Raw genomic sequence first — 110,981 nt, 5'->3', positions numbered from 1 at the left:
GAGATTGTGCGCTCACGCACAGTGCAGCAGCAGTTCAGCTAACCACATGAACTCACCTTAACCATCATTAGAACAAAGCCCAACAAACTGTGCGGAGGAAAACCCTTTAAACTGCAGCTTAATACGATGGTCTAACAGTCTGGCTTTTGGCATTAAAACTTCTTCAAAGCAGAAAGTGTCTCTGTCTTCTTGACATGGAGAGCTACAGCTGTAATTAAACTGCAGTTGACGTTTCAATGATGATGTTAAAACAGGGGCATCTCCCCACCATTCCACAAACCCAAACGTTAGGACTGAGAACACGTTCATAGTTACACAACCTACGGTACAAGTCTACATGCAGATTTAAAGTCAATGTTATTGGAAATCATAATGCATTCTCCTCCTGTACAGTGACATATTTATCAGTTCAAAACTGTGTAGATCACTCAGCTACATTGTCGTTTTATAGTTGTGAACATGCCCATATAAGGAATTCCATGTCTAAGCCTTCTTTCCCAATTGCAAATTGGAAGTCATAACACATTCTTCTTCCTTACCATGACATGCGAGATATTAAAACATTAAGCAGGGTCTCAGGGCTCGCTATGGATTTTATGCTCAGGCATAGGTGGGGGTGGTGGGAGGTGGAGAGAAAACATGATATTATTTGTCAAAGGGGAATTCCACCATTTAAAAAAAAATCTGCACAATTCAGTCTTTGAGTTATTGAGAAACAGTAAACAAAAATGATGCACTGTAGAGAAACTTACCAACTCAAATTCCTTCATAACGTTAATGATAGGAATCAGTGATCACAATCACTACAACATAATTTACTATCCAAAATGAAGAGTGAACCTGTGTCATCTGTCTTTTTATATATAATTTTGATCATGATAAAAGAACACCTGTGGACTATTTTACAATGCAGTGGCTTTCATGTATCCCTCTGCCATGAGTAGTAGCATCAAGCAGCATATTTATAACCACTTTGTATAAGAACTTTCTGAGAGGTAGCTTTTAGAGACTTCAGATGTCTGGTTCCTATGACTATCATTGTGAACAATACTGATTTGATAAAATGAACCATTTCACATCAAACCATTCTGAATGACTTAGTTTACATCCCAATGACTGAAATATGTAGAAAATTAGAAATATTTTGATGGAATTCCTCTTTAACATAATTCCCTGCCTGCATGGTTTCTGAGGCAGCCAGAAGACATTACATTTTGAAGGAAGATCACACAAGAAGGCTGTGTTCTAAATGATATGATTTGATGAGCTGTGCTTAACATGACCAGGCATATGAACTAACAGGGTAAAACAGGTCTGTTTTGATTTAAAGTTGACTTTAAAGTGGCCTGAACAGTAATGTGAGCTCCCAAATAGGTTTCAATGATAAGGAACAAATTTACTAACAAATCTGTGGGGTCACCAATCGGTCTTAGCAATACTTCACTGCCTCCCTCTGGTAAAGAGCACTCATTACAGTGCTAAAGATCAGGACTGGCCAGTAGTCAAATACTCAGTTGTTTACAGTTGCAACCATAACATAATAAACACCCATGTACACAGTCTGAAAACAGGCTGTAAAGATTTAAGATGTCTATTTTCAGTGCTCACGTGTGGAGAGCTTGCTTGATGCCCCAGCTCTCTTTTGCATTTACATATCCACAAGGTAACCATAAAATGCTGTCACCAAGATACTGATCAGCTAGTATTTACAAATTTTTGGTCTAAAGGAACAAATAATTATACATTTACAGTATGTTATTGTATAGTATCATGGCATCGTAATTATGTGAAAAGTGAACAATGGCTTTCTTTTCCTGCTGGGTTCCAGTACATTTAGCAATTAGTAGTTCAAAACATCAAAGACATGAGGAAAACTGAATGTGAGAAAAGGGTTCAGACAGACACACATGTGCACACACACACACACACACACACACACATATTGCAGATGTTTTGTGTAGGCCTCTTTTTTTCAGCATCTACTCCCACACTGGCATCAGGCAGAGATTGACAGGGAAAAAAAACTTGTAAAAACATTACAGCACAGTTTTAAGTCACAGAAAGTCTAGAGCTGTCACTACTGGTAACATAAATCATTGTGTAATCTATGTTTTTTTTAACAATTAATGGAGTAATTAAGATTTTTCATATCAGTAGGTCAAACAAATAGTAGGCCAAAATAGATTTAATAGAACAATAATGTACAACCTTTCAAATATTGAAAATGATTAGTTAGGAAGCCTCTTAAAATGTAGATTTAGAATTTACAACCATTTGTCACTGTGAAATTAGACCTCTGCATTTAACCCGTCCGTGCAGTGAAACACCCACATACATGCACACTAGTGAACACACACACTAGGGGGCAGTGAGCACACTTGTGCAGTGGGCAGCCCTATCCATGGCACCTGGGGAGCAATTGGGGGTTAGGTGGCTTGCTCAAGGGCACTTCAGTCATGGACTGTCAGCCAAGGTGATCGAACCAGCAACCTTCCGGTCACAGGGCTGGTTCCCTGACCTCCAGCCCACGACAAAAAAAACATGTATCTCCAAAATAGCAACTTTACAGGAGAAGACAAAAATTTTGTTAAGTAATTGGAGCATTTTCATTGGTTCATCCATTGTGATTTTTTGAAAAGAATGTAAATATATATATATAAACAGTGTGTCTATCAGGATATGTTTCTTACTGCAAGAAAAAGCAGTACAATTCAAATACAAAGTATTATCATATTAATATAAAACAAAATACAAAGTATCTGCATGCAAATTGCTATAGTTCAGTAGGTAACTTTTAGCTAATGATTTTTACATTGAAGCAGTCTAGTTTAAATGATGAACTGTGACACCTCTATTGATGTTCAAACTTTAGGTCTTGGGGGGCCAAAGTGCACTGTTTGTGGTGATCCGAGGATCAAAAAGGCAAAATAATGTACAAATAAAGAAGGGCGGTAAAAGATACACTATATTCTATAACACAACAAACTTGAAAAATCAGTTTTTGAAGAAAATAAGAACTGACTAAGTTATTTATAGTATAAATATATTATTGTTCTCTCTTAGGGTGAGGGGGTTGGGGTAGGGGTTAGGGTAACTTTTAGGGGTCTAATCAAATGTCTTCATTGGCCGACCTGCAGTTTATTCATTGGGCAGCCCGGTTCTAGGTAATAGCCTGTTAAATAGCCACTCTGCTTACACACTATTAAGTGTCCGTTTTACAGTGATGTGCTGTGACAGGTAAGGTCATACTGACAAGAATGTGCTGATATCATAACAAGGTAATGACAGTACTGTAGGCAGCCTACACCAAGATGTCTAGCCATGTTTTGGAAGGATGCCTACAGTTTTTAAGTTTAATTTTCACCTACAGAAGTTTTGTTTTGTATGACTAGGATAAGCAGAAAACGGCTGATCACTTTTGAGTGGTGGGGATTATTCTGAACACCATTAAATTCTCCTGGCTTAAGAACAGCCAGAAAAGGAAGAGGAAATGCTGACACTCTTCCTTGGGGGAGACTGCTGTGGGCATAACAGCGCTATCAAGTTTAAAACAGCCAGGTCATCAGTGCTGGGCTGACGGCTCACGACATGAAAACGCCTTTGTGTCTTTAAATCTGATGTTTGCTCACTTTACTGATTATTAACTCGCCAATACACCAAGCCAAGGTCAGATCTTTTCAAATGGCCAGTAATGCCAGAGACTTTTGCCAACAGCTCGAGTTACAGTTGTTTTCTTATAAAGTAGGTTAAGATTCACTCTCGGCTTGGATGGACTTCATTATCTTGTCTTGCACATCTTCACTGTCTGGTCTTTGCGCTTTTATCAAGAGAAATACAAGACATTTCACAAACAATAACGCTTTTATCCGGGAAAAATGGCAAACGTGGTCTGAAGAAGATCATTCTACCTAGTCTCACTACCTGTATGCCTTTATTAGCCTCTTCAGCACGCATAACTCGTGACATGCAGACGCGGTTACCGTGTGTGGTGTTATTTCTTCCCACCCGTATTCCGGAAAAGCCACGCCTGCTGCGCCATGATTGGCTAGTTTAGAAAACCACCAACTACTGTACACTACATGTCCACAAATACCGAGACACTCTTGTAAACACAGCTACTTTAAATAGCACCCACAGATATAAAGCCCCCAGCACAGGGGTGTGGAACAGTGGAACTGCGTCCTCTGGAGTGATGGAGCTCAATCCAAAACCTTTGATCCACAGCTAATCAGCCAACATCAGTACCTGACCTCACTGGCGCTCTCAAATCCTCACAGCAATGTTTCAACATCTAGTGTAAAGCCTTCTCAGAAGAGTAGAGGCTGTTACTGAAGGAAAGAGAGGACAAACTCTCTATTAATATTACTGATATGCAAAGAAACGCTGCACGTGTCTACAAACCTTCTCGTGAAGCGTTGTTAGTACGAGCTACCAGCCAATCCTTGCGAAGGAGACGGAGCTGGTCGGAATACGGGTGGGAGAAAAAAACTAACGCCCGGGGGAAGCACAGCAACTTTTGACAAGATGTCAACTGCTGATGAAAGCAAAACGGGGAGCACATTGGACTCCGAGCTTTCGACCGAGTGTTCGAGCAATGATTCGGGGGTGAACAAAGACACCTCCAAAATCATGGACATGGGTAAGTCACACTGACATATTGTATTTTTACTGGCAAAGGAAACGACGCTATGGATCTTCATTGTAGGCGATAGCTGTACAATGACGAGGTATAATGTTTAGAACAACAGGGCCAGTGATAGAGGATTATTCCACAGGCTTACAGTCTCCACTGAATTACGAGCTGACAGTATGGAAGAAGTGTGTAGGTTACACAGTACTGTGCAAAGTCTACGCAAAGACAAAAAGTCTATGTAAAGCTATTTACCAGGGCAGTAAGTGGTTATTTGTATAAAGACACTAACATTACAATAAATACAAATAATAAAGTGTTTAAAATGTTAACAATAATGAAATTCAACGTGAGCTTAATCAAAGTCATAGTATTTACAATCACCATCCTATACCTGCTTCAGCTAGTTAGTCCTTATGATCAAGTGTGCTTCTGATTCAATTAAGCAAATGAAAGTGTTTCATTTGACTGTATTTAAGTTTACTTGTATTTATTCTGCTGTTATATAGTTAGTTAAAAAGGGGGGAAAGTACTTCCTACCAAGATAAATAGCACAGCACTGTACATCCTCAGGCGAACATTTAAAGTTTTTTATCACCAGTTTCATTCATAAATCGCCTGTACTGTCTAATAGCCTGCAAACTCATATTTAAAGAAAGTAGTGAAATGGATATGTTCAGACAGTGGCAGTGAATACAGACACCATGGTGACTATGTAGATGTATTTACTTTTCAGAAAACAAGCCATTGAGAGGAAGAGAGAGTTTCAAAGGGAGCTCAGCAGCTTCTGATGACAACGTTCCCACAGGTAACTAATGGCAACCTCATGAGACAGGTGACCGCACAAATGCAGTTCCACACCAGCTTCCTGTACCACCTACTCAAATGACTTCAGACCAAGTACAGTCCATTAGATAAACTTGTTTAAGATGTTAACCACAAGCTCTCACAAAAGGTGCCAAGCGTTCTTTGAGTGATGCCATTGAAGAACCACTTTTGGTTCCCTTCAAAAACTTTCAGTGGGTGGTTCTTTAGAGGACCATTTTTGTAACTAAGGTCTCTGACAGTGCAGAACCTTTTTGAAGACTTTACTAACCTCCTTATAAAAGTTCTAGGAAGAACCTTAACATGTGCATTGAATCTTTACATTACGAAGGTCTTTAAATCATTAAAAGACTGGATTGGATGAGCAGGCGTCTGCAAGCTTTTGCATATAAAGTATTAAAACAAACAGTATAAAAACCTTTGTGGCACCATTTTCAAGAGTGCAGTGTGAGAATAAATTGGCCTATAACAAACTCACACAGCAAAAATGAGAAGATTCATTGATAATGATGCGGTCACTCAAGCTGAACCACTTTTTAATTCCAGTTTTAAGTTTTCAAATCACAATACATGTGATGTTACAGGCAGAAATCCAGTTAAAAAGACCTCAGTGTAACGGTTTTAATTTAAAACTGTAACTAACCAAAGTCACAGTCTTTGTCTCTGTGATCTGTTGATACTAAAAACAACCCATGATATGGACTCCTCTCAGACCAAAATAGTACTTGCCAGGTTTAGGAAAGAAACAATGGTCAGAAAGGGAGTATATGAAAACTCCTTGAACTTTACACATCTCATCAGCTGTCACTTATTAACCCCTTCTGTCACAGTACTGCGACATCACATGATTAGAGTGATGTCTTGGCCTCAATCGGTCATGAATTAAGAGTTTATGTGGCCCATATGAGCTGGCTTGTTCAGCCAGGCAGTGATCTAGCAGTCTGTATGCTTTCATAAATGAAAAAATGATAGAGATGAGATTCACAGGTGCAGCTGTATACTTTATGTTGCGAACTGAACAAATGGGGTTATCCATAAACAGCTGATATGCACACAAACAAAGCTACCCTGATTCGTTTTCCACATGAAGGCGGTTTTGTTGCTGCTGGATGGGAGAGACAGAAAGCATAGTGCATTAACTTTCAGTCGTTTCCTGTTGCAGTGTTGTCCCTCCAGCTGGCTGTGGCAGAAGGACCAGACCGGCTTCCTGCTGACAAGAACACACAGGAAGTCCTCTGCGGGAAGCTGCGTGTGCTGGAGGCTGACCTTACAAAAATCACGACCCTGATTGCTGTATGCTTTACAGTATAGAGTATAAATGGAATTATTTAAATAACCTAGTTAGAATTAAGACCTGCTTTAAATTGCTGAAGGGTTCAGACTTACATTCCTCGCTCCTATAATGTAACAGTAACGCCATCAGTTTACATTGTTTGCCATGGAATTACTGAAAAACAAGCCTTAGAATATATTAGGCTAGGGGTTTTATGGGTTAATATGAAGAACACTGAAAGAGCTACAGTATTTCTTGTAAAACTTAATCAGCCTCAAATAGATTTATGGCCTCTTTCCTGTGTTTAAGGAATTCTCAGCTCATTTGGTATCCATCAGCAGTGAGGAAAGGACTATATTTATCACTTTTAAAACATTTGAAGAAATTTGGAAGTTCACCACCTATAACAAAATGGGTTTGTATTTTCTCATTCTGTCATCAAACACTACGATATGATTTAATTTATAAATCATTAATTTATAATCGTTAATTTATAAAAACCTAACTGCATAACTGATAAGACAAAACTACTGTGAGTATTTTGATTCTTGAATATCATTGTCAGTTTTATGGAACAATCTCCAGGTTTCCTGCGTCACTCTTTGGAGAGTCTTCTTTTGGACCAGGAGTTCTGGTTGAACACTTTAGACCATGAAGACTCAGGGATTGAGGTGTCAATTAAAGAGGAGAACCTTAACATAATGTACAAAGGCTTTCTAATGCAAGAAGGTAATAAAGGATATCATAGGCCTCTACAGGCCCAATTGGCTGAATGAATGTTGATAACAGAATAATGCAATGGGTATTAATTTCAGGTTCATTTTTTGGGAGCTGTACGGTTAATCAGATGTTTGACAGCTCAACATCTGGCAGTGACCTTTACCTGGAGAAGGGGGACATTGCTCTTTTTGAGCCACCATTCCTAGGCTCAGGATGGACTGTGTTATCCTTGGCAGATGGATCAAGAGGAACTAAACCTAGGCCAGCTCTGGAACCAGTCATTCCTTTTCATGAGTGAGTGGGATTAAGATGTTGCTCTGTTAATATTGACACTTTGCACACTGATTCATTTATACCTCTGCTCTCATTTGCCATGTAGGTGGTTTCTGAAGTCCTGTCCTGAGAGTATTTTGGTAGGCAGTGGAAAGGAATGCTGTGATCTTCCATTTCAAATTGGTAAGCAGGGATTATGTCTAGAACAGAAAGTGGCACATAATGCACAGAATGAACGGGAAAAAATCATTTTTGTCTTTTAATCATCTGAAAAAAGTGATATGTACTATATCAGCTGTAGGTATTTGTGAGGCGGTCAAAGCATATGATGGTAATGGACCAGACGAGCTGAGTTTTGAGGCTGGAGATCACATCATCATCCTGGGCCTACTAGTAAACTGCTTTGAGTGGTTCATGGGCAAGTTGGAGAGGACTGGTGATACAGGACTCATCAAGACCAGCCTTGTGAAAGCAACTGATTCTCTTTGTGAGTAAGTGCCTGCATGTTGAAGGATACAACTGTGTTGTTTGGATTCATTGTTTTTTTTTCCCAAAGCATTGTGGTAAAGCAAGTATACATTCAATGTTAAAATGCATGAAAACATTCCTCATTTAAATTTGCATATTTGCATACCCATCCACCAGCAATTAGAAAACTGTAATGTTAAGCAAAGATGGTATTTACAATCTGCACTGAGCACGGCAGAAAACCCATAACTTAAAAGTTCTCAGTGTGCATGGATTACTGACACATGTTTCAGTGACAGTAATCCATGACAAAACATGACCAATAAACTTTGCATGTATTAATTCGATATGGGTGTGCTGATCTTGATTTTCATATTTTGGTGTAAACAAGCATACAAAAGGCCCCTGTATACACAAGGAAAACAGTGCCCTGTTAAGGTGTTGGGCTACCACAATCCACCAAAACAGCATATAAGTCTATGGAACAATACTGGAGAGACAGAACATCATTCTTCCAAAAGATATTCCCTCCATTGGGGTTTTGATGATGGCTGTGAAGAGCACTAACATTCACCTAACAGTCAGTTCAGTCCATCTCCCATCAGTGTTCAGTTGGGTTAATAATTACATAATTTTCATACTAAATTAGGGATTTCGTTAATACTATTTTTTCAGACCAATCTGAGGAGCTCACCTCTTCGAGTTGAATGTCTTGTTAGAGTACTTTTGGCTGGTTAGCTGGTTGAGCTGTAGTTGAAGTCAGGCATACACTGCGTGATTTTAGAAATCCTCTTCTTTGGTGACAACTCACAATGCACGTTTAAAAAGACAATTGTGTATGACCAAAGCCTAATATTTATATGCTGTATGAAAGTGCTCGATATGATTGACATGCTAAGCCCCTACACACAGCTCTGTCTACAATTATTATTAATGCTGTTTCATTCAAAACAACACCCTGCGCATTCAAGTACTAAGCAAACACACTTTGCAACAGCAGCTTTGCTAACTTGTGACACACTGTGCATTGAAATTAAAACCAGACAATAACGTACAAAGACAATACAATACAGTTTCTCTACCTCACAATTCTGTTTTGTCAAACAGAGTCAGGTAGGCATATACAGACACTGGCAGCAAATGTCAGGTTTGTTTGCCTCCGTTGTTTAGCCTACGTCTCCACCCATATTGGGGAAGTTTTTGTGATTTGTGTTTGCGTGTGTTTAAAAACAAGGTAAAATTGCACAGTGTATTCCTAGAAGGAATACGCCAAGGTGAAATGTTTAAAATGACCAACGACTTTGTGTGCAACCAGCATCAGCAACACATCATTTTGCCACCACAGCTCGTTCTCAGTCAGCTTGAGTCAATTCCTCATTAGTGCAGCAGCATACACTCGACTTACTTGTGAAGAATATGGTGAAGGATGACTTATCTAACCATATCACTTTTTCCACATCCCCATAGACCAGCGCCAAAGGTGTTTGCACCACTGACATTCTCAAGCACCTGAGGAACAGTTGTTTTGTATTTTTCCTTACATACTGCACTAATGCACAAGTATTAGGGTCAGTAAATATATGCTTTGACCACAATTTCAAACTGTATTTACTCATGTCTTTCTAAGAGACCTAAATGCAGATGTCACTTTAGTCACAGTTCCTACTGAGACACTAGCCAGTTGAGCAGTTTTTAAGAATGAAGCTCCTGCAATCCGCCCCCAATAACAAATCCTCTTTCATAATTCTTTTCCTTTTGCGGTCGTGATCTAAAATCAACCTGCTCAGCACTTTTATTCATGCCACAGAGCATAGCAGGATGTTAACTGTTTAATTGTTTTTACTTTAATGTGTCACCCACCTATACATATCCACTGAATGTCCATAAAACCTGCTTTATGTTCTAAATTTACTTTAAAAAGTGTGCTCTATTTTTATGACAGATCAAATGAGATCTTTTTGAAAGAAGAGGACAGAAAAATCTTTAACGTGGAACAAGAGAAGATTAAGAAGGAAACCATTGCCTTTTTAAAGAAAACATGCCAAAGTGATGTTGATACAGTCTACAAACTTGGTAAGCTGTCTCACTGTGTTTGTGTCCTAAGAATGTCATTATTTAAACTAAACCTGCATAGAAGATTTGACCACCAATATGATTATACTTAATCACTTCAATAATGGCCAGCACCTCTAAATGCTCCTAAAGCCAACGGTAAGGTTTCAGGTGACAGAGTCAAGAAAGATTTAACAGATATTATTTTCCAAACATGATAAACTGAAAACAAAGAACTGCAAAAACATCCTGGCACTTGCAAACACAAAGTCAGCCCATAACAATACACCAAACGTCACAGTTAACTTGTACTATATCCTGCTTGCATCCTTGTCTTTTGTTCAACACAAGCACAAGTCAAACTTAAACTTACTGACACCCTTCAAACATTTTGAATGTAATTCTTAATTCAAATTGGTTTGGTCTATCTAACCTGGTCCATCTAACCTAATGGAAGTACATTGCAAAACAACAGCCATTCATTTAAAGTAATACAAAACGCTGAAACCACTGTACTAACAGGAAGGAGCATAAGTTCAAAATATAGTGCTTTAGAGAAAAGAACTCATCTTTTATTTGTCAAAGTTCCAGGGCAGAACTCTTGGTGCTCTGAGACTGGAGGTCAAACGGTTAGTCACAGCTTGATCAGTCCTGATCAAGAAAAAAAAGTGTTATCAGTGCTTTAAAAATGTTCTACAGGAAGGCAATCATTGATCATTATCAAACAGAAGAGCACAGTAGTCAGTGTCTCTAAACATTCACTGTTTTACAGCCTAATGATCTGAACCTAACAGACTAACATCACAACAGTAAATAACTAACCTATCTTGGCCGAGTTGTGAGGTTGAAAGTCCCCAGACAAAAGGTGCTGCTGGTGTTGCTGTCTCGTTCTCCTCTGTGATACATAGAAGTGTTCATTAGTTAAAGCTCACAGAATTGCATCACTGTATCTGTGAGAGTACTAGATTATAATTATTTTATTATTACTTACTATAAAACCCCATTTCAAAAAAGTTGGGATGCTGTGCAAATGATGCACAAATCATTTAAACCCTATATTTAATCAAAAATAGTACAAAGACAACATATCAAGTGTTAAAACTGAGAAATTTTTTGTTGTTTGAAAAATATATGCCCATTTTTGAATGCAACATGTTCCCAAGAAGTTGGGACAGGGGCAACAAAAGCGGTTTACTGGCAACAGGTCAGTAACATGATTGACTATTAAAAAAACATCCCAGAGAGCCATTAATAGTGTAACAATTCAAGAATAACATTTCTCAATGTAAAACAGCAAAGAACTTTTGCTTTTCTTCATCTACGTACATGATTTGGCAACATATGCTGCCATCCAGACAACATCTTTTTCAGGGAAGGCCTTGCTTATTTAAGCTAGACAATGCCAAACCACATTCTGCATGTATTACAACAGCATTGCTCCGCATTAAAAGAGTCTGGGTGCTAAACTGGCCTGCCTGCAGTCCAGACACTTGGAGGGTTATGGAATGAAAAACACAACAAATTAGACCCTAGACTGTTGAGCAGCTGAAAATCCTATATATAAACAAGAATGGAAAACATTTCACTTTCAAAACTACAGCTATTGGTCTCCTCAGTTTCCAAACGCTTACAGAGTTTTGTTAAAAGAAGAGGTGGTGAAACACAGTGGTAAACTGTTGGCATCAAATTCAAACTGGGCATATAATTTTCAAAAAACAATACAATTTCTCAGTTTTAACATCTGACATGTCTTTGAAGTATTTTCAACTAAATATAGGGTTTAAGTGATCTGCACATCATTGCATTTTGTTATTTACATTTTACACAATGTACCAACATTTTTGGAAATGGGGTTGTACGTTAAAGTTGCACTATGTTTTTAGTTAAAACTGAAAAAAGAAGCATTAGAGTCAAGAGAAAAAAAATGCTAATATATGTTATCCATGCGCTGTTATAAGTCACTCTGTAAAGCCTTTATAAGTCAGAGGTGTAAGGTCATGGTTTTCTCAGACCATATCGTATACATTTACATAATAACAGAATATGCACAGGCTCAAAAAGAAGGACCAGTTATCAGTTTAGGTCTCAAATGGAAAATTAAGATTATACTGATGAATATATGCTGATAATAGTAGATATTTCACTTACATCCTCAAGTTTTCTTTGACTACTCCTTCAACACGCTCAGAATGATCAGATTCATTCACTCAGATAAGGGGTCCAAAGCACAACTGACAAAATGTTCTTCCACATGTTGTGTGCAATTACACTTTTCTACAGATACCAAATTCCCAAAACTAACATAGTGTAGATTTAATTGGCCCCAAAAAGCATGCCAATAAAAAAACATTTCATTTTCAGAATAACTTTCTTAACGACAGAGTACAGGGCTAGGAAATGAGGGAGAAAGGAAAGGAAATGTAAGTATTAGAAAAACAAAAGCTGACCTTGGTCCCAGTCTTCATCACAAACAGGAATTGTCCAGGTGTTGACAGGAACTTGAAATATGTGCTGGCTCTCAGCACTTTCCACTACAATACATAAAAAATAGCTAAATCAGTTTATTACTCTTGCAATGAAATCAAGTATGCTTTAAATAGCTAACATAAATAATGGCTTCTGTGTTGGAGATCTATATTTTTCCCACATGTGCATAAATCTACTGCTCTTGTTGGCCATCTACAAAATTGTTCTTACCATACTCGGTATTAACAGAACACCTATCCACACAGTTAGACATGTGATGGGATAGCTCGTGCCTGGGCATGAGGTGACGGGCATTAAACGGGCACGTCCATAGTTGACTGGCCAACTCAGGATGGTTCTGAAAAACAATATTAATGCAAAATACATCTTTCATGCTTTGCACTTACACCGACTTATCATATGCATGTACTTTGTAGCTCTACAATTACAGACAGTAGTCCATCTGCATACTTTGTTAGCCCACTGTTCAATGGTCAGGACCTCCAGAGGACCACTACAAAATGGGTATTATTTGGGTGGCAGATCATTCTCAGCACTGCAGTGACACGGAGTTGCTAACACACCACCACCATGTCAGTGTTACTGCTGGGCTGAGAATAGTCCACCAACAAAAACACCAGCCAACAGTCCTGTCCTGTGGGTAGCGTCCTGTGACCACTGAGAAAAGTCTACATAGATGACTAACACTACCCATCTCAGACTTTACATCTACAAGGTGAACCAACAAGGTGTGTCTACCAACACCAACGCAACACACATTAACACACTACCACTGCGTCAGTGTCATTGCAGTACTGAGAACGATCCACCGCCCAAATAGTACCTGCACTGTATGGTAAGTGGAGCTGATAAAATGGAGTCTATGAAATGAAAAATGAGTGTAGAAACAAGGAGGTAATTTAATGAAGTGACTGGTGGGTGTATAACATTACAACAGTCAAGAATAATGATTCTGAAAGTAAAGACCTTTTTTTAAGTCTACAATGGATGTCATCAGTACTTACAACCCCAATTCCAATGAAGTTGGGATGTTGTGTAAAACATAAATAAAAACAGAATACGATGATTTGCAAATGCTTTTCAACCTATATTAAATTGAATACAGTACAAAGACAAGATATTTAATGTTCAAACAGATAAACTTCGTTTTTTGCAAACACCCGCACTCTTTTACTACAAAGCCACGCTGTTGTAATACGTGCAGAGTGTGGCTTGGCATTGTCTTGCTGAAATAAGCAGGGATGTTTGTTGACGTTGATCGGATGGCAGCAGATGTTGCTTCAAAACCTGTACGGACCTTTCAGCATTAATGGTGCCTTCACAGATGTGCATGTTACCCATGCCATGGGCACTAACACACCCCCATACCATCAAAGATGCTGGCTTTTGAACTTTGCGCTGATAACAACCCGGACAGTCCTTTTCCTCTTTGGCCCGGAGGACATGACGTCCATGATTTGACAAAAACAATTTGAAATGTGGACTCGTCAGACCACAGGACACTTTTCCACTTTGCGTCAGTCCATCTCAGATGACCTCGGGCCCAGAGAAGCCGGCAGCGTTTCTGGGTGTTGTTGATATATGGCTTTCACTTTGCATGTCAGAGTTTTAACTTGAACTTGTAGATGGAGCGACGAACTGTGTTCACTGACAGTGGTTTTCTGAAGTGTTCCTGAGCCCATGTGGTAATATCCGTTACAGAATGATGTGGGTTTTTAATGCAGTGCTGCCTGAGGGATCAAAGGTTACGGGCATTCAATGTTGGTTTTCTGCCTTGCTGCTTACTTGCAGAGATTTCTCCAGATTCTCTGAAACGTTTGATGATATTTTGGAACGTAGATGATGAAATCTCAAAATTCTTTGCAATTGCACGTTGAGAAACGTTGTTCTTAAACTGTTGGACTATTTGCTCACGCAGTTGTTCACAAACTGGTGAACCTCGTCCCGTCCTTGCTTGTGAACGACTGAGCCTTTCAGGGATGCTCCCTTTATACCCAATCATGACACTCACCTGTTTCCAATTAACCTGTTCACCTGTGAAATGTTCCAAACAGTTTTTGTTGCCCCTGTCCCAACTTCTTTGGAACGTGTTGCAGTCATCAAATTAAAAATGAGTGAATATTTGCAAAAAACAATAAAGCTTATTCGCTTGAACATTAAATATCTTGTCTTTGTAGTGTATTCAATTGAATATAGGTTGAAAAGGATTCGAAAATCATTGTATTCTATTTTTATTTATGTTTTATGTGCCAACTTCATTGGAATTGGGGTTGTAAATAAAACTGACCAGCACATTTCATTAAAAAAGAGAGGATAACTGGCAAAACATAAAATAAAAATCGTATTCAGTTTTTGATAGTATGTCTTAAATGTGGCATTACTAGTTATTTTTTAACAGTTCTTGCTTATCAAACCTCAGAAAAACTAAATATTGCAATGCAATAAATATTGTGACAGTACATTTGTGCCACCCTGAGGTGCAGTAAAATTTTTTTAAAAGTAGTATAAACCAGGTGAGAGCAGCTCGTTCTTATGTAAAAGAATAGACAATCAAGCTTGCTCCTCAGGATTTCAGGATCATGCCCAGACAGTTTTCAGATTGGTCTGATAAGCGATCTTTAAGTTGTGCTGAGTTTTATTTCCATCTTGACTTTTCATTCAAACTGCAAACTGCATTCAAACTGTGTTCACTGAGACTTTAACCATGACTGATACAAACCTTCCTGCACTTGATGAGATGGTATGGAAAGCGACAGGCCCGGATTTGATGGTTTGGGTCGTAGGGGCACACAAGCAGTTTTTCCGGGTTACAGTAATCTTCATCTATGACCCAGAATGTTTACAAATTAAACTCATCAGCTTAAGCAGTGTAGACTAACAAAGCGATAATACTACCTGTGTGATCTCTTGTCCCTATTTTTCAGTTAGAAAATCTGTAGTCATTGGGTCCCACTGCCTTGCACAGTTTTAGGTGTACTCTGACCCAACACACCTGATCCAGCTCATCATGTAAAGACTGTAGTCTTCACGAGCTAGATCAGGCCTTTTGGGACAACAGTTAAAACTGTAAAAGGTTGAAAAGAGGACTGGAGTTGAAATCCTCTGCTCTACAGGTTGCTGTAGGATGCGAGTGGACATGTTTACAACAGATACAACCATGGCTGAATGTCCCTTTGAACCAGCCTAACCTGCTACTCCCATGTGAACTGCTGTGCTGAGCGTTTACCGTGCGCCTCTTCCCAACGACGAAGTGGGGCTTTCGGTTGAGAGGCTGAGGCCTTGGACGGCTTTCTCCTGGACGCCATTAGTTATCGGTCTCCTCTGTTTTATGAAAGCAAGCTGTTTACCTAAAGTTTGGTGAAACAAAGTTCCCTCAAGACATATTTTAGTCCAAACAAACTAGCGGAATGTAGGCTGAGGAGTGAGCACACTCGTCAGGGTGCTTGGCTAACGCTAGCTAGCGCTAGCTAACACCAGACGTTAACTTAATAAGCTTTATATCGGCTCTAGCTACATTTCAGTTCTGCATGTTCTTTATTTGTTATTGCTAAGTTAGCGTGAAAGTGGATACAAAAGCAAATCTCACACAAATCTTTGGCATGTGTAAAGGCGGCTGTACCGAGTTACGTTAATGTAGGTTAGGTTACCTTACAAGGCCACTATGTGTCACAGACGTCCGTTAGCTAACTGGCTAACCTACAGCTGTAAACATCGATGTGAAGAATCGAGTCCAGCGCGTCTCGGAGTCGGGATCGCCTCTCGGTCAGCGTCGCTGAGAGCCGAGCCAAACGTGCCTGGAGTCGGTTCTCCGTGTTTTTCCACTGTGATTGGTTCTGGATGCGCTAACGCAGTCAATAGATTGAGTAGTATTAGCTTGCAACAGCGTGCTAACGCATCACAACCGTTAACGTTAACTTGATCTTGGTTGGTCGTTGGTCTTTAACCTAGCGACTTTAAAAAGTGGATAAACGACGCCGAGGCGGTTTAATTAGCACTATACGGCTCCGTAGCGCCCCAGTTGCTGTAGAGTCGCGAGTCGACTCCACAACCTTTACCTAAATGCTAAATAATGCTGCTGATAATTAAATGGGTCTCATAATCTACGTAATTTTCTGTAAAAAGGCCAAAAAGGTCGAATTTATGTCTTAAAGGGCCAATATCACGGAAAACCGTTTTTTCCTAATTTTCCCTAAGAGCTGCACTATATAAACTGCCTAAGTTTCAAAATCGTTCGCCTCGTAGTCCATCTGTGAAAACTAAGATGCAAAAACTTTTCGTCATGATAACCAACACATTTACATAAAACCCCTATTCAGCCTTTAGCCTCTCCCATTCACGCAGAAGTTCCAAGGAGTGTTACAGCCAGGAGTGCATTTTGAAAGGGGCACAATCCAGAGCAGGGCAATCAGAGCATTCTTAAAGGCACCCAGCAGATTGTTTAGGAGGTAAAGAAGAAAAAGAATGTCATGTAAAAATGAAATATGACTGTGGACTAAGATGCAGTATGAGCCCTGTAAATTTAGTGAGCTTTTATGAAAGGTTTAGCAAAGTCAAGACAATTGAGATGTTTTGTTTGTTGAAGTAGTTATTAATCTGTTTTGTTGTTTCTTACAGATTTGGTAAAGCCAGAATCAGTTCAAAGTAGGTAACGTTTCTTTGTTGGTCCTGATTAATAAGTTATAATGAATGATAAAATGTGTAATAATAGCATATGTAGTTTAATTTTTAAAGTGTGGGTATAATCTGTTTTTTTATTTTTAAATTTATTTTCTTTAGACGGTCCCATTGCAGACACTGCAGATCACATTGAATTGTATATAGACCTGAAAAGCAAAATCACCCCTCTTTTGAGAGAGATGAAGGAGCCAAACAGAGATGAGACTGCACTGGACAGTTCTGAGCTTCAGACAGATTCAGAGTCCACAGAAACAGAGTCACCGCAGGAAATCCCACATTTCACTGTGTGTTCAGAGAAGGGTGGTACCAGCCCAGATGGACACCACTCCCTCCTCTCCTTCCTAGGCAGCTGTGACTACAGGCCTGAGTTTCAGCTGCTCTACTGCGCCTACCCAGAATTCCTCCTGTTACACTTCGAGGGTCATTCTGATGAGGAGGAGCTGGTGGCTTATTTAGGTGCAGCTCGAGAAACAGCAAGAAAGAAGCGGATGTCATGGGCACAGAGCAGAATCTGCTTCCTACTGGGACAACTATGTGCAGGCAGGTCAAAGTTCTCCCAGGCTCGAGTCTATTACGAAGAAGCCTTAAGCGTACCCCGAGACCATTTCTCAGACATGCCCCTTCTCTCCGCCCTTTATTCCAACCTGGCCCTCATCTATCTCACACAGAAGAACATGGAGAAGTATTTTGCTCTGTCTGAACGCTTTGCTGCTTTATTGATGGCAGTCTGTGACTGTTTATCTGGCTCAGAAGAACCTGAGGTGTTAAAATTTGCATTGAAAAAGGCAATTCTGTCTCGGAACAAGCCTGCAGAGGCCCGGCTGTGCCTTCTCTTAGCCAAGCTCCATCTGAAGCTCGGAGAGGACATGAGTGCAGTGCCTTTCATTGAGCGGCTGCTGATCTTGGCTGATGAGATGCCAGGAGTCTGCGACACAATACGTAGCCATGGTTTTTTACTCTTAGCCAGGCTTTATAATGATCATCATCTTACTCACCTGGCTGAGAGCTCAGCAAGGCATGCATGTCTTCAGGTAGGTTCACACCAGGTATTATCGGTTCTGCTCTTGGAGGGCCAAAGTTGAGCAGAGTTTAGTGATTTTCCTCCTCTAACACACCAACTTAACCCAATAAATAACTGATGATTTGAATCAGGTGTGTTTATGAAGAGAGAACATTAAACTGTGCTGGACTCGAGACTTCAGGACTAGACTTGATGGCTCCTGGCCTTGGCAATGCTGAGCCCATTATCTGTGAGACACACTATGTGTTTAGTGAAACACTGTCTTTCAAAGTTAAGGACAACAAGCTTTTCAGCATGTTCTAAATGTAAAATGTAAAAACATCACCAAATGTAGATATTTGCAGCAATAATTCTTCACATTTTTTTACAGCAAAATTTACCATTGGTGTTTTTTTTTGGCTCATTCTATTAGCCTTTTTAAATTTGAAGCTCACACTGTGACCACATGAAAGCACATTTCCTGTGCTTTGTGGTAGCCCAAGTCTCAGTATAAATAATGTTATTTTCTCTTTAATGAAATTTTAACTTATAAACGAAAAATCAGTCACTCACATAACATGAATCAAATAAATCACTGCATCAATAGTAAAAAGGCATCTGGCTATTTAGCACAGTGACTTGTACATTATTATGATGTGACATTTTGATACAGGTGTAGTAGCAGCATTCAGATACAACATGAGTGCACTTGCATTAACATTATTATATCATAAAATTGTAGCACAGATCGGCCAAAATAAAAATAATTCATTGGCTGTGGTTTTGGCTGATTCTGATCATGCAACTTTATTTCAAAAATAGTCTGAAACACTGTCAAATCATTATTTAGGCAAAACATACTTCATATACCAAGCATAAGTTTTTTTAGCTAACAAAATATGCTATTTTATTTTTCTTGAATAATTGAAAGACAACAGTGAGAAACTAACAATGAGAAATCAGACCATTTCAAAAGAAGACAGTGTTCCTAAACTTTTGAAGGGTAGTGGAACTAAAAACAGTAATACAACATTCAGTAATTCACTTATTAATCCATTCTTGCATTCACGCAGGTGTCTTCTGCAGTCGCTGACTGTCTTTGCAGCATCTCTCTTCTGTTGGAGAACGCTCAAGAGTTGTATGGAGTCGACATCCCAACACAAGTGGCCTCATGTTTGACCCGAGCTGCTGCTTTAGCTTGCGCTGGCATGGAACCTAGTCTGGCTCATGCCCATGCCCTTTGTCTGTCTTGGCTTTATCAGAAGCATGGCATGCCTAACAGAGCAGTTCACTACATGTGCAGCCTCCTTGAGCATACGTCCGCTTCCAGGCTCAGCCAGCAAGACACCAGTGCTGCCCTCATATGGCTGGCCTGGCTGCTTATCTGTGGCCTGCAGCACCGTGCTGCCCTGGACGTGCTGGATGCAGTTCTGTCCACTCTCCCTGAGCACTGCACCACACAGCTGGAGGGGGTGGTTTACAACATGCGTGCCATTGCACTAAGGCACGCCGGCAATATCAAACAGGCTGCCGAGAGCTTCCGGGCTGCAGCTGAAGTCTGTGAGGAGTTTGAAGACAGGCACAACTGGGCTACAGCCCTGGCCAACTTTGGCTTCTTGTGTCTACAGGTCAAAGCTAAGAGGCTAGCTGAGGAGCACCTCACCCAGGCTGTGGAACTGTTCTCTGAGGTAGAGGATGAAGGCCATGAGTTGAGCTTTGTGGCTGTGCTTCTGGAGCTGGGCAAGCTGTTTGTGTCGCAGGGTTTTTGTGAGAAAGGGAAAATCTGTTATGAGTGGGCCCTACTGATTGCCATCCTGTGTGATAACTCAGAGAGTAAGTATGAGGTTTGTGTGGCTGTTTACGCAGTACTGTATTTAAGGTTGGGCAACAGGGCAGAACATAACATCACAACATCAGGTCGATTTTGTAACAAATAAATTGTGATTTAACACATTTAGATAAAGAGTACAGTTAGAATGTCTTCAGCAATGGCAAGCTCTTGAATCCAGCAGCTCTTTTGCTTGAACTAGCAAGTCAGGTTCTTGCATCATTTGATCTTGCACTACCAAGTGCTGATTGTGGGTGTAACTGAGAGTGCTGGCACCAACTGGAATAACAGCCTGAAATGTGCATGCTGTGTGAGATATGATTTGATGCACAGAAAAAAGCAATGGTATAAGATTATTTTCCTAGTTTTGAGGCCTTTTGTCCTAAAATCCTGGAAACAACACACAGTTAGACTAGTGGATGTTAAGGTCTTAAATGAAGACAAACCTGTGTATATATGCTGTCCTATTTCCATGAGTATGTGCCTAGACTCAGTTGTTACAGATTGTAATAATACTTGACAGAAATACAGTATCAGTCCTATTTATTTGCCCAAAATAACTCTCTGACTATTTTCAACCATATAAATATTTCTATATTTTGTGTTGTATAATTAAGTAGATGTATCCTTCCAGTCACATTTGCATATTCAGTGTATAAAATCAGGTTCTTACCCTAAATTTGAAACGTTTGATGCATTGAATTGTTTCCTGTTATTCTGGGGGGAAAAAACTATTTACATATCTGCTGACTGTGGGTAGATATGATATGATTTCATCTTAAAAAACATGTCTCTGTTAAGGCCAGTTGCAAGCCACCCGTCGCCTGTGTCATCTGTATGGTGAAGTTTGCCCTGATGAAGCACAATGTATCATCTATAATGAGCACCAGCTGAACCTGCTGCGCCAGACAGGAGACATAACCCTAGAAGGAGAGATACTGGAGAAAATCAGCCAGCTGTATCTGAGTCTGGGCACAGAGAAGTGAGTCAAATATAAATTATTCAGTAGTGCTTTGGTACATAAAGGCTTGGGATTTATGTCATTGTTAATGAGCCTTTTTGTATGACAGAATTTATATAAGCTCTTCATGTCTGTCTTAAATCACCATGTTTCATTTTGTGTCAGAGCAAATAGAACAGCACTGGACTACACTAAAAGAAGTCTAGGGATTTTTATTGATCTGGGAAAGAAGAGGAAGGAGGCCCATGGCTGGCTACAGGCAGGAAAAATCTACCACATCCTTAAACAGAGTGAGCTGGTGGAGCTTTATGTGCAGGTAAAGCTGGACTGGCAAATTTCTGTCACTCCTCAACCTTGTTTAGAGCCAAAACAGTGATCAATCAAATCTATGAAATATATATGATATCTAGGAAAAATCCTCTGATCCTCATTAGACTGGTTTGCCTGATTGATGACAGGTAGCACAGGACATTGCTTTGAGCACAGGAGATACAGCCTTCATCCTGGAGCTCCTGGAGGCATCAGGGGATGTGTTCTTCAACAGCACACAGGACAGAGAGAAAGCTGTTTGCTTCTACAGGGTAAGTTGTATGCTTGTACAGTAAAGATGTTTAGTTCTAGACTAATTGCATTTTGTGTAAATACACCAATTCATTTTGTATCATAAAAAGATATTGAAGATGTTATTTTAAATCAGGAATGTCAAACTTCAGTCCTAGACGGCCATAGTCTTGCAACAGATCTGATTCTGATAATAGCAGATCATGTACTTCTCAATGTAATTGTTAGAATGTGGACAAAAACTCCGACCTTTATTGGCCTGTTTAAAGGATAGATTCAGAATCAGACTAACTGACTTTTATTTCACATTCATTTCCACTGTAGCCTCATAACAAGTTCAGTCACAAGTATGTCTAGTGATTGAATGTGCCACAAATGTAAATGGTGAAGAAAATGAGTAGTGATGTGAAAAACATAAGTAAAAATAAAGTAAAATTTTACCCTACATACACTACATTAATTTTCCCAGTGATGTTTTTACATTTAATTATTTTTTCTAAATTACATTATATTTTCTCAATTCTGGTCCTGGTCTACCACTGTACCACAGTATACTATACTGTGTTACTCTATACCCTATACCCTATATCAGAGTGTATCAGACACTAAGGGACATTATCTTCTATAGGTAACAAAGTGATGCTATTTTGTTGTGAGCTAAGCTAAAAGCTTTATGGCTCAAAATGCAGCCAGAAGAGGGCAGTATAGGTGTGAGTGTATACTGTTTGCTGAAAACCTGTGGCTCTCTCTAATATTATTAAAGGACCAATACACTGCTTATAAGTGAGGTCCACTTATGTTGTTTTTTTGGGTTAATGTACTATAAAAATGCCATAATTCAAATTTTACACTGCCATTTTTTTCTTTCTAACCTGTTTTTGTGCCTACAAGATTGTTATATGCAGTGTGTTAACAAGACTCTTCATTACAGACCGTCCTAAGAAATGCTTTGAAAAGGGAAATGTATTTGTAATATTTAAATGATTGTAGTCCTTTTACTGAACCTTTTACTGAGTGTGTAGTATTACTTTCATTAACACTCCATTAGGACAGTGGCTCTCAGTACTGGTTCTGGAGTATCACTGCACTGCTTGTTGTACATCCAGTTCACCTCAGGAACAGTTTGTTAATTAGTTCATCAGGTGTTGGGAGCAGGAGGTCTAAAATGTGCAGAGCAGTAGTATTCCAGGATCACAACTGAGAACCACTGCATTATGATAATCAGCATTGTTTGACTCTGTGTGTATGTGACAGGACCGAGCTCTCCCTATAGCAGTGAAGTCGGGCAATGTGCGTTCTCAGCTCAGGCTGTGCAATAAGCTGACTGAGTTGCTGCTACAGCTGGGACAGTATGGGGAGGCTCTGGAGTATGCACAGACTGCATTAGACATCAGCATCACTCTGGGTGTGTTTTATATACAGACACATTAAACACTTGCACTACTCATCTTGGCCTGCTACAATCATGAAATTTTAGCAGATGATTAATTGCTGTATAAATAATTGCATTTAACAGTTTTGTGGTCTTTGTTCACTGTGTGTAACTACTAAGGTACAAGCCTTATTTGCCTTATTAGCTGTTCTATTGTCTAACTACGGATAAATAGTAGCTCTTAATTAGCAGCTGATAGAGCTCAGATAAACAAACATGACTTATCACTGCCCTCTTAACATATTATAGCACCAGTCAGAAGTGGTTGTTTTGGTAAGACTGATAATGTGTCTAAATTAATGTGTTTTCTATTCACTTTATTTATATGTATTTGCCTCAGCTAGCTAATGAATGTACATCCAATTATTGCAATCAGCTCAAATGCGATCAGGTGATATTTGTGACAGGCCTATTCTTATCTTTTTATCCAGCAGGTGTTAGTAGAATGTAAAACGTTTCCTTTCCATAATTACTGTCTAATTATTAATGTCTTACTGACAGATGAACCTTTTCATACAAGTCATTTCCAGCTTGATTTTTTAGGGTTTTCTCTGCGAGATTGAGTGGCAATGGTTTAGCATTTCTGTCAAGTATGCTTAGCACATGCTGAGAGGTCAATTACTTTGAACAGTTTATTGCCAAATATGACATTGCTGACTTATAACACTAGACACTATTTACATCTGGCTATTTCATGTGTGTTGTCACTGTTACTTCTGGATAGAGATTAGCCACCCAAAAATGCAGGAGTAAATAAAGTAGTAAAACTCCTTTAAAAACAGATTTAAATCAAATCAATCAAACCTCTTCAGGAGGTGATCTGAAATATATTTTAGCCAGATGTTAAAGTGTAAATACTTCTGTTTCTCCAAGCACACATGCTGGAGCCTATCCCAGTGGTCGATCTCCAAACATGAGTGATCCAACTGTAATCCAATCACAGTGCGTCCTGGTGGCGTTTTTCCAACACATGTTAATGCAAAGTTTAAACAGGCCCCAAGTGTAAATACATGTGGTTAAAATCTTATGAGGTTACAATCCAGAAAGAAGTCACTTGAAAAAAACGGGTGTAAACAGCGCCTTAGTATCAGTCAATATAGGAACCTGTGAAACATATATTAGAATCCAGCATAGTACAGTGAAATATATCATAAAAAAAACATGACCAGACAGATATTTTAATGTATGAGAACATGTTTTTGCTTAACATGTCTATAGCTTCAAAGACTTTAAATCAGGAATCTGCTTCACATCAGAGTGCAGTTTTAGCCCTAATCTAATACACATGTGTGGCATGTGCCCCCCCCGAGCCCCGATGATGATGGCCTCGTGAGCTGGTAGGAAGGCGGGTCCCAAGTACCACTGCGTGTTCGGGCCCTGCCTTCCTGCCGGTTCTCGCAGCCGTCATTGCTGGGGCCCAGGTGCGGGTGCATGTCACAACATGATACAGCTAATCAAAAAAAATCTGAATGTAAGACCCTAGTGTCTGAACATACATTGATTGAATGCATATGACTGCATGTACTGTACACTTATAGATATTGTTGGAACAAGATCTAGATGCTGTACAAATGTAGCTTTATTTATGTTGCATAACTTTATGTTGTCATGTTGTCGCTTGTAGCTGATCGTTTAAATGAGCGAGTTGCATTTCATCGGCTGGCTACGCTGTACCACTGCCTGAGTCAGTTTGAGATGGCAGAGCACCACTACCTGAAGGCCCTCTCTCTGTGTCCCTCCCCTCTGCAGTTTGATGAAGAAGCCCTATATTATGTCAGGGTGTATCAAACACTAGGGGACATTATCTTCTATGATCTGAAGGTAAGAGGGTAATATTATATTGTTGTGCGCTGTGTTCAAAGTTGTATGGCTCATAGACCAGCCAGAAGAGGGCAGCATAAGTGTGCATGTTAACTGGTGGCTAAGACCGTGTGGCATCCTTGTCATTGTGTATAGTGATCTTAGGCTTGTGTGCAGCTGCTCTGCCATGGAAACTCATTTTATGAAGCTCCAGACACACAGTTCTTGTAATGCTGCTGCTCGCAGGGGCGAATTGGAGCTCTGTAGTGATAGATGCAATAGAGGGTAGAGGCTTTTATTGAGCTCTTCAGTATGACCTATTCTATGGCTATATTTGTTAATAGAGATTACATGGCAGTGTGCAGTAAATGTGGCTGAAACACCTGAACTCTGTAATTAGGAGGGATGTGCACATACTCTTGGCCATATGATGTATGTAAAGGTGTTGTGACATCACAAAAACAACTACCCTAAAATGGTCTGCTTTTTCTGCTTATTTTGTATCTATGGGTTTTATGGACTGGGCTGTGAATGGTACATTTGAAACTTTTAAAATGTTTGCATACTACATGAAACTCTTTTATTTTGAAAATGCAAAGATAATTTGGTTTTCGTGATAAGGGCTCTTTAATGGCAAAATTGTTAAACACATTAAATAGGAGATTAAAGCATCATTTCACTCATACTGAATTAATAATCTAGAAAAGCATACTGGCTTGGTTGAGCAGTTTTGGGAGTTGGTGCAGCAACAAAGTGTGGTGTATATCCTGTTATCAGTATCCTGTTCTTCTGTAAGTTCAACACTTCTTGTAATCTTTCTCCTTGTTTCAGGATCCATATGATGCTGCAGGTTACTACCACCTTGCCCTGGCAGCTGCCATGGACCTGGGTAATAAGAAGTCCCAGCTAGAGCTGTGCACTCGCTTGGCCACTATATATCACAACTTCCTGAGGGACCGTGAGCTGTCCCTGCATTTCTACCAGCGTGCACGGGCCTTTGCTGTTGACCTCAATATCCGTCGCATCAACCTGGCGCCGGATCAGAGCTTCCGCACTACAGCTCCGTATAAAATCACAGCCTCACAGGCTACAAGATAGAGACTTGAACTTTACTGAGGCCTGCTGTACTTGTATTTGAGGGTCTATGTTTACTTTCTCCTGACAGATTGAGTATTTGCTCTTGTGTTGATGTAACTGATTGTAGAACAGCAGTTAGAATGTACACTACTGCCAGTGTGTTTTGACCAAGGCATTTAATGGCAGTTCATATAAGAGAGTCATCTACATGATAGAATTTAACTGTATGTTTCAGATGACAGAATTACTTTTTAAAAATATAAACAAGAACTGATCTAAAAATATGAGATCATCCTTTCTGTATTTTGGACTGCATAGGACCACTGATTATTTATCATTTTGCTTTAAGCCTGTTTCACAATATGAGTCAAAGGCCTTTTTAATCAACATGTGATTGATTCAGATCAGAAATGCTTTTGCAAATTCATTTTGATGCAGTATCCCATGACATACATGAAGCAGAGGGGCCATGAAATACTATAACTAGCCTAACCGTAGATCTAGTGGCGCCTGTTTTCTGAAAACTGAGAAACAAATACAGTATCTCACAAAAGTGAGTACACCCCTCACATTTCTGCAAATATTATCTTTTCATGGGACAACACTATAGAAATGAAGCTTATATAGCAGTATAGATTTACTGTCCTCTGAAAATAACTTAACACATAGCCATTGGTGTCTAAATAATGGCAACACAAGTGAGAACACTTCACAGTGAACATGTCCAAATTGTGGCCAATTGTGTCTTAGTCCCTCCCTGGTGTAATGTGACTTGTTAGAGTTACAAGGTTCCAGATGTGAATGGGGAGCCGGGCTATTAAATTTGGTGTTCTGGGTACAATTCGCTCATATTGGCCACTGGATGTTCAACATGGCACCTCATGGCAAAGAACTCTCTGAGGATGTGAGAAATAGAATTGTTGCTCTCCACAAAAATGCCCTAGGCTATAAGAAGATTGCTAACACCTTGAAGCTATGGCCAAGGTCATACAGTGGTTTTCCAGGACAGGTAACACTCGGAACAGGCTTCGCCAGGGTCAACCAAAAAAGTTGTGTCCATGGGTTCAGCGTCATATCCAGAGGTTGGCTTCAAATAATAGATGCATGAGTGCTGCCAGTATTGCTGCAGAGGTTGAAGAAGTGGGAGGTCAGCCTGTCAGTGCTCAGACCATACGCCGCACAATACATCAACTCAGTCTGTGTGGCCATCGTCCCAGAAAGAAGCTTCTTATGAAGCTGACACACAAGAAGGACCACAAACAGTTTGCTGAAGACAAACAGTGCAAGAACACGGATTATTGAAATCATGTCCTGTGGTCTGACGAGACCAAGACTTGTTTGTCTCAGATGGTATCCAGCATGTGTGGTGGCACCCTGGTGATGAGCACCAAGACAAATGTCTCTTGCCTACAATCAAGCATGATGGTGGTAGCATCATGGTCTGGGGCTGCATGAGTGCTGCCGGCACTGGAGAACTGTGGTTCATTGAGGGAAACATGAATTCCAACATGTGCTGTGACATTTGAAGCAGAACATGATCCCCTGCCTTTGGAAACTGCACTGCATGACAGATTTCCAACACAATAACGACCCCAAACACACCTCCAAGATGATAACTGCCTTACTGAAGGTAAAGGTAATGGACTGGCCAAGTATGTCTCCAGACCTAAACCCAATTGAGCACCTGTGGAATTGAGCACACCTCAAGCGGAAGGAGGAGGAGCGCAAGGTGTCTAACATCCACCATCTCCATGCAGCTCTGGTGAATTCCATGCCCAAGAAGGTTCAGGCAGTGCTAGATAATAATGATGGTCACACAAAATAATGACACTTTGAGCACAATTTGGACATTTTCACTGTGTAATTGTGTTGCCAACTATTTAGACATTAATGGCTGTATTGTTATTTTCAGAGCACAGCAAATCTATACTGCTGTCCAAGCTGTACACTGACTACTTTAAGTTATATCATACATAAGTTTCATTTCTATAGTGTTGTCCCATGAAAAGATATTCACAGAAATGTGAGGGGGTGTACTCACTTTTGTGAGATACTGTACTATTTTTCAAAAGGGCCTATATTATGAAAAAAAACCTGTTCCAAATTTTTTTTATAGTTGAGTTGGATGTAATATGTAAACATTGTTGAAGCTTCAAAACATAGCCCTGGTTTAGGCTACAGTTCACTATGTTTATGAGACCACAAAAACCAGCACATTCACATTTACAGCAGCTTAGATCTGCCTATTCACGCTTAAGTTATTGAGTGTTTTGGCCTGGATTGCTTTTTTTTGAATTAGGTAAAATCCAGTGCCCTTTAATGGTTTAGCCCAGGAGTATCCAGTCTTATCCGTCTTAGGACTGGTGTGGTAGGAGTAGGAGCAAGTAGGAGCACACATGACCAACCAAAGACTGAGACCAACTGATTAAACAAGTAGAATCTAGTGTGCTTCAGCTTGTTTAGAATAAAAAAAACTCTACATTCGCTCGTCCTGTAGAATGAGATGGCTTTAAGCCCAGGCTCCAAGCTCAATTTATGTCCTGGAATCAAGTGGACATATTTCCAGTCTAACAAGGGATGCTAAAAGTGATGGACATTTTCAAATAAACATTCATGGCTACAGAAATCCTGCAGCTTGACCTGAACTGCTCTTCTCTCTCAAAACAAACAGTGAAAGCCTACGCAGTGATAATTCCAAGTGTGTGTAGTCTTCACGTCTTCACACATGTTAAAAAAAGAGCAACATCCGTAGTAGTGGCTTGAGCCCTGCAGATGGACCATAAAAGGGTTTGTGACCGCTTAGAAACAAATTACTTAACAGCTGAAACCTGCACATGGTGCTGAACTGCCAAATACAACAGACTCAGCACTGCATCTGCCACATTTATGATAGTTTCAAGGAAAGAAGACTTGAGTGTTATTGTTAACATATGGATTTTTTCTGTGAGATTGGTTGCGAAAAATAGAAAAGAAGCACTTGTGGTTACGCAGAATTTTCTAAACAGAAACTTTTAACTAAGAGAATTTGAACCCATTACATTCTCTCATGTCCAAAAGTTTGTTAACAGCACTGCAACATAATGAGATTCACTGGAGTCCCTGGTCTATGGAGCGGTGAAACTGTGTTCTCTGTAGTGATGAAGCTCCATGAAATACCATTAAGATTAGTTGGAGCAGACTTTGTTACCACTTGCCAAATTAGTTCACCATTTGAACTAATAATGCTTCATTGTACCTGACTTCACTAATTACTAATGTTCTCCTGCCTGAATGCAATCAGATCCTCACAGCAATGTTCTAACATCTAGTGTAAGCCTTCCCAGAAGAGTAGAGGCACTTGCTGTAGTAAAGAGGGAGAAAAACTCATACATTTGTAGGCCAGGCAGAAGTAAGTCAAAATTTTCACTTGGTATCTCAAAATAATGACTTGTCCCCAAATAATTTCTTACTGTGAGTTATTAAGTCATTGTTTTGATACAGAGTATGTTATTATTTTGACGTAAGTCATTGTTTCAAAAGCAAACTTTCAGGAAATTAGGCATTTGAATATGAAATTATTTTAATAGAAAGTCCCTGTTTTAAAAGAGTACGTTAAGAATTGAGAAAACAACTCATTATTTATTGATACTAAGTCAGGATTTGAAAAAATAAATAATTATTTCAAGACACTAAGCCAGGAATTTGAGAAAACAAGTCGTGGGTTTGGCATATTAAGTCCATTTTCACAAACTGCTGACAGAGAGAAATTAAAACAGCTGTTTCTTTTTCTCCTCTGCCTGGCAGGAATAGACTTTCAGGAAACACAATCTTTGATAAACTATCCCATCCAATCCACAACAAACGGAGCTAATCTGTAGCTGCAAGCGCCGCGCAGCCCGTCTGCGGGTCATGTTATTGTAGACTGAGCTGAGAAGCTGGATCTCCGCCTCCGTTAGAAAAAGCCTGCAGTGCTGATGTTCAGCTCAGTGCGCACACCGGTCAGGACTGAGAGAGACTGCTGGAAACACAAAGACCTCCTTAAAGTCCTGGATATACAGCTTTCATTCAGAGCTTTACTGGATAAGGTGCAGTTGGAGGACCGGGAGCTTCTGGTCATGATATGATCTGTGCTCATCTGTTGATTCGCTGTAGAAAGTTTTTTGCAAGAAGAACACCGGCTGGCTGCGCTCGAGAAGACACACATCTCCAGTATATATCTGGTCATCTCCACATCCCGCTGACCGCTGCCTACAAGAACACGCTCTTCATCTAAACTAGTCTTTTAGCTGTTTCTCGTCTGCGCTCGCTGTTCTGCTGCCTCCTCTGTTCAGACACACCATGCACGCGCTTGTGCTCGCTGCACTTCTCCTTCGTGTCCGCTACTCGCTGGTGGTCGCAGAGCCCAAGCCCAAATGCCCCGCGCGCTGTGATGTGAGCCAGTGTCCGAGCCCGAGCTGTCCGGCGGGTTACATGCCTGACCGCTGCGGCTGCTGCCTGGTGTGCGCCCGGGCGGAGGGAGAACCCTGCGGCCGCAAGGAGCCGCTGCTGCCCTGCGGAGACGGACTGGAGTGCAGACACCCGGCTGGCAAGCGCCTGGCCAAGGGCGTGTGTGAGTGCAAATACAGCGGCGAAGTGTGCGGCAACGACGGCCACACGTACAGCAACGTGTGCCAATTAAAGGCCGCCAGCAGGAGGGCGCTGCAGCAGGGCCTGCCCAGCATCACCAACGAGCACAAGGGGCCGTGCGAAAGCAGCCAAGGTAAGATAGCTGTAGGTCAAGCTTCGGGGTTTACTTTCAGATCACAGACTGGGCAATCTGCCTCCACCGATATTTCAAAAATGTCTGCATAATTAAATGGCTAAGATGTAAACGTCTTGTCTCATTCAGAGTGGTTCGGTGTGAAATGCTTTTAGAGAAACTCGCAGAGTCAGAATAAAGTCTCAGTGGTGGTGATGGGAACCAGACGTCTTTAATGCCTCTAAAAGCTCCCTCACAAAAATGGTATTACGTTAAATAGTTATAAGCACACTGCCTGATAATAGATTTGTGAAAAAGTTTTGGTCTGTTTAAAGTTATTTAAAGTCAGTGCGTGGTGGAAGGATACATGAAGCATGATCTAAGGCAAACTAGTGCCCAAAGAAAATTTTACATTTCTTTAGATTTTCCATTATTCTTCCATCATCATCACAAGTAAAAATAAGGTTCACTGGTGGTTTTTAAGACACAGATAAGGTTCACTGGTGATTTTGGATAGTAAAAAAAAGCTGTATAACATTGAGACTCTTGATTCCTGAAGATATCTGAGTCAGTAGCTTACTCTGCAACTGAACAATTTCACAACAAACCACTCTGAATGTTCTTTGTTTATACATTTTGAAAAATTGATGGAATTCCCCTTTAATTTGTGGTGCAATTACACATACCTGCAAGTAATAGTGCACTACTTTTGTTTGCATTGCTTGTATTGGTAATAGCCTTCAAAACGTCACTGCGTTGACTCACAGTTTTACGAACCACGGACAAAAACAGGACAGAATCCTGAATCACTATCCACAGGCTATCTTGTCCACAATGGATATCTAGGCCAGTGCTGTGGAGGACCAAATTAGTCGTGTTAGTTTAGCTGGTATGGGTCCATGGCAACAAGTGTTTGTTTAGATTTTTGTGAAAGTTGACTTTTTGAGGGATAAGCTGTGCGTCCAGGCAGTCTGGCTCTGTAAGGACTTCACAAGCAGTCAGCGTACCACACATCTGGACACATGACCTAGATCCTACAGCACCTCCCACCCACATACCAGCTTTAGAGACGTCCACTGACACTACAGGCAGTAAAAGCCAATCCACAACTTCATATATCACGTTGAATGTAGCTTACTGTGTACATAGCCACCAGCCATTTCCCCATAACGTCCACATAGTAAGACACCAAGATTAACAGCCTCCAAGGACTTTTAGCACAGCAGAACTCTGACATCAGCCTTGACATGCAGGTGGTGGCTAGAGATTCAGTATACGAGGAGGCAGTTAGGGAACAGAGGTGCATTGTAGTCTCCAGACCAGACATGAATTCCCTTGTGACTCTGAGTAGTGGTAGTTTTGGTCTAGTTTCAGACTAGCTTCCCACCAAACTTCTAAACTTTTGACCAGCATATAAACCAGTAAACTGTTCTCAGGTCAAATAATAAAAGGAAATTGTGGACAGACAGGATGCAGGAGGTGTAGGCAAGATTTACTGCCACAGTTTGCCACTCAAAAGGATAGCAGTGGATGGTCACCCAGAACCAGCTTCTGTGAGAAATGGTGTGTTTTTATGGGAACTGCTTCTAGGTCAATGGTATGGGTCAAATCATACCATCAAACAGACACATTGCAATAATTAGGGGAAAAAAAAGGCAGGATGAATGTTACTGCCTGGAAAGGTGTGGCATATCCTTTCCATCTGTTTTGAATACTCACACGAGTGAGAATAGTAATGGCATCATGCATACAAAAACACATCCTTATAACGAAACCTGACAGTAATCAGCTAAATGATTACTAGGATGAAGCAGTGACATCTCTGCTGGGGTAGTAGCTCTATAGCATAGAGCATTTTATTCAAACTCCATGTGTATACAGTAGAAATCTTACAATAAAGGCCCTTACACAGTGCGATTTATCCGGAGGTCAGTTCATTTATTAACACATGTACAGCTGATGATATCTGGCACAACGAACACAGTTTTTTGAATGCCTTGCAAAAAACAACAGTTTCTGCAGCCAATTTTAAGAAATTAAATTTTTCTGCAAATGTTAATGCACAGATGCTCTATATTTGATGACCTTTGAATGAATGAATGAATGAATGAATGATTAAATAAAACTAATAGTTGTTCTATTAAAAATGCTTATGCACTGTTATTTTTGACTTTTAGTGCATAATGACTGCATTACTGCTCTCATGGCAAGAATGCTGACGTAAAATCAGCTCCCTTTACGTACATGATAGCTTTTAGGATATGAAAGAGAAAATAAACTGATCCTAGATCACTTTTCCTTTGAAGGCTTTGATTCATATCACTCCAGGACCTTCAAGTGGTGGGGAAATGAACATTAGCCAATCTAAACAACAGCAAAGAGCCTTCACAGTGCCTACTTCCTTTGCTTAGAAAGGCTCATAACTTAGAAGCTTTCATCCAGCATAATTTACTGTACATTTAATACTCTGAAACTTCAAAAGCTACAAGGTTCTATGCTGAACACTATCATCAATGTATCAAATATCCCACTGCCAAACATCTTTCCAACATGGTAGCCAAGGGTGTACCATCAGAATGACCACTAATGTCTAGTCTTACCTCCAAACCAGACTAGAAAGTGGAGAGTCTGAGGGGACAGTTTGGACAGTTTATGGAATATTTAGATCTCCATAAAAGGCTAGAGTTTGGCTGACTGCGTAAAGCCATTTTTTGGGTCAGTTTGTTCTCTTTGCAGTCTGTAATATAGTGACCTCAAAAAGGATACACATTGCTGTTGGAATGGAAGGTTGACCGACTTGGCCATGACACAAAGATTTTAACTCTGCAGTTGCACTTGAGCCATGTCAGAGTGATGCAGTTACCCTGGAATGCAGCCTTAATGCAGACTGCTTGATGTAATTAACAATTAGTCAGTGATTGTGATAAACGGCATGGTTAGGATAGTTTTGAATGAGCAGCCCATCATTTATAGTTTGGCCAAGTTCTCCTGTTCTTTTTCTGCTTTTCCTTAGTGGTAAAAAAACAAAAAACATTCTTTTGGGCTAGATCGAGATGGTTTATGCTGCATGCATGTTAGAAATACAGCCCATGAGTTCAACTTTAGGGTGATGACACAGAGGGTATTAAGTGATTGTAAATTTGTGCTGTAAACCTTATAGTTTTTCAGGTTATTAGGACATAGCCAGGGCGTGCCGCTAGTCATTGCACAAAGATGACAGAGAGAGATTAAGAGAAACACATTGTGGCTGCGTCTGCCAAGGCAGTCACAGGAAACAGCGGTCAGTTTTTGGGGAAAAACCACCCAGTTTGTGCAGAAAATAACATAGCCTAATTACTCTACCTTTACACACCCAGGGCACAGATGTACAGACGCTCATCAGGAATGAGCATTGAACCCACTTGCTGCTTTTAGTTTCAATTACAGAGGAGCAGTTCCTGTGTGTGGAAAATGCTTTTCCACAGTTTTGCCCTCTGGCTGTGCACTAAAGACCCCACAGCCTATAAATACTGCATGCTGCGGTTAATGGCTGCTCCTTGATAAACATAATTGATGAAGCATAGCCATTAATGCCTGTTAAAACTGCAGGAGACCAGTCTAATCTAATTACTGCCAAACTGTAGTCTTGCAAACATGAGCAAAAAGCAGCTTCCTAATAAAGCCACAGCAGTGAATGCTCATTAACACAAAGAATTCTTCCTGCTAGTATAGGTCTGACACACCCCAACAGCCCGAGGTACAAATTCAACTTCATTGCTGATGTGGTGGAGAAGATCGCCCCGGCTGTGGTCCACGTTGAGCTCTTCCTAAGGTAAGGCCCATATGTATTTCATAACCTAGACGGTCCATTGAGATTGAAAGTCAGAGAGTCAAACAGGTTGACTGGATGGACATTCTCGGCCCATCTGTGTTTAAGCAGCCCCATATTACAATACAAGTGTAAAAACTAAAATGCTTTTATCCATCCATCCATCCATTTTCTAAGCCGCTCCTCCCTCAAGGTTGCGGGGGGCACTGGAGCCTATCCAAGCGGTCATGAGGTGGAAGGCAGGATACACCCTGGACAGGTCGCCAGTCCATCGCAGGGCATAAAATGTTTTTAAATGTATTTAATTTCCAGTCACATGTATTTTTTTTAGCATTGGTTTGTTCAGTGTTCTGCCTTTGCCTTTATTACAGCTTCTATTCTTTTCAGGAGACTTCTGCATACTGTTTTCCTATATTTTTCCTACACCTCCCAAAATTCAGTCCTGCATTTTATGCATCGCACAATCCAAGTAATCCTGATTGCAAGTTTAGAGTCATTGGTCCATAAAACCTCACTCCACATCTCAGGTGTCCAGTTTCTGTGTTTAAGTGTACATGCTCTTATTTCCTTTTATCCAAGTTTTAGACTCATAGTGTTGAGTTGTCTCTCACAGTGGGGGATGGACAGAAGCACCTGTGGATTATTTCAGATGTGAAGCAAGAGTGGAGCTTTAAGTATCGCTTATTTGATGGGGACAGTTTTGGTGGTCTATTTTTTAATGCTTTAATATGTTTTTGTGAGGACACTGCTGTAACCCATTGGCTTTAAGATTGGAAGGATGGAAGAGAAAGTGGCAGTAGATGCACAAATAAAAAAAAAGAGTGGACAAATTAAATACAGATAGATTTTATATTAGGCTTTGGTGTAATTTTCTGTTATACACAGTGCCCTTCGGCGGATGCATATGCGGAGATAAGCGACTTTTATTAAGGGCAAATCCAGGGTCATAGTCAAAACGGTCCAGGTTCAAACAGCCAACACAGAGAGAATGCAGGTCAGACATGACAAACAGAAACACAGAACCTCAAACAGGAATCAAACACTACAAACATCCAAAAACATCAAACAACACAAAGACCAGCGAAAACTAAGGGCAACACGGGCCTTATAAACACAGTGATAACGAGGGACAGACGGAAAACAGGTGGTGACAATCAGGGGCAGAGTCACGAAACAAGGGGCTAGACTAAGAACCAAAACAAAGCAGGTGGATGAAAAAGTAAACAAAAAGCAGAAAGCACATGGACATGACTGGGAGGGGCCAATCGTGACAGATAAAATGACTGAAAAAACCCAAAATCATATCAAGAAATAAATATTTTCCTTAAATCTGTGTGTGCCACAATTATTGGCACCCCTTTATTTAATACTTTGTGCAGGAGTCTTCTGTAATGTTTAATGAGACTGGAATACACATAGCAAGGGATCTGAGCCTGTTTCTCCATATAGAATCTCTTCAGATCATTTAGAAGTCCACACTGTAGACTCCCTTCTTCAGCTCATCTCACAGGTTTTCTATGGGGTATAGGTCTGGGGACTGGGGTGACCATGGCAAAACCTTAATTCTGTGGTCAGTGAACCTTTTTGTCTTGATTTTGAGGCATGTTTTGGATCATTGTGCTGCTGGAAGATCCAAACTATGGCCCAGTTTAAACTTCCTGGCCGACAAAGTCAGGTCTCAATTTAATATCTGCTGGTACTTGAGTCCATGATACCATGTATCTGAATAAATTGTCCAGGGCCTTTGGAAGAAACAGCCCGACAACATCACAGATCCTCCACCATACTTCACCATGGAAAGAGGTACTTTTCTGTATGGCTATCTTTGTGTCTATGTTAAAAATCATACCTGGTATCTGCTGACAAAAAGCTCTATTTTGGCCTCATCTGACCATATAACACTATCCCACTGTAATTTCCAGTGACATCTGACAAACTCTAGGAACTTGTGGCTATAAAGGTAGTGTTTGATTGCAGTTTGGGAGATGTTTTGAGCCCAAGACCTAACAAATTGCAGTTCCTCATCTGTGATCCTTGGAGAGTCTTAGTGCGTTCAAAGCATCCTCCTCACTGTGCGTGGGGTCAGTATAGACATACGTCCTCTTCCCTGCAGATTCTTAACATTTTCAGGTGGTTTAAACTTCGCAATTATAGCCCTATAGTGTAAATGGGCATTTTCAACTGCTTAGCTATTTTTTGTACAACAATTGTGGCACACACATATTTAAGAGAAATATTTATTTCATGATTTAGTTTTTTTCTTTCAACCATTATACCTAAATAAAAGTTAGATTTTGCTAATATTTGGATTAAAATATCAAAAGGTTAAGTAATTAAAAATGTTTTTACAGCTCATTTTGCTCATGATTACCAGGGGTGCCAATATTTATGGAGTGCATTGTATGTTTCCTGCTTTGCATTTTTGCACTGAAAAAATGAACACTTTGAATGTCTATTTAAACGGTGGTCTCTGACTTTTCAAAATGCCACCTTCAGACTGACTACATGGTGCATTTATTACACTCTTTTATGACTTGTCAAACGTGCTGTATCAACCTGATACAAAACAACCAGAAATTAGTAAACAAATGTTCAAATAATTATATATCATATAACTGAGAAGAGGAGGTACTGGTGCACTGAGCGTTCTCTTCCTAGACTGAAAGGTCTGCTCTATTTTCTGTGGAAAACTGCACACACTTGTTGACCTAGACAGCAGACATTGGTAGATGTTATTTCATCAGAAGGTGGAAATGTGGAGGCTGAGGTGTACAAATGTTTCAACTGTTGAGCTTCCCAAACACAGCTGTGTAAAGGCAGCCAGTACATGTCATTTTGGCTGGTTTGTCCACAGCTGTTCTGGTCGTTGTGGGCATACAACAATGGAGATTTTAAATAGACAAATTGGAGCCGAGAGGCAGACAGGTTCCATTCACCAAAACCACTTGATTCAAAAAACTGAGTCACCGACTGCCTTAATCACTACACTGAGCCATTGCGTTTGGTCATGGCATATGTGTGTTTTTTATTTTAAACTGTATTTGTGCTTCAGCTTGTATTAACACATAGACAAATGTATTATTTGAAAACGATACGCTATTTATATATACAGTGCTGTACAAAAAGCTTAGATCACCATTTATTTATTGAATTTCCAGTCAAAATGAGTTAAAAGTTATTTATTTTTCATCATCATGAAAAAAGCTGCACACATGTATTTAACAGAAAATCACTCAAAAGACACCATAACATAAAACATTAAACATAAAACAATATTGTGAATATGTAGTGTGTCTGCGCTCTTCCTTATTACTGCATTCATTCTTTTCAGGAGACTTGTTTTCAGTTTTTAAAAGAAATGTCCAGGGATATTTTTGCACACCTTCAGCATCATCTTCAACACCAGCAGCTTCTTTATGTCTTTTGCGATTCTTTTGGTCTTCAGATTTTGAAAGTCCTCTTCTTACTTTGATGTTTACCTTCTTTATGCAAGTGCGTTAGCTAATCTCATCTGTTCTGATTTACCTTCTGTGAAATGAAAACCTTGTACTTCATGTTAGGATGAAGGGTGGTCTCTGACCACTGCACAGTACTGTGTGGTTATTGAAAATTATTAGTACGTACTCTGTCCAGGCAAACAGTTTACTCCAACACAATTAACAACGTTGACCTTTGACCCTAGCCACCCACTGTTTGGCCGGACAGTACCCTTGTCCAGTGGGTCAGGGTTTGTGATATCGGAGACAGGGCTGATTGTGACCAATGCCCACGTGGTCTCCAGCACCACGCCTGTTTCGGGTCGCCAGCAGCTCAAAGTACAGATGCATGATGGGGACGTGTATGAGGCTACTATCAAAGACATCGACAAGAAGTCTGACATCGCCACGATCAAAATCAACCCACAGGTGAATACTTGTCACATAAAGTTGGGAATGAGTTATTATTGCTATTTGTAAGAGCAGTAGTTAAAACAAAAATCTAATTTAAACTGTTGATGTACCCAGATGTAGTTAAGCCAAGACACGTTTGGTGTGTGAGTGCTCTTTTATTTGATACTGGAGCCACAAGGCTAATCTAGCTAATAAACTTCATTTTTTAGTGAAAACTGTATATTTGACAGAACCTTTGCTGTAAATTCTCCACTTTTGCAAAATATCTGCATAATTCAAGTGTTGATATGGAAGTCCTTCAGAGTGATATGATGGTATCACTCAGTGGTGAATCTGGGGAAAAAAAAGGTTTTCATGTAGCACTATGTTGTCTTACAATGCACTGCATGCAACATGCACTGCAATGTGTTCATAACCATTTCATGCCATACATTTTGTAATGTAGCTTTTAGGGGCACTATTACTGTGAACAATTCTGACTTTGTAAGTTTCTCTAGAACAGAACATTTCATTTCAGTCTTCTCTAAATGACTTTGCATCATATAGATTTAATTAGGCAGAAATACTGAAAAAACAAATTTTTGATGTTTAAGAAAATAAATTAAGTGATTTATCATTATTTCAACCAGATTTCTTGGCCTTTGCTCATTTTCTGTGAAAAACATATAAAATACACATTTTCAACGACTTCACATTTATATTACCTGTGAACCCATGGGAAATACACGTGTGGAGGTGCTGTGTCCCTTCACTCTGTTCTCCTGCTACACGGCCTGCTGTTGTCTGTGTGTATGTATATCTGTGTGTGAGGGTAGACAACATGGACAGGCTGCTGATTGGCTACAGCTGCTAAAGAGTAACCCTATGCTGGCCACTTGTGATACTTTAAACATTTATTTTTACATACATTTTTATGGTTATTATTTAAAAAACAATAATTCAGTGGGTCCACCAGACCGATTGAGTAGCAAAAACACAAATATCACGATAAGGATTAATCTTCTTCCTAAATATGAAACTTGTTAAGAAAAAGAAGAGTTAAGTAATTATGGCACACCTTATCGTGATAAACACAATAATAGTTCATTTAAGTAACCTTATGCTCTTTTCTCTCATTTGTTTTTCCCTGTTCAGAAAAAACTGCCAGTCTTGTTGTTGGGTCACTCTGCAGACTTGCGGCCTGGAGAGTTTGTGGTTGCCATTGGGAGCCCATTTGCACTGCAGAACACAGTGACCACAGGCATCGTGAGCACGGCACAAAGGGATGGGAAGGAGCTGGGCATCAAGGACTCCGACATGGATTACATCCAGACTGATGCAATCATCAATGTGAGACAGTGAATACCGGCTACGGTGGTCATGTGACATACTGTTCTGTAAACAATAACAATATTTAGATTACGACATTAATATTGATATGTTTGTGTTTTTTCAGTATGGGAATTCAGGTGGCCCTCTTGTCAATCTGGTAAGTGTTCACCACTCCATGTAAGCTCATCAAACTCATTTTAATCTAGGTAGAATTTCTTGTTTTATACAGATGAAATACTAAAAATGCATTAAATGAGCAAGCAATTCATCACTGGTTCATATTATATTATCCTTAGATCTTTGATCTACATTTGTAAAAGCATATTCTACTATTCCTAACTTCATCTTGACCTCATTGTGTGCTGTTAGGATGGAGAAGTGATTGGAATCAACACTCTAAAGGTGGCAGCTGGGATCTCCTTTGCCATTCCTTCAGACAGGATAACACGCTTTCTTAATGACTCAGTGGGCAAGCAAAGCAAAGGTAGAGCAATATAGTTTGTGAAAACTTAACATTCTAGGTCACATTCCAGAGTAGCTGTTTGTCATATATTCTGTATTGTCTTAGCTGGGACTGGTTTATGATGATAATTTCCACTCTGGTTAGAGCTGACGATTTTCTGTTTGTTTTTTGTTGCAGAAGTAAGATTAGTGAAGAAACGTTTCATTGGAATTCGTATGCTCACTATTACTGAAGCGTGAGTTGATTTCTTGCTTTATAATTGTTTTTACAGTGGTTGGGAAACCGGGACCGCAGACGATCCACATGTTTACTGTATCTCTCTTTTTGTTGCAAGTTGGGTTGGAGCGAAAATCTGGATCCTCCCAGGGTCCCTGAGGACCAGTTTGAGAACTGACAGTTTTAGTAAATCATTGCTGTTGGAATAAAACCTGCTCTCTTGGACAGTCTTAAAATTTCATGCAAAACAGTCCAGTAGAAATTGCCCAAAATTACTAGAATAAATATTGTTACATTGCTACATAGCTGAAAGTTGAGGATTTTCCCTCTCCTGTAAAACTACTTTTTGTCAAGATATGAGTTTTGTTCCAATAGCGATGGAATGCAGTATTTCAAGAGCTTAAGGTCCTCCACAATTACCATACCAGCAGTCTCCATAACATTACAATGTAACTAGTGGTTTTTGGAAGTCTTGAAAATATATGCCAGTTGAGATCATTCCAGAGTTACATCACATTTTATAAATAGCAACTTACAAGTCCAGGTTGCAGGTTCCCATGATGTCCCACGTTATTTTGAAACACTGCATTGCTCAATATCTTAGATATAAGAAAGAAAATGAAATGGTAAATGCTGTAGGAGATTGTGGTTAGTCGGTTTGAACACTGGATGTCTGTGTGTCTCTTGTAGACTTGTAGAAGAGCTGAAGCAGCAGAACCCAGACTTCCCTGATGTCAGTAGTGGGATTTATGTCCATGAGGTAGTTCCTCATTCTCCGGCTCAGAAGTAAGCTGCCAAACACACACTGCCACATTCAAACAGTGCAAGATTCTGCTTGTGCAAATCAAAGATTAGTCATACTTAGTTGTATGAAAAAGGCCTCTTTCCTAAAAAAAACAGCAACAGGAGTACACAGTGTAGTGCAGGAGTCTAATTACATTGTGGGAACTGGAGAATCCCATAAATTGGTGTAGCTTTTAAAGGAATACTATAGCATTTTTCAGCCTGATCTCTGTTTGCCAGATCTGTAGCATTCAAAACAGTAAATTGTTTTCTATGTACCAAAGCTCGATAGGAAAAACGTGAAACTCAAAACTCATCTATAATGGACGTTACTGGGTTCAATGTGAACAAGTTCATACAAAATGCTTTTGTACACTTTAAAGAATAGTTCAGTCATAGGTATTTGTTGGTTAGGCTGTAAATCTAATTGGTTCTTTCAGAGATGGGAGTAGTTTACAGAGAAAAAAATGGCTTGTGGTAATACATAGTATTTGTGGTAATACATAATATGTTTATAATAATAATTGTGGTATTCAAGGATGTGATACAGATGTGGAAGCCAGATGCTGAAAAACACTGGAATACTCCATTTGCTAAACTGTAAAATAATTTGCAATAACATCCATCTTATGATCTCCAGAGGGGGTATAAAGGATGGAGACATCATCGTGAAGCTGAACGGCCAGCCGCTAATGAGCACCAGTGACCTGAAGGATGTGTTAACAGAGGACACTGCCCTGTTGCTGGAGGTTCGCCGTGGCAACGATGACCTGCTCTTCAACATTGAGCCTGACGTCATCATGCAATGATGGCATCAAGCTGCTTAGCATTTGGTCTGCTGTCAAAATGCAGGGACAACCAGGGGGACATGGAATAAAACCTGGCAAACACAATAATGGCCAAAGCTTTACAGGGACAGAGTTAGATTTCCATCAAATTACCATGTAACACAATGGATCCTGCCAGAGGAGCTGTGGAATTTCCCTGTTATCTTTTGTCGCCAGTTTCATGTTAGATCTGCATCACAGGTCTTAAATGACAGCCATGTATGTCACAAAGTACTGTCCATCTATGGATGGAGATCATATAGTTCATGGTGAATATGGGAAGATACAGTACTGTATTGATTTAAATGACAATGCTGGTAATGTTGAAAAGCAGCTAGATTTGTGTCATAAACATTCCATAGGTCACTGTGAGCACATTTAGGTGGTCAGTATGACATGACTTCAATGTTAAGATATGACACCTTGACAGGTATTGGGTCTGCAGTAGTAGGGCCCAAAACAAAAACTTGCTCTGCTTTAGCACGCTGTTGTATGAAATGTGACCACCACAATTTATTGCTGTTCACTTTATAACTATCTTGATGCTTGATATGTACTTTTATAACTGTTGTAAGCAAATGTTTTTTGTTTAAAGTCAAAATGTTTACAGCTGTGTCAGTTGGTTTATTCCAATAAAGGCAGAATTCCTGATCATCATGCCATGCAATGCGGCTCAGTCAGTTCAGTTCAATTCAGCTCAGTTACATTTTATGTGAATAGAGCTGTTTACGATAGACTCTGTCATAGAGACATTTCCATTTACATCAGCATATTCTATATTACTGATAATCGGTGCGTCATGAATTGTAATTAAAAGTAATTAAAACAAACTTATCTACACAAACAATGTAACTGTGTTAGCATTAGGGGTTTGATCAGTACTCATTGCTTCCTGCTGCATTAGTCTGACAAGATATTAAGTACTGAGAGCTGGTATGTGTCTTTTTGCTGAGCTGGATAGAGCAATGCTGGCTGCAGGAAGAAAATGCACATCCAACAAGGATCTCCCTCAGGTTTTAGGTTCTGTGTCTGCTTCTCACAGTCCATATGCAATACCCTAACATGACAATGGAAACAGTTATGAAGCAGAACCTGAGATTCGAGGCTTTACTGCATGCTCACCATTTGAAATGAGAAACATATGAAACTTCTCCCTGGCTTCTATATATCATATATATATCATATAGAAGCCATCTTGTGCTAAATGGTATAACTGAATGATTATGGATTTGGTCAATAAGGAATAATCATTACAAATTCCCAACAGGGTTATATAATGTCTCTTCAAACATTACACATTCTTTAAAAATAGTACACAATATATTCTTTTCAAAGAATACAGTCACCAAGCATTGCATCAGGAACACTATACTAATACTGGATAGGTCCTCTCTTTGCTCTTAAAACAGCTTTGGTTCTTTGTGGCATGGATTTCACAAGATGCTGGATTCTGGTAAATGCTGACATGATTGCATCATATAATACCTGCAGATTTTGTAGGTACAAATTCACTTAGCAAATCTCCCGTTCTCATTTTCTGCTGTTGCAGCCCATCTGCTCAAGTTTTTGGCATGTTGTGCATACTGAGATGCTTTTCTGCTCACCATTACGGTACAGTGACTCAAACGGAGCCCGTATAGCATCAACAATCATACCATGGTCAAAATCACAGAGATCACCCCCCCCCCCCCAATTCTAATAGCTGCTTCATATCTTTGTGGTTTTATGCACTGCAATGCTGATTGGCTGATTAGACAATTGCATGAATGAGGTGTACAGATGTTCCTAATAAAGTGCTCAATGGGTGTATGTGTTCATTAACTCAGGAAAAGGGAAAAAAATAAAATAATATATTTAAAAATAATAAATTATATAAAGTGTAAATAAAAATAAAATAAAAAATTATATAAATTATATAAAACACATTCATATATATATATATATATATATATATATATATATATATATATATATATATATATATATATCATATATATATATATATATATATATATATATACATACATACATGCATACCAAAACCTTTCCCCAACTATACTTACTAAAAAATGTTGATTTAGAACATTACAGAACATAACAGAAAAATATAAGGCCTAAGTAATGAAATATAAACACCAAATATCAAATTAGTGTGTCTACCTTTTGCCTTTATTATACCTTCTATTCTTTTTGGTAGATCTGCTTTCATTTTTTCTAAAACAAACCTACTGGGATATTTTTCCACACTTCCAAAGTTCAGTCTTAGAAGTTGGTCCTTTTTCAGCTTTTCACAATCCAAGTGATCCCAAACACATTCAGCGAGGGTGTATTTGGGGTGTCTACTTCATTGTTCTGAGAACAATATTTGATTTGCAAATTGTCTTCATTTTTCTTTTCTCGATAGCATCTTGCATTTAAGTAACTGAACTGAAAAGACATTTTAATGACTGTTTTAACTGGAAAAAACACCATTTCACTTAGTTCAAACTCAGAAACCCATGTCATCAGAGTCTGCGATTTCAAAACCAACCTACAATTTGTGAATTTTTGGAATGATGGGGTTTGGATGAAGGTCTAAAATTGGGGTCGTGGTCTGTAGTGATTTCTTTCCACCTTTTTAGTCTGTAGCGCACTACATTAGACACAATGTAAAGTATATTTAAGAAAATGCAAAAATAATTACAATATGACTGTACACCAGGAAATCCCATCTATATTAGAAAGAAAATGGTCATTATTGCTTTGCTCTTATATAAATGCTTTTGTGGATGAGCTGAAGTGTTCACATTAGTGAAGTCAAAGCTAGCTAAGCTGGAAAGCACATGTTGACAGAGGGAATCAGTGACCTCTCTAACTCTAATGCAGCTGAAAGCAAGAGAAGAAGAGTAATGACAGTGGGGCAGATGACTGGCTCCTTTTGGAGCAGTGGGATTTACAGAAATCAAGATGTACAGTAAACACACAGTTGGTTGATGAAGCCATATACTGACAGTCCTCCTTGGGATTTCGCTGACCACAAGATGATGATAACTCAGAGGAAAATGGGACACATTGAAAAAAATTTTATTTTCTAACATATAAATTGAAGAAAATGTCAATGACACAAAAACATTAAACATACTGTTGACTACACTGAAACTTTTTTGACCTTTCAGTAAATACATCACTGAAAGTTATAGTTAACTGGTCTATGACTTCTAACAACAGAAGCTCATTTTAAAGGTTCTTTTCACAGAACCATATACAATCTGTCCTCCATCAGTAAGAAGGAAGGGCTTCTCAAAGAAGCTTTTCATAATGATCGCCACCAAAGGTCCATGTATCTTTGTGGGGAGGGGTGTTCATTCAACTGAACTCAACTTCAGCCCGAAACAAAAACACAGACTTGGCAGTGAAGTGTACTCTGCTGTCCAGGGGCATCTCTAGAGCTCCCACATGAATGTGTGGAATGCAGACAAAAGAACACATGCAGCATGTGAGATACCACAAGACAATGGAAGGAAAAATTGGGAAAACTGATGAAGGTGGACGGTATTGACCTGTTACTTCTTTTAATGGCTCAGATCACGGAAAACAGAATTTTCCTTGCTTTTTCAAAAAAAAAGTTTGCTGATGTATGTAAATTTTAAATTTATTTTTTTATAATGCCCATTACAGGGCAGCTAAACATCATTAACATCCATTACTCTGAAAGGCACAGTGACAAAAAGGGCCTGTTTAATTCTAAGGGGTAAAGAGAGGTTGAAAAATGGTAATGTAAAAATGAATGACTATTTTATACACTGCTCAAAAAAATAAAGGGAACACTTAAACAACACAATATAACTCCAGTAAATCAAACTTCTGTGAAATCAAACTGTCCACTTAGGAAGCAACACTGATTGACAATCAATTTCACAGCTGTTGTGCAAATGGAATAGACAACAGGTGGAAACTAGCAAAGATACTTTCTCTAGATTGACAAAGCACTTCTTGTAAGTTCCTCTGGATAAGAACGTCTGCTAAATGCTGTAAATGTAAATGTAAATGAAATCATTGGCAATTAGCAAGACACACTCAGTAAAGGAGTGGTTCTGCATGTGGGGACCACAGACCACTTCTCAGTACCTTTCTGCTTTCTGGCTGATGTTTTGGTCACTTTTGAATGTTGGTGGTGCTTTCACACTCGTGGTAGCATGAGATGGACTCTACAACCCACACAAGTGGCTCAGGTAGTGCAGCTCATCCAGGATGGCACATCAGTGTGAGCTGTGGCAAGAAGGTTTGCTGTGTCTGTCAGCGTAGTGTCCAGAGGCTGGAGGCGCTACCAGGAGACAGGCCAGTACACCAGGAGACGTGGAGGAGGCCGTAGGAGGGCAACAACCCAGCAGCAGGACCGCTACCTCCGCCTTTGTGCAAGGAGGAACAGGAGGAGCACTGCCAGAGCCCTGCAAAATGACCTCCAGCAGGCCACAAATGTGCATGTGTCTGCACAAACGGTTAGAAACCGACTCCATGAGGTTGGTATGAGGGTCCGACGTCCACAGATGGGGGTTGTGCTCACAGCCCAACACCGTGCAGGACGCTTGGCATTTGCCAGAGAACACCAGGATTGGCAAATTCGCCACTGGTGCCCTGTGCTCTTCACAGATGAAAGCAGGTTCACACTGAGCACATGTGACAGACTTGACAGAGTCTGGAGACGCTGTGGAGAGCGATCTGCTGCCTGCAACATCCTTCAGCATGACCGGTTTGGCAGTGGGTCAGTAATGGTGTGGGGTGGCATTTCTTTGGAGGGCCACACAGCCCTCCATGTGCTTGCCAGAGGTAGCCTGACTGCCATTAGGTACCGAGATGAGATCCTCTGACCCCTTGTGAGTCCATAGGCTGGTGCAGTTGACCCTGGGTTCCTCCTAATGCAGGACAATGCTAGACCTCATGTGGCTGGCAAGATGAAGGCATTGAAGCTATGGACTGGCCTGCCCGTTCCCCAGACCTGAATCCGATTGAGCACATTTGGGACATCATGTCTCGCTCCATCCACCAACGCCACGTTGCACCACAGACTGTCCAGGAGTTGGCGGATGCTTTAGTCCAGGTCTGGGAGGAGATCCCTCAGGAGACCATCCGCCACCTCATCAGGAGCATGCCCAGGCATTGTAGGGAGGTCATACAGGCACGTGGAGGCCACACACAATACTGAGCCTCATTTTGACTTGTTTTAAGGACATCACATCAAAGTTGGATCAGCCTGTCGTGTGTTTTTCCACTTTAATTTTGTGTGTGACTCCAAATCCAGACCTCCATTGGTTAATAAATTTGATTTCCATTATTTTTGTGTGATTTCATTGTCAGCACATTCAACTTTGTACAGAACAAAGTATTCAATGAGAATATTTCATTCATTCAGATCTAGGATGTTATTTGAGTGTTCCCTTTATTTTTTTGAGCAGTGTATATAAAGCCAAACAGAGGTCATAAATGGACCTCATGGGAAAAAATAAAATGCAAGAAACATGGAGGACAGAGGCTCATAACAGAGCTAAAATAAATAAATAAATAAAATCACTGGCAGACAAATTAAGCCAGAACATTCTATTTATATAAAAAGAAAAGAAAAACAAAACTACAGGAACTCACCACATCTGTTTCCTTGAGAATGCAGCACCTGTGTCTTGTTTAAAGCCCACTGAGCAGCTTTACACGATCTAATGGAAAACCTCTGCTGCTCAACATTTACCCTCATGAAAACCACACAGCGTTCAGCAAACCAGAGAAAAATCAAACGGAAAAAAGCAGCGCTCTCCAGTTGTGTGTATGGAAAAGATTTCACTAGAACATCAGGTAATTTAGAAGGATAACACACATGTAACTTAAGTATTCCAAACATCAAGTTTCACACCTTCAAAGCAGGAGGCACAATTAAAAGTGAGGATGTAACATTTACATATTATAAATAGACTCACAATATTACTATTGATGTTCTTCTGTTTGTCCTGGTTTAATTTGATCACAATAAGAAAATCAGACCTGTGCAAGATCAAAATGGACAAATTTCCATTTGTACAAAAATGACTATGCACCCCATCAGACCTTTAGAAAAAAAATGTTAGAACCAAAATGTTTTTTGACTTGTAACAACACACTTTTTGGTGCTACACCGAACCATTTAAAAGATTCTCTAAAACACAAATATACAGACCCATTCCAAAAACTTTGAATATCATGGAAAAGTTGATTAATTTCCATAATTCCATTCAAAAAGATGAAATCTGCATCTCCATACAGATCCTCAGCAGAAGGAATCATGAAGTCCTCTAAAACATTCTGGTAGACTGTTGCGGTGACCTTGGATTTAAGAAAGCACAGTTTACCAACACCTGCACCAGACATTGCACCCCAAATCATGACTGACTGGATATTTCACATTGGATCTCAAGCAGTTTGGGTTCTGTTCCTCACCCGTCTTCCTCCAAACCCTTGGACCTTGATTTCCGAATGAAAGGCACACTTTACTTTCATCGGAAAAGAGGACCTCGGACCACTGGCCAACGGTACAGCCCTTCTTCTCCTTGGCCCAGTTGAGACGCTTCCTACGTTGGCTCAGGTTCAGAAGTGGCTTGACCTGAGGAACTCGACAGTTGTAGCCCATCTCCCGGATGCGTCTGAACGTTTTTTGAAGCTGTGACTCCTGCCTCGTTCCACTCTTTCTGGATCTCTGCCAGATTCTTGAGTCTTCTCTTTTTGATAGTCCGCTGAAGCCCACGGTCATCTCTTTTGCTGGTGCATCTTCTCCTGCCACATTTTGTCCTTCCACTAGACTTTCCATTGATCTGTTTGGACACAGCACTCTGTGAACAGCCAGCCTCCTTAGCTATGAACTTTTGTGGCTTACCCATCCTATGGAGGGTATCAATGATGGTCTTTTGGCCAGTTGTTATGTCTGCAGTCTTCCCCATATTGAACTGAACTGAGACAATTGAAACAAACTGAAGCAATTTAATGACACCTGGGGAAACCTGTGCAGGTGCTTTGAGTTTAGTAGATGATTAGTGTGTCACACTCAGTTTAAAACATTCATGCCCTGCAAAATTTGGGCTGATTTCTCCACAGTATTCTAATTTTTTTAAATTCCTGTTTTCATGGGTTTTTATGAGCTGGAAGCCCAAATTGTGTAACAATAAACAAATAAATACTTGAAATCATTTAAATTGTGGGCCCTGAATCTATAATCTATGAAAGTTTAACTTTCTGAATGGAATTATGGAAATTAAATAAACTTTTCTATGATATTCAAATTTTTTGGAATGGGTCTGTATATATAACCGTTTGCCTATCACAGAGAACAACCATTTAACCATGCAAAAACACGTAACTCTTCAATGGTCCTTTGAGCCTTTCATAGTTCTACAAATAACCAGAACCAAACTCTTTGAAGAACACCTTTAAAAGGATGCACTACACACTGTAAAGGTTAAATTAACCCAGGTCAAGGTTTGCATACATGAACATATAGTATGCTTATTTTAATTAGTTTTTATTTATTTGAAAAAGTGCATATTTTTATTACAATTTGCTGATGTAATATTGGTTTCTAACAGTGTCAATACTGCGCAAAAATCAAAATAAAATAAACACAACATTACAATAATGATCTTAGTAGATCATAATACATTTAAATTAATATAATTAATCATAGGAGAAAACACAACCTACAGTGGGTTTTATAATAAGTCATTTAACAATTTTTCAATTAAAATTTTTTATATGTCACATTAATCATGGTCAATATGGGTACAAATTTTAAAAGTTTTCTTACAGGCTTACAACACCCTGCATGTTCCTCTGCACCATGGATTTCAAAAATATATTGTAGGCCAAAACATTTGCTCAAGACTGTCTGAACACCATGTCTATTCAAAGAGGTAGCTTTAAGAGGCATTAAATTCATCAGATGTCTGTGTCCTATCACCACCGCAGTGCACAATTCTGACTCTGTAAGTTGCTCTACAATGATGCATTTAATGTCAAGCCACTTGATTGCTTATATTTAAACATTTAATTATATTAAATTTTTTTTTATTTAAATTTTTCTTGAAGGTACACCAACAATGAAAGAATCGAAAGAATTCCCTGTAGCACTTCATTAATCTGCTAGTGAACTGATGCAATGCAGGCTTGGGCTTTCTTACTATAGCTTAGAATTTCCAATATCATCTGTAATAAATGCCAATGACACTATAAAAGATTGAAGAGAATTTTCCCTTTTTTAACTGGTCTGCATTTTGATTCTGCACCAAGGCACATCTTTCAGGAAGACATGTCTTGTGGCCAAAGGGCAATGTCAGCATTCCCAGTACATTACAGCTTGGCTCTGAGAGATCCCACTTTAGGTTTGTCAGAGCAGAACTCAGCCCACCAGGATGGACGTTCCAGAACGTTCTTGCCCTGCAAGACTGTGGCCCACAAGTTCTTATAGAGCTAGAACATAAAAACAAAAGAATGACAGGAGAAAAAAATACTTGAAAGCTTTTCATACATTGCTGCAAAACTCAGCTTAACCCACTGAAACATCTAACAGGAAACACAATATGTTTATACACAACATTTTTTAACTCCACCCTGACAAAGTTTCCGCAAGCACTGTTTCACTGGACTTAAGCAGGAGGCCTCAATCAACAGTCCTGAATGTTGTTTCACAAGTCAGAAATCCTCTTTACAGGAACTGTGAGGAGTGGAGTCAGAGAAAGGAACCAGTGCCAGAACGAAGAGTAACTTTCCTGTAAATACTGACTCGACTATAAACAAGCCTCAAGTGTGTGTGTCCAACCAGTGGAATTAGTCAAAAAGGCTGAGTGTGTGTGTGTGTGTGTGTGTGTGTGTGTGTGTGTGTGTGTGTGTGTGTGTGTGTGTGTGTGTGTGTGTGTGTGTGTGTGTGTGTCACTGTTTTGTTAAATGTCTGGGTCTCTCTATTCAGACTTTTAATAAAAGGGCTGTCTGTTTTCTTTCACTCAAAAATGTATGGTCTGACAGACAACAGATCAATAATGTTGAGAAAACAAGTTAAACTGAAGAACCGACATGACTTGTCAGGGAGTCACATCTCTGTAGGGCGAAAAGATATTAAATTGCCTTGAAGGCAGCGGCTTCACGAACAAACTTCTAAGTGCACATAGTTTAGTAATAACTCAGCTTTCAGCTGTAGTAGTTTGGTAATATGTGACAATGTTAATACACAAAGACTGTTTCAGAGGACTTGAGCAGTGGTTGTAATAGTTTAAATAGGTGATGCTGACTTTTATTGCGACAGGGCATGTTCTTCTCATAAACAGTGTGTAATTAAAGCCACTCTGTACCAAGATCTGAGCCCTTTAAAATATTATTTTTAACTTAAGTGATGGCACACATACTTTCACCAGACCTTCTGAATCAACCATAGTAAGCATAGGTAGGCCTTCAAAATCAGAGAACAAAAACACTTCTGCATTTCTGTTAAAACAATTACAAAAAAGACACTGACCGCATTAATGGGCCACAAAAAATGATCCCTCTACAGTTTATGGCAAGGATAAGAGCCTCTAAATTACCAAGATAGCAAGCTTAGTGGTTAGGGATACTGAGAAGCTGCTAGAATTCAGTTCCAGGTAGCAAGCATGGAAAATAGACCTTGCACTAGACTAGAAATCTGCAATTTTAAAGGTCTGGCATCTATTCCAAAGAAATGCCCTTAACAATAATATGCTAAAACTGTCTGTGGTTAAATTTGCTGGGTGCCAACAACTATACAGACAAAAGCACAATAGGAACATTTAGGTAACACTTTATTTGCTGTCTACTTAGTTACTTCATCACATACACATACGCACTAAATAACACTTAAAGGCTAATACATTACTACTGGACTTTCACAGGACATGAGATGTTTAACAGAAACAGAACATTTACTACTCATAACACTTCCATTAAACTGCACCTATTAGTCATACTGGATGAAAGTGAGATTATTAAGGAAAACTGGATGAAGGAAATAAGAAGAATAACACAAACATATAAAACATATAAAACATACATTATTACACAATATATGTAATAATAATGTAATAATGAGACATCTTGAAAATACTCATATAAGCCGTCCATAAATACTCCAGTATTGCTTTTTAATATGTTATTCAATGCCTTTGTTATGAAGTCCTTATGTAGGCTGCCTTCAAATAAAGTGTTACCAAACATTTCAACTTTTTCTTTCTGTTTGAATATAAGACCTTGGTTTATAGAGATTATGCCCAAATTTGATTCTGAAAGAAATTAGGGGATTATTTTTGCAGGTTTATGTTTTTACTTTAGCTCCAGTCACAATGAAGAGCAGGAAAGTTGTGTGTGAGTAGGGGTGTGCATGTATGTTTTTGCAGCTGAGTGCTGAGCAATAGCAGGGTCTCTTACCTCACCATCAGCTTTGCCAATGGGTGAGTTTAGAATAAAGTCAGGAGGTGCAATCACGTCAACCAAAGCCACAGCATCGTCCTTCAGCTGTGAACAACAAAAGTCAAACATTTTCCTTCAAAATCTGTCATTACCGCATTTGCTGTATTCATCTGTTTACATATGTGCATGTATTTTTCAAACAGAGAATTCTGACCTGGCCGCAGAGAGCGAGAACAGCATTCTGGATAAAGTCTGCTGGCTCCTTACCAGATAAGTAACCTCCTTATGAAAGAAAACAAGTTTTGTTTTCTGAATAAACGACTGCATAAAAATGACTAATTGTTGCTATCATTTCCATTTGTCTCAAAATTGCAAGGGCACAGAAAGCCATACCCTGGTAGAGGATGGCCATGTGATTGGTGAGGGTCCAGAGGCCGTACAGAGCACAGAGTCTCCTCAAAACTGATCTGAGACCTGCTGGAGTTTCCACATCCTCCGTCAGATCATGGAAGCGCTGCAGAACTGTATGCTCAATGTAGGCTATCGCCAATGAGCGACAGTAATATACCTATGTATAGAGAGACAAAGAGAAACAAAGAGAGAGAATATCTAAACGAATAGTCATGTATTAAGCATTATATGCAAACACACAATATAAAAAGGATTTTTACACTTGTCTATGTTACTTAATATACTCCCAGTAAAAAAATCCACTTCATATTTACATTTTTTGATGTTGTACTAATAAATACGAACTAAACAGTATGAATATCTAGGAATATATATATATATATATATATATATATATATATACACATACATATATATATATATATATATATATATATATATATATACACACACACACTGAGTGTGCAAGTTCTCCTACGTAGAAAGATGAGAGAGGTCTATAATTTTCATCATTGGTACACTTCAACTATGAGAGACAAAATGAGAAAAAAAAATCCAGGAAATCACATTGTAGGATTTTTAAAGAATTTATTTGTAAATTATGGTGGACAATAAGTATTTGGTCACCCACAAACAAGCAAGATTTCTGGCTCTCACAGATCTGTAACTTCTTCTTTAAGAAGCTCTTCTCTCCTCCACTCGTTACCTGTATTAATGGCACCTGTTTGACCTTGTTATCTGTATAAAAGACACCTGTCCACAGCCTCAAACAGTCAGACTCCAAACTTAACCATAGCCAAGACCAAAGAGCTGTCGAAGGACACCATGAAGAAAATTGTAGACTGAATCTACAATAGGCAAGCAGGTTGGTGTGAATAAATCAACTGTGGGAGCAATTGTAAGAAAATGGAAGACATACAAGACCATTGATAATCTCCCTCGATCTGGGGTCCATGCAAGATCCCATCCCGTGGGGTCAAAATGATCATGAGAACGGTGAGCAAAAATCCCTGAACTACACGGAGGGACCTGATCAATGACCTGCAGAGAGCTGGGACCAAAGTAACAAAGGTTACCATCAGTAACACACTACGCTGAGAGGGACTCAAATCCTGCAGTGCCAGGCGTGTCCCCCTGCTTAAGCCAGTACATGTCCAGGCCTGTCTGAAGTTTGCAAGAGAGCATATGGACGATCCAGAAGAGGATTGGGAGAATAACATGTGGTCAGATGAAACCAAAATAGAACTTAAAAAGCATTAAGGTCCTGGAGTGGCCTAGCCAGTCTCCAGACCTCAACCCCACAGAACATTTGTGGAGGGAGTTGAAAGTCCATGTTGCCCAGTGACAGCTCCAAAACATCACTGCTCCAGAGGAGATCTGCATGGAGGAATGGGCCAACATACCAGCTACAGTGTGCAAACCTGGTGAAGACTTACAGGAAACGTTTGACCTCTGTCATTGCCAACAAAGGTTATGTTACAAAGTATTGAGTTGAAAATTTGTTATTGACCAAATACTTTTTTTCCAATTCTTTAAAAATCCTACAATGTGATTCCCTGGATTTTTTTTTCTCATTTTGTCTCTCATAGTTGAAGTTTACCTATGATGAAAATTACAGACCTCTCCCATCTTTTTAAGTAGGAGAACTTGTACAATTAGTGGCTGACTAAATACTTTTTTTGCCCCACTGTGTGTGTGTGTATATATATATATATATGGAAGATTTTGAAATAAAGAGTTCATAAGAGGGGACTTATTGAACAGATGAGAAATTGCCAAAAGGAACACATTCTTCTTCATGTTTATAAGTTCTAAGTCATTAGACAATGTGTGTAAATCTTAAGTGGATGCTTGCACTGGAAGTATTAAAAAAAAAAAATCTGACACAAGACAAAAACATAACACAAAGGAAAAAGAAGGGAGAGGGCAGATTTACGGGCAGGGAGAAACTGAAGGTCAGTTTGGTGTTAGAGAAATAATTGAACGTTTTCAACCTAATCTCTCTCTGCTTTATATGTAGTACACAGTTTAACTCTTGATTCATGGTGATAATAATAATAATAATAATAATAATAGTAACAATAATAATAATTATTATTATTCATCTATAGCACACTTCATTGAGGTAGAGACTCAAAATCACAGACAGCTGATTTCAGTACAAAAAAGTTGAGGTTATGGATTTTCTTCCATTACTGTTACTGTTTGGTAACAGATTAGATTTTCTTATTTTTTTGGTTTAAGATTAAGTTAATTCAACAAAAGATTAATTTCTTATAACACTTTGTACTCCTTTACCAGGGCTGCCAATAATAGTGGAGGTGGGTATAGTCTTCATTTAAGGTCACTTGGCAGGACACAAACTGTTTTGGAGAGAGTCTGACACTTGAAAATGAATGACAGTCTAGCAGAGAGAAGAAGGAGGGTGGGGTGAGACATGTGGAGTCACACATTTTGGGTGGAGCTGGACAGCTGCCATCTCTCTAAACTCTTGCTATTATATCAAATGTCCTTGCAGCCCCTAGCGTGCCATTTCTTTATAGCCAGAACTTCAAAACACAGGGCACACACCCTTTCTGCATCACATCCATGTGTGCAATGACAGCAAGCTGTTCTATGTATTGTATTACACAAATTTGGGGGGGGTTAATTCAGTTCAAGTGTGAATGACTCAATAATGTCATCAGAAACCCACAAAGACTGGACACATCACAAAGCTAAACATGACTGCGAGCCTGCAAACGCCCCTCAGCAGAGGCCCATTACACTCAGACATTAAGGGCAGATTTAGTTAGCTTAATGCTCCATTTCAGCATTAAAAAAGTAGCTGTTGTGATTTATTGCAACAACCCTTTCAACTATAAAACAATCAAAGGGGATGTCAATGTCATAGCTGTTTTGCGCTTTTACGTCACTGTGCATGCATTTACAGGATTCACTGCATTTATAGCTCCCCATACAAAGTGCAGAATCCTGGAAGGAGATTATTATAATGAAGTAGCAATTCCACTTTACCAAGGCCAATAGTAGATACTAGGGATGCATCGATACTGATATTGGTATCGGGTATTAGCCCAATACTGTGCTCTTTTACTCATATTCATAAAAATGCACCGATATCATGTTACGTAAGCAGAGTGTACAATGTGACACAGTGAAGCAGGCTCTGCTCACACAGAGATGAGCTACTGACTCCATCACAGTCAAACACAAAGCATTACTGCCTGGTTCAGCTTCAGTCCATAGTGTTAGCAGCACTGCTCAATTTTTCAGCCAGTTTACTCAGTATTTGGTGCACAGCATTTCATTTTGACTGAAACAACTTTATTTGAAACTCTCTGTAGACAGAGGTGTGTGTAGAGGCTGCAGTTAGCATATAATTCAAAGACTTTGTCTGTAACCAAAGGTCTATCAAAGAACAAGATTACAAAAATCACTTCATTCATTCCTTCATTTACAATCAGCTAGGTTTTAATGATTTACCTGCTGAGGTACATTAATCTTCATGTAAATGAGCGCAATGTCATTCTAAGTAGATTTATTCAATATGGTATTGGACTCTGTATTGGTGAGTACTAAAATGTATGTACAAAATCACATGGTTCAGCTCATCTCCTTCAGCCTAGCAAAATAGAATCACTTAATTTCGTAAATTTCTGATGTATTATTTTGAAATATCTTATTTTTTCAAAATATTTATTCTGTTGAAGAAAATTACACTTTGTTGATGACGAATAAATTATTTGGTTCAAGTCAAAATGTGGAGAAAATAAGTCCTTATAATCAACCTAATGAGTCACACCTCCAGATGCAGAAAAAGGGCCACTGGCATCATGAAGGACCCCACTCACCCAGCACACACATGTCTGTCTGTCTGTCTGTCTGTCTGTCTGTCTGTCTGACACAGCTTGAACCTGAAACAGACTCCCAACATGTGTTTATTTGCACAGTTTCCATTAAATAAGTCACTAATTTGGCAAATCCTGCTGGTGCAAAGTGGTGCAAGACTGTCATTAAATTGTGCCTCACTTTGTGAATTTACCACTTAGAGTCTAGCAATCTAGAACAGAAGTCTTCAAGTCTGAACTTTGATTTCAGTTTTTGGCTCTGTATTTTGAAATCACTGTAGGTAACTGACTGGCCATGGATTTCACCTACCAGTGATCACCAAATCCAGGACTGGAAACTGGATTCAAAGTTCAGATTTGAAGACCTCTGAGATCCTCTTCAAATGTAACTTCTACAATATGGCAAGAGCTCTTCAGGGCCCCTTCAGTGAAGTATGCATTTTCTGAAGATTTACAGTTCAAAAGCCAAAATGAAACCTCTTTATAGAACATTGGGTCTGATCCAAGACACTAAAAGGTCTGTTAAATGTTATGCAGGTGTAGTGCTATGATCTGGATTAACATAAGAGACAAGTTGTAGAACTTGCACTGGGTTAGATTGGACAAAATTTATGTAAGTTGGACTACTCGATAAGGTCAACATCAATATCAACATCTCTCAGACCTTTTACAACCCCAATTCCAATGAAGTTGGTACGTTGTGTAAAACATAAATAAAAACAGAATATGATGATTTGCAAATCCTTTTCAACCTATATTCAATTGAATACACTACAAAGACAAGATATTTAAATGTTCAAATGGATAAACTTTTGTTTTTTGCAAATATTCACTCATTTTAAATTTGATGCAACATGCAACACGTTCCAAAGAAGTTGGGACAGGGGCAACAAAAGACTGGGAAAGTTGAGGAATGCTGAAAAAAAAACACCTGTTTGGAACATTCCACAGGTGAACAGGTTAATTGGAAACAGGTGAGTGTCATGATTGGGTATAAAGGGAGCATCCCTGAAAGGCTCAGTCGTTCACAAGCAAGGATGGGCGAAGTTCTCCACTTTGTGAACAACTGTGTGAGCAAATAGTCCAACAGTTTAAGAACAACGTTTCTCAACGTGCAACTGCAAGGAATTTAGGGATTTCATCATCTACAGTCCATAATATCATCAAAAGATTCTGAGAATCTGGAGAAATCTCTGCAAGTAAGCAGCAAGGCAGAAAACCAACATTGAATGCCCGTGACCTTCGATCCCTCAGCCGGCACTGCATTAAAAACCCACATCATTCTGTAACGGATATTACCACATGGGCTCAGGAACACTTCAGAAAACCACTGTCAGTGAACACAGTTCGTCGCTCCATCTACAAGTGCAAGCTAAAACTCTGCCATGCAAAGCGAAAGCCATATATCAACAACACCCAGAAACGCCGCCGGCTTCTCTGGGCCCGAGCTCATCTGAGATGGACTGACACAAAGTGGAAAAGTGTCCTGGGGTCTGATGAGTCCACATTTCAATTTTTTTTTGGAAATCATGGACGTCGTGTCCTCCGGGCCAAAGAGGAAAAGGACTGTCTGGATTGTTATCAGCGCAAAGTTCAAAAGCCAGCATCTCTGATGGTGTGGGGGTGTGTTAGTGCCCATGGCATGGGTAACTTGCAAATCTGTGAAGGCACCATTAATGCTGAAAGGTACATGCAGGTTTTGGAGCAACATATGCTGCCATCCAAGCAACGTCTTTTTCAGGGATGTCCCTGCTTATTTCAGCAAGACAATGCCAAGCCACATTCTGTACGTGTTACAACAGCGTGGCTTCGTAGTAAAAGAGTGCGGGTACTAGACTGCTTTTTATTTCATTGGTCAAGACAAGGGGTCAGAGCGTTCTAAATCTATGTAAATGAGAGGGGAACGCTGAATAACTACTTTTAAAAATGCCAATTCTTCAATGCAATGCAATCTACTGAGCATATATAAACGTATTGTTCTCTTCTATAAATGATCATTTTATTGAGCAAAGTAACTTATTTGACTATTGGAATATTTGGAAAAAGAATGTCTGTAGAATGTGTAGGCTGTATCATTCCACAGCACAAACAGTGTGTATGAATGTCCATGGTAAGCTATAGAAGTCTCGCTGCTGCATCACTCATGTTGTGCAAAGGTACTATGCGTGAACCAGGCCTCAGAGAACCAAGTGCTGTCTTCTGCACCAGTTCACAGGGAGGTTACTAAATAGTATGGAGTACAAAGTGCAACTGTACCTGGCTGTTACTGCGAGCCTCAAAATCTCCCAGCCCTAGAGCCTTCTGCTGGGTCAACTTCCTCTGACTTTCTCCAAGCAGGAAACACACCAGCCACTTATATGCTGCCAGAGGCACTGCAGACAAAATATATTATTATGAACAAATTATAGAACATTGCATGACGTGGTAACGTAGAAAATTTGCAAAAAACATAGGCTTTGTTGACAAATATAATATCTTGTAAGAAAGCTGATGTTTTTGCTTTCTTCAATAGTTGCAGTAGACAACTTAAACCAAGTGGACAAATGAGAAAGCCAAATGGGCTTGGACTTAAGGAGAAGCAGATGTATCAGGATAGATATTAAAGATAATGTTGGAAACAGGTGGGGAGGCTTTGACTAAACTGGATCTGATTATCAAGTCTGATCTTTGTCTTTTTAAGGCTTTACACACCCACCCACTCCCACACATGCAGATATTTAATTAAAATCCATGACAACAAGGTATACGCCTCATATTTGTGTGAATTTGTAAGGTGAGAGAGATAAAAGCTGAACAAAAAGCCCTGTAAGTCTAGGGCCAAGCATTTGGGAATGCTTATTCATTCATTTAACATTCTTTCTGAGCGAATGTATGGAAAAAGCACACAACCCACATTTGGATTCAAATTTAATAGCAAATTCAAACTCTAGGTAGCAAGGAGTTATTCTCATATTACATCCACAAGTGATTCAGTCATAGAAAGGAAATGAACAAGTTTGGTTTTGACATTTGGGAGATAACAAGACCCCAGGGTTTGCCATTTTGGCAAAAAGCAGCCTCTCTGCTATAACATTAGTGACACACTTTTTCTTGATTTGCTGGTACTTTTCACAGTGTGTCATTTTGTCACCTAGCAGCCAGTCTGGGTTTAAGGCCCAAACCAAGCAGCTGGTAGGTGATGTCACTTTAATTGTGGCAAAAACATTCAGTGCTTGGTTGGACTGTGGTGTGTCACTGCTTGGTTGAGCATGTGCTAATGGCACTGCTGTGTACATCAGGAGTGCTTTGTATAGGGACAAAATGAATACTGCTAGTTTTAAATAGCTGCATTACTAAATCATCACTGTCTCATCAAAACCTACAGAAACTCTGTGTATGTTGGAAAAAAAAGTGCAATTCTGAGTTTATGTTCAAATTGATTTAGTATTTTTGCCAGTGTAACACAGCAAAAACAGCCAAAAAATATTTCTAGTGCCGTTTGGGCAACTTCAGCCATTCAAACCTCTATTTTTCCTCCCTCACAATTTTTTTCCACAACTGTAGAAAAAAATGATTGGCCAACCTATGTTGGCCAGCAGAGGGTGGATGTTTTCCCTTCTTACTCTTTGGGTATCATGTGAAAAAAACACTGGGGAGCTAGCTGGCTTACAAATATATACCTGCTTTGTAACCTAAATTAAAGCAATAGCTATATTGGGGTTTTTGAGTCATTAACGTATGCTACAAACAATAAAGTATAGCCGAGCTAAAGATTTCTTGCAGAGCTGTTAAAATCCCTGCCTCTAGATTGGCGGTTGAACTGAACAGCCCCACTGTGGCTAGTGCAGCATGCTAATTGTTAGCCAAAAAATAATGATGTTAAATTAAATTTAAAGAACGACGGTTTCTTCTTCTGAAATGTTGCCATTTTGGAGGCACAAGGTTCCTACAGCGATATGTTGTTCCATGTGGTTGCATTGCTGTATCCATCAAACCCTTGACAAACTGTTCATGTTATATGCTGTTTGACAAAGCGTGACACACAGCAAGTATTCCATTCAGTCTCCCCAACCAATTAAAATGCAGCTCTTTTGACCCTGGTTGCCAGGCAACAGCCAGTTAAGTCACAAGCTGAAGAATGAAGTCTGGAGTGCAGATGTAGAGCAGATGTGCTGCAGAGGCCCTTACCCCATGATGAGCAACCCTCCCTGCACAGGCATCTCCAGCACAGAAGAGCCACCTTATTACAGTAAAGCACACATGAAACATGATACCGAATGTGTATTACAGGGTGTTGTTTTGTCTGAGCAACCTTCCCTGTGGATTTTAGGAGATGGTCGCTTTGTCCACCCATTATTGTTATGAGTCATTCTGAAAAGTTTGATCCAGTACAAGCAAGGAAAAATAAGCTCCTTCTTTCCTTTGGTTAAACATCTAGCTCAGGTTATTAGGGTCACCTCTCAAAACTTCAACTTGAAGCACAGAGTTTCAATTTTGCATTAGACATTCTTTAGAATAACATTGCTGATGTGCCTTAGTGACGTATTTCTTACGCCAGAAGAGAGATATCATTTATCTGTATCAACACTAAAGACTCATTAATCATGCAAACAGTGCTAAATGATGTATTTGGAAGCTTTAAAAGGAGTGTCCCATCATTAGATGCTGACATACCTGCTGAGTTCATGCACTCCTCCACTGAGCCAGCCGTGAACCTGCTCTCCAGAATCCTCTTCCAGTCATCCAGGAAGTTCACTGTCTCTAGAGGAGACTCTATCCTCCCTTTAGCTAGAATTGAGTGCATATTTGTGATGGTGAGGGAGAGATGTGAAGAACATTAAGAACAATATACATTTTAATAGCCACAACATGCTGAGGAAATCATCCACTATCAGCTGAAATATAGCATGATCCTCCTTCTTCTATCCTTCTCTATTAGCATGCAGACTGTAAACTGTCTATTAAATAGGCCTGTGTGCTGAAGGACAGACCCTGCTGTTTATGCTGCAGCAAACTGAGTAGATAGTTGCTGGTCTGTTGAAGCAGGACATTGTTATCTCCCTCGTATGTGCAGTTTGGGTCACTGTCATCACGGATGTCTCCAAGTCGGTTCACTAAAACAAGAAGAAGAGGTAATTTATGGTTAATTAGACTAATACCTACAACATCAAAATACACAACATCACTGCTGTAGGAACAAAACCTCCAATCTCCAAAAGGACGACTTTACAGAAGAAGGAGAAAACATCATTTACTTTCAGTGTAAGTCAATGGAACCAGATTTTTTCCAAGTAATTTTGGGCCATTTAATTTGGTCCATTCATCATGAAATTTATACACAATGTGAAGACAACAAGTACTTTCAAATTGTGAGAAAAAAAAACAAAAAACAGCAAAAAAGATACGAGGTTTTGTTCCGAAAGCAATGATATGCATCATGATATTTAATCCTCCTGAGATCTGGCACTGGTGCAGACAAGAATGCTGATGAAACCTGCAATCTTGAGCTAACAAATAAAACAGCTGAAATAAAATAAGTTTACTAAATTACAATATACACATTACAGTATACGCCACCAAATCCTTCGCCAACAGAGAAAAAGTCATTTAATTTTTAGCTGTCCTATGAACATATTAGGCTCTGTCTTCTGTGAAATTTTTGTCATTTCAAAACCTGTAGCTACAGATAGTATTCTTATTCTAAAAGAGATTTCTTTCTGCTTCTGTTTTGCCTTCTTCTGCGTATTAGCAGGATGTTGTGTTCTCAAATGCTATCAAATCATTCTATGGTCCCACATAGAAACCATAAAAGACTTTCACATGGCTCATTTTCTTTTACACCATTTTTTCTTTACAGTATCATTCAAATTATTTTTAAGAACAGTATACATTTATAGTGATAGATTTTCATATGTTGTTGTAGAACTATGTCATTTTTTTGTTTTTTTCTCAGTCTTTCAGCTGCAAATGTTGATACTTCCAGTTGTTGTCAAAATTGTACATTTTGGTAGTGGAAAATTCAGTGCATGCCTTCTAATTATACTCTTTTTAAATAATACAACCTGTTCTTGAAGTATTTATGAGATCCACTATATGCTTGGAAAAACACATTGCGACATATGATAACATCATGATAAACCTATCCACTATATAAACAATGTTCCTGATGTTGATGCTGAATGAAAGACTATAATGTGTTATGACTGAAAAGGTGCTTAGGTGAGGAGTAGAACTCACTGGACAGAAATCCATGTCCCCCACAGGCCTCACGGCACTCCTGAATCCCCCGTTGGGCTGTCCACGAACCCAGAGGCTTGCTGGAGCACGAGATAGCATGGATCTCTCTACCAAGTTCAGCCTTAAGAAGCAAAATGCACAAATGCACATAGACAAACAGTAAAAATTAGGGCCTATTGGGTTAGTCTAACTGCTTATTAGGTTAAGGTGAACTGCAGCAATAGCGTACCTGTCTGTCACTGTTATCCTTCATGAAGAGGCCAATCTGAAACTCCACAAAGTTCTTGTAGAAGGATTTGGAGAAGAAGTCCAGTGCATAAATGGCTGCTAAGTATGGAATAAGGCGCCATTGCTGCAACAGAGAATATGTAACCAAAGAATGTTATTCATCAGTAACTATATTAAAATTGTATAGACTTGCAACACTGACTCTTACAACTTTCACTTTGAGAAAAGATAAAGGTGTGCATGGTCCATAAAATCTTCTTTCTTATGATAATATAATATGTGTTGGTCAGCAAGATATGTGTTGCAGGTACCTGGAGCTGGTAATCCAGTATTGGTATCTCCACATCCTCTTTGGGCCCAAACTGACGTCGCGTGGCTGAAAAACGCACAGCTACTATCAAGGCTAACTTCAAATTCACCACAGCCATTCTCGTTATGGACACTCTACCCCCAGACAACGCACCCAGAGAGGCCCCAAAACGCTTATTAGGGTCCTGAGAGAGAGAGAGAGAGAGAGAGAGAGAGAGAGAGAGAGAACTTGTGACACTTCAAATAAATAAAACTCTGTGTTTGGTTAGGCATCACTCCTGGAACAGCATCAGAACTGACACCTTGTTTTCCTAAAATCTTCATCTCTGGTTTCAATCAGTCCAATTATCTGACTGCTTTACTTCCCTTACACTAAAATCTTTGTTGAAGAAGAAAATGGAAGAACTATGAAGAATGAAGATGAAAATTCCAGAATGGAGACTGGAATAAGACAGACTGACTTGGGGTTTTTTCTTATGACTCTCACCACTGCTTAAAAATTATTTTGTGATGAATATAATCCATGTAAACCTTAATAGTAATGAGATATTTTCATGTTTTGCACTGTGTGTAATTTCATGCAAAAGGTGTTGAATTCTTTCAAACTATTATACTGTATTCTTCTTAAATAGAAGGGACCAGAGCACTGTGAAGTTTTTATAGGAAACTAAAGCTTATGCTGACCTTAAAAGGAGTTACGTATAGTCCATCAGGCGTAACATCTCCTGTTTTATTGAGCAGATTTTCCCGAGGGATCCTGACATTGTGAAAAACTGCAAAACTGGCAAACAAAATAAGCCTAATATTATGAAGTTGCACACAGCGAAATCCGTGTGCAAACACTAAGGTTTTCAACACACATTTAAAAAAACACTGCCACCTGGTGGTATTTTAAATGAATCACTCCCTTAATGCAGCTGGTGAGAAAACTCACATGTAGCACAAAGCAATACAGTGCTCACTCACCCATTGTCCAGCCCATTTTGGCCCAGTTTCTTTCCCATGTCTCCAACCATCACTCCTGGCATTGCCAGCAATGTCTTGGGATCCCTAACCTGCAATATTAAAGCAAGATAAGAGCAATGAAAAATGAGAAAACGAGAAACGTCCAGTCTGTTCTTTCACCCAAACCAATGTAGAATCACAGCTGAATTTTCAACAAAAATATTTAAGGTGCCTCTCCATGCCAAGCCGTCTTAAAATGTTTAATTCATGAAGCTGAAACCAGTAACTCTGAGCATGGAGAGAATCCATTCTAGTGGCATTTCCACATGGACATAGTTTGACACGGAAAGCTTACAAACTGCTCAGGGCAGTTTTCTCGACACAGTTAGCTAACTAAGGCCACGGAACAGTTTGCAGGGATGATGCAATGACATAGCTATTCATTGACCACATTTTACAGAAACTGAAAAATGTTAAAATTTTTAAAAACAAGATCAGTTCTCTTACACGGTCGTCAAATAAATGAAAGCAGAGCACGATTTTCAATCTACCATTCAATCAATGTCAAACCACCATTCTAGCAAGAATTACTAAATGTTAAATAGTGCGGCCACCTAGGAGAGAGGAGCTGCTTAGCATTAACCTGAATGCTACCAGCTCTTCTTTCCACAGAACAGGTTCATTTATGACTAACAGAAGTAGCTGATATAAGTTTAGATGCGAGTGCTCAATGAAAGGGGGTGAATGGAGATAAATGGAAAAGTTCAAATAGTTTCTAACCAACTGATCAGGACCGAGTGTCCATACATATAGGATGTATTTTAGTAAAAAAAGCACAGAAAGCTATTTTTTTCTACAGCAAATGGGTTTTGGGCTGTAAAAAGAGCATTATTGCTACTGAGTGCTGATTCACTGGCATTACTGCTACTGAGTACTGACTGGTTGGTGAGATGATCAGCTCACTGGCTGAGTGAAGCAGTTTGCGCTCACTGACACCATAAATGTACATGAGGCACCGTTATAAACTCCTATAACAAGTTTGAAAGCACTAAAAAAATATAACAGTGGTACTGAAATGTTTTACGCTGTTCCGTATTAAACACATGTATTGATCAAAAATGTTTAAGCATTTACAAACTGTGATTTCGCTCAGGTGCTCCCTATTAATCCATTCATTTTAGACTTGCTTGAGAGCTCCCGCTAAGAGTTTGAATAAACCCAGAAGACTATGAGCAGTAATTTATCTCTCTAAAAATTCTCTGCTAAAGTTTCCACCCATCGCAGTACCAGCGTGAAGCGTCACACTATGGACATGGGAACCACTTGGCACTACAGTGAAAAAGAGGTCTAAGTTTACTAATTCCAGCCACATTACTAATTTGCTTTGTAATCTGGTGGAGTGAATGAACGAAGACACAAATCTGAACTGGAATGGTCAAATGCAGTACCTGAACCACAAAAGAATGTAGACCATGGCAGACTCCATCAGGCGTGTAAAGCTGAGCATATACAACAGCATGCGTAGCAGTTTTTCCCAGGTTCCCCACCCAGAACTTTGCTGCTTCAAAGTCTGGAGAGTTAATCACAAACTCCTATGAAAAAAAAAGGTAGAAAGAGAGAAAGAAAAGAGTGAGAGGCACTGGGAGAATGAGAGATAATAAAGTAACCCTCTACATAACAACTTTAAGATTAAGTGACCCTTATTAATCCCACAATGGGGAAATTTCACCCCCGCATTTAACCCATCCATTAAGTGAAACACCACATACACACCAGTGAGCACACACACTAGGGGGCAGTGAGAACACTTGCCTGGAGCAGAGGGCTGCCCTATCCGCAGAGCAGTTGGGGGTTAGGTGTCTTGCTCAAGCTATAATATTTATGATATAATTTAAGTAATCAAGACATCTACTGATATTTTGATGATTTAACAGATTTTTAGACAAAACAAAAATGAACTGAACAATTAAAAAAAACATGTATAGCCTTATAAAAGTATTTCATTGCAAGAAGACTTTATAGAGGTTTTATTACAATTAAATAAAAAAAGTAATGCACATTAATGTGCCAAATGCACATGAATGTGTCTATCAGTCTATCAGGGTCTATTTCCATTCATTCTATCAATCCCTGTGCTGTAATGTCTTTTTTTAATCAAGTCTAATTGGTTAATTACTCATCATGCATACCAGGGTATACAAGTGGAACTGTAATTCTGGGTGCACATTAAATTCTACATAACAGACTATTTAACATGAATAGGTTCCACCTAATTTGTCTGTGAGCTATGTATATGTGAAATCAGGTAGAACTTTATAACCATGACCTTTGTGTTCATCAGAGCGTAATTCAGCTGGAAGCTAAAACCAGGTGAAGGTCATCTTAACACAGATAAAGCAATCTACAGGTGATAAGAGTGCTACCCTACACCTGTAGTTCTCAAATAACTGACAAATAGCTACACCACTGAAAAAATCTTTTTCATCAGTCTGAATATGAATTTGCACAGCAAAATCTACGAGTTGCAGTCTTTGAGTGGTGTTATGAGAAAAGTGTACCTGGGTTTTGGGGTCATACTTGGCTGTTGTCCTCATGGCCCTTGTGTTGCTACCATGGCTTAGTTCAGTCAGTGCAAAGCATCCGAAAGTCTAAACACACAACATCAAATGCAGCTTGAATTACTAAACAGTATATTTATCTCATTAAGTTTGTGTCTCCAAGGCAATGAGGATAGTACGTTGTTGTTCTATACAGTATAGAAATATTTAGAAGAAATTTAATACAAATTCCACTTCAGAGGAAAAACACTTTACAGTACCAGGCAGGCCAATAGGTCATTTCGTGCTGTTGCCATGACTACAGCAAGGACAGAGGTTACACTTGCTCTGTACTCTGAACTTGAGCAACATTTGACCCAAGCAATGCATGAGCTGTAACTGTGACAGCTACAGCAGTAAATTTTGTCAAAGAGCTGAGAGAAAGAAAAACTCTTTACCTTCATGTCCTCAATGTCCTGCACAAATTTGAGGTGCCTCTGAGATCCAGAGTTAGCCACTGTACCACCAAACATCTGAAAATAGTAATGAAATAAAACATAACAAGGTGACAGTGCAAAAAAATGTACATTCAATCCATAATCACTTCATTTCATTAATTAATGTAACATCTGCATGTCAAGTATAGACCTATTTACAAAAGAGCAAAGCTAAGAGAGGATTCCTCATATGATGATTATGCAAATTTAGACAAATTATTACTGTCTGCAGGATTATCATGATAAACAATATTAAAGTGATTCAAATACAGTTACCAAGTACTGCATATAAGCATTACATAGTCTTGTCCCATAGCTGGCAATCTCCCTGATCGTAATATAGTCACCAAACAATTGCTAATTAATAACTGTCCTAACTTGTAATATTACTTAATAAATTATATTGATAACCATATTCTATACAGACAACATGCAACAGCTTAATAAATTATTACTTAATAAATTCTAATGACAACTACATTCTGAATAGACAGCACATAACACTTAACATCTGGAGGTTCTCTGTGTTTGCTTTGTTGGAAACCTAAATTGTTTAGATTTCAAGCACCAGAGTTTCCCGGTTTCATTTGCAGATTTCTGAGCATTCGGTGTCCAGACTGATAATCTATAATACTCTTTTCAAGTGGCTTTCAAAGTATATATTTGTGTAGTTGATTAGTTGATGTTCCATTTGCACATCCTATAATTAAGTGCAATATTTTTTATTGCTGCATATACATTATAACTAATCACATTGTACAATGGGAATGCAATACAAATATCACATAGCATATGAAATGGAATAAAAGAATAATAATTTTCATAATATTGGAACTTATTTAAATTATTATGATATTCAGTAACATGAATTATTAGGCCGAGGGTATTACTTGTGGTCTGTTAATGGCAAAGCGTTCAGAATAGTGCTTGACTCACCGCCTTGTTGAGGAAGAATTTGGCCCCCACTGACCAGTCATACATGCCCAAACAGTCATTGAGGACAGTCACCTTCCATGGACTCTGCATCATTTCAGCCCGTGTCAGAAAGTTGTACTTAAATAGTTGCTTGCAGCGACGGAAGGTGAGCTCCCTCTTCTTCTCCACCAGAACATCCTCACCCGGCTGCCTTGCAAACAATGGGTCGTTCTCCAGTGTCCGAAAAATAAGCTGCTGCTCAACGAGCAAAGTAAGCAACAAAAAAAAAATAGTCAGGGCAAAACATTGGAACAACATACATCAAAGATATGAATATTATGTAAAATCATAGGGGATATATGCGACTTGACAGGGCATTATTTACAAAAACAAAACATAAATAAGCTTAAATTATAACACAGTCATCTCCCACATACAACACAAGTTAATGAAGATCTTTGTAAATCATGTTACCTTAAAAGCAATTATTTCCTCACCCTCCATGAACCTCATCATTTCCTTCCAGTTGAAGGAGGCCTGTTTTCTGTACTCATCTAAAGGACCACTGGGGAGGTCTGGGATGTCCTGAGTATCCAATTCCTCATCCAGGCCATGTTTGGCCCCTGAGATTTCAGGGAGAGTCATGTTCTCTTCTCCCTAAAAAGATAAATCACCCATGATATGCAGTGATATTATTAAATGATTGAAAAAACTTTTAAAAATCTGAAATTCTAAAACATTCCCTTACAAACAACATCTACAGCAATTCAATAAGAAACTAAGACCTCTATAGTGATACACAATCATTTTAGCCCTCTATAATCCCAGACTTCTCACATAAATCTATAGTACAGTAACTGTCCAAATATACTAGGAATGCATGTAGACAGTCTAAAAATGCCTGTATTGACAGGTCTTTCGATTTATCAGGTTGTTTTTGTTCCTTCAGTAATTCTGAAACTTTAGATCTTCTTCTAATGATGAAAGATGTAACCAGCAATAACAAAAGTACAAAAATACTCGATACCTCCGCCGAGGCACCATGAAGACCTATGTGCACTGACCTGGCCGTTCAGACTAACTGGGTCAAGTTCACCCCCTCGCCCTCTCTGGACTTCATTAGGGTCGTTACTAGATGCACTTCAACGGTCGTGATCTATGTATGTGGTAGCTTAATGTTACTTGTGTCACGCAGTGTTTTCTGACTATTTTATTAAATAATGAATGTAATATTATTACCCTGTTTTAGTGGTAATGCATGACATAACGCATACTGAGCTACTCTAACGGTGATTCACTTGCTTTAGTAACAGTCAACACAGTGACGCGTCCTCGACGGCAGCGCTGCAGACCATTATAACCGCATATAATCACACAACTACTTCAACCACCGTCACAGAGTCGACCTGCCCGACCCAAACCTTGATATCATGCAGGATAAATAACGATTAATCCTCTAAAACCGTCCTCTGCAGGCAGAAGTCTTGTTCGGAGTCCTTTAATCATTTTAACCACAGGACTTACCAAGCAGCTTTCAACAGCTGGGCGAACTCTTCTTCTTTTGTCAAACTGGCGGTTGAAACCAGAGCACACCGCCTCCAGCTGGTCGTGCTTGGCAAAATGATCCAAAATGCACAGTCATCGTCTCAGAACACGACAGCTCCCCATTTCAAGACAAACTAGATACAACGCAAGAGGTGCACGAACTACACAACTCATGCACTTGAGTGGAAGTAGAGATACCCAACGTAAAATATTACTCCAGTAATAGTAGAAGTCCTTACTCTAGATCTCAACTTGAGTAAAAGTACTAAAGTATTTGCCTTCAAATGTACTTAAGTATCGAAAGTAAAAGTACTACAAGACTAAAAGTACTAAAAATGGCTCTAATGTCCTGTTATCATTTTTGTAACGACTCGCTTCGTGAACTCATTTTAGGTGAAAATCCTCCAGCGTCTCTCTTGAAGAAGCACAAAGCAAGAACATGTAAGCAAGGCATGTTTCTTTTTTTCTGATTTCATACAAACACTTTTATTTTACAGTAAATTAGTTTGGGTTAGTGTGGTTTCTTTAGTAGCGATGCTGTGAAGGTGTAGGAACAAACCCTTCGGTGACACTCGTCTCTGTTAAGATAGCCCCTAGTTCAATGTATGGATCCTCTCAAGTCGTATTAGGTATAAACATACGTTCTTTAAAATGACCCTTGGTCGTCTTGGTCATCTGCTTGCATTGTTTATCATTCAGGGGGCCCCTTGGCCAGATGCCTCCTTTATCTGCTCCACTGATACCCTATTGTCCTACTACCATTTTAGTCAGAGGCCCACAGAATGAACTCTAATAAACTCTAAAAAATTAATATTACGACTATAGAATTAATAAGATCAAATTCACCACATTAGTTTATGTTTATGAACAGAGACCTACAGCTCAATATAGTAAAGGAAAACGTATTTGTGATCCTGAGTTTAAAGCAAGTTTTTATTAAACTTATAACTAATTTACAAAGCAATCTTAAACTGAAACTTTGCTTGTTTGTAAAAGAGATTTCAGAGCCACTCGGTTCTCCCTGATGGAAACTGTTTACCTTCAGTGTTTTGTGCTTATGATCATTTTAATAGATGTCAGTGTCACTAATTAATGACGTTCTATTAAAAGACTGGTTTACCAAGAGAGACACTGGAGGATTTTCACCTAAAATGAGTTCATGAAGCAAGTCTTGTTATAAAAATGATAACAGGACATCAGAGCCATAATTAATCCTTTAGTACTTTTACTTTCGATACTTAAGTACATTTTAAGGTTTTACTTTTTCTCAAGTTGAGGTCTAGAGTAAGGACTTCTACTTTTACTGGAGTAATATTTTACCTTAGGTATCTTTACTTTAACTCAAGTACATGATTTGTGTACTTCGTCCACCTCTGAACACAAGACTGAAGGTGAAAAGCCAGGAACTGGAAATGGCTGCATTACAGGCCCAGAACAGCATTGTCAGAAAAGATATCCAACATTTGATGTCTATAGGTCCAATTACTTGCTCTGTTGGTCCGTAATCCTATGCTCATTTAGGTGAGAGTTGCAATTGTAGGATACAGTCATTCTTTTGTTGTTTCTCAATTACAGTACATTTTAATCTCAGTGGAGGGCTCATATATACACAAATCTGCTAAAAAAAAACTTCAGTAGAAGTACCAAATTTATGTTTTAATGATTTGATGCAAGAGTCAGAAGAGAGTAAAAGAGAAACACTTAACTTCCACATTTTAATTAATTAATTATTGTGATATTGTGATTGTTATATTATTATTTACATATTGATATTATGTCAGATATTTTACTTTTATTATTATAAGATATAATCTCAGCTAATTAAACTGAAGTGATCAACTTTGTGACTTCATGACAAACATCTAATATCTGTGGCAGTCTGCTACAGGGGTCCTTTTGCCCCTGTCCGACGTGACTTCTTATCCCCGCAGTCTAGCCTTTCATTTTCACTTCCACAGGCTCACCATGTCTGCTTAATAAACCATAATTCAGTTCCAAAGTACTGCTGGCCCAGGACAATAAGTGACAACGGGTGGCCACAACCTTTTTTTGAATGGATGCTGTAATCTGCTGATTTAATTAATTTAAATGCAACAGTGGCAAAATGAATAGCAGTTCTCCTCACATGTAGAAGAGAAAGTAGCTGAATGGGCTAAAACAAATTGTAATAGCTAAAATCAACTGTATCGTCTTACTGTTCTGGCAGTGCAGCTGTAAAGAATTAGAAATGTTTACGGTATCATTTTCAGTTTGATGGGGTGGTCTTTAATTACCCACATTGCCTGTTGGCAAAGAGGGGGTCACAAAATGTTTTAAACACCCCCAAAAAAGGTGACACTTTACATTTTACATTTACAGCATTTAGCAGACGCTCTTATCCAGAGCGACTTACAAGAAGTGCTTTGTCAAAGCTTTAAAAAAGCTTTAAAGCTTTAAAAAAGCTTAAGAACTTTTAAGTACTAGTAACTTTTCTTAGCTTCTGTCACTAATAAGTCACTAATACTTAAAGCTGTATTTGATATTTTCAAATCCAATTAGTGACTAAAATGAGTCTACATAGTGACTAAAACAGCACTTTAGGAGCACATTTTAAGTAATAGTAATGTATATAAATATTATTAGCTCTTAAACTCCTGAAGTAACATTACACTATCCAGAACTGTTAGGAATACTGCCGACTTTACAGTAACACAGTGTGCATTAACATCATAATTCATTCAATAACTGCACAACAATGTCTTAAAGTGTTTATTGTTCATTATTACAGCTAAAAATGCAGTTATTTTCATATATCGGACTTACAATCATTCATTGACATAATGTTGATATAACGAAGCCATAAACATGTCAAGGCAGATGTCATAAGTTGTCATGACAGATTTTGGTATTGTTATCTTTACCGGTAACTGTCTTGACAGATATGATAATGTTTGAGGTCATGATGTCTCGTGCTAATTTTTGTTGAGCATCCTCTAGTTAGTAGTCAAGATATCAAACATTATGATGACAAATGTCATGACAATTACTGTTAAGAGTAACATGACACTAAAATTACCAGACACGATCTGTCATGGTGACTTGTGACAGCATATGACATTTGCTATGACATCTTCCTCTACATCCTCTCCTAGTCCTTCTTGTCTTCTTCAGCTCTCCCTCACCAGACATTTGACCAGCAACCTCACTCTCTCTCTCTCACAAGTGTCACTGACCTGTGGTCTTCAATCTTCTAATTGTAATAGAACAGAAATCACATTATGTAATTACTTTGAATTTTCTTTACTTCAAATGCAGCAGCGATTGAACTGTTTCTTACAGTTACTCTGAGGTTCTCCTGTGATGCTGTCAGGTTTGCCAGATGTTTAAGTGGCTGTGTCCATCTCATCTTTCTCCAAATTTTCAGAAGCCTGAAGGTCAGGTTTCTTCTGTCTCTTCATGCTGGCTCTCCAACAACAAGCTGTTTATGGTCCTCTACAACAGCTTTAAACAAACACAGGGAAACAATGTAGAAAGTAAGTAACATGACCAGAATAAGAATGGCAATAAATGCTGCAAAGCTTTATCATCATTTTGAAATAAGTAGATGTTCTACAGCATGTATACTTTAACCTCACTAATAAAGGATGTGAATAAAGCAGAGAGAGATGTGCAATTGGTGGGAAACACTGTAGGTATATTCACATTTATGTCAATTGTTTTTTATATATGTAAAAGTATGTGTGTTTTCTTTTACTTGTAAGATTAATCCCTGCCGTTATGGGGTGCTGTAGCAGTGGCAGAGACAAGTTTGTGGCTTTAAGCAGGTCAAGAAAAAAAAAACTCTCAAAAAATTGGGAGCTTGAACACACAGGTACTGTTTCACCGTCTACTTCTTTATATATCCTGCCTGTCACACAGGTGGGGAAATGAAAAGTTCATAAAAGCACTATATGATGAATTACCTATGATAGCAAGTTTGTTCGATGGTGAGAAATACTGAGTATGTGTAAATAATAGTATGATTTTGGGAAGCACATGCCATCCAAAAACCGAAATGGTGACCAATCATTGCCTGTTGTTCTCTTACCAAGTTTTTAAAACATTTCAGTTTATGGTGGTTCCGTGTGCTTGTGGAGAGAGTAAGTGGATGAATTGCTTAAGGGACTATATAGTTCATATCGCTAACGCTAGAAGGATTAAGACCTTTAATCCCTAAATTATCTAGCCAGTTTGCCCTTATAAATAGCTTCAGCATGTTAGTCCTTATAAACAAGCTGGAGCTCCGCTAGCTTTAACCTGTTAGTTCATATGGGAAACTATAGCCTCCGCTATCTTACATCTCCACTAGCCTGGTCTGTTTGCCCTAAACAAGCTGTAGCTTCACTAGCTTTCATCCCCGCTAGCTTTAGCCAGTTGGCCGTTATAAAAAGCCATTACGCCCATTAACCTAGTGGTATCGTCATTTTGTAGTCGGTGCCACGTTTATATGCCCATATTAGGAACTCTGGGTCTGCGCACGGAAATCACGGCATTAGACTGGCAGCCTCCTTAAGAAGGTTATCACCATCTGAAAAACTCAGAATCAGAATATCCAAATTTTTATTTTAATGCTGGTAATTTTTTTCTGAGGACATTCACCATCTTTTTGTTCGCCCTTTCCCGGTCCACCTTAAGTGGTGCAGCAGTCAGAACTGCTGCGCCAGTTAAGGTGGAACGGGAAAATTCGAACAAGCAGCGGGTGAAAAAATGGAGGGTTGAAAGGCATGATATGAGAAGGTTTCTCAAGTTCTGCTTACCAGCTGTGTAACATTAACTTACTATATTTCCAAAGGTATTCATTGTCTGCCTTCACACGCATATGAACTTGATTGACCCCCCATTCTTAATCCATAGGTTTTAACATGATGTCAGCCCACCCTTTGCAGCTATAACAGCTTCAACCCTTCTGGGAAGGCTTTCCACAAGGTTTAGGAGTGTGTTTATGGGAATTTTTGACCATTCTTCAAGGAGCGCATTTGTGAGGTCAGACAGTGATGTTGGACGAGAAGGCCTGGCTTGCAGTCTCTGCTCTAATTCATCCCAAACATGTTCTTGTCAGGTTGAGGGAAGGACTCAGTCAAGTTCTTCTACACCAAACTCGCTCATCCACGTCTTTATGGACCTTGCTTTGTGCACTGGTGTGCAGTCATGTTGGAACAGGAAGGGGCTGTCCCCAAACTGTTCCCACAAAGATGGGAGCATGAAATTGTCCAAAATCTCTTGGTGCTGAAGCATTAAGATTTCCTTTCACTGGAACTAAGGGGTCGAGCCCAACTCCTGAAAAACAACCCCACACCATAATCACCCCTCCACCAAACTTTACACTCGGCACAATGCAGTCAGACAAGTACCGTTCTCCTGGCAACTGGCAAACTCAATTTGTCTATCGGATTACCAGACAGAAAAGTGTGATTGTCACTACAGAGAACACGTCTAATGTCCAGTGGCAGTGCTTTATCCCACTGCATTCGACGCTTTGCATTGCGCTTGGTGATGTAAGGCTTGGATGCAGCTGCTCGGCCATGGAAACCCATTCCATGAAGCTCTCTATGCACTGTTCTTGAGCTAATCTGAAGGCCACATGAAGTTTGGAGGTCTGTAGCGATTGACTCTGCAGAAAGTTGACATCAAATTGATACGCAGTAGCTTTAGCTCGCATGTAGTAATATTAGTATTAAGGCTCTTTAACAACCTCTTCAGAGGTTCCAGTGATATTCGGGAGAAAAATGTACACAGGACAAAATGTATCATTCATGAATCTATTCATTCTGGCCATAGAGAACCCAGAGTTCATAATATGAGCATAAGGAGGACTACAGAATGTCGCACGACTACAATGGTCTATACTACTGAGAACAGAATGCTGAACAGAGCTTAAGGCTCCATAATGAGCTAAGAGTGTTTATGTGGAGTATTGAGAAAGATATATATATATGGTTTGAGTGTCTCTAGCGGGAGTTTATCGCCAGAGCACGTGGTTCTGCGCAGGACGCCTGGTGGAGGTAGAAATGGCTCTGAGGGGGAAATCCAGTGCGCTGTGTGTACGCAGCTGAGAGCAGTTCGACAGGAGAAAGGGGGAGTCTCTAACATAGCTGAGACTCGTAAAGCACTGCCGTATTCATTTTGTCTCATTTATATTGCGCTTTAGTTTGCACTGTTCTCTCAAGATAAAGTGCGCCCCCATGAGGTTGTAATTCACATGAAGCTTTACCAAAAACCAAAGAGTTTTTGGAAAGAAAATGAACAAGCAAAACAACAACGTTACTTTTCCAAACAAAGTCTTCTTCTTCTTCTTCTTCTTCTTCTTCTTCCGGCTGCTCCCTTTAGGGGTCGCCACAATGGATCATCTGCCTCCATCTTTTCCAAACAAAGTAACAGGCAAATAAAAGAGCCCCAAAATTTGTGTCCTGTGTGGACATTTTCCTTTTCCCCAGGCTACATATGAAAAGTGTAATCAGTTAATGTATATTTTAATGCAATTAGATTTCATAAAACCTCAAATAAAACGCAGGGAAGACACTGTACGGAAAGCTGCTCCTTCTGTGGGAGCTGGAGTGCGGAATACTGATGGTTGATTTTATTTCTTTAGAAGTATTGGCCCAAATGTCACCGATCAAAATGCAGTTTTTAAAAAGTCGGTTCATTTGTGACCTGTTAACAACGTCCATAGACGTCCAAAATCAGTTTTAAAAGTCGTTTCATTGGTGACCTGTTAATAACGTCCATAGGCGTCCTAAATCAGTTTTAAAAAGTCTGTTCATTGGTGACCTGTTAATAACGTCCATAGACGTCCTAAATCAGTTTTAAAAAGTCGGTTCATTGGTGACCTGTTAATAACGTCCATAGACGTCCTAAATCAGTTTTAAAAGTCGGTTCATTGGTGACCTGTTAATAACGTCCATAGACGTCCTAAATCAGTTTTAAAAGTCGGTTCATTGGTGACCTGTTAATAACGTCCATAGACGTCCTAAATCAGTTTTAAAAGTCGGTTCATTGGTGACCTGTTAATAACGTCCATAGACGTCCTAAATCAGTTTTAAAAGTCAGTTCATTGGTGACCTGTTAATAACGTCCATAGACATCCTAAATCAGTTTTAAAAGTCAGTTCATTGGTGACCTGTTAATAACGTCCATAGACGTCCTAAATCAGTTTTAAAAAGTCGGTTCATTGGTGAACTGTTAATAACGTCCATAGATGTCCTAAATCAGTTTTAAAAGTCGGTTCATTGGTGACCTGTTAATAACGTCCATAGACGTCCTAAATCAGTTTTAAAAGTCGGTTCATTGGTGACCTGTTAATAACGTCCATAGACGTCCAAAATCAGTTTTAAAAGTCGGTTCATTGGTGAACTGTTAATAACATCCATAGACGTCCTAAATCAGTTTTAAAAGTCGGTTCATTGGTGACCTGTAAACAACGTCCATAGACGTCCAAAATCAGTTTTAAAAGTCGGTTCATTGGTGACCTGTAAACAACGTCCATAGACGTCCTAAATCGGTTTTAAAAAGTCGGTTCATTGGTGACCTGTAAACAACGTCCATAGACGTCCTAAATCGGTTTTAAAAGTCGGTTCATTGGTGACCTGTAAACAACGTCCATAGGCGTCCTAAATCAGTTTTAAAAAGTCGGTTCATTAGAGACCTGTTAATAACGTCCATAGATGTCCTAAATCAGTTTTAAAAAGTCGGTTCATTGGTGACCTGTAAACAACGTCCATAGACATCCTAAATCAGTTTTAAAAAGTCAGTTCATGGGTGACCTGTTAATAAAGTCATCACAGAGTAAATGTTGCGGGTGACCTCTCTGTCTCAGGAGTAGGATTGTTGATCTAGAATTGTTTTTATGGAAATGACAGTCATAATTCCTGATCCAACATCAGTCCTGTGCAGCCTTTGTGTTGCCTGAAATGTCTGTAGTGGTGAGGTTTTGTTAATTTCTGTAGCTGAAAGTAAGTCATTCTGTGTCCTACACTACACTGACAGGTCTGCTGACTTAAATGGAGACCTAGATGCAGTTTGAGAGGGTTGAGAGAAGTTTCAGGGATGTATTTATGGAAAACCATCTGGGTTAATATTGTCTTCTGGTGTTTGAGCAATTTTACACATAATGCCAGTGCTAAGCTAAAGAAGCAGAATCATTAATTGTAGTAATTTGTAATGCATTAAAAAAAAGTCAAATAATAATATTTTTTTTCTGTGATGCTTCCTATGTTATATAGACATTCTGTACTATTTATTACCCAGTTCCTTCTTTGGACTGTGCTTTATTCCTTTAATGAATACACACTGACCAAAATAAGAGAGAGGCTTTTCAGTTCCCAGCAGTCTAGTTTAGAGTTTAGAAATATCATGGGTCTTAGGAGAATATATAAAATTAGATACAGTGTATAAAATTAGAGACAAGCTCCAGCCCTTTGCATTGAAAAGAACATGTCACAAAAGCACTCCTTCACAGTTGCTTAGACCTGGTGCCTACTGAAATAAACATAAAAAAAACTAAAAAATAGATGTGTAATTATGAGTTTACTTTATTGGCTACATGTCAGACAGGAAAATATTATTTATATTATATGGTAACATATTTCAGATTTGAAATGTTTAAATATATGTGAATTAAAATCCATCAAAGGCCTTGTGGTATTGTGATTGATAAGTAGATGAAATAAGTAAGAATTAGTAATAAGTATGATGTTAGAATGGCTTTCACCTTCCTCACATCTGTCCTTTTTTATCAGAATATTAAAGATTCCTGTAATTTATTCCAGGTCACTGGTGCACCGTAGCTATAAGCTGATAGTTCACTTTAAGCTCTCGGCACTTGAAGGGGGATATATTCAATGTAATAAGTTTGATCATTTCTATTGTTTTCATAAAGTACTGATGTAAGAGGGCATATGACCGGTAAGCGCTCATTAGACAAACAGAAACCTACTTTTTGATACGGTGTACAGTCGGAAGTATTGAGTCTAAAAGGTCTTGAAGCTGTTGGCAGGCACATGTCTGTATATCACCATAACTTGAGTACCCTCAAGTTAGTGTGAGCTGGGAAACACAGTTTTTTTGAACACTGGATTTTTTTTGGAAATGGGGTTGTACATTGTCTTGATAGACAGATTTAGAAAAATATGAAAAAAAAGAAAAAATTGCCAAGGGGAAAACCACAATATATAAAAACATGCTTCAGATTATATTTCAACTTGAAAACAGAGTTTGTACAATCCAATGGATGCTTTGTCTCCACACTCTCTTTGTCAGATGTTGAGAATAAGTAAAATAAAGTTGGCCCCAAGATACAGGAACATGGATGATGTAAGATAGTGTGACGTCTATCATGAGCCGCAGTGCAACAAGAAACTTGGCAAATGTGGCCATGCAATGCAGCTCTTGGGAGGCACCGCACTCCCAGCTTCAAAAGGTACTGCAGCTGTTATGTTGTTACCATGTAGTTTTGAAGTTTGAAATGACAACTTACAATTAAAGTAGTTATACACTTTTCAGTTAATCCAACACAATCATTTTATTGTATACTGATATACAAAAGCTAGCACGGTACAAGACTGCACAAAAATAATCAATGCATTTCAACATTTTAAAATGTAAATCTCATATTTACCTGATTTTTACATGATTGTCACAATAAGAAAAATCATTCTGCATAGTCTTCTCAGAAGACAGAAGAGGCTATACATGCCATGTTGCCATTTTTTTTTAAATCAGTAAATGTCACCTGCTTAGATTTAGCAAATTATTTTGCACATATGTAAAGGAGTATTCTATCGATTCTTCCAAATTTCTGTATAATTTAATTCTTGAGACGTAAACAAAGTCATTCACTGTGATTTAATGCAAAATGGTATATTGTAGAGAAACCTACCACTTTGCATTTGTTTATAAAAGTGGTGACAGGAACCAGGAGTCAAACACTAATACAGCCATTTTATTAACTACCCAAAATGAGCAGTGAATGTACACCAACTGAAAAGTAAGTTTCATGGGGTTGTGTTTTGTCATACAGTACCCCGTGTGAATCTTGCCAACATGAAGAGTTTAAATACAGCTGCGGGGAAAATTTGAGGTAAAAACTATGGCAAACCAATGTCTGCAGCATCAGGCAGAATATCTGTAACCAGTTCAGGTAATAGCTTTTTGTGAGGTAGCTTTTAGATGCATTATACACTTTTCCCCCATCATCCTCGCTGCAAACAATTCTGAACAAGTTTCTGTACAATGGTGCATTTCAGATCAAACCACATCTTAACGACTGAATTTGTGAAAATGGAAAAAGGAATTCCTCCTTAAGGCTTTCTGAAACCACTGTTCTCTAAAAAGTGGTGCAAACATTAACAAAATGATGTGTCTCAATTCAGAGGAAAAAAAAAACAAACAAAAAAAAAATTACAACACTTAACCACAAACACAACTTGATCTATTTAAAGTAAATGAAGAAGGTTCTGATCTGTTTTGGTGAGATGGTTACACTGAAGTCCGTGGTTACATGTGTGAAGGAGCTGGAGTTCTCTGTAACACACACACACACACACACACACACACACACACACACACACACACACACACACACACACACACAAATAAATCCACTGATCTTTCAAGGTTTCTTTCAAATCAATTCACTAAATATTTATTATCAAACTCAAAGTAGAACATGTACATAAGTTCACACTACTACCCTGAATAAACAGTCAGTGGCTATATTTTTAGGTATACCTACCACACAGGTGCACTGCATTTTGTTACAAAACATTTTATTGAACACTTTAATGTTGTTGGTAGTAAGTTTTACACATACAAGAAATCTCCGTGCTATATAGATTAATACCACCTTTATTGGATAAATGGAAGTGTCCATTATAAATCAGTCATTCTTTTCTTGCTCAAACACACCTGATTTAACTCCCAGTTTTAGTGGGTATGTCTGAATCAAGGAGCTCCCAAACTGTGCTGGACACCAGCCTACTAATAGCACCGCTGAGTTGAGAACAGTCTGCTGCCAAAAATATCTAGCCAGCAGTCTCCCAGTGTTCAGAAACTGACCACTGATGAAGGGCTAGAAGATTATCATACCTGTATTCTCTGTAGTCCTCCAGTTCCATCTCTGGAGGTCTGAGATATCCCAGGTTCCTGTGAGGGAGCGTTCCTGCACAGTCTTCACTTCACCTAAGCCCTGCATGACTTCCTGTAATTAGCAGAAAGAATTCAATGAAGATTATATTCTGTCTATGGAAAAATCATGAAAATATAGTCTCCTGTTAAAACACTGCCTTAATGAAAAATAAAAACTGAAAAAATAAAAAAAGATGCATCTTTGGATTACACCAAACACCTTATGGCTTAAATCTGAAACTGTCAAATCAGTAAAATACCAGGACACAGACTGAAGCTATTCTTCAAGTTAATTTATATAAAATTATATTCACAAATATAAAGTTTCCCATTTTATCTACCACAATATATAACCACAGATGTATTTAAGAAATACACAGCTGACTACATTAAAGTAATCTTATACATAGGTTTACCTTCAGGTTGATGGTGGTGGGTTTGGCCAGGACAGGGTCCTCTCCTTCTTCAAACAAGTGAGTAATCCTTAAGAGGACCCGGTCAAAGTCTTTTTCAGGCTTACCTTCTCCCCCTGTACAAGAAATAAGGACTAACCTGTTACTACAAGCAATAATCAGACAACACATAACTGAGAAAAGTAACCCATGAGCATATGTTAGCTTGTAATGTTTGTAACCACAGTCTTGTATCACAGCAGGAAAAAAAAGGATTGTTTAACAGGTTCATGCTAATTGTACACTCATGCAAAAAGGCCTAGTATTACTTAATCGTTGTGGAAGAGCTGCCTACCCAAGTTGAGGTTCTGGAGGTGCTGGACGTGACTTGGGCCATAGCACCATCCAGGGATACTGAGATACTGCAAGTGAAGATTTGGAGGCAAAACCACAGGCTGGACAGTGGGGCCATCCCACCTCTCTCGTACAATCCATGGTCTCTCTGTCACAGAAGAAAGAATTAGAATACGACACTGTTAGCACACAATGTACTGTTATTCACAGCTATATTTCCTTTTATCATTCTAATAATTCATTTTATGTCGGTCACAAACAAAATGAGGAAAAAAAGGATTTTTTGGGCAATATAATATCACTAATCACTGTATTGCAAAGGACCGAAAGTTGGAATATAATTATACAACGCATAAACCATAAGTATTCTTTCATTTCCAAATAATATATAATATTTACACAAGCATGCTAACTCACGAGGCTTATCAATGGGCAGGACCACAGGTCTGTGTTGTAGATATAGTGCCCCCTGCTGACTGAGGGTTGCCATGGCAGCAGGAGAGCCCAACATCATCCATAGAACTGGCTGTACCACAGAGGAGTCGTTCAGGGTCAGGTTATAGCCCAGATTCCACTCTTGGTTGTTCCACAGCCGCCTATGAAGCATCACCTGTGAGAACCAGGCAGTGAGTACACCAATACACCTCGACCTGCCAAAAAGTGGATTATTAGAAATATGAGTCATTTTGCAATAAAGATATTTTGTGCACCTCCATCTGGCCCTGGCCAAGACTAGCCACTCCATGTGCTCTCTCACTGAGCAGGGCCAGTCTGCTGGAGTCATCTTCAATGTAGGCTTCTCGTACCATTGGGTAGTAGTTCTGCGTCCCCACATACACAAACAGATCCCAGTTAACAGATAAAATCCACTAGACAAGCTGGACTGATTATCTTCAGTCTCATATGGACATCTGTTGTCATTCTTACTCGAGATACTGAATTGTTGATATACTGCTTGTACTCCCTCTTCAGCATCTGGTAGCCATTGTTGTCCGTGTATATCGTCCTATTGTTGCTCAGACTAGTGGTGGTTCTGAGTACAGCTTCTTTGTTCACCACTAAGGGACCCATCCCATAGCTCTGATCCAGCCTCTGACACAGTATCCTGTCTTTGAAGCCCACTGGAACCCGGGTGATCATGGAGTAGGTGTAGTTCTTATCCGATTCCTCCCTGTAGAGAGGTTACAGCAGATTTACATTGTTTGTGCAAATTTTTCAACCCAAAATTTCAACTGCCATCAGCACATTTGACCATCTATAACCACAAAATTTATCTGAAATGGAACACCTGTATTTGTGCAGGCGTGTGCACATGTTGTTTGGAAAAATCTAAATTCCAAACATGTTTCCATTATCCTAAAGACCAGCAGATGTGTTTTGTGCCTGAAAGTTCTTTTAGTTTTGCACTGAAGCTATGAGGCTAATGCAGCTACCTAGTAAAGAGAGCTTATGACCAGTAGTTGATTTAGATGTGAATTATCTGAACGCTATGATATCACAGTCAAATATAATTGTTCTATTTTTTTACCTGTAAAAATACTGGCGGACCTCAGAAATGATTTTTCCAGGAATTATCTGCATTGCAACAGATTTGTAAGCAAGAACTGCCAACTCATTGGCTGTGAAGATGTAGTTGTCAGAGATGGGCCCAGTGTGCACATCTCCATTGGCCTCATACTCCCAGAAGTCTTGGCGAATCCTAACTTTTCTCTTTTCAAACCTGGAACAGATGGTGAAAAACTGGAATGTAATTTTCATTGTAGAATTGTGCTTTACACCAACTACACTTTTTCAGCCAGTTAATTAAAGAATGTCAATAATTAATTCCTATTAATAAGAACAAGTTGAGTGCTGAGGGAAAAAACACATCTGACCAGAGGCGCTGATCTGTCAGTTGTATTAAAATCTGTCAGAATATCCATCCCTGTGATGAGCGCTGTTACATGGGCTGGAAAGATGTGCTGCAAGATTTAGCAGTTCACGGAGATGTTTTTTATACGTGGGCCTGATATCACACTGTCCATACATCATTATTTGAAGTACCCAAATAAATAAATAAATAAATAAATAAATAAATAAATAAATAAATAAAACAAACAAACAAACAAACATTGCTCCCGATCCCACAATCTCATTACACCAAAGGGAAAACTGAAGTAAAGCATAAATGAAAAAGATGAGCCAACCTATCTGTAATACTGTGTAGCAGGTTAGTCTCCTGGTCAAACAGCAGCTTGTAGCATTCATTTAGCACAGGCAAAAGTCTTCTACCTGTCTTCTTCCATTTGCTAACGTTCCGAGTCTCAAACGTCACCACTCTGGCTGCATGAGTCAGCCCACAGCTAGAACCCTTGTTACACTTTGACTGTGGAAACTGGATGAGGTATTTTCTGTATTGAAGGCCACCCAGTTCCACCACAATGAAAAGGTCGTAGTCAGCTACCGACTCTGCTGAGGGCTGGATCTAAGGAACACGATGGACACAGTCAAACACCACTATTCCACAGGACTACGCAACAAACTGATGAGCAAGCAAGTGTAAAAAGTAGCCAACATAGTTTGCTGGATAAATAGATAATTCCAGTCTGTAACAAAAAGATAAATCATGTGTCAAAAAGTTAAAACATAAAAAGGATTCAATCCTGTGTTTATTCATACTTTCATAATGAATGAGTTACCTGAGCTGGGACTGCTAACCCGTTATCATCGGACACAAGTGCCATTGGGTATTTTACAGAAACATTGATGTACGTTGTTATATTCCAAGCAAGTGGGTTGTACACAATGATGTGCTGCTCAAGGTCACTTGATGGCTCTATGTCACAGAAAAACAATTCTATATTATTTTAGAAAAAAGTTTGATGTTAATGGTTGCAAAACTTTTAACCCACCATGTTCTGATAAATATGATTATATAGCTATGATAACTTTACTCATATCAACTTACATCTAATTGCATATTGACTACTAAGCCCTGATCTACAAATATGACTCACCTTTGCTTTCTGTGTTGGCACTAGAAATGGCAAGGTCCTGAGGGAGAAGAAACATGGCTGCCAGAAGCTCTTCTACGCTCATCATACTTTGTGTGAGGTGATCCATGTACATATCAGCTACTTTGGGTGACTCTGTACCTGTGATACCATCATGGTGCTGAACCTGGTTTGGTGAGGAATAGGTAATAAGTAAGTAACAATGTACTCTATGCCCCATATTATCTGTAACTATGCATTCTAATACATTTTACATCAGGTACCTCAGAGACAGCCCATCTGAGGGCCTTAAGCTTATCCAGGGCCCATTCTTTCTGGACAGGGCCATCCGGGTACCTGATCCGGTATCGAACAAACAAAGACTCTGCAGAATGGAGAAGGGAACTGGCTCTTCTTGCAACTCCTTTTAGAACATTTCTGGAGGCATAGAACCCTGTCCATGCCTGGAATGGTTCTGCAAGCAATGAAGGTAAAACGCAAAACAGACGTAACCTGCTGAAAAGATATCCTACATTAAATTGCATTTATCATGGATAATAATAATAATAATAATAATAATAATAATAATAATAATATTATTATTATTATTACATGGCTCATGTAATAGTAAACATTTAGTTTAATAGTTTCATTACAGGATGTGAGATTTATTTTCGTAGGATTGTGAATATGTTGTTTCAAACAGTGTGTGAGCCTAAATATTAGGAGTTTTGGAAGCTGCTGGTGACCTACAGTACTTTATCACTTGCTTTAACCCCTTTGATCCTTTTGTTGATAAAATTGGACACACCTGGTTTGGAATATGAAGAAGATTTGAGAATAACCTACCAGTGGAATAAGGGAGGAAGTCTTGGCTTCCCCTCACCTCCCACGACAGATTTGATTGGTGAACAGCTTGGAAATAGTCTTTGAGCGTGGCATACTGAACTGTCACTCCAAACTCCTCACTGTGCTTATTAATGTAGTTCATCAACACATCCATATTTGTGAACTGTACTGAGGCATTGTAGAACTGCTTATCACAGCCCTATAAAACAAAATTATTTAAAAAAAATCATGTACAGCTAGGTGGGTACAGGAACAAATTATAGGAGGAATTAAGTACAGTAACAATATGTTTTTTTGTTGGTAACAACATGAAAATGAACTGACCCAAGGCCAGAGAACATGGTTGGTCTGGAACCACTGGGCCCTTTGTTTGATGTTTTTCACCATGGTCTGGGCATAAGGCTCCAAAGTGTCCTTTGTGACCGGAAGGCTCATGTTAGGGTAAACTCCATCTTTAGGGGGGTCTGGAAACATGGCTACTCCATTCCAATAAAACCCTGACCTATAGGTCAGAAAGGGTTACGAACTTACAGCTTTATGTGTAAAATTTGTGATGTGTATAAACACAATAATTCAAACAATATTTGTTTTTTCAATACTGTTTGAATACAGAAGACAGGCTGCAGCTGGTAACAGAGGTTTTGAGTATGAGCAGGTAACCTGTTTGAGAAGGGGAGGTAGGATGGTGTGCAATAACTGTATTGGTCCATAGTGTGTGTGAAAATGTCCTGGGTCCTCCCCAAAGAAGAAGATCCTCTCCAAACAAACTGCAGTTTCTAGATAAACATTAGCACAGTTATAATATTACACCGTTTCTGCATAGTTAGCAGCATCTTCACATCTATAGTACATACTGGCTACACTTTAGTATAATTATTAAAAAAAGGAAAACAACCTTATTCTTCTGCATGTCATCTTTGAGATCATAGTCAATGCGGGAGATGAGATGAGCATCAAATCCAGCCAGAGCGAAAAGGACTGGAGTGGTAGCAGAGGCACCAAATGGGTCAACATGCCAAGAGAAATGAGGCCTGACCCCAAATGTTTCATACAGGAAGCCATGTCCCTCTAACGTAGAGACACAGTGGATGGGAGAAATAAGGAGGGAGGAGGAGAGAAAGAGAGAGAGCATGTGTTGAAGGCCATAGACTAATATTTTTTTTCATGTGATAAAATATTCAAGTAAAATGCGACACATACAAAGTCCTGTCCCACTTGCAATCCTGCAGTCCTGACTTCTGCCATGAGGCTGTAGCTCATTTCTTTTCTCATTTCTGCATTCAAAGGGGAGCTCACAAGCATCCTCTACGCACTCTTAGTGCAGCCTTTGGTGATTACTGCAATCAATGCAGCCTCTGACTTAAAATACAAGCTAGGCCAAATCAGAGTGTATGGTTTTGTTAACAGTTATCTAACCAAGATGATGGATAAAAAAAGGTCTGAGGTAAAATGCACTAATTAGATAACTGTACTGTGCGATGCATTAGCCTGTCCCATTTAGTTTCTCTTATCATGCCTGCATTCCGAGTGGCCTTTCTGGAAGTCTGCATGTTCACAGGCATGGTATGATCTCTCTTTTGGCTTTTTGGCAGAATCAGAGCACTACAGTCCAGTGGACATTCTTGGTGACATGCATGTTAATTTGTTATTTGGCCTGCAGGTCTGCATATTGTTGCCTCAGGTATGGAGGACAACCGCCAGCTTAGGCATCTGTTAAGGCTATATAATGGGACAGAGGTTTCTTGTCCTCCATGTTCGCAAGTTGTTGACCTCACCAAAGTGCAGACTTTGAGGACGACCACAGGGCTTAGAATGGCTATTTGGACTGGGCCCAACACACAAACCTGTCAGCTGGAGGATAGCGTCATCAATATCTGTCACTGCTTCGTCATGCATCACCTGACCACCAATAATGAACTCCAGACGTCCCTCCTGCAGCAGCTGTCTCACCTGACACAGAAGCAGGCCTCAGTTATTAAAAATGGGAACAGCAGTGTATCCATATTAACAACGTACCTAGTGTTAACCTGCACAGCTGGAGGTCTAGTACTCACCTGTTTCTTGTGCCACTGTGATGCTGTGGTGTCCCACCAAAGTCGGAAGAACTCCTGCTCAACTGCGATGAATTTGCGATCCTTCACCCGTGAAAGCTCCTCAACGACAGTGGTGTACACGTTGCTGGCATAGGCGTGCATGCTCTCCTACAGACACACCACGCTCTCATCAGCCCCGTTAGACAACGAGAACGTCTGCAGGAATCACTCTCAAGGAGTAACTTACCTGAACCGTGTACACCCAGCCGACATCCATATGACTGTGAGGAATGACGAACACTTGGAGCCGTTCCTGGGCATCATTTCTGGAGACTGACACACACAATAACCCGAGAAACAGAAACAAACCCTTCATTTTGTCATCAAAGCCACTACAATTGTGTTTCAGCTAAACGTCTCATGACAGCATGTGACTTGTGCGCATGAGCAATTTAACTTCCCTAAACAGGTCTGGTTGGACCAGAGAGCGTGTAAAGAAGAGAAGAGCCACTCAGTAATACCAATATGCCAACCAATCAGCACTAAGTAGCAGTAATGGCAACCAATCAGTACTAAGTAGCAGTAATGGCAACCAATCAGCACTAAGTAGCAGTAATGGCAACCAATCAGCACTAAGTATCACCAATGCCAACTATTCAGCCCTCGGTAGCAGTAACGCCAGGGCCCTACTGTCCAAACCCCCCTTTTCTTTAAAAAGGAAGCTGTACAGATAAGTTGTCCTTGTCTTTTTTAACTGAAATACACCCCTCTATTTTCTAAAATTAAAGTAAGGTCCTGGATAATTGGTGAGAAACTATTTGAACTTTTCATTTTTAGCCGTTTAGCTCCATTCACCCCCATTCATTGAGGACTCGCTCGCGGGCGCCCTCTGGCGTTTGTCATTCATGTGTTTCTATAACGGAAGAAATGGGAAGTGGCCGGACTCCCCTTCAGTGGGCTCAGGTTGGACCCCGCGGAGGCGGATCATAGAAATAGGTTTCTGAGGACTAGTCCCCAGTTACACGCAGGTCTGGTTACAAATTCCAAGAAAATGACTGTCACGTTATTTTACATAAATCGCAGTCCACGTTTCTGTGATCCTTCCCAGTCCTGAACGTGCCTGTTCTGTATGTTAACCTCCTAACCAGCAGGCGGAGACTCCGTGTTGTGTTTCTGCACATACCACCTAAAAATGGCTGAAGTTGACAACGATGGTGAGCAGAAAACAGCAGACAAAGATGATTTGGAAGTTTTAAAGGTACAGGCTGTTTATCATATTAGCACAGTAAGCAGATTATCGGTGTGTCGTTCAATGTCATGTATTTTATTAATGGGAAATCGAGCTGATTTGCTGCATACTCAGCTGCTGCTTAGCTAGCTAACCTCGCTAGCTAGCCGACCGACCGTCTGTCACTATAACAACGAATGCACTGCTAGCTGTGATGTGGTGAATGTGAAGGTTGGCTGTGAAATGTCAGACACGTCAGGTCTGTCCGATTTAGGTTAAAGGTGCGCTTTAGATCCCTTAAACACACTAAATTTGTATCTGTGTGGCGTATTTCAGTCTTGCGTGATGAGATTTGATCAGGAAATCGTTCAGAAGAGGCAGATCTTTGTGTTGTCTCACAGGAACTCGTGGATGGACTGTATCACTTTAGGGATCACTATTTTGAAACGCACAGCGTGGAGGATGCCAGTAGAAAACAGAATGATGTTACCGAGGAGATGAACAAGACACTGAAGAGGCTGGAGGAGAAGGAGGGTGAGTTTGTGACGAAGCTTAAGCTTTGAATAGGCAAAGCTTTGCGAACAGGGACACAACGTAGACTAAATGTCAACGTAGCCAGACACCTTTTCTAATTAGTGAATACGACTAACAATCTCCAGGGGAAAGCATTGCCAATAAAACGGGATGCTCTGGAACATCCGCATGAGTCTAAAGTCAACCAGTGTTGGCTAGAGGGGTTCAAAGTGTTCTCAGTACCTGTAGGATGAGTTGGACTGGTGTTTATGTCCAGAACTATATATTCAACATCAGTACCTAACCTCATTGCTCTTGTGTCAGAAAGTAATCAACTCCTCACAGCAGTGTTCCACCATCTAATGCAAACTCGTCCTAGAAAAGTAGAAGCGGTTATTCCAGTAAAAAGGAAGAAAAACTCCTTTTTAATATACCTGATTTCACTCTGGACAATGTCTATAGACTTTCTGGACTATGGTGTATATAATGTGCATATATTTTGTGGCAGTGGTATGTTAACACTGAAAGATGAGGGATTAATCTATATTAACTAATGTTTAGTAAATGCATATTTACTCCATATCCTGCACATCTTATTTCAAACACATAATTATCCTCATATTTTCTTTGGCAGAGCTCTACAAACACAGTGCCCAATACCTGCTCCTGCGGGGCCGGTGTCTGAACATAACTCCACAGTTCAGTCGGGCAGCAGAAGAAAGTCTCTCTCGGGCAGTAAAGTTGGAGCCAGGTTTGGTAGAAGGGTGGAACACACTAGGTGAGCAGTACTGGAAGAAAGGAGACTTGATTGCTGCAAAGACCTGCTTCACAGGGGCTCTACAACAGGTACAATATAGTAAAATAATATTGAAAAAAAAAATCTAGACCCCAGAAATGAAGAAATCTTTTGTTTGGTATTTGTGATGTGATACTCTTCAGGATTAAAATGACAGTGTCCTGTGATAACACAGTTTGAAGTCATGATTGCTGTCTTTGTAATCACTTCCTTTAGTCCAAGAACAAGGTGTCTTTGAGGAATCTCTCCATGGTGCTGAGGCAGCTTCCGCCAGAAGGAGGCGCTCAAGACCAAGGCAAACGTATCATGGAAAGTGTGGACCTGGCCAGACAGGCTGTGCAGCTTGACGTCACAGACGGAACGTCCTGGTGTGAGTTTATCATGCTTTAATATTAGAGGTGTTTGTACTGTAACTATGAAACATTTCTAAAACATGGTTTTCCTGTGCTCTTTAGTACGTACCAGTTTCCCAACTCTAGTCCTACAGGCCTCTCAGCAGAAGAGTCTTACAGTGGGAAAACAGAAACCGGTGCAGGGCAGCGCCTTAAAGACTGGAGTTGGGAAACACTAGAACAGATGTCCTAACCAGAAAGGGTCAGCATGGCTATAGGTTTTCGTTCCAACCATGCATGAGCACACCTGATCGATTATGTAAAGAGTAAGACCACTTGATGAAACAAGTAGAGTCAGGTGTGCTTTTGCTTTGTTATAAGGAAAACGTGCTGCTGCACTGACCCTTGACCAGGCAGCGCTGCACTAGAATATGTATAATGATTTAACTTCCTGGATTCATTTATCTGGAACAGGACTGTCTTGATATGATTTGGCAGTGGTGTGGCTTTAGCATGAAGCAGAGTATTAGACAGCTTGAGTATAAAATATATCAAGCAGTAATCTTAAGAAAATACACTGAAATTAATTAAAATTAACCACTTCTTGGACAGACATCTTAGGGAATGCCTACATCTCCCTGTTCTTCTCCAGTGGACAGAATCCTCAGATGTCTCAGCAAGCTCTTAGTGCCTATTCACAAGCTGTAAGTGAACACATACACACACAGTAGTTGAACCCAAAAGACATTCAACATTTTTTCCCGCTGGTTATGCTTACAAATGAGTTTGTTTCTTGTATGCTACAGGAGAAAATTGACAAAGCATCAGCTTTGAATGCTGATCTACACTTCAATAGGTCCACGGTAATGTGTCAGTTGTTCTCTCACTTTACCTTCATACCTGTCATTTCTGCCTTGTCTTTTTTTTAACTAAACTATATGAGCAATATACAGGTTATACAGAAATAATCCATCTTGTAGCTGTCTAATTTGTACCAATAACCACTTAATCATAATTACCATATGCCTACTGCAAGAGGCATATATATATTTCATACGATATATGATGTATATTATATATCATATATAAGGCATATATCATTTGCTGTGATCATTTTTTAGTAGGCTAGAGCAAGTTTGTTTTTCCCCTTTTAATAGTAAATCTAAGCAAACTAGCATTATACTTAAGGTGCTTTTTTTTTTTTTTTTTTTTTTTTTTTTTTTCCCTTTTCAACTTTTTCATTTCCATCTTTGCCACTTTAGCTCTTCCAGTACGAGGAGATGTTCAGTTCAGCTTTGGCTGGGTACAGTCGGGCTGCTGCTCTTGACCCTGGCTGGGAAGAGCCTCCAGAGAGAGAGAAGCAGTTGCTGGACTATCTGAATCAAGTCACTAGTTTAATAGAGAATAAGGTGAGGTAAACACTTATTTATTATGATATGTAAAATGTAAGGACACAACCTTTTTTAAAGTAGTTTAACAGATTCAGGCTGTGTGCTTCTGGTCGCATTCTTATAGCACAAAAAAAAATAAGATACATGATGATATCTAGATATTAAATTACAACCCCAATTCCAATGAAGTTGGGACGTTGTGTAAAACATAAAACATAATACGATGATTTGCAAATCCTTTTCAGCCTATATTCAATTGAATACACTACAAAGACAAGATATTTAATGTTCAAATGGATAAACTTTATTGTTTTTTGCCAATATTCACTCATTTTGAATTTGATGCCTGTAACACGTTCCAAAGAAGTTGGGACAGGGGCAGCAAAAGACTGGGAAAGTTGAGGAATGCTCAAAAAAACACCTGTTTGGAACATTCCACAGGTGAACAGGTTAATTGGAAACAGGTGTCATGACTGGATATAAAGGGAGCATCCCTGAAAGGCTCAGTCGTTCACAAGCAAGGATGGGCGAGGTTCACTACTTTGTGAACAACTGCGTGAGCAAATAGTCCAACAGTTTAAGAACAACGTTTCTCAACGTGCAACTGCAAGGAATTTAGGGATTTCATCATCTACAGTCCATAATATCATCAAAAGATTTAGAGTATCTGGAGAAATCTCTGCAAGTAAGCGGCAAGGCAGAAAACCAACATTGAATGCCCGTGACCTTCGATCCCTCAGGCGGCACTGCATTAAAAACCCACATCATTCTGTAACGGATATTACCACATGGGCTCAGGAACACTTCAGAAAACCATTGTCAGTGAACACAGTTCGTCGCTCCATCTACAAGTGCAAGTTAAAACTCTGACATGCAAAGTGAAAGCCATATATCAACAACACCCAGAAACGCCGCCGGCTTCATCTGAGATGGACTGACACAAAGTGGAAAAGTGTCCTGTGGTCTGACGAGTCCACATTTCAAATAGTTTTTGGAAATCATGGACGTCGTGTCCTCCGGGCCAAAGAGGAAAAGGACTGTCCGGATTGTTATCAGTGCAAAGTTCAAAAGCCAGCATCTCTGATGGTGTGGGGGTGTGTTAGTGCCCATGGCATGGGTAACTTGCACATCTGTGAAGGCACCATTAATGCTGAAAGGTACATACAGGTTTTGGAGCAACAAATGCTGCCATCCAAGCAACGTCTTTTTCAGGGACATCCCTGCAAGACAATGCCAAGCCACATTCTGCACGTGTTACAACAGTGTGGCTTCGTAGTAAAAGAGTGCAGGTACTAGACTGGCCTGCCTGCAGTCCAGATCTGTCTCCCATTGAAAATTTGTGGCACATTATGAAGCGCAAAATACGTCAACGAAGACTGACGTTGTACATCAAGCAAGAATGGGAAAGAATTCCACCTACAAAGTTTCAATAATGAGTGTCCTCAGTTCCCAAACGCTTATTGAGTGTTGTTAAAGGAAAGGTGATGTAACACAGTGGTAAACATGCCCCTGTCCCAACTTCTTTGGAACGTGTTGCAGGCATCAAATTCAAAATGAGTGAAAAATGAGTGCAAAAAACTAAGTTTATCCGTTTGAGCATTAAATAATCTTGTCTTTGAAGTGTATTCAATTGAATATAGGTTGAAAAGGATTTGCAAATCATCGTATTCTGTTTTTTTTTTACACAACGTCCCAACTTCATTGGAATTGGGGTTGTAATTAAATATTTAAATGTTGCTTAGCTGATGCAGTGCTTGTTATTGTACTTTACTGTCAAAAAACTGTTTGCCAGTGTTCCAAAGTCCCTTTGCACTAATCATGTTCATTTTAACATACTAATATTTTTGTGTCCTGGTTGTAAAGCTTGCCTGGGTCAAACATAATATAAATATACTGAATTGATTTTCTTTGAGCACTTTACTTCTGTAGTGGCTGTAACAACACCTATTCTGTTATAGTTCTAACATCTGCACTCACTCACTTGAGAGAACTGCTCTTGTGCATGAAGAGAAAACCCACTAAATCCTGATGTAAGAAAAATAACTGACTTGCACCTTAAACTTGATTTCCTTCTACAGGTGTGAGGGCTGAATGCTTATGGGTATATGGAAATCTCTGCACCTTATTCTCACTACCCATGTCCAGAAATGAGTGCTGTGTTGGTGCTGCACTGTCCTGTTTACTGTGTCTAATGTCTAACTTATTGTATTTATTATCATGTGTCTATTTTAACTTTTTTGTTTGCACACTATGTCTGCACGTTCGACTTTGTCCTTTTTGTTAGTTATTGAAACTTGTTCCTGGAAGAACAGAATTTCACTCCACTGTGAACTTGTACATAGATTGAATGACAATAAAAGCCTCTTGACTTGACAAATTAAAGCCAGCGCTCCCACCAGTAGATGGCAGTAGAGTGCCATAAACAGTAGTGACACGATGCACGTTGGGAGGTTAGAACTGGCTCTATTACATATAAACTGTAGCTTGAGGTGTATGTGTGTTTCTCTCTTTCAGGGGAAAGTGAAAGCACGGCGCTTGCGTAATATGCTGTCCTCTCTGAGCGTGTCTGCTTTGGGTCCATGTGCCTCTCCTGAGTTTCGCTCCCCCACAGGCCGCATAGGAAGCCTGGTACCCTGCTCTTTCTCAGATCTTACGCATGGCCACAATGCAGGTGCTGCAGCCCTTGGAAAAGTAGTCTTCAGCCTGGCCACAGAGGGTCGAATGGCCTTGTGAGTGAACCCAAAAATAATTTTATTTCTTAGATTCATTAGCACAGCATTGATTCTATTAAGATAAGCTGCATTTATTTTGATTATTTTAAGATAGTATTAGTTTTTGCTGTACTTGCATGGTTTCTTAGAGAAACCTTTCATGTTTTATTTGTATGTGATTTTCCTCTTCTCTCACCTCAGTACATTTGGGATGGTGGATGGCGAGGAAACATGTTGTGTGGTGATGGTTTATAACATATCAGATGGCTGGGGCGTCTTAATAGGAGACACAGTAGTCATTCCAGAACCACAAGTCAAACGGCATAGTATAACACACAATGATAAGGTAGGTGCATTAATTCACTTACCAATTTAATGTGGTACAGTTTACATAATATTAATAAACACTTGAAAAGGATTACAAACTTACTCAGACCTTCTCTACACAGACCTACAATTTCCGGAGTATACGTGTGGACTCTCCTCTGCTGCTCATTGTCAATGGAAAGAGACAAGCAATGCAAAGCCAAACAGCAACTTCTGTCAGTTACAAACCACATACTGAATAAAAGAGTGAGTGCAAACAAAGAGCAATATGGAGTTAGAATCTGAGGGGTTTTTGTCTTTTCATTTTGCCTGTATATAGTGTGTACTGTTTATTAGTCGAATTGTCTGTACATATTTTTTGTTTTTGTACTCATTAAAGTTGGTGAGCATTTTTGTAAACATTCTGCTGCTGCCTATTTCAAACCTGAGGTCCAGAAAATAAAACTCCTCAAATGGTGCTCCTAAAATACTTGTCAAATTGTTATTTTTCTCAATATGACCAATGACATGTCCAAGTGTACCTTGTGAATCTGCATACTTTTGACATTCACAACTAGCACAAAATTTTCTTGCAACACTACTGAAAAAATTACCTTTGCATAAGAAAACATTCAATTTACAGTGACTGAAATGTTTGCATGTCCTTGGTAAAGAGATGCACTGCTTTTACACAAGCTTTAGCAGCCTATGTTTCAGTGACACTTCTAGTTCTAACAACTGTTACCTGTAAGTGCCAGGTAAGGCAAAGAACACTGAATAGAATAAAATGGAAGAAGAATACATAGTATAAGGTTGTAACTGAATTACAAAATAATACATGGAAAAACTACAGAAAATTCCAAAACATACATTAATGCACCACAGTTAGTGTTTCTTGATGAAGGAATGACCTTTCTCTCTTGGTGGAGAGTTAAACTGGAAAAAACTTTTGAAGCTCTCTGGTTCTAAAGAGAACAGCCTATCAACCTCTGGTCTCACAGCCAGAAAAGGAGGACTGCTTTGAAGAGAGTGCTGTCTAACCAACCCTAGAAGAAGCAAGTAAATTGACCCATGTTAAACTGATCAGTTGTATTGGGAGCAGGACAAACACTAAAATGTGCAGGGTGGGGGTAATCCAAGACTAGGGCTGGGAACCACTGCCCTACTCTATGGCAAAATGGTCTAGGCTGTGTCAAGCACTTTCTAAACTTTGTTCTTGTCATAGTTTAAAAGGATGACTATGTAGAAGTAACAGCTGTAACACTACTGATGTAATAATAAATCATTATCTCCCCATCTCCTACTCTTCTTCTGACCCACTTCCTTTCACTTACCAAAGCTAATAACTGACCTGTGGTGAAAGCCTGGGAGGCATGGTGCAGTCCATCTCTTTCAACAGGCGACATGGTCCGCAACCGCAATGCCTCAAACAGCCCTTGAAGCTTTTGGTACTGTCTATTTTTCTTTGTCAGAAGCTCTGAAACTTCACTGTACTTGCACTTATACTCCTCCACCCTCTGGACACAGTGAGAGAATATTCAGGAGGAGGATCCAGCATTTAAAAAGCATAAATAGTTAAGAACTAAATCAAGACTAGGAAAACGAACAGTAAAATAAGGTGAGGGGGATAGATTTGTGAACTGGCACAAAACCAACATGTACATGAATTCTTCAGAGGAAGTGAGAAAATTAAAGAATTTGTAGAGTCTTACTGGTATCAGCAGATAATTGCATAAAAAAATAATGATCAACATCATTGGTATCAGTATCAGCACCAGCCCACAATGCCCCTATTAGTGCATCCCTTAAAATTACTGTTTAGTGTGTATGGTGATTCAGAAGAAGTCACATCTGAGTAGAAATGATAATGCCCATACTGTCTAGTGATGTGCACAGCATAAGCCATGACCTCAGGGCAATGAACTCCAGGATAGCTAACACAGGTAAAACGTGCTCCACTGTGTCCAAAGGATTACTGAATGAATCATAAAAACCTTGTTTAGTGATATAATCTCCTCTCTCAGGGCATTCATCTCGAGCTCTCTGGTCTGGTTCTGCTGCGCCATCACCGTCTCCATCTGCGCGACTTGTATCTCAGCCCGAGACAAGCTGTACTCCATCAGCAGCCTTTCTTGGTTTACCTGAAGCACGTTAAGTGTATCACATGGTCAGTGACTCAATAGGTGATATGAGTAGCCTGCATGAATGTAGCAAGTGCAGCAGTTAAAGGGTATCATGAATTTGGAGACAGGGCAAACCTGATAGGTCCAAAACGCCAGCGCTCGATGACTGATATCCAGAACTGTCTCAGGCCGTAATCCGACTAAAACCATCGTCTTGTACTGCTCAGAGGGAGAAAGCTCTGTGCGTACAATGTCCAATTTGCCAGACAGCGCAGAGGAACAAGCAGGGCAGATGGCAGGGGTCCGGCTGAACTCTCCAGAGCCGTGCTGATCACAGAAGATGTGAGAACAGGCCGTCGTCCAGGCGAACCCGCTCAGCTTGGCTCGGCACTTCGGGAAATTACAGAGTAAACTGTAGTCGCACACGGACATGGCTAAAACAGAGAGAAGTGAAATAGTTTAAAATGAGACACGTTTTCAAGAATTGTCCACGAAGCCAAGGCCAGCTGGACTGTTTGTTTTGCGCCGTCTTGGCTTGTAAATTGTAGCTATGTTCGCGTTAGCTAGTCGGCTAGCTGGCTTAACGTTAGTCAGTGTGTTAACAGAAAAAAGTCACTAAAGGCGAACAAAATAATTTATTGTACATATGTTACGTTTGGTACTTGCATACAGATGGACCATTCAGCAAAATACTCCGGTTTAGTTATTTTAACCTTTACCTGACGTTGTCAAGTTAGCTCGTAGTGAAACTGTCCAGGTTAGTCAGTTGGCTAATTTTAATAGAAATAGAATGTAGGCGGGGCCTTATTATGATTATCTGCTCTGTGATTGGCTGAACATAACACTGGCGGGACACGTGCACTCTTGATTCACAGAGCTCACAGAACAGCGTGGAAAGCGAGGAGGGTCTGTAACTGCAGAGCTGCAGACCAGCTCTCTGAGACCTGCACTCTCAGCTCCGGATGCGATATGTAAGTCGACAGGTCAAGCAGAGGGGCTTAGTAGCTGCTGCAAGCCCTCAAACACTATGGCTGAGTGCCAAATGGTTCTTACTCCCTACATAGTGCACCAGGTGTGTTATGAATTGTGGACTTGACACAAACATAGTGGTCTGTATGTCCTGTAAGGAACAATGAGCTCAAATGGCTCTTTGCTAGACATAATATGTGCTATTTGGGTGCAGGAGTTAAGACCTACGTAGTGTAGTACATAGGGAGTAGGGAGCCGTTTGAGATTCAGCCCAAGCCATCATGAAATAAAGTTTGTGGTGCTGTCGAGCAGGGCGGCTGATCACTAATGATTTACACCTGTGCACACTTAACGGCAATGGTTCCCCTCTTCTAACAAGATTAATGAAGAAGTTCACTCCACCGTTTAGTACACCGCACTCATGAGAGCCGAAAGATCTCTGCAGGTAGATATTAATGTTCAACGTCTTTGATTAGTTAGTGTGTTCGTAGGCAGCTGCGCCAACACGTTACAAGAAAGTTGGGACGGGGGCAACAAAAGGCTGGTAAGGTTGTGTAATGCTAAAGAAACACCTGGTTGACTGGCAACAGGTCAGTAACATGATTGGGTATAAAATGAGCATCCCGGAGAGGCTGAGGCTTTCAGAAGTACAGATGAGGAGTGGTACACGGCTCTGTGAAAGACTGCATAAGAATAAGGTTTCTCAGTATAAAATAGCCAAGAACCTTTGCTTTTCATCATCAACATAATAACATTAAAGGATTCAGGGAATATGTAGAAACCTCTGTATGCCAGGGACAAGGCCAAAAACCAGTATTTGCTAAGCACGATCTTTGAGCCCTCAGGCTGCACTGCATTAAAAACAGGAAAGATTCTGTAGTGGAAATCACTTCATGGGCTCAGAAAGACTTCTGTGCATTAGTACTCATGGCACTGGTGAGGTGAACATCTGTGAAGGCACCATTGAAACACAGTGGTAAACATGCTCCCGCCCCCTCCCGTTTTTGGAACATGTTGGTGGCATCAAATTCAAAATGGGCATCATTTTTTAAAAAAATAACATTTCTCAATTTCAACATTTGATATGATTTTGCATTTTCATTTAAATATAGGGTTGAAATGATTTGCATATCATTGCATTTTGTTTTTATTTACATTTTGCTCTGCATCCCAATTTTCCCAGTGTCCCAAGTAGTAAATTCATTAGTGTAGTGTGGTGTGTTAGTAGTGCATTCCTTAGAGTAGTGTATTAGTTACATTCATTAGTGTAGTGCAGTTTATTAATAGTGCATTCATTAGTGTAATGTAGTGTATTTTGTAGTGTATGCTCCCAAATTAGAGTGTAATTTGGGGGCGGTTGTGGGCTGGAGGTTAGAGAACTGGCCCTGTGACCGGAAGGTCGCGGGTTCAATCCCCAGTGCCAACAGCACATGACTGAGGTGTCCTTGAGCAAGACACCAAACCCCTAATTGCTCCCCGAGCATAGGGCTGCCCATCGCTCCAGGCAAGTAGGCTCACTGCCCCCTAGTGTGTGTGTGTATTCACTAGTGTGTATATGGTGTTTCACTGCACGGATGGGTTAAATGCGGAGGTGGAATTTCCCCGTTTGTGGGATTAAAAAAGTATCACTTAACTTTATTAGTAGTGCATTCATTAGTTTAGTGTAGTTTATTAATAGTGCATTCATTAGTGTAATGTAGTGTATTAGTAGTGCATTCATTAGTGTAGTGTATTAGTAGTGCATTCTGTAGTGCAGTGTAGTGTATTAGTAGTGCATTCTGTAGTGTAATGTAGTGTATTAGTAGTGCATTCATTAGTGTAGTGTAGTTTATTAATAGTGCATTCACTAGTGTAGTGTATTAGTAGTGCATTCATTAGTGTAGTGTATTAGTGCATTCTTTGGTGTAGTGTATTAGTAGTGCATTCCTTAGTGTAGTGTATTAGTGCATTCTTTGGTGTAGTGTATTAGTAGTGCATTCCTTAGTGTAGTGTATTAGTAGTGCATTCCTTAGTGTAGTGTTGTGCATTAATTGTGCATTCGCATTAGTACAATGTAGTGTATTAGTAGTGCATTTATTAGCGTAGGGTATTTTATTAATAGTGCATTCCTTAGTGTATTGTAGTGGATTAGTAGATTAGTAGTGTATTCATTAGTGTAGTGTGATGTATTAATAGTGCATTTATTAGTGTAGTGTATTAGTAGTGCATCTATTAGTGTAGTGTAGTTGATTAATAGTGCATTCCTTAGTGTAGTGTATTAGTAGTGCATTCCTTAGTGTAGTGTAGTGTATGAGTAGCACATTCATTTGTGTAGTTTAGTATATGAATAGCACATTCCTTAGTGTAGTGTATTAGTAGTGCATTCCTTGGTGTAGTGTATTAGTAGCACATTCATTAGTGTAGTGTAGTGTATTAGTAGTGCATTCATTAGTGCAGTGTATTAGTAGTGCATTCATTAGTGTAGTGTGGTGTATTAGTAGTGTATTAATTCGTAGTGCACTCTTTAGTGTAGTGTATTAGTACATTCATTAGTGTATAGTGTATTAGTAATGCATTGTGGTCTGTTGTGGTTTGTAGGATGAAACTTTTGTGAAGACTCCTCATAACTTTGATGTGAACTCACATCAGAGAGCTGCTTCAGCCTGACAGGGGGTACAAATTAGTCAGGATGGTTGTAGCGACATGGTGAGTATTATACATCTAATTAAAAATGGCTTTTCCCTCCATCCGTCCTCCACGTGGTGTATGGGAATACAGGCAGGGTGAAAGGGGGGCTTTGTGCGAGGCAGCATCGGATCCTGGGGCGCAGAGAGAGAGATGCTCACTCAACTGTGTCCAGGTCGCCATTGTTGGAAATTCCCGTCCATTCAGTGGCTTTTAAATAGAGCTTCAAATATGCGGACACACCAACACAGTGAGGATGCCACGGGAGGTCTATTCTCCCATAACTTCGCTCACTTATAAAGACATGGCACATTATCGAACTGATTGCGAGATTCTGGATTGTTTCTAAATGACGTAGCTTTTTCCTTCCCCCCAGACCTGAGCACACACAGGCAGTTTTTAAAACACCACCATCATCATCATCATAACAGTTGATGGTGTTGTAACTGCCTTGTAAATCACCTTCTTCCTAAGTTGAAAGATCAGCATCATTCTGTCTGTACTAGTCAATTAATCATTAACAGTGTGTTCCTTTACACATCACTCCCTTTCACTGCTGTTCTTGATCTTAAAGGGGAAGTCCAACTGTCTTTAAAAATGTCTGTGTAATAAAATTGTTCAGTTGTGAACAAAGACATTCAGAGTGGTTTTGGGCGAAATGCTCCATTTTAGGCAAACTTACTGTGTCAACATTGTTCACAGTGGTGGTGATGGGAACCAGACATCTCAAGCATTTACTGCTTCTAATAGAGAATAAGCATTCAGAATACAAAAATGAAGTATGTGCATTCTGTCGAAGTTACATTTTGTGAAGGGAGTATTAAGAACATGGTTACCTTTAAACATTTTAGGAGAATACTTTTAAAATGGTATTTTAAATCCATTTAAAATACCAAAAAAATATATTTCCAAAATTTCCAAAAAAATATACGGTCATAAGAAACATACGGAATGCTTGTTTACTATGTACTTAAAATCAGTGGAGAAGGTGTGAAGTTCCTGCTAATGCCTGAGTGGACTGATAAACCAATGTGATGATCAGTTCTTAATCTCAGCATTACTTAACTTTTTTGAGAGAGAATAGAACTTCATCAGTAATACGTTTAGCATCGCTGTTGTGCTGGACATATGCATGCATTTAGTGGCAAGTTCTATACATAATATTAACTGAACATCACACATCTGTCCACTTCATTGTCGAATTTTCAAGATTTTCTTATTGGGATATGGCTAATTGTGTGCTTAGTTCATAAGACAGCAGGAAGATTGTGAGAGCAGCAGTGAACCAAAGTAAGTGGTTAGAACCAAAATGTTGAGAATTTTAAATAAGTGAGTTTACCATTAAACATATTATCAGGAGAATAATAAAAAGTAATGAGTAACAACAAGGAACAGTGTGAATAAAGTAAAAATTACTTCTGAAAAGTTTTTTTTCCATGTATTTTATCAATCTGTATACTAAATGTAGTCTGAATATGTTAGCTTTTGTGTATTGTAATGGAACACATTAAAATATGCATTTAGTACAATATATTATAACAACATTATTAACAACATAAAGTGATTCAGTGAAAGAGACATGAGTTTTATGACAAGATTTTGGCCTATTATGTATTTATTTTTCTCCCAATCCATTCAAGGCCGAGAGATACATGCAGGGAGTTGTAAGGCGACGTAGCACCCAAGGAAAACTTACTTGTCCAGACTTACTACTGTTTTACTATGATCAGTATGACATATGAAAACTCAGAAGACATATGTAGGGTCACTGGTAGGGTAAATAAAATAGTTATAATTGTGTTGTACACATTGAGACCCCTGGTTCCTATCACCAGCACCGTAAAGCTGAAATTGCAAGCTTTTCTACAGTGTACTATGCCACGTGAAACCACTCTGGATGACTGTGTTTACATCTCACCGACTAAATTATGCAGAAATTTGGAAAGATCGGTGGGATTTCCCTTTAATGGAAGCGTGATACTTCCTATAGGCGTCCGTGTGAAATAACTACTTTAGCTGTTGGCTACAGAAGGGTGCTCTGTTCAGCAAGGTCGTAGTGTGTTCTGCAGCCGTTTATGTCATTTGAAATGCTGTTCTGGTGTGTAAATCGACTTAGATCCCTTAAATTTACTCCTTTTACACACAGAAAAACATGTTTTTTTTGTCCAGATTGGCATGATATAGTCATCGTGATTGATGGATATTAATACAATTTGCTGTCAGACATAGAGATTCTCTTTAATTGCTTTACGGCTGGATGGTGTGAGAAATGCAAGAGAGCGAGAAAGAAAAAGAGACGGTGCTCCACGCCATTGAAATGCAAATGTCAGTAAAGAACAAGGAGAGATTGTATTTGTGTGTGTGTGTGTGTGTGTGTGTGTGTGTGTGTGTGTGTGTGTGTTGGGGGGTGGGGGGGGGGGGGTGCAGAGTGGGCAAGTTTGAGAAAGAGGGGACTTGTTGAGGAAATACAGCCGCACACACGCACTCGCCAAACCGCGCAGCAGCTGCGGACGTCACGGTGCTGCTTTTGCGATCGCCGCGAGTTATTAGTTTTCGAGTTATTAGTTTTCGAGTTATTAGTTTTCGAGTTATTAGTTTTCGATTTCTTGTTTTGCGAACAAAGCGCGCTGTTGTGTGGCTGTAAATTGATGCGGACTTAACGTAGCCTACAACCGCCGCGCACGTCTCCTCCTGCAAGGTGAACTTTCAGCGTGGCGGGAGAGGGAGGGTCTTTGTGTTTACGAGTCCGCGCTAGTGTGAAAAGTTGGCTGATGCGCCCCTCACGCCTCGCGCCCTCGCCGTGAATCATGTCGCGCCGTAAGCAAAAGCGACCCCAGCAGCTCGTGAACGCGGACCCGGGGGGCACGCTGCTGGCACCGCAAGGTGAGTCTGTTGCACGCTTATCTGCTACATGCTCTTCATCAAGCGAGCGATACTGAACCTTAAACGAGTTACGAGCATCAGCGCAGCTTTTCTGGAGTGAGAGAAAAGTTTTTGCCATTGAATAATTGGACAGTAACACGTGTTACTAATATTTCGCAGTCGTGTGTTGTGCGTACTGAGCACTCACCTTTAGACTGCAGCGCTGAATAGCAGCAGTAACGTTACGTGCTTCTGTTCTTACCAGTGAGTGGGTCATTGTTTGAGATCTAGCACGCTAGTTTTTGATTTGTCTCGGATTTCTGCTCTGAGGATGTGGACTGACCAGCCTGTGGCTAAGCAGCTACTGTGCAGGTGTAATATAATAGCCCTTAATTGGTTTTGAAAGAACACTTTAGAGTAACTTGTTTAAAAAAGTAAGAATGCTAGAGAGAGGGTTGGTCTTGGTGGTTGGTCTTGGTGGTTCAGCGCTATGGTCATTCCATTGACATGCATCATTCAGGGGCCATATCTATGTTAGCTTTTCAGTAGCACCAATCTTCCAAGAGACTTGCAGCATACTCAGCTTGACTGTTGGGGGTCTTTTATTCATTTAGAGAACTCTTCTATTCACTGTGAATAAGGTGCTGGCTATGGGGAGTGGAAGAAGGGGGTGTTTGGGTAAAGATTAATCTCTTCTCTTTCTATTCTCTTCTCCTCTCTCTTATTCTCTCCCTCATGTTTCCTTGTGCTCCTCTGTTCTGCTCTCTCAGCGACCCCCCCTACTCCACTCCTCTGCTTCTATTCACCTACTCAGTTGGGGGTTCCATTGGGTAGGATGCAGATGGGTAAAGAATGCACTAATGCCTTCAAGGGAAAAAATGGATAGTTATCAGAAACACCTTAGACATCCACAACCACTGAATAAGTGTTTTGCTGAATCAGTCCACTTTTTTGACTGGGATAACCTGGTTTGCTCGTGTTAAGTTCATGCTAACATGACTGACGAAACACAGTTCCCTGTTTTGATGACATAACATTGTATACAGTTATTAAGAGCGCCTCTATGCAGTAGAGGGTGGGAAGGTCTGTCACTCAGCTTCTCAATTCCCCAACCCCCTTCTTCATTTTCTTACTCTGTGCTGAAGATTCTGAAAGAATTTGACCCCAGAGCTCCAGAGGTCAGGTCAACTGGCCAATCACAGCACAGTTGACAGTGCCCAAAACCCATAGCATGGCCTGACCTATGACCTTGTGCAGGGTCAGGGGGAAGGGTGAATGGGGAGATGAAAGACAGAGCTGATGGAAAGAGGGTTATGTTAAGAGGGGTTATGGGTTGTTGTGGTGATGCCCATTGTCCTCCAAAATGTGTTGCCATAGCAGCAAGGTGGTCAGCGGCTTGTGACAGGAATGATGAAAGACATCAATGTCCATGTTGTGGTTTATTAAAGATTTAGTTTGTACATAAAAATGACTGATTGTACTTTTTAACCCAAAATAGTAATGTCTAACATCTTGCGAATGGCATTTTGCCAAATGTTTGCAGCGTTTGATTGTAGAAATATTTTACAGTAACCAATGACCAAGATGAAGCTTAATTCACAGACGATATTAATTTGGAAGTTATGTAGTTTGTAGACCAAGAATGAATAATGCTTAAAAAGATAACTCTAGGGCAACATGTGTCTTCTGTAAATGATAGGTATCGAGAGAAATGCCCAAATCCCATTCTTGTTCTTCTCTATCATTGATTTGCAGATGATCAGCTGGTAGTGAAGTCACCATCAACCTCTCTTGCCTCAGAAGCTACCTCATCTTCCTCATCCTCCTCATCCCCCTCTTCTCTCCAAGATTGTCAGCCTCCATTGGCCCCGAGACCATCCCCTGGGGGCCTGCATGCTCCTTCGCTCCCCAGTGAAAACTCCTCTCCTCCCCACTGGGCCAGTCACATTGCCCCCTACACTACTTCTCTTCCCAACACCCACTCTTCTCTTTCCCCAGATTTCCCGCACCCATCCCTGTCCTCCCAGACTCAGTCCCCTCCTCCTGTCCAGCAAAAGTCTGCCCATATTCCTGTACATCAGCCTCACTCCACCATAACCTCTCCTCAGATGGGTATCTCTGCTACAACAACTAATTCCTCTGCCTCCTCCTCCTCATCATCATCTCTTAATGCCATTCCACACCCAGGCAGTCCCAGTTCCGTCCAACAGACCCCCTCCAGCCCACCAGAGGAGGTACAAGTGCCACCAACTTTAGCCGTCCTCTTAGAGGAGCTTAGGGTCTTGCAGCAAAGACAGATCCACCAGATGCAAATGACTGAGGAAATCTGTAGGCAGGTTCTGCGCCTGGGTGGAGTCATCGGCAATCAGGATACAGCTCAAGGATCTTTAGAGAACCACCAGAGAAACTCCGGATCACTCTCCCCATCGCTATCCTCATCAGGTCCTTCACAGTCCACAGCTTCTCCTCTACCTACAGCTCTTCCAACAGTGATCCCACAGGCTGTTGTTGCAAAGCCCAACATCTCTCATACTAATGGACATAGAGCTACATATTCCTCTTCATCATCCACACCCTCTTCTTCCACATCATCGCTTGTCACCTCAGTAGCTTCAGTGCACCCCCTGTCTCTGTCGCTGGGTCTTCCCCGTTACCTCCATGAAAAATCCCCAAATACCTCACTGAGTCATACCAGTGCTGTTAGTTTCCCCACTCCTTCACTGCTCACCTCCAGCCTCTCTCAGGAGCAGATGCCCCTCAGCTCTGCTGTGGGATCTTCAGGTGGTTCACTGAGCTCTTCTGCAGGGCGCCAGCAGCATATCTGTCGCTTTTGTGGAAAGGTGCTGAGCAGTGACTCCTCCTTGCAGATCCACCTAAGGTCTCACACAGGTGAAAGGCCTTACCAATGTCCTGTCTGCCTCAGTCGCTTTACTACACGTGGGAACCTCAAGGCCCACTTTCTGCGCCACCGGGAGCAGAACCCAGAGCTTTCTCTCTCCCTTCTCCCACCTGCCCTGTCAGAGCAGAGCCAATCAGGATCTGGCACTGGGGTGAGTCAGAGACGCAGGAAACGTCGTGCCGAAGATGAAGAGCCTTTTGGGGTTAAAGGTGGGGTGGGTGTGCCTGATGGCTTGGCTCTCGGTTTCCTATCTGGGCCATCTTCTCGCCTATCTCCTTCCTCTCTGCCATTGCCGCCCAGCGTAGATCTTGCCCTGTTGTCCACTGCCCATTCCCTGCTGCAGCTTAATCGTGCCTCTGCTGCAGCAGTAGTCTCTGCTTCAGCAAGTGTACAGTCCTCTTCTGCATCCACCACTTCCTCTTCATCTTCCTCGGCCTTGGCAGGCCAGTTGAAGGGTGCTAAACAGCAGAGGTTTGATGAGAACACACCTCCACACTCTACTTTGCATCCCAGTTCTCCATACTCCCAGTTGGCCCACCTCCCTAAAATCCTCTTCCCCTCTGGTCCCTCTCCCCACCATCCTGGTTTGGCTCTACTCCGCCCTCCTCACCTTCCCTCCCCCCACCCCCAGCTTACTTTCCCCTTCTCCCCTTACCCCAAACCCCAGACTTCTTCTCCCTCATCTTCCTCTCCATCCTCATCGACTGCTACCTCTGACACCTCAAAACTCCAGAGGCTGGCTCAGAAGCTGGAGAAGCAGCCTCAATCAAAATTGTTCAGTGAAGACCAGAGTAATGGTAGCACCCAGGCCAGTGACATATCAACAACATCCAGTACTCTTACTATCTCAGCATACAGAAGGGAAATGATGGCAGCCTTGGGCCTAAACCCTAACCCCAACAGTGAGCTGAGCACCCAGAGCATTTCAGGGTCTATTCCCTCCCTGCCCTCTCTGGCACCTAACCAGTGTGGGATATGCCTGCGTGTGCTTAGTTGTCCCAGGGCACTACGCCTTCATCAAGCCACACATCTAGGCGAGCGCCCTTTTCCTTGCAAGCTTTGTGGCCGCTCCTTCTCCACCAAGGGCAGTCTGCGGGCTCATCTGGCCACCCACAGAGCACGACCGCCCAATGCACGCACCCAAAATTCTTGTCCGCTATGTCAGCGTAAGTTTACTAATGCTGTGGTGCTACAGCATCACATTCGGATGCATTTGGGGGGTCAGTTGCCTCCAGAGGGGAATGGAGATGTGGGACCAGAGGAAGAAGCTAGTCAAATAGGTAGTGTCACTCTGCCTAAGACCATCCAGTCTCATCCTCTTAATATGAGTACTACTATTTCATCTTCAACTGCTAGCACACTACAGTCAAGCACGGTTTCTAGAAATACTACATCACCTGATGCACATCAAGCAGTAGAGTCGGATCAAGATCCCTGTGACACACCAGGTACAAGCCCAACTCCAATCACTGATCCAGCCCTAGAGAAGCAAGACCACACTAGTTCTTCCACTTGTGACAGCCCCCCTGCTAACTCTTCTCCAGTAGAAGAACATCCTGACAGTGATGCTCACCCTAGCATTGTTAGTGCTTATGCCTCCAGTGCTCTTAAAGCCCATCAAAACAGGTGTCAGACCAGTGCTGTAGTAAATGGTATGATAGATGATGATGAGAACATTCCTCTGTCCCTTTGTACCAGAACCAGTTCTCAGGACTCTCTGCCCAACAACTGTGATGTCTCAGGGGCTCCCAATTCTACAGTGGTCAGTGGCCCAAAATCCAGCCCAGATTCTGCAGCTCTTGATCTTTCCCCTGCACTCACACCCCCCTCCAGCCCTTCCCTTCAACCCAAGCCAGATTTAAGTGGTTCACAGAAAACAGTGCCTGCAAATGTAACCGGTCTGAATCCTGAACCCAGAGGAGGAGACTTCCTATCAGGCACTAAAAAAGAATCTTTGCCCTCTTTAGCCAATAATGGAGCTCCAGAGGAGGAGACTGGGAACGTGAATCTTGGGGATGTTGAAGAGGCCAAGAAGGAGGAAGTGACTAACCCAAATGTGGACGTGAATCCTGGGATTCAGGTTAAGGATGAGGAAGGGATTATGGTGACTCAACCAAATATCCCAGTTATCCCTTCACAGCCCCAACGCCCTGAGAAACCCTACAGCTGTGCACACTGTGGCAAAGAATATGCCAGCCGCAGTGGACTAAAGGTAGGAAGTAACACATATGTGTATGTATGTATGTATGTATGTATGTATTTACCATTACATACTGTGGTGAAGCCTGTACTAAAAGACTGTTCAAATCTGTAGTAGTTCAAAGATCTGTTACAGTTAAAATATATGTAGATTCTAATTATGTAATTGTAGTAATGGGCAATGAGATATTGAGCTAATTTGTGTGTATTTGTATGTGTGTGTTATAACAGGGTCACATGAAAATCCACAGTGGAGGAACAAGCACTGGGGCGAATGCTTCAGCTGTTGCTCTGCAGCCTTCAGAGGGAAACTGTAAGGACTCTGTGGAGTCAAGTCCTCATTCAGCTAGTGGCAACCTTCAAAAAGACACTGGAAATGCACTGGAGAAAAGCACAGAGAAAGTATCCCCAGGAGAGGTTCCTCTAGCTACTGGTGGATCAGCAGATGGAGGGGCAGAGTCTGAGGACATGGCCTAAAAGAATGTGATTGGTGGAATGGCATTTTTTTTGTCAATTTTAGTGATAATTTTTACTATTTTTATGTTAGATGTAGCTCTTAAATTGTGATATTGTAGAACCGTAGTGACTTTGTTAACATAATATTAGTGCCTTTTTTTGAAGACAATGAAATGTTGGTGTACACAAAGCAAGTCCTTGACTTCAAATAATTGGATCCTCAGAATTAAGGTGAAACATGGTATTTGTGTGTTACAAATATAATTATACATTTTTATGTCGAGGCATTTTTGAATCTGAAACAATTTCAGATTTCTAAGAGGCTTTTTACTCTGTTCATTAATATGCTCATGTTCAGATTTTACTTGTCCACATGAAAAGCCAGATGTAATCACACCCAAGATGCAATGTGATTGGATTATGATTGGATCAGTCAAACCACATTCTGAGGTGATCTTGACTACATTTAACACAAGTATGAATAGAATGTGTCTTCTATATCCACATTCATCTTTTACATAAGAGTATAAACAAAGAAAGATGGATGATGCACGAGGCTGGAGTTATCAACCAAGTGCCTTCTTGCAAGCCATAACAGATCATAACAGGTGGAAAAAGTTAATGGAAATAAACCAGAGATAACTTGTGTTAGCATGCTTTTTGTGTGGGAAAGTAAAATCTCATTGGGTCACACTGGGGTCGCATTTTATTCAAAAGTGCAAATTGAATCCGGCCAAAGTATATCCAGATATGATCCGGACATGAAACATGTTAATGCAAGTGTTACCAGCCTCAGTGAGTATGAGAATTTCTCAATTTTGTCCACCAGGTATATTTCCAACAATTATCCAATTAAGAAAAGAGGGATTTGCCCTAAAATGTGATGGGTTGAATATTGCGTTATACAAAAACTGATCAGCTGAACTTCAGTTGGTCAGCGTAAATAAATAAAAAGGTTTCATTTATTTTCTTTAGCATTGTTTTTCTCCCTCTACTCCAGTCATCATGCTGCTGTACGTATTGGATGTTACTCAGTGTAGTTGCACTGTTCTCAGCACTGTTTGTATAGTCTTAATCAACCCATGTATTCCACTATGAATTCTGTTCAATCCAGTGACTTCATCGAAAAATGTTCTTCCTTCAGTGCTGCCATCATCCAGATAATAGTACTGAGGGCACTGTTTACACACTGATTGAGAGAAATGATAAATAACTACCAGTACAGCTTGTATCATAATGAGAACAACAGCAGTGAAAGTATGCCTTAACTCTCTAGGCAATGCTTAGAGATAACACTACTTGACCTGTATCTGCAACACTATAATATCAGTGACTGATAGAGTTTGACTCACTTTAATGGACCTGTTCATTCCCATTGATCAGTACAATAAATGAGAGTAAGAACCTCAAGGGGCCTTTAGCTTTTGTGGGCTTTTTTGCCCATATACATGCATATGTATTGCCTGGTCATTTGTTTTCTCTCTTGAATTACTCAAGAGGAATGCTGCCCTTTATCGGTGCATTGCACTGAACTGAATTTAGCTGTCTTAGCTTTTCTTTTTTTCTTTGTGTTCCCCATAAATGTTGTCTTTTAAAATTTGCTCCTACTTTGTTTTGAAGAGGAGGAATAAAAGCCGAATGAATGTCATGTCATTCAGATAAATGCTTGTGTGGTTGTTGTTTTTTTTTTTCTGGACATGTTAGGTGTGTGTAATTGTGTGCCAGATATTGTATGTACACTTTGTGTCACAGTGCCTTAAAGGGCCCATTTCCTGCCATGTCTTTGTATTGTATTGTTTCCCTGAGGTCCACTTATGTTTGTGAGGTTTTATTTACCATTCATACCAATTTTCCATGAC

General features: G+C 39.9%; 8 protein-coding genes across 16 annotated transcripts in view; 4 read left to right on the top strand and 4 right to left on the bottom strand.

Annotated features, from left to right (window-relative positions):
* Nucleotides 1–4,345: 4,345 nt before the first annotated feature.
* LOC108428551 (SH3 domain and tetratricopeptide repeat-containing protein 1) lies at nucleotides 4,346–26,348 on the top strand. Of its 2 annotated transcripts, XM_017699611.2 has the most exons (18): nucleotides 4,346–4,639; nucleotides 5,367–5,438; nucleotides 6,618–6,748; nucleotides 7,038–7,143; nucleotides 7,314–7,457; nucleotides 7,544–7,742; nucleotides 7,828–7,904; nucleotides 8,017–8,212; nucleotides 10,132–10,262; nucleotides 17,343–17,369; nucleotides 17,505–18,436; nucleotides 19,479–20,238; nucleotides 21,035–21,215; nucleotides 21,360–21,510; nucleotides 21,653–21,775; nucleotides 23,010–23,160; nucleotides 24,812–25,008; nucleotides 25,819–26,348. In XM_017699611.2, exons 1-18 carry the CDS (start codon nucleotides 4,525–4,527, stop codon nucleotides 26,083–26,085), a joined length of 3,960 nt encoding a protein of 1,319 aa, XP_017555100.1. In that variant the 5' UTR covers nucleotides 4,346–4,524; the 3' UTR covers nucleotides 26,086–26,348. The 2 variants fall into 2 exon arrangements, with proteins under 2 accessions (XP_017555100.1, XP_017555101.1); XM_017699612.1 differs by lacking the exons at nucleotides 4,346–4,639; nucleotides 5,367–5,438; nucleotides 6,618–6,748 and having other exon boundaries at nucleotides 7,061–7,143; nucleotides 7,294–7,457.
* LOC108428552 (gametocyte-specific factor 1) lies at nucleotides 10,784–16,684 on the bottom strand. Of its 3 annotated transcripts, none has more exons than XM_017699613.2 (7): nucleotides 16,376–16,684; nucleotides 15,955–16,075; nucleotides 15,448–15,551; nucleotides 12,939–13,065; nucleotides 12,689–12,772; nucleotides 11,064–11,136; nucleotides 10,784–10,892 (listed from the first exon to the last, which is right to left on the bottom strand). In XM_017699613.2, exons 2-7 carry the CDS (start codon nucleotides 16,031–16,033, stop codon nucleotides 10,814–10,816), a joined length of 546 nt encoding a protein of 181 aa, XP_017555102.1. In that variant the 5' UTR covers nucleotides 16,034–16,075; nucleotides 16,376–16,684; the 3' UTR covers nucleotides 10,784–10,813. The 3 variants fall into 3 exon arrangements, with proteins under 3 accessions (XP_017555102.1, XP_017555106.1, XP_017555105.1); XM_017699617.2 differs by having other exon boundaries at nucleotides 15,955–16,049; XM_017699616.2 differs by having other exon boundaries at nucleotides 16,429–16,684.
* Nucleotides 26,349–29,903: 3,555 nt separating the features above from the next.
* On the top strand, nucleotides 29,904–42,736 carry htra3b (HtrA serine peptidase 3b). The gene is made up of 9 exons (XM_017699610.2): nucleotides 29,904–30,802; nucleotides 34,493–34,592; nucleotides 38,272–38,494; nucleotides 39,614–39,808; nucleotides 39,915–39,947; nucleotides 40,160–40,274; nucleotides 40,431–40,488; nucleotides 41,160–41,255; nucleotides 41,893–42,736. Exons 1-9 carry the CDS (start codon nucleotides 30,382–30,384, stop codon nucleotides 42,059–42,061), a joined length of 1,410 nt encoding a protein of 469 aa, XP_017555099.1. The 5' UTR covers nucleotides 29,904–30,381; the 3' UTR covers nucleotides 42,062–42,736.
* Nucleotides 42,737–49,574: 6,838 nt separating this feature from the next.
* On the bottom strand, nucleotides 49,575–69,988 carry acox3 (acyl-CoA oxidase 3, pristanoyl). Of its 2 annotated transcripts, XM_017699608.1 has the most exons (18): nucleotides 69,914–69,988; nucleotides 68,864–69,046; nucleotides 68,411–68,644; nucleotides 67,436–67,510; nucleotides 66,999–67,088; nucleotides 65,889–66,032; nucleotides 64,462–64,550; nucleotides 64,180–64,276; nucleotides 63,498–63,680; nucleotides 63,188–63,310; nucleotides 62,959–63,079; nucleotides 61,713–61,835; nucleotides 61,396–61,509; nucleotides 58,999–59,114; nucleotides 52,877–53,051; nucleotides 52,698–52,765; nucleotides 52,502–52,588; nucleotides 49,575–50,539 (listed from the first exon to the last, which is right to left on the bottom strand). In XM_017699608.1, exons 2-18 carry the CDS (start codon nucleotides 69,032–69,034, stop codon nucleotides 50,420–50,422), a joined length of 2,130 nt encoding a protein of 709 aa, XP_017555097.1. In that variant the 5' UTR covers nucleotides 69,035–69,046; nucleotides 69,914–69,988; the 3' UTR covers nucleotides 49,575–50,419. The 2 variants fall into 2 exon arrangements, with proteins under 2 accessions (XP_017555097.1, XP_017555098.1); XM_017699609.2 differs by lacking the exon at nucleotides 69,914–69,988 and having other exon boundaries at nucleotides 68,887–69,017.
* Nucleotides 69,989–79,443: 9,455 nt separating this feature from the next.
* Nucleotides 79,444–88,179, bottom strand: man2b2 (mannosidase, alpha, class 2B, member 2). Its single transcript, XM_017699601.2, has 19 exons — nucleotides 87,921–88,179; nucleotides 87,695–87,841; nucleotides 87,485–87,590; nucleotides 86,536–86,708; nucleotides 86,301–86,416; nucleotides 85,965–86,142; nucleotides 85,641–85,839; nucleotides 85,076–85,266; nucleotides 84,816–84,978; nucleotides 84,498–84,634; nucleotides 84,006–84,283; nucleotides 83,348–83,539; nucleotides 82,747–82,990; nucleotides 82,530–82,640; nucleotides 82,237–82,429; nucleotides 81,821–81,967; nucleotides 81,490–81,602; nucleotides 81,035–81,146; nucleotides 79,444–80,470 (listed from the first exon to the last, which is right to left on the bottom strand). Exons 1-19 carry the CDS (start codon nucleotides 88,047–88,049, stop codon nucleotides 80,379–80,381), a joined length of 3,021 nt encoding a protein of 1,006 aa, XP_017555090.1. The 5' UTR covers nucleotides 88,050–88,179; the 3' UTR covers nucleotides 79,444–80,378.
* Nucleotides 88,180–88,568: 389 nt separating this feature from the next.
* Nucleotides 88,569–95,438, top strand: ttc5 (tetratricopeptide repeat domain 5). 5 transcript variants are annotated; one of them, XM_017699606.2, is made up of 11 exons: nucleotides 88,569–88,701; nucleotides 88,825–88,887; nucleotides 89,303–89,435; nucleotides 90,049–90,260; nucleotides 90,427–90,580; nucleotides 91,155–91,246; nucleotides 91,349–91,405; nucleotides 91,805–91,951; nucleotides 94,448–94,662; nucleotides 94,846–94,990; nucleotides 95,094–95,438. In XM_017699606.2, the coding sequence occupies exons 2-11, from the start codon at nucleotides 88,885–88,887 to the stop codon at nucleotides 95,211–95,213; spliced, it is 1,278 nt and encodes a 425-aa protein (XP_017555095.1). In that variant the 5' UTR covers nucleotides 88,569–88,701; nucleotides 88,825–88,884; the 3' UTR covers nucleotides 95,214–95,438. The 5 variants fall into 5 exon arrangements, with proteins under 5 accessions (XP_017555095.1, XP_017555091.1, XP_017555092.1 ...); XM_017699602.2 differs by having other exon boundaries at nucleotides 88,572–88,701; nucleotides 88,825–88,931; XM_017699603.2 differs by having other exon boundaries at nucleotides 88,572–88,701; nucleotides 88,822–88,931.
* A 397-nt stretch (nucleotides 95,439–95,835) lies between these two features.
* Nucleotides 95,836–97,869, bottom strand: LOC108428548 (E3 ubiquitin-protein ligase CCNB1IP1). The gene is made up of 5 exons (XM_017699607.2): nucleotides 97,793–97,869; nucleotides 97,209–97,507; nucleotides 96,945–97,091; nucleotides 96,302–96,467; nucleotides 95,836–95,996 (listed from the first exon to the last, which is right to left on the bottom strand). The coding sequence occupies exons 2-5, from the start codon at nucleotides 97,503–97,505 to the stop codon at nucleotides 95,836–95,838; spliced, it is 771 nt and encodes a 256-aa protein (XP_017555096.1). The 5' UTR covers nucleotides 97,506–97,507; nucleotides 97,793–97,869.
* Nucleotides 97,870–103,178: 5,309 nt separating this feature from the next.
* si:ch211-212k18.5 (sal-like protein 4) overlaps nucleotides 103,179–110,981 on the top strand; it is a 7,947-nt gene continuing 144 nt past the window's right edge. The window contains exons 1-3 of the mRNA XM_017699600.2: nucleotides 103,179–103,589; nucleotides 105,324–108,679; nucleotides 108,898–110,981. The exon at nucleotides 108,898–110,981 is cut by the window's right edge and continues 144 nt beyond it. Coding sequence (XP_017555089.1) covers nucleotides 103,514–103,589; nucleotides 105,324–108,679; nucleotides 108,898–109,143 — 3,678 coding nt within the window. The 5' untranslated portion in view covers nucleotides 103,179–103,513 and the 3' untranslated portion in view covers nucleotides 109,144–110,981. The remainder of the gene's footprint in view (nucleotides 103,590–105,323; nucleotides 108,680–108,897) is intronic.

This window comes from Pygocentrus nattereri, chromosome 2 (genome assembly GCF_015220715.1).
Source record: "Pygocentrus nattereri isolate fPygNat1 chromosome 2, fPygNat1.pri, whole genome shotgun sequence".
NCBI lineage: Eukaryota > Metazoa > Chordata > Actinopteri > Characiformes > Serrasalmidae > Pygocentrus > Pygocentrus nattereri.
The sequence above is the reverse complement of the archived record's forward strand: the minus strand, read 5'-3'. Positions and strand labels throughout refer to the sequence as shown.

Excerpts from the sequence above, each read along its gene's own strand:
- acox3 (XM_017699608.1), bottom strand. The coding sequence starts at position 69,034 with ATGACTCTCCCTGAAATCTCAGGGGCCAAACATGGCCTGGATGAGGAA. Across the intron at positions 52,589-52,697 it reads TTCTCGCTCTCTGCGGCCAG|CTGAAGGACGATGCTGTGGC; the intron begins GTCAGAATTCTC and ends TGTTGTTCACAG. Across the intron at positions 50,540-52,501 it reads TTGGCAAAGCTGATGGTGAG|CTCTATAAGAACTTGTGGGC; the intron begins GTAAGAGACCCT and ends TTTATGTTCTAG.
- LOC108428548 (XM_017699607.2), bottom strand. The coding sequence starts at position 97,505 with ATGTCCGTGTGCGACTACAGTTTACTCTGTAATTTCCCGAAGTGCCGA. Across the intron at positions 97,092-97,208 it reads TGGCGTTTTGGACCTATCAG|GTAAACCAAGAAAGGCTGCT; the intron begins GTTTGCCCTGTC and ends AACGTGCTTCAG. Across the intron at positions 96,468-96,944 it reads AGATTATATCACTAAACAAG|AGGGTGGAGGAGTATAAGTG; the intron begins GTTTTTATGATT and ends CACTGTGTCCAG.
- man2b2 (XM_017699601.2), bottom strand. The coding sequence starts at position 88,049 with ATGAAGGGTTTGTTTCTGTTTCTCGGGTTATTGTGTGTGTCAGTCTCC. Across the intron at positions 85,840-85,964 it reads ACCATGTTCTCTGGCCTTGG|GGCTGTGATAAGCAGTTCTA; the intron begins GTCAGTTCATTT and ends TTTGTTTTATAG. Across the intron at positions 81,603-81,820 it reads CCTCCAGAACCTCAACTTGG|GGGGAGAAGGTAAGCCTGAA; the intron begins GTAGGCAGCTCT and ends TTTCTTGTACAG.
- LOC108428552 (XM_017699613.2), bottom strand. The coding sequence starts at position 16,033 with ATGGCGTCCAGGAGAAAGCCGTCCAAGGCCTCAGCCTCTCAACCGAAA. Across the intron at positions 12,773-12,938 it reads TTCTGTTAATACCGAGTATG|TGGAAAGTGCTGAGAGCCAG; the intron begins GTAAGAACAATT and ends TATGTATTGTAG. Across the intron at positions 11,137-12,688 it reads TGATGAAGACTGGGACCAAG|AGGAGAACGAGACAGCAACA; the intron begins GTCAGCTTTTGT and ends TATGTATCACAG.
- ttc5 (XM_017699602.2), top strand. The coding sequence starts at position 88,866 with ATGGCTGAAGTTGACAACGATGGTGAGCAGAAAACAGCAGACAAAGAT. Across the intron at positions 90,581-91,154 it reads CACAGACGGAACGTCCTGGT|ACATCTTAGGGAATGCCTAC; the intron begins GTGAGTTTATCA and ends CTTCTTGGACAG. Across the intron at positions 91,406-91,804 it reads TACACTTCAATAGGTCCACG|CTCTTCCAGTACGAGGAGAT; the intron begins GTAATGTGTCAG and ends TTGCCACTTTAG.
- htra3b (XM_017699610.2), top strand. The coding sequence starts at position 30,382 with ATGCACGCGCTTGTGCTCGCTGCACTTCTCCTTCGTGTCCGCTACTCG. Across the intron at positions 30,803-34,492 it reads GCCGTGCGAAAGCAGCCAAG|GTCTGACACACCCCAACAGC; the intron begins GTAAGATAGCTG and ends CTGCTAGTATAG. Across the intron at positions 34,593-38,271 it reads CACGTTGAGCTCTTCCTAAG|CCACCCACTGTTTGGCCGGA; the intron begins GTAAGGCCCATA and ends CTTTGACCCTAG.
- LOC108428551 (XM_017699611.2), top strand. The coding sequence starts at position 4,525 with ATGTCAACTGCTGATGAAAGCAAAACGGGGAGCACATTGGACTCCGAG. Across the intron at positions 4,640-5,366 it reads CTCCAAAATCATGGACATGG|AAAACAAGCCATTGAGAGGA; the intron begins GTAAGTCACACT and ends TTTACTTTTCAG. Across the intron at positions 25,009-25,818 it reads TTATCTTCTATGATCTGAAG|GATCCATATGATGCTGCAGG; the intron begins GTAAGAGGGTAA and ends TCCTTGTTTCAG.